Here is a 141,953-nt window from a genome sequence, read left to right as displayed (position 1 = left end):
TGGTGAGCGGGGGCTGCTCTTTGTTGTGGTGTGCAGGCTTCTCATTGCAGTGGCTTCTCTTGTTGTGGAGCACGGGCTCTAGGCACATGGGCTACAGTAGTTGTGGCATGCAGGCTCAGTAGTTGTGGCTCGCGGGCTCTAGAACACAGGCTCAGTAGTTGTGGTGCACAGGCTTAGTTGCTCTGTGGCATGTGGGATCTTTCCGGACTGGGGCAAAACCCATGTCCCCTGCATTGGCAGACAGGTTCTTAACCACTGCACCACCAGGGAAGCCCCTCTCTTATTTTTTTTGTATTTCTGTGGTATTGGTTGAGGTTTCTCCTTTTTTGTTTCTTCTTTTGTTTATTTGGGTTCTCTCTCTTTTCTTATTCATGAGCCTGGCCAGAGGTTTGTCAATTTTGTTTACCCTTTCAAAGAACCAGCTCTTGGTTTTACTGATTTTTTCCTACTGTTTTTTTTTTTTTTTTTTTTTTGCGGTACGCGGGCCTCTCACTGTTGTGGCCTCTCCCGTTGCGGAGCACAGGCTCTGGACGCGCAGTCTCAGAGGCCATGGCTCACGGGCCCAGCCGCTCCACGGCATGTGGGATCTTCCCGGACTGGAGCACGAACCCGTGTCCCCTGCATCGGCAGGCGGACTCTCAACCACTGTGCCACCAGGGAAACCCTCTACTGTTTTTTTTTGTGTGTGTGGCACGCGGGCCTCTCACTGCCGTGGCCTCTCCTGCTGTGGAGCACAGGCTCCGGACGTGCAGGCTCAGCGGCCATGGCCCATGCGCCCAGCCGCTCCGCGGCATGTGGACTCTTCCTGGACTGGAGCACGAACCCGTGTGCCCTGCATCGGCAGGCAGACTCTCAACCACTGCGCCACCAGGGAAGCCCCTCTACTGTTTTTTAATCTCTGTTTTATTTATTTCCTCCCTGATCTTTATTATTTCCTTCCTTCTGCTGACTTTAGGTTTTGTTTGTTCTTTTTCTAATTCTTTTAGGTGATAGGTTGTTTATTTGACATTTTTCTTGTTTCTTGGGGTTTTTTTGAGGAAGGCCTGTATCACTATGAACTTCCCTCTAAGAACTGCTTTTGCTGCATTGCATAGATTTTGTATGGTTGTGGGGTTTTTTTAAGATTTTTTTTTAATGTGGACCATATTTAAAATCTTTATTGAATTTGTTACAGTATTGCTCCTTTTTTTTATGTTTTGGTTTTTCGGCTGTGAGGCATGTGGGGTCTTAGCTCCTCAACCAGGGATCAAACCTGCACCCCTTGCATTGGAAGGTGACGTCTTAACCACTGGACCACCAGGGAAGTTGCTGTATCGTTGTGTTTTCATTGTCATTTGTCTCAAGGTATTTTTAAATTTCCTTTTTGATTTCCTCATTGACCCATTGGTTTGTAGTAGCATGTTGTTTAGTCTACATGTAATCTTTTTTTTCTCATTTCTTTTCCTGTGGTTGATTTCTAGTTTCATGCCTTTGTGATCAGGGAAAATGCTTGAAATAACTTCTATACTTTTAAATTTGTTGAGGTTAATTTTATGCCCTAGTATGTGGTCAGTCCTAGAGAATGTTCCATGTGCACTTGAAAAGAACATGTATTCTGTTTTTGTTTTTGTTTTTTTTGGATGTAATGTCCTGAAAATATCAATTAATTCTAACTGTTCTATTGTATTATTTAGGATCTCTGTTGCCTTTTGATTTTCTGTCTAGAAGATCTGCCCATTAATGTGAGTGGGATGTTAAAGTCTCGTACTGTTATTGTATTCCCATTGATTTCTCCTTTTATGTCTGTTAGTATTTGCTTTATGTGTTCGGGTGCTCCTGTATTAGGTGCATATATGTTGACAAGAGTAAAATCCTCTTCTTGTATTAATCCTTTTTTCATTATATAGTGTCCTTTATCATTCTTTATAGACTTTGCTTTAAAGTCTGTTTTGTCTGATATGAGTATTGCAACTCCTGCTTTCTTGTCATTTCCGTTTGCATGAAATATCTTTTTCCATCCCCTCACTTTCAGTCTATGTGTGTCCTTTGCCCTAAGGTGGGTCTCTTGTAGGCAGCATATTGTAGGCTCTTGTTCTTTTATCCAGTCTGACACTCTATGTCTTTTGATGGGAGCATTCAGTCCATTGACCTTTAAGGTAATTATTGATACCTGTGTATTTATTGCCATTTTAAACCTTGTTTTCCATTTGATTCTGTTTCTGGGGTTGTTCCTTTCTTTTTTTTTTTTTGGCGGCACATGGTCCTCTCACTATTGTGGCCTCTCCCGTTGCAGAGCACAGGCTCCGGACACACAGGCTCAGCGGCCATGGCTCACGGGCCCAGCCGCTCCGCGGCGTGTGGGATCTTCCCGGACCGGGGACCTGTGTCCCCTGCATCGGCAGGCGGACTCTCAACCATTGCACCACCAGGGAAGCCCCATTCTTTTTCTTTTTGTGGTTTGATGATTTCCTTTTATTCTATGCTTGTGTTCTCTTCTTTTTGGTTTTTGTGAATCTATTGTATGTTTTTGATTTGTGGTTTCCCTCTTTTTCAGGTATGTTAGTCCCTTCCTATATCTGCTTGCTTTAGACTGGGTGTCATGTAGTCTCAAACACATTTTTTAAAATCTGCATTTTCTTACTCTCCTTCCCCAAATTTTATGATTTTCATTACCTCCTTTTTGAACTTGTTGTCTATTAGACTGAAGAGGTCTGTTTCATTGTTTGTTCCTTCAGGGGAATTCTTCTGGTCTTTTAACTGGGGGTGGTTTCTTTGCTTCTTCATTTTGCTTATATTTCTCTTAATCTGTGAGTTTAGGAGAAACAATTATCTACTGTGTCTTGGAGGGCTATTTTATGCAGGAGCATCCCTGTGTAGAATGTGTGGGTTTAATATCTTTTTGGCCTGAGGGCTGTTGTTGGTTTGGATGCCTGCCGTCTCTTTCCTCAGTATGTGCTGGCTGTTATCCCCTTGGTAGTGGGTGTGCAGGTGCGTGGCCTGAATACGCTCCTGGAAGGCAAGGACAGCAGTTGGTGCCCGGTTCCTGGACCCTCAGCAACAGGAGCAGTCTGCACCTCCCTCTGGAGTTCGAGATTGCAGTGGACGCTTACATCCACCCCTGGAGCGTGTGTAGGTGGTGTTCTGCTGCCTGAGAGCGTGGAGAAAGAAGTTCCTATGGCAGTCCCTCCCCTCTTCTCGTGCACCGCCCAACAATAGCACCTTCCCTCTCTGGTGGGCCCAGGCTTCTTCCCATACTCCCTCAGTTGTGGTGACCACACCCTAGTCCCCTCAGGCTGTCTCTGCACAGCCAACCCCAGCCCTGTCCCCGGGGTCTGACCTTGGAAGTCTGAGCCTCAGCACACCACCCCAATGCAAGTGTCTGAGGCTGGGGAGTAGACTTCCCAGTGTGTGGAAACCTTTCTTCTTTCACAGCTCCCTCCCAGGGATGCAGGACCTGTCCCAATTCCTTTCTTTCTCTCTTTTTTTTCTTTTGCCCTACCCAGTTACATAGAGATTTTCTTGCCCTTAGGTCTTCTGCCAGCATTCAGTACATGTTCTGTGAGAATCGTTCCACAACGTAGATGTATTTTTGATGTATTTGTGGGAGAAGGTGAGCTCCACATCCTGTTCCTCTGCCATCTTGATCCAATCTTTTGTCATATTTTAGATTCCACATATAAGTGTTATCATATGGTATTTGTCTTTCTCTTTCTGACCTATATCACTTAGTATGATAATCTCTAGTTGCATCCGTGTTGCTGCAAATGGCATTATTTCATTCTTTTTTATGGCTGAGTAGTATTCCATTGTGTATATGTACCACATCTTCTTTATCCATTCATCTGTTGATGGCCATTTAGGTTGTTTCCATGTCTTGGCTATTGTGAATAGTGCTGCTATGAACACAGGCATGTATGTATCTTTTTGAATTATAGTTTTTTGTTTGTTTGTTTGTTTGTTTTGTGGTATGCGGGCCTCTCACTCCTGTGGCCTCTCCCACTGTGGAGCACAGGCTCCGGACGCACAGGCTCAGCAGCCATGGCCCATGGGCCCAGCCGCTCCGTGGCATGTGGGATCCTCCCGGACCGGGCACGAACCCGTGTTCCCTGCATCAGCAGGCGGACTCTCAACCACTGCGCCACCAGGGAAGCCCCTTGAATTATAGTTTTATCTGGATATATGCCCAGAAGTGGGATTGCTGGACCATACGGTAATTCTATTTTTAGGGGTTTTTTTGCCCCCTGCAGTGGAAGTGGGGAGTCTTAATCGCTGGACCACCAGGGAAATCCCTATTTTTAGTTTTCTGTGGAACCTCCATTACTGTTTTCCACAGTGGCTGCACCAACTTACATTCCCAACAACAGTGTAGGAGTGTTCCCTTTTCTCCACACCTTCTCCAGCATTTGTTGTTTGTAGACTTTTTAAAATTATTTATTTATTTATTTGGCTACGTCAGGTCTCAGTTGTGGCATGCAGGATCTTTAGCTGCAGCAGGCAAACTCCCAGTTGTGGCATGTGGGATCGAGTTCCCAGACCAGGGATTGAACCCAGGCCCCCCCCACTGGGAGCATGGAGTCCTAGCCACTGGACCACCAGGGAAATCCCCTTTGTAGACATTTTTTTTTTTTTTTTTTTTTTTGTGGTACGCGGGCCTCTCACTGTTGTGGCCTCTCCTGTTGCGGAGCACAGGCTCCGGACGCGCAGGCTCAGTGGCCATAGCTCATGGGCCCAGCCGCTCTGTGGCATGTGGGATCTCCCCGGACCGGGGCACGAACCCGTGTCCCCTGCATCAGCAGGCGGACTCTCAACCACTGCGCCACCAGGGAAGCCCAACTTTTTCTTTTTTTAATCAGAGGTACCTGTGTTATCCATTTTTAAAAAAATTTATTTATTTTGGTTGTCTTAGCTGCAGCACATGGGATCTTTGTTGTGGAATGTGTGATCTTTCATTGTGTCCTGTGGGCTCTTCATTGCAGCACATGGGCTTCTCTAGTTGCGGTACGCAGGCTCAGTAGTTGCAGCACGCAGGCTTAGTTGCCCCGTGGCATGTGAGATTTTAGTTCCCCGACCAGGGATCGAACCTGCATCCCCTGCACTGGAAGGCAGATTCTTTTTTTTTGTTTTTTGTTTGTTTGTTTGTTTTGCGGTACATGGGCCTCTCACCTTTGGGGCCTCTCCCGTTGCGGAACACAGGCTCCGGACGCGCAGGCTCAGTGGCGATGGCTCACAGGCCCAGACACTCCGCGGCATGTGGGATCTTCCTGGACCGGGGGACGAACCCATGTCCCCTGCATCGGCAGGCGGACTCTCAACCACTGCGCCACCAGGGGAGCCCTGGAAGGCAGATTCTTAACCGCTGGACCATCAGGGAAGTCCCCTGTAGACTTTTTTTTTTAATTAATTAATCATTTATTTATTTATTTTTGGTGTGTTGGGTCTTCATTGCTATGCACGGGCTTTCTCTTCATTGCGGTGTACGTGCTTCTCATTGCGGTGGCCTCTCCTGTTGCGGAGTACGGGCTCCAGGTGCGCGGCCCTCAGTCATCATGGTGCGTGGGCTCAGTAGTAGTGGCTCGTGGGCTCTAGAGCGCAGGCTCAGTAGTTGTGGTGCACGGGCCCAGACACTCCGCGGCATGTGGGATCTTCCGGGACCAGGGCTCAAACCTGTGTCCCCTGCATTGGCAGGCCGATTCTTAACCACTGCCCCACCAGAGAAGTCCCCCCTGTAGACTTTTTAATGATTGCCATTTTGACCGGTGTGAGGTGGTACCTCATAGTTTTGATTTGCATTTCTCTAATAACTAGTGATGTTGAGCATCTTTTCATGTGCCTATTGGCCACCTGTATTTCGTCTTTGGAGAAATGTCTATTTAGGTCTTCTGCCCATTTTTTGATTGGGTTGTTTGTTTTTGTTGTTGTTGTTGAGTTGTATGAGCTGCTGATATATTTTGGAAATTAAGCCCTTGTTGTTCACATCATTTGCAAATATTTTCTCCAATTCCATAGGTGGTTTTTTCTTTTTCTTTTTCTTTTTTTTTTTTTTTTTGCTGTTTGTTTTGTTTTGTTGGTTTCCTTCGCTGTGCAAAAGCTTGTAAGTTTGACTAGGTCCCATTTGTTTATTTTTGTTTTTATTTCTATTGCCTTGGGAGACTGACCTAGGAAAACATTGGTATGATTTATGTCAGAGAATGTTTTGCCTATGTTCTCTTATAGGAGTTTTATGGTGTCATATCTTATGTTTAAGTCTTTAAGCCATTTTGAATTAATTTTTGTGTATGGTATGAGGCTGTGTTCTAACTTCATTGATATACATGCAGCTGTCCAACTTTCCCAGCACCACTTGCTGAAGAGACTGTCTTTTTCCCATTGTATATTCTTGCCTCCTTTGTTGAAGAGTAATTGACTGTAGGTGCATGGGTTTATCTCTGGGCTCTCTGTTCTGTTCCATTGATCCATATGTCTCTTTTTGTGCCAATACCACATTGTTTTGATTACTGTACCTTTATACTATTATCTGAAGTCTGGGAGGGTTATGCCTCCTGCTTTTTTTTTTTTTTCTTCAGGATTGCTGTGGCAATTCTGGGTCTTTTATAGCTCTATATAGATTTTTGGATTATTTGTTCTAGTTTTGTGAAAAATGTCATGGGTAATTTGATAGGGATCACATTCAATCTGTAGATTGCTTTGGGTAGTATGGCCATTTAACAATATTAAATCTTCCAATCCAAGAGCATGGGATATCTTTCCATTTCTTTGAATCCTCTTTAATTTCCTTTATTAATGTTTTATAGTTCTCAGTGTATAAGTGTTTCACTTCCTTGGTCAGGTTTATTCCTAGGTATTTTATTTTTCGGGGCACAATTTTAAAAGGTATTGTTTTTGTACATTCCCCCTTTTTTTTAAAAAAAAAATCTTTATTGTAGTATAATTGCTTTACAATGGTGTCTTAGTTTCTGCTTTATAACAAAGTGAATCAGCTATATGCATACGTATATCCCCGCTTAGTTTCTGCTTTATAACAAAGTGAATCAGCTATATGCATACGTATATCCCCATATTCCCTCCCTTTTGCGTCTCCCTCCCACCCTCCTTATCCCACCCCTCTAACTGGTTGCAAAGCACTGAGCTGATCTCCCTGTGCTATGCAGCTGTTTCCCACTAGCTATCTATTTTACATTTGGTAGTGTATATATGTCAATGTTACTCTCTCACTTCATCCCAGCTTACCCTTCCCTCTCCCCGTGTCCTCAAGTCCATTCTCTACATCTGCGTCTTTATTCCTGTCCTGCCCCTAGGTCCTTCAGAACCTTTTTTTTTTTTTTTTAGATTCAATATATATGTATTAGCATACAGTGTGTGTTTTTCCCTTTCTGACTTCCTTCACTCTGTATGACAGACTCTAGGTCCATCCACCTCACTACAAATAACTCAATTTCGTTTCTTTTTATGGCTGAGTAATATTCCATTGTATATATGTGCCACACCGTTCATCTGTCGATGGGCACTTAGGTTGCTTCCATCTCCTGGTTATTGTAAATAGTGCTGCAAAGAACATTGTGTACATAACTCTTTTTGAATTATGGTTTTCTCGGGGTATATGCCCAGTAGTGGGATTGCTGGGTCGTATGGTAATTCCATTTTAGGGTTTTTTTTTTTGTTTTTTTGTTTTTTCATGGTACGTGGGCCTCTCACTGTTGTGGCCTCTCCCATTGTGGAGCACAGGCTCCGGATGTGCAGGCTCAGCGGCCATGGCTCACGGGCCCAGCTGCTCCGCGGCATGTGGGATCTTCCCAGACCGGGGCACGAACCAGTGTCCCCTGCATCGGCAGGCGGACTCTCAACCACTGCGCCACCAGGGAAGCCCTATTTTTAGTTTTTTAAGGAACCTCCGTACTGTTCTCCATAGTGGCTGTATCAATTCACATCCCCACCAACAATGCAAGAGGGTTCCCTTTTCTCCACACCCTCTCCAGCATTTATTATTTCTAGATTTTTTGATGATGGCCATTCTGACCGGTGTGAGGTGATACCTCATTGTGGTTTTGATTTGCATTTCTCTAATGATTAGTGATGTTGAGCATCCTTTCATGTGTTTGTTGGCAATCTGTATATCTTCTTTGGAGAAATGTCTATTTAGGTCTTCTGCCCATTTTTGGATTGGGTTGTTTGTTTTTTTGATATTGAACTGCATGAGCTGCTTGTATATTTTGGAGATTAATCCTTTGTCAGTTGCTTCGTTTGCAAATATTTTCTCCCATTCTGAGGGTTGTCTTTTCTTCTTGTTTATGGTTTCCTTTGCTGTGCAAAAGCTTTTAAGTTTAATTAGGTCCCATTTGTTTATTTTTGTTTTTATTTCCATTTCTCTAGGAGGTGGGTCAAAAAGGATCTTGCTGTGATTTATGTCATAGAGTGTTCTGCCTATGTTTTCCTCTAAGAGTTTTATAATATCTGGCCTTACATTTAGGTCTTTAATCCATTTTGAGTTTATTTTTGTGTATGGTGTCAAGAAGTGTTCTAATTTCATTCTTTTACATGTAGCTGTCCAGTTTTCCCAGCACCACTTATTGAAGAGGCTGTCCTTTCTCCACTGTACATTCTTGCCTCCTTTATCAATGATAAGGTGACCATATGTGCATGGGTTTATCTCTGGGCTTTCTATCCTGTTCCATTGATCTATATTTCTGTTTTTGTGCCAGTACCATACTGTCTTAGTTACTGTAGCTTTATAGTATAGTCTGAAGTCTGGGAGCCTGATTCCTCCAGCTCCGTTTTTCTTTCTCAAGATTGCTTTGGTTATTTGGGGTCTCTTGTGTTTCCATACAAAGTGTGCAATTTTTTGTTCTAGTTCTGTGAAAAATGCCATTGGTAGTTTGATAGGGATTGCATTGAATCGGTAGATTGCTTTGGGTAGTATAGTCATTTTCACAATGTTGATTCTTCCAATCCAAGAGCATGGTATATCTCTCCATCTGTTTGTATCATCTTTAATTTCTTTCATCAGTGTCTTATAGATTTCTGCGTACAGGTCTTTTGTCTCCTTAGGTAGGTTTATTCCTAGGTATTTTATTCTTTTTGTTGCAGTGGTAAATGGGAGTGTTTCCTTAATTTCTCTTAAAAATATGGAATGCTTCACGAATTTACATGTCATCCTTGCGCAGGGGCCATGCTAATCTTCTCTGTATCGTTCCGATTTTAGTATATATGCTGCCGTAGCGAGCACTACATTCCCTTTCTAGTGTTTCATTGTTGGTGTAAAGAAATGCAACTGATTCTGAATGTTAATCTTGTATCCTGCTACCTTGTTGAATTCGTTTATAAGTTCTAGTAGTTTTTGTGTGGAGTCTCTAGAGTTTTCTATATATAGTATCATATCATCTGCATGTAATGCCAATTTTATCTCTTCCTTTCCCAACTGGGTACATTTATTTCTTTTTTTGTCTGATTGCTGTGGCTAGGACTTCCAATACTATGTTAAATAGAAGTGGTGAGAGTGGGAATCCCTGTCTTGTGCCAGATTTTAGCAGGAAGGCTATCAGCTTTGCACCATTTAGTATTATATCGGCTGTGGGTTTGTCATAAATAGCTTTTATTATATTGAGATGTGTTCCCTTTATACGCAATATGGTAAGAGTTTTTATCATGAATGGATGTTGAATTTTGTCAAATGCTCTGTCTGCATCTATTGAGATGATCATGTGGTTTTTGTCTTTGTTTGTTTGTTTATGTGGTGTATTACATTGATTTGCATATGTTGAAGCATCCTTGTGAACTTGGGATGAACCCACTTGGTCGTGGTGTATGATCTTTTTTATGTGTTGTTGGATTCGGTTTGCTAATATTTTGTTGAGAATTTTTGGGGTCCCATAGCTGCCTTCTGTAATTTTCTCCTAATGTCTGGGGCAGATTGAGTGATAAAATGGGTATTTACTAGGACTTGCCCTTCAGGGGAGTCGGGATTAATATTGGTATACTTTCTAAAGGCCTCCACCAAACCGCCCTGGAAGAGCGCCAGTTTTTCATTTTTTCCATGTGTTACTTCCTGTGTTGTTCTTCAGTCTTAACAACACACCTTTTCATCCCTTCTATGAAGCAAGTTATCATGTGGTTCCTGTGTTCAAGCCCTCTACCTCCCTGTTGGTAGTCTCAGTGGGAATCTCGGTCAGGGATTGCGTCCCCTCCGTAAGGTAGATTATATATCCTTGATTTGGGGCTGCCAGTTTGTTGGCATGTGCCCAGGCTGCACCAAGGATCCGGCTTTCCAAAGGTGCAGCAGGTAGAAAGGAGGACCTGTGTGTCCCCCCAGGTAAGTTCATAGAACATTGTCAGCTTGGTGAATTCCTCTACGAACCAACTGGTGTCCTTTGGAAAAACGTCCAAATTTCTCTTTGCAAGTAGCTAGGTCAGCCATAGGAAAAGGGACGTGGACTCTGATTGTTCCTCCACCACCAGCTGGCACTTCCCTTAATGGACAGAGTTTGGTATTTGGAGGCTGGTAGGTAGCCCTGCTTCATGTAGTACTGGCAGGACTCACCTCCAGTAATGGAGGACAGGGCAAAGCTAGAGGGATAAAGTGGTGGGATTTCCAGCAGCCCAGGAGGGGCGCTTGGGGCAGATGGTCTGGAAAATGTCCCCTCTCAGAACTGGGGGGTGGGGTGGGTAGGAGTTCCTGGTTGTGGACCTCGAGGAGGTAGACTCATAAGGGAATCATTTAAAACATCGAACTCCTGTGGGGGAAATAAAGCACTTTGAAGGGGTGTGAGCCAGGCACACCCAGCAGGAGTTTTTTAGATCTTGGAATAGGGTCGTGACCATTTGGATGTGTGGGACTTCACCCCATTTACCATTCCTTTTACAAAATACATCCAGCTGCAAGATGGTATTGTTTTGTTTTGTTTTGTTTTTTAAATATTTATTTATTTGGCTGTGCTGGGTCTTAGTTGCGGCACTCAGGATCTTTTAGTTGTGGCATGCGGGATCTTTAGTTGCAGCATGACGGATTTTTAGTTGCGGCATGTGGGCTTTTAGTTGCGGCATACGGGATCTGGTTCCCTGACCAGGGATTGAACCTGGGCCCCCTGCATTGGGAATGCGGAGTCTTCCCCGCTAGACCACCAGGGAAGTCCTAAGATGGTATGGTAATTCAGTGACCCATTTTCTGGCCAGATCTCTTGATCCCCCAGTTTGTACTGGGGCCATGGAGTATTGCAAAAGAAAATTAATTTCTTTTTTCTTAAACCATCCTGTCTAAATTCACCCCAGTTAGCTAATATGCATCCTAATGGGGAGTTCTTTGGGGTGTTTGTAGTTGCCTACATTTTTGGTTAGGATGTCATGACGAGCTAGGTACTTCAGTGGATAGACCCCCTCAAGGGGGTGTTGCAGAATTAAGTTTTGAGCATGAGAGAGGCAGCTTCCGGAAGGACAGTTTTCTTCTCATAGCTTGCAGAGCTAGCCCCAGAGAAGGCCTGGTCTACTGAGTCCGCCAGATGCTTCTAGACCTCGCAGGTCACCCCAGCTACAGGGCACTGGAGGGACTATCCTGTAAATAAGAGGGGGATTCTGCTCCATTGGTAGGGGTCATGTGGAGCCCGTTAGAAGACACAGGATTCATTGATTGATTGATTGATTTAATTTTTGGCTGCTTTGGGTCTTCGTTGCTGTGCGTGGGATTTCTTCTAGTTGCGGTAAGCAGGGGCTGCTCTTTATTGTGGTGTGTGGGCTTCTCATTGCAGTGGCTTCTCGTTGCGGAGCACGGGCTCTAGGTGTGCAGGCTTCAGTAGTTGTGGCACGCGGGTTCAGTAGTTGTGGTGCACGGGCTTAGTTGCTCTGCGGCGTGTGGGATCTTCCCGGACCACGGCTCGAACCCGTGTCCCCTGCATTGGCAGGTGGATTCTTAACCACTGCGCCACCAGGGAAGCCTGAAGACACAGGATTTAGACCACTGAAGAATTCTGTGATCAGCTGGCCATGTCTGCCATTGGTGGAACATGGGACAGATGACGTGTGATGGCTGTATGTTTGCAGCCCTTCGTTGTACAGTCGGGGAAACTGAGGTCCAGAAAGCAACTCTCCTAAGACCACAGAGCAAATTAGAGACTAACTGCTTCTCCTTTCCTTCAAGTGGTGATTTCCTTAGGGCAAATTCCCAGGAACAGGACTGCCGGGTTGAAGGTTATGCATATTTTTAGGCCTTTTAACATAAGCAGGTAAAAGGCCTTCAGAAAGCATCTCCAGGTCCACGTCCTTGGCGGGTTGTGAGGCAGTTATACTTGTGACCCAGCCCTACTCTGGAAGCCGTTATACTTGTGGCCTGGGACAAAGCCCTCTGGAATCCCCCTGAGATAGAAGGACTCACCTGTACACACATCAAGCCTCACCCATCCCTCTGCGGGGACTCAGGGGTAGGCAAGCCAGCCCTGCCCTCCTGTAGTCTCATGGGGGCCCCAACAGGTAGACAAACCCTCACAGCACTGGTTAGGGGGTAGTGGGCACAGCAAAGGTACTTACGTCAGTCTGGGGAGGGGCGGCTTCCCAGAAGAGGCAATGCTAGGCCAGGTAGGAGGCAGCTGGCTGGGAACAGAAGGGAGAGTCCTTGTCCTGAAGCCTCCCTGGGGCTGAGCCTGATCCCAGAACGAAGCACTCCAGTTCCATCAGTCCTGCCCAGGCAAGGACTGGGGTGTGGGCGGTCCCTCCCCACGCCCAAGTTATAAACTTCTCTGGGCCTCAGTTTCCACACTCACAGTAAAATGGGAACCTGGTAGAGGAGTTTGGAGAGCTTGTGTGAGGTCTTCAGCTTTGAGCAGGGGTCACTACTGGCCCCAGATACCCAGGAGGCAGAATTCTCCTTGGCGGGGGAGCGTGGCTGAGCCCACTGGCCGCTGGCTGAGGCCCTAGGACTCCTCCCAACGCAGAGTTCAGGCTCAGATAGCAGCATTCAGAGTCGTACTGTCAGAGGAGAGAGGCCTGAGACCACCTTCCTGAGGGCTTGCCCACACCCCCTTCCTCTCTGTCTGCCCTCTGTCCCCTGAGACCCAGCCCCGGGGCAGAGTGGCCCAGCACCCTGCTCCTCGCACCCACCTGCAGGGTCACCACCTTTGAGGCAGCACTTCCACCCCCTCGGTCCTCCTCCGGCTGGGGCACACCCTGCAGTGTGGCTGCTTGGGCAGCGCCTGAAAGTGCATCCCGGGGGCCTTACCCCAGTGGGGTGAGGTCCTTGGAATCCACTCCCAGCCCAGGGCCAGCGGCTCTGAGGGTGTCTGGGAGCTCCCCCCGCTCCCTGCCCTGCCCAGCGGGCACACCCAATAACAGCTGCTGCTCCTGTTCTCCCCGGGGGCCTGGTGGCTCAGACAAGTCGCTCCCACACCTGGTGAGACAGGTATCTCTATTATCCCCACTGAGTGAGGCTCAGAGAAGTGAGGGTGGGACTCCCCACTTCTGAAGGTGGGACTGCAAACCAGTCTGCAAAGCCAGACTCTGCTGGGCCACAGAACTCACCCCACTGGGACGTGGCTGTATGTGATACCCACCCTGGCTCAGCTGTTACCAGAGCTATGGTTCATGAGACATCTCTGATCCTGGCCACAGCCCCCAAGGAGGGAATGGACTCATGGTGTAGAGGTGGCAGCTGAGGCCCAGAGAGGACAGAGCTGGCCCTGGATCACACAGCTTAGAGCCACTCACCGAGCCCAGGGCAGCAGTGGGTGCACACCTACATGGAGGCTCTCAGGAGTCTTGGGGCCGAGGGATGGTGCTATCAGAACGTTGTGTGTCCTCCTCAGAGTGACCCTTCATGGGAGGTCAGAGGCTGAGGACAGAGTGGAGTCCCCTCCCAGAACCCTTGAGTCAGATGAGGTGACTATTTGGGGGCCTGTTGACTAATAAACCATAGTATGTCTGGCCTAGCAGGTGTTATACAAGAACTTGGGGTGTCTGAACTGGGAGCAGCCCTCAGTGAGTCCAGCCAGTGTGAGCAGCTGGGAGACTGGGGTCCAGAGGGTGCAGAAACCTAGCTGCAGGCCCGCTGCCCTTTGGGGCCAGAATCCAGAGCCTCAGCCTCCCAGCCCTGCTGAGGAACACTCGGGCAGCTGTGCCTCTCCCTTGAGCCTCAGTAGCTTAGTACAGGCCCAGCTGGGGCAGGTGCTGACCACTGCTGGGGCCTGAGCCTGGGGCAGAGCCTGGAGACTGGGGGCTGTGTTGGAGCTGCGACCCCACCTAGAGCCAGAAGTTGCCTGAAGCCCCATCCCCCCGACCCCCGCCTTACCCTGATGGCAGCTGCAGCAGATCATTTAGGGATCCTAGGAACCCTCAGTGTCATCAGGCCAGGCTCCCACTTCTGTCCTCAGGCATCTAGAGGCAGCCTCAACCTCTGTTCCCTGGAGGGACACAGTTCAGAGGCTGCCTTGGAATCGAAGGAGGTTGAAACTGATCAGAGCCCAGGTCTCGGTCTGGAGTTATAGCAGGGGCTCAGCTCTTAAGCCCCTCCCAGGGTCCTGGGCTTGAGTGGGCTGGGGGACCAGGGATTCTGAGGCTGGAGATCAACAAGATGGGCAGCTGGGACAGAAGGGGCCCTTGGCCAGGTTTGGGAGGGAGAACATCCCCTTCTACTCCCAGACTGAGCCTGGCAGCCTCTACCCAGGGCAGTGGCCCCACCCCCACATATTCCTGGGAGTCTAGACTGGGGTGGGTGGTGTGCAGGGCGGGCAGGCTCTGGGGAGGGCGGGGCCAGGCATTTCCTGCTGCCGGGTGCCAGGCTCCAGTCCTCTGAAGGGGTGATTCTTTAGTCTTAGTCAGAGGAAGTGAGGCAGGGCAAATGGGCAGTGTGTGTGCAGTGCCGCCGGGCCCGGTGGGGCAGGGTTGGGCGGACAAGCAGCTGTAGAAACCAGGGAGCAGGCCCGGCCCTGCAGGTCCCCTGCAGCCATACACACAGTATCTGCCCTCGACAGCCAGCCTGTTGCCCAGCACCCAAGTAGGATCACCTGGAGACCAGACCCTGGTGGTGACCAGCCCCAGACTCCGGTTCCCTCCTCCCCAGTTGCTGAGGCTCTGCCGATCACCTGCTGTGTGGCTTAGACTGGTCACTTCACCCTGAGTCTCAGGGTTCTCATCTGTGGAGTGGGGAAAACTGTGGTACCCACGTGCCCCTGACTTTCTCCCGCCCCAGCATCAGGAACCCACCCTCCCAGTTTGTCCCACTCTTGGGTCCTGGGGAAGGAGCCCACCAGGGTAGAGCCTATCTCCTCCTTGAGCAGAAGGGGCATTCCAGTCCCAGACTGGCTGCTTGAATGGTTTATTCAAGTCCCCAGGGGTGACCCCCCAAGCCCCCTGGCCTTGGCTGCGCTACCTGCCCCCCCCCCTGGTGGCCCCCAGCAACTGGAGCCCCCCTGCACTCCACTGGGGGATGAGTTACCAATACCATGGCTGCCTGTGGGCACCCGCCACGAGGCCACCACCCTGTCCCACAGCCCTGCTTCCGAGGCTGTGCCTGGGGCCCCTGATGTCTGGATTCTCGGGCTTCTCTCTGAGACAGCTCTGACCTCAGGGGGTAGGAGGTGCAGTTTCTGTCTTGATCCCCAGACTGGGACCTCTTCCCTAAGGCTCCACTGCTTTCCCTCTTAGGAAGCCCCAGGAAACGCTGGCCAAGTGGAGAAGGGAGGAAGCCTGCCGGCTCAGGGCTCCAATTCCCCAGTCCCTAACAGGAGGAGGCAGAAGACAGGGCTGTGTGTGGGGAGAGTCTGCCCTGGGTAGAGCCCTGGCCCCCCTGGCCTCTTGGCCAAGTGCTCTTGCCGGGGGAAGCTAGCTCAAGGATGAACAGAAGTGGCCTTCAGCTAGCTTCCACCACAGAAGGTCACTGCGAGCAGAGGCCAAGCAGAGGCCTGAAGAGGACTCAGACCAAGAGACCTCCTCTGCTTTCCCCACCCCATGGGCCAGGGGCTCCTCCCCACTTCGGTGCTCTCACTAGGGGCCGGCGCTGGCTGAGGGCAGGAGCAGCAGTGGAAAGTTTTACCCCTCAGGGTCAGGGTAGCAGATCATCTCACCCAGCCCCCTTCCCACAGATAGGAAGACCAGGACTCAGGAGGGGAAGGACGGGGGCAGAGCCTGCTGTCCTCGTAGGTCCTTAGAGCGTGGCTCTGGCCCAGCTTTTGCTGAGCTCAAAAGGTAAGGAAGGCGAGGAGGGTCTCCGGATGGATGTGGCTGGGCCGAACCGGGAGAAAGTGCTGGGCTCTGGCCGGGCTGGGCAGCCGGCCTCCCTGCCTGGGCCTGGGCTGGGTGGGGGCAGCAGGGCTCAGGCCGGCGGGCTGTTGATGCAGCCCAACAATGATGAAATGGCCCCTTTGTCCCACGGCGCCAAAGTTTCTGTGACTGGAGGAGGCGTGACGTGAAAGGGTCATTGTTCCCACTTGGGCAGCCACTCAGGGAGCTGGAGGACCGGCCCAGGGTCGGCTTCCTGCCAAGGCTGCAGCCCTGCCTGCTGCTGTGGCGGTCATGGTGTCCTGGGCTCCCGGCCTCCTACCCATGGCCAGCTCCCTCCCTGGGGCCTTCCGGAGCCACAGGTACCCAGCAAAGGTGTCCCCCTCCCTGCCCTCCCTCTCCCCCTCTCTCCTCTGGTCTGGAACCATCATGTTACAGTGTTGGGGGCTGGGCTCTGCTCTTCATGCACGTGAGCCCTGCTGGGCAGGATGCCTGGGTGCCAGGAGAGCTTGCGGGTAAAGCAGGTGTTTTGTCCTGGGGCGAGGAAACATGCCTGATTTCACATCCCAAGGCTCTGGCCTTCGGGGACCCCTCCCCGAACCTTGCAGATTAGGGGAGAGAAGCCCAGAGAAGGGAACTGGGTGGCCCTAGGCCACACAGCATTAGCTAGTCTGCTAACACCCAGGCTAGACCTACCTCCCCACAAGACCCCACACCTGATGGACCTCCACTCTCTCTGGACACCTGAAGCTCCCTCTTTGCCAGCTCCCACCCCTTTCCTGCCCCTCTAATCCATTCTCGCCTGAGCAATCCATCCCCCACCCCAGCCCACGATCTTTCCAAAACCCAAACCTGATCAGGTCCCTCCTTGCCTTCAAACCTGCCTGTCCTCCCACATCCAGAGAAAGTTTCAGCTCTTGTGCTGGCATTCAAGGCCCTCACTATGCTATAGCAGCCAAGGGTGAGAGGCCCTGATGCTAACCAAGTAAAGGCCCTTTTATCTTCCCGGGATCAGCCTCCACTGCTTTGCTCCCACAGGTCCTGCCCGCTCCGGTGCACCTCTCCCCTCCTTCTCTGGGTCCAACTGCCCCTGGCCTCTGGGGCTCAGGTGAAGAGCCAGGAGGCTGGGCAGGGTGATCAATGGCTGGTTCAGGCCCAAGCTGGAGGCCCCTTATCCCCACCCCAGGTGGCCCCGCTGGCTCCAGTGCCCAGAATTCCTCCCCGGCTCTCCACTGCCCCCAGCAGCTGGCATCAGGCTCAGCCTGACCCAGGCTAATTAAACCCTCCCCCAGCCCAGAGGAGGCTTTGGCTCCAGTTCTAGGCTTTTTTCCCTGGAGGGACGGAGCTAATTAACCGAGAGGGTTTAATTAATCAATTAGCGTGGCCTCCAGACCCCTCCACTTAGCCGACGTGGTGGCAGATATTTATAAACAGGAGCTCTGGCTGAAACTAGAGGGGAGGGCAGGCGACCATGGTGGGCACAGAGGCAGAGAGAACAGGGGCTGCAGAGGCCAGAGATCCTGTCAGTCCCACCTCCTCAGCATCTCCAGAGGCAGGTGCAGAATCAGCAACATCTGGACACGTGAGGACGTGTACTCTGGGGACACATGCAACATCTCTGTGTGCACAGGTCACGCAGGCCTGACATCCAGAGCTGGGCAAGTTCCCAGAGGTACCTCAGACAGTGGCCAGAGGGATGATGATGCCCAGCTGGACCCAGCATCCTAACAAGCAAAGCCTCCAGGGACTGGGGCTGCACAGAGGGCCATGGGAGCCAGAGGAGGTGCCAGAACCTCAGCTAGGGGAAGAGGCTTGGAGGGCTTCCTGGAGGAGGAGGCATTTGAGCCAAGCTCAGGGAAAGAGTAGGCAGAGGTAGCCATTTGAAGGGAGCGGTGGGTGATGAAGAGCATTCAAGGGGAGGAAATAGCAGGGGCAAAGGCCTGGAGGCAGGAACAGCAGAAGCTCCATCTTTACCACAAGATGTCCCCTTCTCTGGGAAGCCTCCCTGACACCTTACCTTTTAGAATTGGGTGTCCCTGAGTCTCTGCCCCTCCAGCCTTTGCACTCTGGGACAGCCTGGACTCAACACACCCTCACAAGCCTCCCGAGGTGATGCCAACTCTCCTCCTCTGCCTCCCCTGCCCAGCCTGGCCCAGGGAACCCACAGATGCATTGTAATCCCTTCAGAAAGGGGGTTACAGGCTCCCTCCCTCAAGATGCTGCTCCTAGGGTTGGCACCAGTGGGAGCCCAGGTGGTGTTGGGATTGGGAGGGGTCAAAGACCCCAAAGCCACCATGGACCTCTCATGCCTGGGATATTTGAGAGTGTTACTGAGTCCAAGCTTGTACTGCTCACTGCATGACAGGCCAGTAAATTGAGAGACAAGTTGTTGGGGCAAGGAATAATGACTTTATTGAGAAAGCCAGCATACTGAAAAGATGGCGGACTAATGTCCCAAAGAACCACCTTACCAGAGTTGGAATTCAGGCTTCTTTCATGTTAAAAGGGGGAGGGGGTGTGGTTGGTTGGTGCAAACTTCTTGGTGTCAGAATCCTTCTTGCGTCTGTCCACTTAGCCCGGGTCATGATGTTCCTGTAAACCTCCAACAAGACAAATGTTATTCCCTGTTTTGCAACCTTTAATCTCTACATGAATGGAAAAGTGCTATACCTTTGAAAGTCAGAGCCTTGAGAATGGGCCGTCCTGTATATTTCAGGCTACAGGCAACATTCTTAACTTATAGCAAAAGTAATAGAAGACAAAGGTTAGAGTAAAAGAAGCAGGTCCAATATGGAGGCATATTTGTTCTTCACTATGACAAGAGCAAGGATTCCAGAGTCAGCCAGGCGTGCACCCAGACCCCAGTGCAGACCCTTCTCAACTTGCTTTCCTCGTCTGCCCACTGGGGACAATCAGCACCCCCCTCCTAGGGCTGCAGGGAGGATTAAATGAGTTCATCATGTAAAGCCAGAGGGACTCGCACTGTTGGTGGGAATGTAAATTGATACAGCCACTATGGAGAACAGTATGGAGGTTCCTTAAAAAACTAAAAATAGAACTACCATACGACCCAGCAATCCCACTCCTGGGCATATACCCTGAGAAAACCAAAGTTCAAAAAGAATCATGTACCACAGTGTTCACTGCAGCTCTGTTTACAGTAGCCAGGTCATGGTTTTCATATCTGTAAAACAACTCAAGAAATGTGCATCGGATACCATTATCTGGGTACTTCAATTAGCGATAATTGCGCCTCGGATAAACCTCATTGGCTACGATACTGCCACTGTGCAAAGCTATCTGGGTACTTCAGAGAGGGGCTACAGCAGAGGATATGGAGGAGGAGTCTGTCCCAGGAAGGCCCCATAGGGTCCTGCTAAGTTACACTGGGACCCTGTGTTCGCACCATGGGTCCTGCCTCCCATGAGGCTCAAGTGCTGCTGGTCCTGCGGTTGTGTCCTTCTCTCTGCCTCTCCTCCCATGCTACAATGGTCCAGTCCCCACCACCCACTGTGACCATGCTAGCCTCCTCAATGTCCCCTGTCCTGAACACTTGCCCCTCAGCCTATTCTCCACTCAGAAACTAGTGTTTTTTAATATTTTAATTAATAGTTTTAAAATTGAAGCATTGTTGATTTATACTATGTTAATTTCTGCTGTACAGCAAAGTGATTCAGTTATATATACATTCTTTTTTTAAATATTCTTTTCTATTATGGTTTATCATAGGATATTGAATACAGTTCTTTGTGCTATACAGTAGGACCTGTTGTTTATCCGCTCTCTGTATAAAAGCTTACATCTGCTAACCCCAAACTCCCACTCCATCCTTCCTCCAACCCCCTCCCCCTTGGCAACCACCAGTCTGTTCTCTATGTCCGTGATTCTGTTTCATAGATAGGTTCATTTGTGTCATATCTTAGATTCCACATATAAGTGATACCATATGGTATTTGTCTTTCTTTGTCTGAATTACTTCGTTTAGTGTGATAATCTCTAGTTGTGTCCATGTCGCTGCAAATGACATTATTTCATTCTTTTTTATGACTGAGTAGTATTCCATTGTGTATATGTACCACATCTGCTTTATCCATTCATCTGTTGTTGGACATTTAGGTTGTTTCTATGTCTTGGCTGTTGTGAATAGTGCTGCTATGAACATAGGGTTGCATGTATCTTTTTGAATTCTAGTTTTGTCTGGATATATGCCCAGGAGTGGGAATGCTGGATCATATGGTAGTTCTATTTTTAGTTTTCTGAGGAACCTCCATACTGTTTTCCACAGTGGCTGCACCAACTTACGTTCTGGGGGATCTTTCTAGTGACAACTATACCTTGCCAGCCATGGGCTTAAAGCTCTTTAGGGGCTCCCCTGTCCTCTGGACCACACCCTTCCACCCCCTCCTGGCCCATCCAGCCCTGGAGAAGGGGCTGCGGCCCCTCTTTGCTTGCAGCAGGGATGGAAGGGCCCTGGGACTGGAGGAGGAGGTGTGGATGTAGAGGGGCGGATGGAGATCCTACAGATGCACAGAAGCCACAGGGTAGATGATGCCCCCTGGAGGTATGCGACGAAGCAGACCTGGGAAGGGGGCTGCCTTCCTGAGCAAAGGGGGTTTGGCAGGGGCTGGAGTCCCCTGTTGCCTGTCAGGGCTCATCTGGCCCAGCCAGAGACAATGGGGCTGAGGCCTCATCTTACCTCTGGGGAGTTGCTAATGATGGTCTTTAATGGCCTTGCCTGGGAAGGGATGACCTCACCGGGCCACACCCTGATGAGAGGAGGCTGGAGTCAGAGGCGGGCGGCTCCTCCATCGCCGTGAGACCTGCTTGGGCTTGTCTTGTCTGAGGAATGAGGGGGCAGTGTGTGTGCGCTGATGTATCTGGTCCTTCATGCGGCCAGAGGGAGAAGGCTCCCAGCCTGATGGGGGAGGCAGGACCTGGGTGAAAAGTCTCAGGGCAGCAGGGTGGGGAGGCCTTGCTTCTACTCAGCGTCTCTGGCTTCTGTTAAGGGTTTGGGTGTGGGTGCCGGTGTTCCCGGCCACATCCGTGCTGAGGCAGAGGGTCTGCCCACTGCACACATACTATCCGGGGGCAGGCCTGCGTGTGCCAGGTGGTGGCGGCAGCAGGGGTGGGAGCAGGTTCCAGCACCGGCTTGCTGCCTGCCCCCGCCCTGCCCCATTCATCAGGGATGACTGTGTTTGTACTCTGGGGAGGGGTTCTGTGGAGGTGGCCCCTCTCCTGAGGGCAGCCTCCCCCCTCCCCCAGGCTCGGAGCAGGACCACTCTAGGGAAATGTTCATCTCTTTTGTGGTGTCCTTGTCAGACCTCCTCCAGGGTGACTCCTCCACAGTGCTACAAGTTCTTTCTCGTGTCCAGCCTTAGTCACTCTTGCTGTTGCACCTGATTCATTTATCAGAGGACAAGTTGAGGGCCCCATTATCCTGCCACCCAGTCTGACATCACTGAACTTCCCTCGGGCACGTTCCCACTCCCGGGACAGCCCAGTCGGCACAGGAAATGGCTGCTGGATGAATGTGCAAGTGAGTGAGTGACTGAATGAGTGGTTCAGATCCTCCTCCCATGAGAATGCTAAGTAAGAAGTGGCTAAGAAGTAGATGAGGGGGTCCTGGGGGCCTGGGCTGAGATGGAGACAGACCCAAAGGGAGGCAAAAAGAGGGTCAGGAGAAAAGAGATGGGACTGAGGGCACAGAGACGAAGCAGATGCAGCCGAGAGCCAGGTGTCCTCGAGCTCCACTGGCATGCAAGGCCTCAGCCAAAGATGGCCTGGGACGGACAGGGCCCATGGTGGGGACAGCACGGCCAAAACAAGGTGGAATAACAGGAGCTCAGAGTGAGGGACCATGAGGCAGGAACCTGGGACCCGGGGTGGGGACAGCAGTCTAGCATGACCTAGACCAAGGTCAGAGCAAGGACCCAGGGCCCCAGCCACCCAGCCATGACCTATCCCTCTGCCCCCACCAGAAGGAAGCTGCAGGGAACCTCAGCCAGGCATGGTAGTGAGGTGGGAGTTTCTACAGACGAGGACACCGAGGGTCAGAGGCCACCTGGCCTAAGGTTGCATAGGAGGTAAAGCCCCTCCGTGCTTGGTTGGAGGGGCCGGCTCAGGAGGAGACTGCTGCTCCCACCCCCGAGCCTGTGCTTGGGCACGGTGGCACTGCCAGGCACTTACTCGGCCTGTCGAGGGCCCAGCCCCCCACCCAGCACCCGCGGGCTTCCCCAGCCCTGGCCGAGGGCAGCGAGGGAACAAAGGTCCAGTCTCTGCCTGCTCAGGCCCCCACCCCCTTGCCCGCCCCTGGCACAGAAGGACCAGGGCCCTGAGGGAGCCCAAGAGCCAAAGCAGCCCCCGCCCCTTTGCCGACACTGTGAGAACCCCCTTCCTCCCCCTCCCTGGCCGCACTGCAGTGTCCCCCATTCTAGAGATGGGAAGGCTGAGTGAGAGGGCTGAGGAGCTGGCAGCCACACAGCTGGGATTCGAGCCCACCTAGCCCTCCTCATACGCGTGAGGGTGTGACTGTTCCGGCTGGACGTAACTCACGGCGAGAGATGGGGCAGGGACGGAGATGGCAGAGCCTAGATGGCCCCAAGGGGAGTGCTGGGGAAGGGGCTGAACTGCTCTCGCTTCTCCAGCCCTGCCCACCTACCTGCCACCCAGGGCCAGGCCAGTGCTGGTCACAGCAGAAGGGATAAAGCCAGGGGAGAGGCAGAGATGGGGAAATGGAGTCAGCACCCAGGTCCCCCTAAGTTCATGACCGGGGCTCACTCAGTCCAGCCAGAGGTGAAGCCCCTGCGTAGCTTCCGTTTCCCCATCTGTAACATGGGGCTGTGGGGCCCACTGGGGGCCTCGCTCCCCAGGCCACGGCCATCATTCTTCTCCAGGACCCTTGCCTGCCCCCTGCTCCCCCCAGGGCCTGGCCTTACGCCTCCAGAGGGGCCTGCATGGAGGGCTGACGCTCATCTGCTCTGGAGAAGCTGGGCACAGCCTAGCCCTCCCTGCAGGCCCAGACCAGGAAATGAACATCAGGTGTTCATCATGCCCGAATGTGAAAAGCACTGGGTATTTGGGTGTGACTGGCTCCACTGTACAGAAATGGATACTGAGGCTCAGGGAGGCTGAGGGACCTGTCTGAGGCCACCCAGCTCCTGAGGAGCAAAGCAGGGCTGACCTGCTCACTGACCAGGCTTCACGTCCTATAGGCACCCCAGGGACAGAGGGGGAAGGAGGGAGGTTGATAAATGCACACCCCATGTCCCGTCCACAAGAGTAGCAAGAGAAAGGGTCAGGGTGCCGGGGCCGCAGGGGGGCAGGTCAGGAGCCTGGAGCGCTTGGGCAGTCTGGGCAATGTCCAAGTGGACAGCCTTGGGCGGTTCTGGGCGAGCAGAGGCTCAGTTCTGTAACCTTGGTCCATAGAACCTCTCCAAGCCTTGATCTGTCAACCAGTGGGCCAAAGCACATGGAGAAAGCCCAGATGCCCCTGCCTGCCTGCGCCTGAGGGGCTGGGGAAATGCCCACACCCCAGCCGCTCCTCCCAGCTTTGGGCACCTCCGACCAGTCAAAGCAAGTGCCCAACAGGCCCCAGGCAGGATCAGGCTGCTGCCTCTCGCAGAGCAGGCACTGGGATACTGGCCACAGTGCCCCTCCTCACTGCCTCCACCCCTGGCCCTTATCAGACACAACTCGTTTTAAAGAAAAAATAATATTTATTTGCAATATAAACAAAGTCCCGTTGCTGGATCGGGATATATATATGTATGTGTGTGTATATATATGTAGGGTCACAAATTTTCCTTCATAAGTTCATAAAGCAAAACTGGCCACCCTCTTGGCATACCCTCATTTACACAAATCTGACGCATCTTTCTGGGTTTTTCTTTTTAAAGGTAAAAAAGAGAGAGAACCATGTACAGCATGGAAGCTTTTTGTCAATTTCTTGACTGTGGCAAGATTTTAATCTGCTGCCTTAAAGAATCCCTGAAAACCACCCCTGTGAGGTAAGATGCAGTGGGGGCAGAGTTTCCGTGGCCTTGCTCACATGCTGAGTGCTGGCTCGCTCAGGGACCCCAGCCCGACTGCTCACCCCACCCCGGGCCCCATGCAGTCCTGACACCTGGGAGAACTGAGGTTGGAGAAGGAACAAAACTGGAGGAGGATAACGGAATCCGTGGCTTTGTTCTGTGGATATGGGGGTGGAGGGATGGACAGAGCTTCACACCCCTTTCCTTGTCCATCCTCGCTGCCCACCCCTGCCCTGGGATTGAAATGGCTGCGAGTTTCTTAATAGAAGGCAGGGGCAAGATGAGCACAGGGCAGGCTTTCACGGGTCGAGGGGGCTGGGAGTGGCAGCTGAACCAAAGCAACAACCAGGGTGAGGGAAGAGACCTGGGGGAGGCAGGGCTGGGCGCCCCCCCGAGCCACTGGGCCTGCACCCTCAGCTACAAACAGAGGAAGAGACAGAAGTAGTGGGTACATATAAAAAGGGCCTGGGGCCCAGGCCCCCCTCGGGGCTGAGCCCAGAGGGTTAATGCTACTGCATGGCAGCCCCCTGTGGCCCCACCTCCAGCAGGACAGCGGCAGGGCCTCCCTCTGCTGCCTGGGGCAGTTGGCAGGGACCACCAGAAGGGCAGTTGGGTGGGCAGAGAATGCAAAGGCCACCTGTCCAGCCCACCACTCACCACTCGCGGCAGTCATCACAGGCAAATGCAGCGCCAGGTCGGGCTGGGCCGAGGTGGGAGGTGTGGGCAGGCCTGGGAGTCCAAAGCTGGCGAGAGCAGCAAACCACCCCTTTAAGGGCCGCTGCGGAAACGGAGGCTTCACACATGTGCAAAACGCTTTTGGTCAAGATCAACGCGGGGTTTGTCTTTTCCATTAAAAACAAAAACCCAAGAATTGCTTTTTGAAATAAGAAGAAAAACAAACTGATAACACTTCTCTCTCTCTCTCTCTCGCAGGATCAAGAAAGGGATGAAATACTGGTTTATACAATCCACTGTTGCATGTAGCCTGAAAATAACACTTTTCATTAAAAAAGAAAAATCAAGAAGAGCTTGAACACTCTCTCTGCTCCAGGGAGCTCGGATTTACCTGCCAAAAATAAAAAGTAAACTCAGGTCCATGGATGTGTCTTTAAAAAAAAAATAGCCAAACTGGCTGGGCCATCAGCAGAAAGGAGTGTCCTGGGACAAGGACGAGGCCCCGCTGGACTCCCAAAGCCACATGTCTGAGAGCTGAGGGCCCCTCCGGAAAGTCCTGCCAGGGGAGGCCTGGCTGTGGGCCGCACCCTCCCCGGGATGGTGAGGGACGCTCACCTTTGGGCACAGGCGATGTCCGGGTTCCTCACGCCAGAGGCAGCAGGCGTGGGCCCTCCCTGCGGGCCCTGTGGAGGCCCGGGAGGGGCTGGCCCGTTGCCCCGTGCCCCCGGCCTCACGTGGACTCGAGCGTGTTGAGTGGGAACAGGTTGTGGTTGGTGGGCGTGGAGAAGTAGAGCTGCTCGCTGGGGGTGTGGTTGTCACACGGGCTGCTCAGCCCCAGCGTCCGCTCGAAGTCCAGCAGCTGCCCCATAAAGTTGAAGTTGGGTGAGATGTTGGACTTTTTCCTCTTGACAAAGTCATAGGCATCATTGAGCGACAGGTTCATCTTCTGCATCAGGTAGGCCACTGTGACCGTCACCGAGCGGCTGATGCCTGCCAGGCAGTGCACCAGGACACCGCACTTCTTGGAGCGGGCCTCGTCTGAAACACATAGGCACGGGTCAGGGCAGCACCTCCTCCAGGGAGCCACCGCAGGGGGTGCTGGGGCACGGGTGGGGCTGGGGGCAGCATGGTGACTGGCTGGTGCCTCCCGACTCTCGAGTGACCTGGTGAAGTCCCAGGTGGGTGGGACAGCAACTTGGGGTCGAGGTCAAGAGCATGACTATGGAGAGGGCTCTGCCATACAGTAGCTCCAAGTCCCTGGACATTCCTGCACCTCGACCTTCTGTCAGAGGGCCTGCTTACTCACAGTGCTCTCAGAAGGACGTGAGCCAAGGGAGGGCGCCACAAACACTGTGATCACTGCTAGTCCTACTGCTGCTATAACCGTGTGCTACTACATGCCAAGGTGTCACCTGCATCCTCTCAGGTCATCTGCACCATGGCTACCAAGCTAATTTTATAAATGAGGACACAGGCACAGAGACCAAATGACGAGCACAAGGTCACACAAAGGCTCCTCCTAACTCGTAGCACTCACCCCCTGCTAGCCCACGACCTGGGGCTCAGGGCTGAGCTTGCTCTCCTGCGGCAGCTTCCATGGGTGCCCCCGAGAGCCTCCTTGGAAGCAGGCCTCATGGAGGCTCCTCCACAAGGGAACGGCGGGCAGCACTCAACTCTGCCCTGGGCCCAGCCAGTCCCCGGGGCCTTAGTCCTGCTCCGGAATAGCCAGGGACTGGGACCAGGGCCGCGCCTAGTTTCACGAGTGGGGTTTGCTTATGTGGGGCCTACCCAGCCCACTTACTAGACCTTTCCCTGGCCCATGTGCCAGCGACATCTCCCACCACAGCCAACAAAGTTCTGCAACTCTCCCCTCCACCGCTCCTCCCAGATTCCCCCAGTGCGGTGCTCAGACTCCTACGCCTGACACGCAGTAGGAGCTCAAATACCGGTTGAGCCACCGGCCAACTCAGTCCTGTAATCTCTCCTCCCCTAGACCCGAGCACAGCTGCATCTCCGTGCCATAGCTGTGCCAGGGGCACAGATTAACAAGAGGTACGCCGGAGGTTCCCAAGGTCCCCGCCTGAGCTCACTGGGAGCCAGGTACACTCCTTCAAGATGCACTCCTACAAAATGCCACAGGTTCACAAATTGTTCCTCATATGGCGCTCACTGCCTCTGGCCTGGCAGGACTTCCCTTCCCTAAGCCCACATGAGGGTTCCCAGGGCAAAGTATGCAGTAGGTGCTTAATCCAGACTCGGGGACCAACTGGGGGCCAGACCAGCGGGGGAAGAGACCGATGTCATTGATTCACGTGGAACCACGTTGTCTGACCTTTAGATTTGGGGCAGGAGAAGGAGATAGTGGAGACAAGCCTTCAGTGGTGACACATCAAGATAAGGGGAAGGCCTGGTCCCCAAACCCACTCCTGGGTGATCCAGAGTAAAACCACTTCCGCTGGCTTTATTTTTAGCCCTCTAAGGGTGTGGCTGAGCCTTGGGGGTGCTGGTGCTTCATCCTGCCCCACTGAGTCTATGGGATGCTTGGGCTTCAATTCCTTCACTTGTCAAAAAGGGAGTATGGTTCCTCCCACCTCTACACCCTGTTCTGTCCCCCTCCCCAGATGTAAAGGGACCTCCAAGAAGGATAAAAACACCTACAAACCAGGCTCAGCCCTGGGAAATCCGGGGGCCCCCTCTTAACCCCCCTCTTCACTGGGGAGAGCACGAATGCTGAGGCGGCACCCATAGCCCTCTGGGCCATGTCCTCCCAAGCAGAGCTGGGAAGCTCTGGATAGCCCCCGACACAGCCCCTCCCCCAGGCCTCAGCTTCCTTCCTTCCTCCCAGCCAGGCACCTACTTTTGGTTCCCAGTAAGCGGATGAGGCGGGGAAGCCTCCCACTTCCTGTTATTAACGTGAGCCCAGCCCAGCTGACACCAAAACGCCCTCCACTGGACATAGCCGCCAGAGGGAAAAGACTGCCGGGCCACCCCCTCCCTGCCACCGGAGGCTGGACAGAACGCTGGGTCACCAGGCTCGGAGAGCCCAGGGTTTACATTCACCCTGATCTTGTATCCCCTTCCTGAATCCTGGGTGAGAGCTGAACCCAAAGACGACCTGCCATCTAAACAGCCTCCAGCTGGCCAAGGAGAAAGCAGGATGGGAGGTCAAAGATAAGGAACCCGAGTCAGCTGAGGCTGCGGATGCAGGGGGCTCAGAGGGCGCTAAGCCAGACAGCAGAACACACTACTCTGGGGAGGGCTTCCTCAGCCTCTCCCCATACTCTCTGAATACCCCCTATATGCCAAGCAAGCCCCACAGGCTGCCGGGAGCATCTGAGGCCCCGCCGAGGCCCTTTGGGTCATCACGTTCCAACAGCTGCCAGTTTGAGGTAGGCCTCTGGCTCCAGGCCACACTTTAGCCCCCTCAGGTACACAGTAAAGCCCAAAGAGACTCCGTGACAGCCCCTAAAGAGACATGTGCACTGAGGCGTGACGCAAAGCAAGCAAGACCCGTGGGAGGTCTGAGTGCTGGGATGTTTCAGCTTGCTGAGCCCGAAACAGCGCAGCCAGAAAAACCCAAGCTGGACAGCAGAGTCCACGAGGCTCCAACAGCTGCGGGGAGCCTGGGAGTCGGGGGACTGCTCAGGCCCCGAGGGCCTTGGTGACTCACCGAGGGCCTGGGTACACCCATGGGCACACGCTGGCACATGCAGGGCACACACAGGTCTTGACAGGCCCAGAGATACCCAGCCAGGCACGGGCAACACCCAGAGTCCCATACGCACCTTGATGCGCAAGCCCACCCACCCTGCCCGAAGCGCAGCAGCACTTACCGATGAAGCTGATGGCCTCAGGGAAGAACTGGGAGAGGTTCTGGCTCCAGTGGTCAGAGATGGGGATCTGCTTGTAGGTGAACTCGCCCCCGTGCTCGAAGGCATTGGGCAGGTTGGGCGTGACGTTGAGGATATACTTGATGCCGTACTTGCCGAGCACATCCAGGTTGGTGGAGTCCTTGGCGCAGCCGAGGTAGAGGTAGGGCAGGATCTGGACAGGGAAGGCCGGTTGGCTGGATGGCACAGGGCTGCCGTCTGACTCGGTGGCACTGCTGGGCAGCTCTCTGTCCGACTCACCATCTGAGCAGTCAGAGCTGATGCGTAGGCCCCCCAAACCCAGCACTGAGGTGGGCGGTGAGCCGCTCGGTGAGGACGAGCTGTCCACGTTGGTCTCGCAGTGTTCTGAGTACTCTGTCTGGAACTTGTTGAAACCACCTGTGGCCAGGATGAGATAGGGCCTGGATGAGAGACTGACGATGCCAGTGCCCCCAGACCAAACAGGCTGCACAAGACCAACAGCAGCCAGGGTTCCCCACGGCAAGCACCGTAACACCAACAATGGACAACAAGGGCGGTGCTACATATTTACACATGTACCTCCTCCTGTCTTCTCCACAACTATCCTACGACCCACTTCACAGATGGGGAAACTGAGGCCCCAGGTGATAAAGTAACACGCCTGAGCTCCATACCCTTACCCATAGGGCTTCAGGGCCCCACCCATACAACCAGCTTTAGGGCACTTGAGGACAGACTCCAGCTCATTCCTCTTCCACAGCTCCCATGCACACCTGGCACCCATGGGTGCTCAGTAACTGCTAAGCGGTAAAGGAGACCAAACAACCCCATCTCAGGCCAACACCTGTGGGTTTGCAAACCCCTCTTATAGATGAGACCGCAGGGGCCAGAGCTGCATCTGGGTCAGCTAGAGGCAGAGAGGGCCTGGGCCCCCTGACTGGGAATCGGGTGTTTGAGCCCCACTCTCAGCCACACGGGAAGTAGTGTGAAGGTATCTGCTGACTCTTTCCCACGGCAGGGGCAAGTTCATAAAAGGGATCCCAATTCCACCTCTCCAGAACCCACCCCCTTATAACACAAGGTCTCCCCCAAGCCTTGGACCCACAGAAGGAGAGGCTGCTGGGGGCTTTACAGGGACAAGAAATGGGGAGCGCCTTGCAGCTAAGGATGGGCCCTGCGCCCGAGGGTGCCGCAGGCCTCCTCTCCCCTCCCGCCTGCCCGCCCCGCTGCCAGCAAGAGGCCATTTTGGAATGTTAATTGGAAACACCGGCTGCAGCCACTCGCCTCCCAGCGCTGCCTCCCCCTTCCACAATCTCTGGGGTGGCAGGCTAAGGACTTGGGGGTCCCAGAAAACCAGAGCTGGGGCAAGGAACACTGCTTACAGCCCTGCCTCAAGCGCCTCCAAGAGGCGGCGATTCCCAAGTGATGAGACCCACGCGGGGATGCCCGGAGTCCCCCAACCCAAATGATCCCTATTCCCTGGCGGGGGCGGGGACGATTATGAAAAGCTCCTGTCCTAACCGTGGCCTTCCAGGAACACGCATTCCAGGCTGTAGGAGCTGAACTTGGGTGCCCAGGAGGGGACCCTCCCTCCTTTGAGGGGCTCACGGGGAACCTAGGAGCTGCCATGGCCCCAACAACACGAAAAAAGGAAAGCCCAGGCAGGGAGAAGTTTGTTCGACCCACTTAGATCGTGCCCAGAAAGGGGTGTAGAGGAGGCCCGCGTGTCAGCCTAAACCCGCACAGCTGGGGCCGGACGCCCGGGAGAGGAGAATGCGGGCCGGGGGCGACGTGGCGCCGGCCGGGCAGGCTGGACACGGGGAGAGAAAGCGGCCTCCGGCTGGGGCACCCGGGAGCCGCGGGAGAGCCCCAATCCCAGACAGGGTCTCGGCGCTGCCCTCACCTTGGAGGTAGTAGGCCTGGCAGCCGTCGTCGCGCAGCTTTTGCAGGAGAAGGCCAAGCACCGAAGCGGGAGCGCCAGGCTCTGGTTGCCACTCGGCCGTGGCCTCGTCGTAGAGCAACACGGTGGCCGCCTTGCAGCGCGTAGCGAAACGCTCCTTGTCGGCGTGGTTGGGGATGATGGAGCGGATGGGCAGGTTGCCCTTGCGCAAGCGGCGCAGCATGAGGCCCGGGATGGCCAGGTTGATGGCCGTCTCGATGTGCGACGACTCGAAGAGCTCGTGCGGCCGGCAGTCGAGCAGCAGCAGGGACGCGCCGCCGCGCGCCTCCAGCTCCTCCTGCAGCCACTCGGCGCTCTTGCAAGGCATGGCCCCCGCACCCGCCGCCGCGCCTGCCCCGGTACCGGCGCCGGAACCAGACCCCGCACCGGGCTCCGACCCCGCCCCGGTGCCCCCAGCCGCCGACGCCCCCGAGGCCGACATGTGCGCCCGCGCTGGGGGGCCGCGGAGCTGGTTTTTCATGAGGAGCGCGGGCGGCCCGGGGCCGGGGCCGGGCAGCCCTGCCCTGGGACGGCGCCCCGGCCGCGCGGGCCCCAGCCGCGTCTCCGGGCGCCCGCCTCCCGCCGAGCTGCACGCCCGCCGCCCCGGCCTCCCGGCCTCCGTCCCGCCCGGCCCTCCGCGCGCGCCGCGGCCTGACAGCCCCAATTAAACGGCGTCTGGGACGGCCGCGCGCCGAGGCGTCCTCCGGGGGGCGGGGCCGCGGGGCCGGCGCCCGAGCTTAAAGGCGCCGTACTCCGCCGCCCTCCCCACGGGGTACGCGGGTGCGCGAGCGGTCCCGTGCGCCCGGAGATCTGCGCCCCGGCCTTCGCCCCGCCTCAGCGCTGCCGCCGTCTCGCCTGGCCCAGAACTGATTATGCTCGCCTGGGGGCCCGGCCAAGACCCTCTCGCGTCCCCTATCCCGCGCTCCCAGCTCTTCTGTGCCCTACCCTGAAGGGCTGCCCTGGGGGCGTCCTGCGCGTGGCATCCCCTTCCTACGTTCACGGAAGCGGAGTTTCCCCGGGGATGGGGCGGAGGGAAGGGGCGATCAGGCTGAGCCAAAGCCCCCTCCTCCTGTCAACTCCATTCATTCATTCTCAGCGAGTTCATTCAACAAATGGAAGTTGAACGCCTACTACGTGCCATGACCTGTGCTTAGGCGGTCACCGTTTCTGGCAACTTGCATACTCCCAATGAGGGCTACACGCTTGAAGACCTGAAGGTAGTCTCACCCCAGCAGGCCTGAGGGGAGATCAGCATCTAGGCGACTGGCGGAGTAGGACGGCCCAAGGCCGTGCCACCCTCCACCCTCCTTTCAGTGAAGAAATCCTGAAAGGACCTGGGAAGAGAGAGCGGGCCCTTTAAGGAAGCTTCACAAGCGGGGTGGTGACAGGCGCCGAGTGAAGCGCCACGTGACTTTTCCACAGGAGCGGGTGCTGGGGGGATCCTCTTTAATCGGCTCTCCTCCTCCCACCTCCCAACGCACCAATCAACTTCCGTGGTAGGCGGGAGTGCGCCACGCAGGTGGCCAATCGCGGCCGAAGGAGACGGTGGGGCGGAGAGAGGAAGGCGGGGCCCGCCGAAAGTTCCACCCAGCGCGGGAAGTGGGCGGGGTCTCAGCGAGCGCTGTGTATCGGCTCGCAGGCTGCCTAGGCGGAGTAGGTGAATGGATCCGCAGGTAGCGCTGGAACAAAGCGGCTCGACTCAAGCGGTGCGCGTGCGCAGGGCCTGCCGCACTTTCCCTACTGTCAGGGTTGTCTGCGTCGGGAGGGAGCTCGCGGCTGATCCTGCGGTTCGTCTGGTCCGTTCCCTGCTGGGCGGAGTGCTCCCACATCCTTGGGGTTTATCCTTCCCACTCTGCCCGAGGCTGGTCGGCTCCCCGCCACCTTGCCCCTACACCCAGCTGGAGGGAGGTTAGCGTCAGAGATGAAGGGCGGTGGCGCTTGAGATTTGCCGAAGGGAGTGTGCTTCTGGAACCCGCAGGATTTGAGCCTTCCGCTGACAGGAAGGCACGAAGAGGGGCGGCCCTGGGTTAGCCCCCGCTGCCCACCTCCCTCCCCCCACCCCCCTTTGTCCATGCGAAGGATAGTCTACGTGAAGGGTTTCATCCCACTGCAGGGCTGTGTCGAAAAGAAGCAGGGATCTCTCCCCCAGTCACACTCCCAGCAAGATGACAGCATTGCAATCATAGGTGGCCTTATCACCCAAGATTCGATGCCCAGAGAGGTGATAGGAGAATCAGGTCTCTGGCCTCCCGCGCAGGCTTGTCCTAGGGTTGCTGGGCAGAGCCTACTTCCCTGGGGACCTAGGACGAGTGGAAAGGGCTCCCGGGCGGGGCCTGAGGGGCCCAGATGTGGATTCTGCCCTGCCACCTGCTGACGTGTTGTGTGGCCCGAGTATGGTTCCCACCTCTCTGGGCCTCAGGTTTTCCCACGTGGGATCGTGCTGGTCTGGACAGTGCCCAACCAGTCCATCACAAATCTGTCAGGCTGGGAGGGTGGTTCTCTGAAGCCAGGCCCCTTGGCCGCTAGTCCAGGTGCTGGTTGTCAGGGATGGAGACAACCAGCACCTCACTCAAAAGGCCTGAGCAGACCCACAAGGGAGGGGACCTGCTGGCCAGTGAGTCATTCCTCAACGGGCTTGTTGGGGGCCTGTTGGAGCTTTGCCTACAGCAGTGCCTGATGAGGAGTTGACCATTGTTCTCACTAGTGGGGGCATAACTGCGAAGGGACCCTCCCCTGTGCCCCCCCAGTCTCCATCCCCCGTGCGCTAGGAAGCCCCTCCCGGAAGAGGGGAGGAGGCCCACCACCCCTCACATTAGCTTGTGATGGCTCCCTAGTCTCCCTCACCCTCTGGACTCCTCTAGCGGGGACAGCCACCCTGGAGGAGAGACCTGTGAGGATGTGTGGAATTGGGAGGACTCCCTGGGGGGTGGGGGGCATCCTCCCGCAGGGATGTAAAAAGAGGCAGGGTTTGACTGAGTACAGGAGAAAGGAGAGCATCTGGGGAGGGGGTGACAGGGTGAGCAAAGGGGTGGAAGAGAATTAGCCTGGCCATGGGAGATGCTGCAGTGGTCCTGGGCCCCCATCACCCTGGCTGGAGGAGAGCCCCAAAGCCTTGGCTTCTGAGTGGAAGCCCTGCCTCCAGTCTTGAACCGCTAGACACGATGCGTAAAGTGGATCCCAGCAGGGCTGCCCTTGGGTGTTAGGGGAGGGGGCAAGGGACAGACACAGAACCCTTTGAGCATAACAAGAACTTGCCTATGGTCAGACCGCAAGAGGCCAGAGCTGCCCCTGCCCAGGGCCTTGCTCTGCACCTGTGACCCTCCCTCAAGGATACTGGGAGAGGGGACCCGGCACCTTGGGATCAAAGACATTCCTCCTGCTCAGGAATGTGGCCTTTCCTGCCCTTCGAGGTTCAGACCCTCCCTCACCTGCAGCCCCTGGGAGAGGGGCCCCACTCACTAGGGTCTCCCTGAGGGGCAGGGGGGCCCCAGAACAGGTGTGGGTCCCTGGGGGTGGCTGGGTCTCAGGAGGGGAGCTGCGGGTGGGGTGGGTCTGAACTCTTCGGGCTGTACCGCTCTCCCACACCCCTCCAGGCCTTTGCACACGCTCTTCCCTCAGTCAGGACAGTTTTTTGCCCTCACCCTTTGCCTGCCTTCTAGAATATCCCAGCTCAGGTGTCATCCTCAGGGAGGCTTCCTCTGATCCTCCAGGCTAGATTAGCCCCCCTGATCCATGATCTCAGGACCCCTGCCCCCCAACTTTGCTCTGAACTCCATCACAGTCATGGTTACACCGCCCACCAGACCTTCCCCCTGTGGATGTCCAATGGTATGCCTGCTCCTCCTCAAGGCCATTTCTCCTCCTGCTGTCTCTGTCTCATCCCTCGTCCCCCAGTTGCCAGGCCCAAACCCATGAGGCACGTTTGGAGCTACCTACCTTGTCTGCACATATCCAGCCCCAGAGCCACACAGTGAAGGGGGCTTCCCAGCCCGGCGAGGCTTAGCTGTGATGGTGGGATGTTTGATGTGAACTGAACACATATGAACTGGTGTGTACCACCCGCCCACCAACACACGTCCACATGGCATGGTGACCCAGGAGCTGTGTCACCAAGAATAGTTTAAGCATCTTGGAAGCAGACTTTCCTTTTCCCACTGTTGCCCCTGGATTTCTTAGAGATGGGTCAGCACGTTTGAATGGCATATGCTGGAGGGGCAGGGGGGGAGGAGGGGCAGTTTCTTGCCCTCCTACCCTAAGGAGGCTCCTTGCTTCCAGGAGGGCAGCTTTCCAATCAAGGTCTATTTCCCACTATGAGAGCTGAGCAGGGGCTGGGGCAGGGCACTCCAGTCCATGATGCCTGCTGCTGGTGACAGAGCCAGTCTCTGCCAAGGGCAGCTCCACTAGGCTGGGGAGAGGTGCCATCAGAGCCCTGCCGGAAACCCAGAGTAGGGGTCGCTCTGCTTGCCCCTGAACCTTGGGACAGCTTCTCCTGCATCCCTTGGTGAGGTGTCTGCCTGGGTTACGGTCAGAACAAGTAGTGTCTAAGCCAGGCCAGGAGTGGACTGTGAAAAGCCTGGCAACTCTCCTGCCCTGCACAGAACTCCTGGCTGTACACATCCATGCATGTGCACATACACACACACACGTAAGGACACATAAGACAGGCCCAAACACCCATAGATCTACCTATACATGCATATATGCTCACAGGCACATAAGTGTGTGTGTAGAAATACACAAATACAGACCTATGCACGAGTGCAGAAATGTACAGTACACATGTACACACACACTCACTGTGATATGCACACATGCAAACAGACCCTGCATGTGTGGGCACTTGCCAGTCTTGCTGGAGGGGTGCCCACAGACAGATAACCCAGAGAGGCTGTTACAGGCTGATGGAGTCCATGTTCTTCTCCCACAGCCTTCCAGTCACCTGGGCTCACCCTTCCATATTGGCCGTTGCTGGAATCTCCACGGTGACTAGTTCTGGATGGAACAGAAGTCCATCCCAGCCTGCATCCCAGCAGGGGGCTGCCAGGCCCTGGGTGATGGCAGCATGGCACAGGGAAGCTGTTGCCTGGGACAGCTCTGCTGCTGGGGGCCCAGCCTATCCATCCTCTCCCTGCCCTGCCCAGGTGTTGGGGCAGAGGGGGTAGGAGGTCAGGGCCCTGGGGAGCAGGTGAGAGAGAGGGCCACACCCAGGAAATCAGAGAACAAGACCTGGCAGGATGGAAGCCAGGGCCTGGAAGATCTGGGAACTCCCCAAAGCCACCTGGAGAAGGTGGAGGGGAAGAGCGAAGAGAGCCTTGCCTCTGAAGGAGCCTCCCCTCTCATTCAGGCTCATTTTCTGAGCACCTGGCCTGGGCAAGGGAGTGTGCAGGGTAGTGAAGTGGGAGACCTCAGAGGGGGAACTAGACAGATGTAATTCCTCTCTCCCTGCTCCCCACCCAGCAGTGACTGCAGGCCCTTGGCCAACCTCCCCAGGTGGACTCCCTGGGGCTACTCACTTGAGAGTGTGCCTTTCCCAGCCACACACCAGCCCACTGGGGCCTGCCTCAGTGTGGAAGACTCACCACTCAGCCACGTTTCATCCCTGGCAGGCATTACTAGTCAATCACAGGACTTGCTGAACCATCCTCTGGCCTGAAAACCCTTCCAAACAGGCAGGACCAGTTGATCAACTGTGGTAGACATGGGAGGTAAAACCTTTTTGCTAACGTCTCAATTCATAGCCAGACTAGCTATGCTTCTGTGTCCCCACCCCCAGCTCACTTCACTCTGACTTCCTACTCGGTGCCCCAGACACAGCACCCCTGCCTCCACACACTTCCTCATTCCATGCCCACCCCCGAAATTATCTCCAGCTTCTGAGGGGCCATGGCCTCAGGAAGCCTGCCCTGCTTAACCTCAGCAGAGTCTGCCCCTGCTCCGAGTCCTCCCCTGCAGGGCCCAGCATTTTCCACTCTCTACCCAGTGGAGCCTCCCCTCTGTGACTTCCCCTGTGTGAGCCTCCCTTCATCACTGGAGTCCCCACGTGGTCATGCAGAGTCCTGGGGCACAGCCAGGCCTTTCTCATGACCCCAGCTGCCCTCTGTTCCAAGCTCTCTTGGGCATGGGGTTCCCCTCAGAGTATGGGGGTCTGCTGGGCGTCAGCCTGGGCAAGTGAACATTTCAAGGCCTGCTCGGGGCTGGCTGACTTGGGACTGATGTCAAGCAGGCCTGATCCCAGCACAAAGGCCCTACCCCATGGCCCCCATGCCAGTGAAGTGTTCGCCAACTCAGCCCCGCATTGCCCCAGAGGCCCCAGTGAGGTGAGCAGAGCAGGGCTTGTCTGTCCATTCTACAGATGAGAAAACTGAGGCCTAGGAAGGGAAATATCTTGCCCAAGGGCCTGGCTCCAGCCCCAGCCAGTTACTCACTTACCCATGGGGCCTGGGGTGAGTCATCGTGGCCCAGGTGATGGGAAGGAAACATAAACACGAGCAAGTGGGAAGGACGGTCTGGTAGGAGGGTGGATATGCCAGCCTGGGGCTCCCACACACAGGCCCCTGTGGTCTTACTGATCAGGAGCCCACCTGACGGTTTCAAGTTTTGTTTCCTTCTGGCCCCATGTCCAGGCTTTGCACCAGCCCTGGGCGGGGTGTCAACTCATTTGACAGGTGGGGAAACTAAGGCCCATGGTTACAACCCCAGTTGTGGCAGGGGGCTGGGCCCCAGACTAAGAACCCAGAGCTCCTTTCCCCCAGCCCAGGGGTTTCCAGCTGGCTCTTACCTGATTCCAGGCTCTACAGGGAACCCCTTGCTCTACCAGCTGTTTCCCATCACTGGGGTGGAAGGGGGCCAACACTGGCAGGGTGGGGGCATGGGCAAGCTACTCGCCCCATAAGGAGAGGGGGCTGTATCCTGCACATAGCATGTGTGCTATCAAATGCTCTTTCTATTTCCATGGCTAATCCTTCCCTACCCAGAATCTGTCCACTGTCACTACACAGTCCAGGCCCTCCTCCCTCTCCCGTGGACCATCTCCCTAGCCGCCTTCACAGCCCCCTGTTCCATCCCCACAGTCCATTCCCCACCCAGCAGCCAGAGGGATTTTTTGAGAATCAGACCTGGTCCTCCCCTGCTCTGAAGCTTCCCACCGTCCGGCACAGGCCAGCATGGCCCTCAGTGATCTGGCACGGCCCCTCTCCCCACCTCCTCGCCTCCCATCAGGGTCCAGCATTCTCTGGTTGCCCAGCCCAGGCCCCTACATCATCTTGCCTGCTCTCTCTTCAGGGCCTTTGCACTCACTGGTCTGCCTGCTGGAGCCCTCCTGTCCTGGCTCTTTCCTTTGACTACCTGCTTATCCTTCCCCCCAAACCAGCTCATCCTCCAGAGCCGGGGGGGGGCAACGGGAAGTGGATGAGTCAGAACTGGGATCCCGCCTTCTTTCTGGACTCTGTGTTGTCAGCCATGAGCACATGGTCCTGTGATTTAAAATGCCTTTGGCCCTTCTCTGCCACACTGGAGGATTCCAGAAACCTCTCACTTCCATTCTCCACTTGGGCCTCAGCCCAAGTGCATGACCTGCCCAGAGTCAGAAGGCTTCTTACCATGAAGGGATGGCTCCCTGCTCCCACCATGCCTGGCAGGGCCTCATCCCTGTCCTTGGGCTGCAGGCCTCAATTTCCCTGTTTCAGAGAGAGCACTCCACCCCCAACTCTGGTGCAGCTTATACTTCCTCTGCAGATTGAGCCCGAACTCCCACCTCCTGGTGGACCCAAGGGTCCCTCATGTCCCAAGCCTGGGTTCCAGTCCTGCATACCACCACTCTCGAGCCTGGAAGAGGGGCTGGGATGGGTGGGGGAAGCCCCATCTGCTGACACTGAGGTCATCCCTAGAGGGCCAGGAGAAACAGCTCAACAGACCCAAGAAACCAGGCAGCTGGCTCTGATTTCCTTGGGGTTTGGAGGAAGGCAGAGGAGAGAGGAAAAGGACTCAGGTAAGTCTGGCTGGGCTGGTTCCCTGCCCCAAAGTCGTAGGTAAAGGCGAGCCCTTTCCTCTTGTATGCCGCTCCCCAGAATCTTTGCCCTGGGCTGATCTCCCCTCCATTTTATGACACTTTAGGGCTTGTGGGCAGCACCTCATGAGCCCACCTGGGACTCTGAGGGATGGAAGCCAGGGCTTTAGGGGAGCAGGGGTCCTTAGCTGCTGGCCTCTGGCAACCGTATCACCCTTGGCCTCCCACTTGAAGCTTCTGATCCTTCTGAAGCCACCTCTGCCAGGAAGGGCCTGGAGCCCCAGTGGTTTGAGCAGGGGTGGGGTGCAGGAGGGTGACTTGGGCAGGGATTCCCAGCCAGAGCAAAGGCAAGGAGCAATGATGGAGTCTGGGGTGGTGCTCTGGTCCGTCTTTGCCAAACCAGCTATGGTTTTTTGATTAGGAGAGCCAGCAGTGGCAGACTCCTGACAGTAAAGCCAATCCAACCTCTGAGGCTGGGAGGGCGAAGGAGGCTGGGAATTCCCAGGGCACCTGGCAGGCGGATGTGCCAGGGGTCTGGGCTGGGTCTGCTTCGGGTGGGCCAAAGGGCGGTGCCTGGTAGGTCTCGCTGTAGCTGCCAGGCCTAACTGCCTCATTAGCATCTGCCTACTGCCAGCCTGGGCCTGTCTGGTCCCCTCCCCATCAGTCCACACAGCCGTTTTTCAGGAATTCCTCCTATAAGGCATTGATGGTGACAGTGATGGTGATCATGTGACCACGGTGAGGTTGGGGAAATGGCCTGGGAGCCAGCTGGCCTGGCCCTGACATGAGGTTGCTGTGTTGAGGCCTCAGCGCTCAGCCCTATCCTAGGTTTCATGCCCAGCACCATCCCGTATGGGCTCAGCTGTCCAGCGGTCGCCTGGAGCTCGATGTGCCATGTTCCCAGGTAGGCAGGCACGGGTGGCAGCACTAGGAAACAGTCTGGGGAACTCCCCTTCTTGATGTGGCCTCACCCAGCCCTATTCCTGCCACAGGGGTACATGCCCCCAAACCTGGGATACTCCCTCCCTGCAAAGAGTAGGGTCCCCTGGGAGAGAAGAGGGACCAGTGAACTCTCAGGGCTCCTAGTGGGGCCCTCTGAGGTTGTTACAGGGAGGACCAGGGATCAGCTCTGCTTAAGGCCCCCTTCCCACCTCCCTGCCCCTTGCCATGGCTTATACAGTCTCCCATTAGAAGCCAGCACTGCCCTGACCCCCATTGCCAGATGGGACAGCCCTCTGGCCTGAGCCATAGGGGTGGCTCCGAGACCGGGGCTGGTGGGGGTGAGGCATTGAGAGGGCAGTTTGGCCAGAGATGGAGCTCTCTGTCAAAACCTCCCCAGAAACAATAGGCCAGGCCCAAGAACTCAGGCTGGGGAGTGGCTGAATTCCCCAGGCCATGAGCACTACTGGGACACAGAGCTCCCACGTAGGAGGGAGCTGGAACCCCTGGATCTGGGGTGCTGCTGTGGACTTGGGTGGCCCCTGGAGGTGCCCCAGCCTCTCCATCTATAAAGTGGGGCGATACCTTCTGCCTACCCTAACTCCTAGCTGCGGGGCAGCTTGGCAGGTTCTGCCTCCGAACTGTCAGAGGGAAGGGCCTCTTTGGCCTAAGGGGCTGGGCACAGACTCTCAACCACCCCCATGCACTGCAGGAGTGCCTTGGCCTGACACCTGTACCAGACGAGGTCAAGTGCTGACCACCTGCCAGACCCTGCGCTGGACATAGCAGGACAACCCGATGTGGCCCTCAGATGATCAAGGTGTGAGTGTGCCATGTGTGTTGGGACAGGGCATGGTTAAGATGGGAGAGGTGGAGACTGGGGAGCCTGCCTGTAATGCTGACTCCACCACCGGCCTCCCCTCTCCAGGCCTGTTTCCTCCTCTATAGAATGGGGTACTGTACACCATGCGAGGCTGGTTGAGGCAGGAGGAAACATGCTGTGTGAAGGCTTCAGTCCAGGGCTGAGCTCATGTCCCCCTGCTGAGCCCTCTTATGCCTGGACAGTGGAGAGAGGGCCCCGGGGGCAGGCAGTGACCCCTGTGGGAAGGGGTCCTGGAGGGGAGGCCTGGGAAGGGGGCTTGTAAGCAGCTGTGCTGGGGAGTGTGGGCAGAACGGACTCTGAGCAGAGAGGCTGGTTCTAACAGGAAGAGAAACAGAGACAGAGGAGACAGCAACTCTTCTGAACCTGCAGCAGGTGGCTGCCCTGTCCTGAGGCTGACGTGGGGCCATGGACATGCCCAACACCCCATGGAGCAAGGCCCTGCCCACCAGCCTCATGCCTCTGCCTCTGTGTCCACCCCTGCCTACCCACCTGCCATGAGGGAGGGAAGTGGAGTCACCAGGCCCTGGCCCAGCTCCAGCCTGGTCCTACCTCCAAGTCTCAGCCACACCAGCCCCCTGCTGCCTCCTGCTCACCCTTCCTTAGCTGTCACCACCATTCGATTCCCACCCTTTGCTCAGACCCAGCAGACAACAGCCCCTGCTCTGACCCTCAGGGAGCCTTTCCCATCAGGGGGCTTTGACCCATGGCTCCTGCCTCCTCAGGGCTCTTCCTGTAGAACTGTCCAAAGTGGGACCCACAGAACGCTAGGCCCACCTCATAAAGAGGGTCATGTGGTCAAATGTCTGAAAAACACTGTGAACTCTGTGGCCCCAGCTGCATAGCATAGGAGTGTGTTAAAGGCTCTGAGAAGTCCTGCAGGGATATAGCTGGCTTAATTTTGTTCATCTGGCATTTCCCAAACTTTAGTGACCATAGCATCAGTTTTTTGCATAATCTCCACTCCCAGATGAGAAGCTGAGGATCATCAAGTAGCTGCTCAGAATCCCACACCCTCCCTCTGGCCAGCTCTAGGCGCCCTGAGGTCTGCTTTTCACCAGCAGGTCCGACTGCCATCCCAGCCTGGCTCCTGGGGAGGCTAGGATGATTAAATGGGCACCGGGCAGAGATGAGCCGGATGCCTGACCAGCTTCCCCCAACCAGCACCAGCCAGCTCTTGGCCATGACCAGCTCCTGTAGTCTCTAGCTCAAGGCTGCACAGGGCCAGACGGGCCAGACGGGGAGGCTGGTCCTCTCAGCAATGGGGGCTGTGGACAGGGCCCCCTCCTCAAGCCCAGGCCAGAGTTGGGTTACAAGCTCTGAGGGTCTCCTAATGAGTTCCACATGCGAGTGAGGGCCTCTGAGAGGAAATGGGAAGGGGCTGGGGGAGGGGGAGAGGGGCCTGAGAGGGGACTGGAAACATGTGTTTGGAGGAGGAAGCCAGGGGGAGGGGGAGTGGAGGGAAGACTCTCCCCAGAAGTCTTGTGCCCACCCCCACAAGGTGGCTGCCAGGCTCCCAGCCCCTGCAGGAGGCCCCCAGGCCAGCAGTCTTGGGGGGAGACCCCTTAGAGGGCCCACTCCTCTCCAGGCAGAAAAAGCCCCAAATCCTTGGCCCTGCTTGACTGGGGTTCTGAGCCATTAGAGGCAGGATAGAACCAGGTGGGTGGGAGGGCCCATGGGGGCATGATGAAGCCCCTCCACAGCCAGCCAGCTGACCAGCAGCAAGATCCACATTCAGATCCAGCCCCAGCTACCCCTACCCAATCAGAGAGCCCTGGATGCAGCGAGGCCACTGACCTGTCAGCCCTGACCCCCACCTTTGCCCCTCTCGGCTAGCGGGTGGGCAGCGAAGCCTGGCATGTGGGTTGGCTGCCCCACCCTCCCTCCCGGTCCAGTGGGGGCTGTGCCTGGCCATTCAGATTGGCCTGGTGGCTGGAAGCCTCATTAGGAAAAGGCTGTCTAGGAGCCATGTTGGCATGTGGATTGGGATGTCCAGTGAGAGACCCATGGCAGTTAGGGAGCATGGGTACATGGGGTACAATGGGTGTCCCTCCCAGGAACACTGGTTGAACCCCAGGTTTCTAGTCAGCTGACCAAGGCTGAGCCTGGAGTAGGCCTTGTAGCCAGATGGCTGGCCTGTAGGATTCTGATGCTGGGGGCCCAGACCTTCAGCCCCTACCCACCTCCAGCCACCTCCCCAGGCCATGGATCGGAGCCCTGAAGGCACAAAGGCTGTTCTTAGAGCTTTGTGTGAATTGTGAGAGCAAATCTTTCCCACAGCCTTGTGAGGCCAGTACTACTCTTACCCCATGTTGTGGATGAGGAGGCCAAGGCACAGAAAGGTGAAGTCAGAGCATTCCTGGCAGTAGGGACAGTAGGTACAAAGGCCCTGGGGCTGGAATGTTCCTGGTGTGTCCAAGGAATAATCAGGAGGCTGGTGTGGTGGGAGGGGCATGAAGGGAGGGTGGAGGGTGGTAGGAGATGGGGGTGGGGGAATGGGCAGGATTGAGTAGGGCCTCTTGGCTGTGGTGAGCATTGTGGCCTATACTTGAAGGAGGCTGGGGAACTGCTGGAAGGGGTTGAGCAGGGATGGCATGAACTATCTTACAAATTTCCTTTTAATTATTTTTTAATCTTACGGCTTAGCCGACTCTGGCTGCTATGTTGAGAACAGAGAGAGTGGGCCAAGGGCAGAAGCAGACCAGGCAGGAAAGGAGCAGGCAACAACTCAGCAGGTCCTGGCTCCTTGGGGGGCTAGCTCTGGGATGGCCTGAGTGATGGGCAGATTGGAAGGGCTGTCACCTGACCTGCCCCAGCCTAAGCCCCCTTCCCTCACCAGAGGGGCCTCCATAGCTGAGGTTCCCCCAAACCAGAGGCAATTATCCCAACAGGAGCTTTGGGAGGAAATACAGATGGCCAATAGGCACATGAAAAGATGCTCAACATCGCTGATTATTAGAGAAATGCAAATCAAAACTACAGCGAGGTATCACCTCACACCAGTCACAATGGCCATCATCAAAAAGTCTACAAACAGGGCTTCCCTGGTGGCGCAGTGGTTGGGAGTCCGCCTGCCGATGCAGGGGACGTGGGTTCGTGCCCCGGTCTGGGAAGATCCCACATGCCGCGGAGCGGCTGGGCCCGTGAGCCATGGCCGCTGAGCTTGCGTGTCCGGAGCCTGTGCTCCGCAGCGGGAGAGGCCACAGCAGTGAGAGGCCCGCGTACCGCAAAAAAAAAAAAAAAAGTCTACAAACAATAAATGCTGGAGGGACTTCCCTGGTGGCGCAGTGGTTAAGAATCCACCTGCCAATGCAGGGGACATGGGTTCGAGCCCTGGTCTGGGAAGATCCCACATGCCACGGAGCAACTAAGCCCGTGAGCCACAACTACTGAGCCCTCGTGCCACAACTACTGAAGCCCGCGCACCTAGAGCCCGTGCTCCGCAACGAGAAGCCACCACAATGAGAAGCCCGCGCGCCGCAACGAAGAGTAGCCCCCACTCGCCGCAACTAGAGAAAGCTCGGCGCAGCAACAAAGACCCAACACAGCCAAAAATAAAAAATTAAATTAAAAAAAAATGCTGGAGAGGGTGTGGAGAAAAGGAAACCCTCCCACACTGTTGGTGGGAATGTAAGTTGCTGCAGCCACTATGGAAAACAGTATGGAGGTTCCTCAGAAAACTAAAAATAGAATTACCATATGATCCAGCAATCCCACTCCTGGGCATATATCCAGACAAAACTAGAATTCAAAAAGGTACATGCACGCCTATGTTCATAGCAGCACTATTCACAATAGCCAAGACATGGAAACAACCTAAATGTCCATCGATGGATGGGTGGATAAAGAAGATGTGGTACATATACACAATGGAATACTACTCAGCCATAAAAAAGAACGAAATAATGCCATTTGCAGCAACATGGACGCAACTAGAGATTATCCTACTAAATGAAGTAAGTCAGACAAAAAGACCAATACCATATGATATCACTTATATGTGGAATCTAAAATATGACACAAGTGAACCCATCTATGAAACAGAAACAGAATCACAGACATAGAGAACAGACTTGTGGTTGCCAAGGGGGAGGGGGTTAGGGGAGGGATGGAGTAGGAGTTTGGGGTTAGCAGATGTAAGCTTTTATATAGAGAGTGGATAAACAAGGTCCTATTGTATAGCACAGAGCACTATATTCAATATCCTATGATATGGAACTTCCCTGGTGGTCCAGTGGTTAAGAATCTGCCTTCCAAAGCAGGGGACATGGGTTCGAACCCTGGTCGGGGAACTAAGATCCCATGTGCCACGGGGCAACTAATCCCGTGGACCGCAACTACTGAGCCCGTGTGCTCTGGAGCCCATGCACCACAACTAGAGAGCCCGTGCAGCCTGGAGCCTGTGGGCCACAACTAGAGAGAAGCCTGCATGCCACAATGAAAGATCCCGCATGCCACAATGAAGATCCCGCGTGCCGCAGCTAAGACCTGACACAGCCCCAAACAACAACCACAAAAATCCTATGATAAACCACAATGGAAAAGAATATTAAAAAAATGAATGTATATATATGTATAGCTGAATCACCTTGCCATATAGCAGAAATTAACAACACTGTAAATCAACTATACTTCAATAAAAAAATATTAAAACTGGAAAAAAAGGAGACTTTGGGACATGTCTCAAAGGGCATGGGCATCCTTGTAGAACCTCACAAACGGCCCTATTCCCTAGCACACCCCAACTATGAGGGGAACTGGACCCAACCCCAGAACCAGGGCAATCCTGGGAGCAAAGGTCAACTTCACAGTTGCAGCCAAGAAGTCCCACAGCAGCAGCCCAGACGCGGGCCAGCCCAGGCCTCTGCAACAGAAAGCACCTTCTGTTTCCAGTTAGCAGGCACATGTGAGCTGCTGCCTGGAGGGTCTGGGAAGACTAATTACATTGCTTCTCTAGCTCCAAGTTCCAGAGGCTTCTGGGGGAGCCAATCCAGCAGCAGCTGTCATGGAGAATGATCCTGGGGGCGAGGGTAGGGGTGGGGGGTGTGCTGGCCTCGGGGAACACGATCAGCACTCCCATCCCAACCGTGGGCATGAGGGCATGTCCCCAGGCGGCTCTGGCTGGGGTCAGTTTGAGGGGCTCGGTGCAGAGGTGGGGTGGGGCACCACAGGGGCTTCTGGGGCAGCTGGATGGTTCCAGGGAGGCCTGCCAGGTCAAGGCAAGGCCCTGGGTTGAGCCTAGCCAGGGAAGGGCAGGGGCAGGGCAGAGATCTGGAAGAGAGGCCAGTTGAGCAGAGCAGCTGCAGGGCACCTGTGCCCTTGGCCAGGACTGAGACCAGGAGAACAACATGGACTGGGTGAACGTGGGCCCCAGGTGCTCAGGGACGGCCACAGCTCTGAAGTCAGTCTCCATTCCTAAGCTGAGTCCAGGTGCCCAGCTGAGGAAGGATGGAGATGGCCAGGGGCTGATGTCAGTATGTTGGCTGAGTGACACTGCTGACACGGGCCCAACTCCTGCAGGCCAAGCCTCTGCCCACGGAGCACCCATGAGAGATACCAAAGTCCCACTTTCAGGAAGAGGCACTTGTGCCTGCAAGAGTAGCTTAGGACTGAGAAAGGAAAGCTGCCGGAAGATGATTTCCCTCCTGCCCAGGGTCCCCGTCCGACAGTGCTCAGATTTCTCATGGGTGGTAGGAGACAGTGGGGGCGGGGGGAGGCCTCCTGCTACAGGCAGCACCCGGGCAGAAGGGGCTCGAGGTGGCCTCACCTGAAGTGAAACCACTCCCCAGCCTTGCTCTGTAAATAGGGTCTGGGGAGAGTGTTTCCACACAGCAACTGCCAGCGGAGGAGGGGCCGGCACAGAAAGCTTCCTCATGGCTTTGCCCCAGGCTGTCTGGCCTGACTCCAGTCTCATCTCAAGCACGGCTGTGAGCGCCCCACGTTCTGGGCCTCTAGAGAGACTTCCCCCAGAGTGGCTGCCAGAGTGAGCCCGGGGTGCTCACTGAGGGCTGGAGGCCACTCAGCAACAGGACAAGGCCCTGTGTCAGGGAGGTGATGCTCACAGGAAGCGAGCTGGGGCCCGCCAGCCTGACACTGCCGCCTTGGCAAAGTGGTTCCCTCCTCGGCAGCATGGGGCGGGGTGGGGTGGAGAGGGGGTGCTTGGAGAAAACCCCGGGGCCCAGTTCTGTCCCGCTTAAATGGCCACCCACCAGTTAAGGCTGGAGCCATCAGGGGCCCATCTTGAGCAGATCATTGAGGAAGTGAGGTTAGTGACAGGGAGCTGGGATAGTGTGACTCACCATGCTTGCGCTTGCTCAGCGGGCTGGGTTTCCGGGATTCCCGGCAATCACAAACACCCACCGGCAAGCCTGTGCTGGCCCTAGTGGCGGCCTCGGCCTTGGTGACAGCAGAAGAGGTGGGCTTGGAGGGCTTGCCTCCTCAGGTGGGGCGAGGCTGTCTGCCGGCCCAACTCCCTCCTCACCACTGGGGATCCCCGTAGCATGGGCCATGGTGTCAAGAGACTGTAACCCTGGCCACCGAGAATTTCAGAGCCAGAAGGACTCTGGGACCATCAGACCCCATCCCCATGGACATACAGGCCAAGTCCCAGGGAAGGGGTCGGACCCGCCAGAAGTCTCCCTCTAGTCACACACGGAGCACATTCTCCCTCTGAGCGCGTGTGCCTGATGAGACGGGCACTAGCTCACAAATGGTCTCCACAAGGTTACTGAGCTCATTCAAGGTCATGGAGCTAGCAGGGGTCGAGCTGGGATTTGGACTCTGGCGGTGCCCCTGACTCCCAAGGCGATCCGGACCCCCCTGCTCCGCCCTCTTGCCAGCCTGCCATCACGCAGCACGCCCCCCCTGGAGATCATGGGACAGAGGACAAGGATGGTGCTGGGTGGGAGAATGGCAGTTTCCAGGACAGGCTGGCTCATGCCACTCAAGTCTCTGGAGGGACACAGGCCTGCAGGGACCCATCAGCACTTAGTCTGTCAGGTATCCCTGGGAGTGGTGACTCAGGAATGAAGGGCGGCAGGCCTGCCACGGGCAGGGGTTGGACTCAGCTGCTGCCTTCTGGCTTGGTCGTCCAACCCACCTGACCTGCTTCCCTCAGTTTCTCCAGCAGGGAGTACAGATTCATCCCTGGAACACTGAGAATCTGGCACAGGGTAGGTGGGGGATTGCAGTTTAAATCACAGACACCTGTTCTTTCACTTCACATGTTAGGAAAATTAGGGGATGAAGGGATGGGGGTGGGGGCTGGGAACTGCCACTGACATGTACTTCCTAACAAAACCCCACTAACCTAAGCACATCTTCCTAGCACAAAAAAAAAAAAAAAAAAAAAAAAAAAAAAAAAAATTTGCAATTTGGTTTTCTGGGAGCTCAGTTACCAAAATCCAAAATTAGGAGAGATGACGGCTGAGCTGAGGCATTTACATTTCCAGGGGCTGCTTCTGAGCTTGGCAGCATGGGTGGGGGATGAGGAAGAGCCCCTGGCCACAGGGGAGCTGCCTGGGAGGGCTAGCGGGGAGTGTCATCTGGGGAGACGCCACAAGGCCCTGTCATGTGGCCCCCAACTGGGCCGAGCCACCTCAAGCCCCGCTAGCCCCCACTCCTCCTGTGCTTATAAGGGCCCTCCCTCCCTCCCGCCCCCCAGAGCCAGTCCTGCCTGTCACCAGCCCAGACCCTGTTGCCCAGCTCAGGGGCCTGCAGCACCTTCACGGGGGCGGGGCTTGGAACTGAGGCTAGACAGACAGTCCCCAGAGCGGTCAGAGCACCCTAGGGTTTTCTGTCTCCTTCCCGCCAGGAGCAACCTGGCCCCTAGATTCTCAGAGCAGTGAGGTCCTGGGTCAGGCCCCACATGAGCAAGAAAAGGAACTCTTTGGGGAAGAACATGGCCAAATGTGAGCCTGAGCCCTCACAGCTCTGCCTTGGCGAGGTCATACACACTGACCCCCAGGCTTGGAGATGGCGGGTCTCTGTGCTGTTTTAAAGACAAATGCAGCTGTCCAAGAACCATCCTTCTCCCCAGTTCCAGATCTGTCTGGTGGCTCCGTCAAGGCAGGTGTGTGAGTGGCAGGAAACCCCTCAGGAGGGCTTGGCCCGGGCCACTCGTGCAAAGCTCTCCCAGAAGCCCATGGCCACGGCTCTGGCCCGCCTCCATCTGGGAGGGCCCAGGTCGGACTGTCCCAGGACATGACGATATTGTCCTACCAGACAAGGGGTGTGCTGTGTGTGGGGGGTGGTGGTGAGTACCCCTCTCCAGACTGTTTACATCTGACAATGGTGGTGGGACTTCCAGGGGAAAACAGTACACCACTACTTCCCAGGCCATTTCCCAAATCCCTACCAGACCCTCAAAAATCCTCATTTTCTCCCACAGAGAAAGGGAGATTTCAGAGAAAAATTTGAAACTTGATCCTGGTGTAAACTGAAGACACAATGGGTGGCAACCCTTGCCTGGCCTGTGAGCAGAGCTGCTACACAATGCCTTGGAGACCCTGCTCCTGTCCTGTTGCACCATCTGTGTCTTTGGAGAGGCTCTCGCCTGGGCTGGCTGCTCGGATCACCAGAGCCCCAACACCTGGGAGCTCCAGCTCCACTGGCTGCAACACGGCAGCCGATGTCTCATCAGTGGCAGGGCAGCCAGCATGGGAGGGGATGACAAGCCTGGCCCCCAAGCTGTGTCCCCTCTGAGCAAGCCGACTTAGCATTGCCCAGACTCCCTAAAAGCCTCCAGGGACGGGGAGCCCATGACCTCCCGAGACAGCCAAGGGTCTTACCTGCCAATTTAGACCTGCAGGACTTCCAGGCTCTTCTACACACTAGCAGGGCCACGTGGGAAGACTGCAGCAGGTTCCTGGGGGCCTCCAAAGCGTCCTGGGCCTGCAGCCTCTTCCCCCATCGTCCTAGAGGCACTGATGGGGGCGGGGAGCCACGGGCCTCTGTTAAGTACCTACCTCATCGCCACCTGGTGGGGTGGTTACCACCACCACCTGACACAAAAACCTGAGGCTCAGAGGTTATGTCACCACGTTGAGGTCACACAGCTCGACCAACGGCAGAGCCTGAGGCCTAACTGCAGACTACAGCTCTCTCCCCACCCAGGTGGAAGAGGCAGCTCCTCCAGGCTTGTCGTTCATCGGTACTCAACATAGGCTACCTCTTGTCAGCCCAAGCTCTTAGGCGTTCAGACTCTGCTCCCACCTGGAAGCTGCAGAGGCTGGGAACCTCATTAGCTGCTTGGTACTGACAGCTCCCAGGAAGATCTAACACCGCCCTCCCCCCAGGCCCCAGGGCAGGGCAGGTGTGTTGGAGGGTAAATACCTCTCTGGCTGGCTGGGCCCCAAGAAGCTGAATGCAGAAGGCATGGAGGACACCCAGACATATGGGAAACACTTGCCTGGCTTTCCTGCAAGGATGCAGGGGAAGCTGCCTATGGAACCCTCATGAGCAAGAGGAAAGGCAGGTGCCTGAGGCCTCCAGGTCCCAGCTGAAGCAGCCAGCCAGGCCAGCCAGAGGGACAGGGTGTAGGCAGGGGCTCTGGCTGTCCTTGTTCCTGAAGACCCCGAACGGCTGCAAACAGGGTGTGCTGGGCTTCAGAGGTGATCCTGGCAGGGGCCCTCCCAGGAAGCCATTTTCATTCTCCCTTTATACGTCCTGGGGGTGGGGGGACTAGGTCTCACTCAGAACAAGCCATTTCACTGACGAGCTCCATCAAGTCCATTTTAATGTTCAGTTTCCTTTGCCCTCATGCATGCAGAGGAGGAAGCCATCAGGCCCCAGTGAACATGTGTGGGGCAGAAATCAAGGCCACTGCAAAGCTACCACCCTCTCCAGAGTGCTCGTTCCTGGGTAAATCAGACACAGATGGGCCCACTTTGGGCCTTTTGTCAGATTTATAGGAAACTCCTGGCTCATCCAACCAATGAGTAGTCCATTTCTATGCTGGGCAAGGTCGGTGGGGGGAAGCCAGTCACACGGCAGAAAGGTTCGTAAGGGAAAAGTGGACTCCACTTAGGACTCCAAGGTAGCAAACATTTTCAAGTGGCTCCTTCACATTAAACTAAACGTGGTCATCTGTGGGTATGAGGGGCCTCCCACAGCCAAGTGGAGAGTCTCCAGGTGCAGACAGCTTGGGTGGAGGGCAGAGGTGCAGGACCCCTGGGGCTCCGGGATGGATGTGATTCCCAGAGCTGAATCCCCTTTATTTATTTACCTAAGTTCCCCAGTACAAATCTCCAGCCTGTCACCCACCAAATCGACCGAGCTCTTGATTCCTGCTCCCCTGATCATGGTGGTGTTCTCTGCATGATTAGCTGCTGATTCTCCAGACACTGCTTCAGCTTGTCTTCTGTCAGTGTCAACCGCTGCTCCAGGATGGAGACTGTCTGCAAAATAAACGGTCAAGCTCAGAGGATGGAGAGGCCATCGGGCTGCCCTGGGAATGCCCTCAGCCAGTCCCGCTCAGCTGTCTCAGCCCGCTGAACAAATGCCAGCTCTTCCCACCCAGGGCTCCTTCCTGGCGCCTTGCCTCTGGTCTTCATGTCCACTCCTGCTGGTTCGGGATGGTTGTTCTCTGATGTTTGTTGGGCAGCGGGAAGGACATAGTGAGGGAAAGTAGGCAGCAGGTCCCATAGTCTTCGGTCATTGCCCAAGACAGCCAAGGGTGAGGAATCCCCAGCCCCGGTGGTCTGGCATTTAGACTGGAGTTCCAGAGCAGGACCACTTGCTCATGTGGGCCAGGCTCTGTCCACAACCAACCAGAGACCATCAAGCATCTCCATTCCAAAGGTGAGAAAACTGCATCCACAAAAGAAGGCACCCCACCTGGGTCCTGCCCACACCTCAGGCCCTTTATCTCTACACCTGGAGGGGCTTCCCAGGCTGGAGGTGAGTCCCTTGAGCCCAGGAGGGCCTCTGCCTGTCCGAGTCCACTGAGGACCATTGCAGGAATGTGCTGTTTGGGGGTTAGGCCCTAATTCCCCGTTTTTGAGCCCATTTTCTCCTTTGTAATGGGAAGGATAATGCCAAGCTCACAGCAGTCCTGGAGACTGAGAGGTGACAGCATGGTGCCCATGTTGTCCACCATGACAATACCCGTCATGTTGACTTCCAGAGGCAGAGCCTTTGCTCCCTGGCCTCTCCTGCACACCCAGCATGACGGCTGGCCTATGAACCTGGCTTCCAGACAAGGCTGCAGAAACCTGCCCCCTTCCTCTGGCTTTGGACAGAGTGTTGACAGAGGGGCAGTGGTGTCCAGGCCCACACCAGGCCCTGGGCAAGTCCACTGTGAATGAAGCAGGCTTGGTTCCTGTGCCATGCAGCCTACCGGCATCAGAAAAGGGTCAGATTAAGAAACAAAACTTTCTATTAATTTTACTCATTTGTGGGCTTTCCCAAGAGGTTTTGCCACCTTCCCTGAGGCTCCATGGAGGCTCTGGGCCTTGGTCCAGTAGAAAGGAAACTTTCCTTTCACATATTTAATAAAACATTGAAACATTTTGGGAGGGAGTTTCCCCTCTAAGACTGCTATAAATTTTTGCAGCATCCCGCATGGATGTTAGCCGCTCATGGAGGCTGCTCCTCCTGGCGGCTGGCCCCTTCTAGATGAGTTGGCTGGGCTGCAAAGGCTCCGAGCCCTGGGGCACAGGACAGAGCCTGAAAAGTTGCTGCCTGTGGAATATGAACTGCACCCTGAGAGGTAGAGCTGGGCTGAAAGAGACGGTCACATTCCCCTCTGCTGGCCGGTCAGCCATGGAGGGGGTCTGCAGCTCATAAAAGTGGCGGCGGAAACAGCCCCCGGCTGGCCCAGAGCAGCATTCCTGGAAGTTTCCACTGGCTGCTGCAAAACTCACACTGAGCCAAGCTCCAAAATCATTCCTCATCCAGACTTTTTCCGATGGCTCTGGACTCCAGGCCCCAGTGGGGGAGCCAGCCAGCTTTTCCTCTTCTGCCCAGCACCATCCCCCCTCCCAACACACACACACACACACACACACACACACACACACACACACACACACACACACACACACACTTAAAACTTTTTTTTTCTTCACAGGGACAGAATTTCCAAATGTGGACGCAGTGGGTGCTGGGCCAATGTCAATACCAGGGGTGCCACTCATTTCACTTCTAAGTAGAGGCCTCTACTTAGTTCCATGGGGGGCCCATACTTCAGCTCGGTAGAAATATGGCATTAAATCTGATGATGTTAAATTTCTTTGAATAGAAAAGCATCGCTTATTTCACCACCAGCCCCCTGAATGGAGGGAGGGTGTTGGGGGTCCTTCCTTTGGGAGCTATGAGGGGATGCTTCATAGCACGTTAGAGACAAACAGGCTGAAAAAATGTCCACCCTTCTCAAACCTGTAGCTTCTCCCCTTTCCCAGGCAAGCTTCTGGAAGAGTCACGTCATCTCTGTGTTTGGTGTCCACTTTCCCTACTCCCTGCGCCCCCAGCCTACTCCGCCAAGATGCTCGGTGGCAGCCACCATCCAGAGATTAAGTCCACCCAGCTCTTCCCCGTCACATATGATCCCGCCCAAACCCCTTTTGAACTGGAAGGATGGGCCAGGGAGAGGAGGACGGACACTTCGAATTTCTGTGCATTACAACACAGTCTCTGCTTCACAAATTTGTCTTAATAATCCCATTCCACTAAAGCACGGGACCTCATTTCCATGGGAAACGGTATCCCTCCTGATAAAGTAAAGCCTGGAAACCCTGATCTCCGATTTGCTGATATGCCTTCCCTCCACCAGGAAAGGGCTTCCCCAGTGATGAAAAGGCTCCAATCGGGGAAGCCAAGTAGCAGAGGTCAGACACGCTCAGGGCTGGCGATGCACACAGTGAGAAGGCAGGCAGGCCGGCCACCTGCAGGGAGTCAGCCAGGCCACCACAGTGTGCCACCGCCACCGTGCTTCCCCAGCTGCTGGGGCCCCATGCGAGGAGGGAGCAGCATCGCTAGCAGGGACCGATTCCAGGCCATGTCACGTGGCTGTGTTTACAGTGTGACCTTTACCTGTTGGTTCAGAGCAATATCCCCACAACCAAGTGTCAGGGGCACAGCAAGCCTCCGTGAGTATGTGCTGCCTCAGCACCCAGAGGGCAGAGCAGAGCCCGCAGCTGTGCCCTCCTGAGGCTCAGGGCCACGCCAAGCAGGCTGCTTGTGGCTCACCCCACCTTGTGCTCTGGCCCGGCCCTGGGAATTCTCCTCCTGCCACATGGTGCCCATGCTCCCCAGGCCCGGAGACAAGGCCCGCCTGCCCTGGAAGGTGAGAAGCACTGGAAAGGCAGACACCTCTGCAGTCCCTCTAAGTCCTCGCTCCCAGCCCAGTCACCTTGCTTTCCTTTTATTCAAGGGCGAATGACCTGGTCCCAGCCTCTCACAAAGTCCCCAAGGAGTTGAAAGCTGGGTGTGGTGGTAGGTGTCAAAAAAGGAAATGGCCCTGCCCGACATGGGTGTCCGTGGGCCTCTGACTTAATTTTAAGTAGGGCAAAGGGAAACTGGAGAAGGGGCTGAGGAGTCTAGGGTTCTGGCTGCTGGGCAGACCTGTCTGGGCAACGTGTCTGGGAAAGACGGCCATTAGCCTGAACTCCTTCATTATGGGGTCCAAACTTCCACAGAGAGGGCCCTCCTGTCTGTTGACCTTGGAGAAACCAGGCAGCTCATGCCCTCTCCCTGGCCCTGTGCCATCCAGACACGAGGTCCCATTTGTAATTGGGTGTGAAGCCCAGACTCGAGGGAAGACCCAGGACTGGGCTCTGGGGGCCATTCTGATTCCTGACGCACTCTGCTCCAGGGGCTGCTCTTGACAGCTGACACTCACGGAGTGCTCACGGTACGCCAAGTATTCTATTCCATACAATGACCCCTCAGTGTGGGGGCCTGTATCACCCCCATTTTTTCCGATGAGGAAACCAAGGCACCAAGTGATACTAACTTGCCAAAAGTCACACAGCATATAAATGACAAACCTGGACTGTGAACCCTGGTGGCCTGGCTTCAGAGTGCTGGCTAAGGCGCCGGGAACTGTGCACCTTTGCTCTGTCTCCATCCACCACGTATAAGGAGAGGCCTAACCTACTCCTTCCCCCGCCGCACCCCCCCGCTCGCTCTGGCATCACCTGAGGGCTACTGGCCCTGTGACCCAGCAGACCTGCTTGTCCCCCACCCTATGGCCAAGCTCAAGCAGCCTGAGAACATGCTCCTGGACCTCTGTGCTCACGCAGCGGCAGCCACCTTCTGTCCTGTCCAAGCCACTTGGTCTGGTGGCTCTGGATTAAATGAGCAGGAGTGGAAGGGTCATCCCTCAGGGTCACCCAGCAGCACCCTCACACCATCAGGCCACTCTCCAAGGCAGTTCCCAGGCCTCAGACACCTCCAATGCCCATGAAGTAGAGTCTCTTATCTGGCTAAACATTTAGGTTTGGAATGATCACAGAAGTCACAATTCTGAGCTATGAAAAGGCAATATTATAGGGTTAAAAGGGACATACCGACAAGAGCTTTTTAGTAGATATGCAATGAGAAACGACCCTAACACCTTAATTTCAGATGCCTCCTCTCACTGGGGTGCTTATGCTGCTACAGCATAAGAGATCAGCCCCCAGACACGCTCTGGTACTCGCCCCAGTCACTGCTGCGCCCCACCCCTCCCAAGACTGGGCTTGACTTCAAACAAGGCACCTCCCTCCCTGAATGGGAGCAACAGGAAGCAGAATTCAGACCACACGCCTGGGCGCTGTTACCCCTCGCCCAACAATGTCTGCCTCCCAGGGTCATGGCCGTCACCTGCAAGCCATGTGGGAGCCTCTTGGGGCAAGGTCATAGGGGATCCAGAAGTTTCACCTTCAAAGTCACACCTGTTGGGAGGGTCACCTGGGGGCTTGTTTCAGAACCACCTTCTCCTGCTGTTACCAGCGATTTCCAGGAAGCCACAGCCCTTTCTCATGGAAAATTGTTTCCTTAGAAACACTCCCATTTGCCGTTGAATGAATTCTGTTGTTTCTCTAGACCAAGGGTTGGCACACTCAGCCTGCTGCCTGTTCTAGTAAATAAGGTTTTATTGCTGTGCCCATTTGCTTACATATTGTCTATGGCTGCTTCCTGGCTACAGTGGCAGGTTGAGTAGTTGTGACAGACTCTTATGGCCCCCAGAGCCTAGAATATTTATCATTAAGAAAAAGTTTGCCAACCTTGGCCCTAGACTCTTCACTCACTCAGATCCTCCCCAGGCACCACGCCGTACTGGCCTGTGCCAGGGCCGGGGTGACAATGGCGCAGAGCAGACAGACTCAGCTGGGCCCGCAGGGTGCGCAGCGGGTTGAAGAGGCAAGCGTTAAGCAGACCAGCGGGGTGCGCTGGGAAAATGGAAGGCGCTGCTTGGTGAGAGCCAGGGGAGGTGGCCCTAGGAAGGGAGTGAGCTAAGACTGAGGAGGAGTTCACCAGGAGAGAGGGGCAGGAAGGCCCCGAGGTGGGAGGGAAGGCAACGAGCGGGAGGGGGCCTCAGAGGAGGCAGGAGATGGGGCCGGGCCCTGCAGGCCACACCTGGCGGCCTCATCTTCAGCCGCAGAGCAGCAGGAAGGTGCTGGGGGTTCGAGGCCAAGCGGGTATGACACCCCTCTGATTGCTCCATGGGGATGGCCCGGGGAGTGGCTGTGTGGCTGTGACTAGGCATGACGGAGTCAAGAGAGAATGAGAGGGGATGACGGTGGCTTGGACTGGGGGAGGGGGCTAAGGAGGAAAGTGGGCAAAATCAGATATCCATGAGGTATGAACCACCACCATCTGGTGGTGAGTCAGATGGGGGACAAGAGAGAACACGCTCCTGAGGCCGAGAACACAGGCTGAGGATGGGCCCCGCAGGAGAGGCCGAGGGCACCACACTGGACAGGCTGAGGCCCCTCTGAGGGGGGTGGGAGGGTCAGGCAGGCATGAGGTGGTGGCGGAAAAAGCCTGGTTATTCTGCATTTCTCAGATCATCCTCATTAACAGGGGGAGAGGGGGCTGGGGGAAGACAGGGAGAGGGAGAGGGAGAGGGAGAGGGCAGTGAATCCACAAGCCCCTGGATACTGGAGAGGAGAATCCGGTGCGGGTGAACTGGGAGCTCTGGCCAGGGCTCAGGTCCATGTCAGTGATGCTGCTGAACCCCCCTGGAAAGCAGCCTGGCCCCTCAGTGGGCACTGATGGAGGGACGGCCCAACCCAGGGACCCAATAGGGAGGAGGATGCTGGAGGCACTGGGGAACAAACCCAAGAGCATGGAAGAGGCCAGCTCGGGCTAGGGGGCGGGGTCCCCAGCATGACTCGCCACTGAAGCTCTCTGAGGAAAATCCCCCTGGGAGAGGCTCAGCAAGGGCATCTCATTCAGATCCTGACTTTTCTGCCGAGGGGGGAGAAGACATTGTGATCTGTCTCCTCCTGGGGCAACATTAACAGGGCGAGAGGCTTCTCTCCCTCACAGTTCAACATTGTAAGACGTTTTATGAAACATCCTGAAGGGCCTTCTGAGTGGTGTAAAAATAACCAATTTTAAAGTGACAGGCTTTTATTTTTAGTCCCCTCTGAACTGTAGTGCTGCGCAGAGAAGTTGCACCAAAATGCCTGTCCTTAGTGATAAGTCTGGTACCTGGGGCCCCCAACTCCAAGTGGGAGGGAACACAGCACAGGGGACATTCTGACAGAGCCACGGGTCCAAACTTTGCTGCCTCAGATGCCTTTTCTCTACTGGCATCGAGTAATCAGGTGTCTGCACCCCACGGGGCCCAAAGTGGCCTGCGCGGGACAGAGCCTGGGTTTGTGTATCTCCACCGGCCTCCGAGGTGGCCAAGGGGAGAGCCTCCACCCCTGAGTCCTGTGACGGGGCCTCACGCATCTGTGATGCTGGGAGAAGGCAAAGTGGGTCCACGGGGCCTCCGCCTGACTCTACAGCCGCGAGGGGCCGGGCCGCGACACTCCCGTGGGCTCCACGCGGGTCCAGGGAAGAGTTCTGCGGGCAATGCACGGAGGCAGCAGGAGTCCAGGGCTCCCCGGGAGAATAAATCCCCCACCCTCGGAAGGGGTGGAAGAGCAGAAGGGGGGCGGTGCAAGCTGCCCACAGCCTTGCGGAGCAGCGCACAGTTCTTTCAGGCCCACATGCTCTCCCTGGGCTCTGTGGGCCCTTCCTTTGCCCCCCTTTCTCCTGTTGACCGCCCACTTCCCAGGCCCCCACTTCCTCATGGTGTGTCCTCCCCTTCTTTCAGCCCTGCCAACCTTTTTTCTCCTCAGCCTGGTTTCCTCTTGAGGTGGACCTGTCCTCCATTTTTCCTCAGCTCTTTCCCCCCCAGTACTCATTTCTGCCTCCTTTTCACTTTGTGTTTAGGGAGAAGGCAAAGAGAAAAGCAGCAGGATGTGTCGGTCTGGCCCACAGGGACTGAGCTCCGCGTGGAGTCCAGGCCCCTGACTCGGCTCACGTGTTCTGGGGCCGGCAGACCTGGGAAGGAGAGTTCCAACCCTGACAGGAGGCCCGGAAGGCCTCTGTGAGGAGATAGCACAGGACAGGCCAAAGAAAGTGGGTTCCAAGCACAAGGTGCAGAGGCCCTGAGACAGAGAAGAACACAGCACATTCTTGGCAATGTCGGGAGGCCAGTGTGGTTGGTTTGGAGTGACTGAACAGGGAAGAGAGTATGGTGGTCACAAGGAAGGTGGAGGAGGGGTCCCAGGGCCCTTACCCAAAAAGGGACAGGAATGGGACGCCTCCACTCCCTAGCACTGCCTCACCAGATTCACAGATCCGAGGAGGTACAGCCAGGGATGATGGTGCTCCTGCATGCCCGTGGCCACTTTTCCAAGCACTGGATCCAGAGTGGACTCTGGGAGAAGGGGCTCAGCCTGGGAACTGATCATGGCTGCCTAGTTTCACAACAGGTGGTGAAACCAGAGGGAGTGAACTGGCACTTCAGAAACGGACCAAGGCTCACCCCCGGAGCCAGGTCCCTTCCGGCAGCTGCTCCTCCTTCCAGAGCCACTGCTGCCGCCACCTTTATTGAAGGTCTCTTGCACATACTGGTGTGCAAATGTAGCAGGAAAACTGGAGCCATAACTTCTACAAAGCTCTGAGGGGCCACAGAACCCTCACGAGCCCTCCTGCCATCATCATCCACTCTCACACTTGTCAGGTGCCCATCACATGCAGCAACGAGAGACTCTGGCTGTGAGGGGCTTCCAGGCACTGAGGGGATGCAGTACCAGTCCTATCTGGGCGGGCTTTTGGCAAAGCTGCCACGATTGATAGTGAATAACATTTTGGAGGAAGGGAAAAGAATGAGGGTGACCAGCCAGCCGTTCTCTCCACATTTCTCAGCTCTTGGGCTAGTTCCTTATGAAATGCTGCCACGTGTGCAGGCCTCACTCACTCCAGGCCTTCCCACCACACTCCCCAACGCTGTCCAGATCTGCGGGCAACCCTTTTTCCCAGCAGACCCCACTCCCCCAGCCAGGGCACTTCCACGGCCACTTCCTGCTCTAAGCAGAGCCCCACAGGGTGCATGGGGCCCCTCTTAGGTGAGTGGTATTGGTTTCTATGGTTGTAAGGCCCTCCTGGGCCTCCCTGGAACATGGAAGACAGGTGGCACAGAGGTGAACAGGGTGACTGGGCCAAAGACAGACTGACGATGGAAGCAGAGAGCTGACATCCAGCCACGTGCCTCCTCTAGCACTCTGCCTTGTGGCAAGGGGGAACTAAAACTGCTCTGGGATGGCAGGCTCGGGAAGCCAGGAGACTGTGACCTCAGTGTCCAAATGGGGCAAAAGGGGCAGTGGGGCAAGAGGGCTGAAACGGTTGGGGGTAGGAGTGCCACACAAGCACACACCTGCTACAGCGTAGGGAGAAGGTCAGGCTGAAAGAAGGGATGCGTGTAGGGCAGAGGCAGCACCTGGGAGAAGGCCGGGGGAGGGCAGTGGGAATGGTGAGCACGGAAGGGCACTGGAGCAGGTCGGGGAGGCCGCAGGAAGGGCTGACGAGGGTGCAGGGAATGTCCAAGCCCGCTCTGGCTGCTGTGTCGGGCTGGGAGCGGTAGTCGCATCAGGGCTCTGTCCAAGGAGTCTCCTCGCCTGACCCAGGACCCCAGGGCCCACAATATACAGTTAGTGCTGAGGACCCCAGGCATGTCCCACTTGGTGACTGCCTCTTCTCAGTCCCCATCCTTTTGCCTCAGCTTCCTGGTGACTCCTCACCCGCTTGCCCTCCACGCTGCTTCTGTTGTATTCCTTTTCTGTTCAAGAGCTCAGGAAGAAAGGCCAGACTCTTGGATGTGGCATTCGCATGGCACTCAAGGCCTGCGTTGCCCGTCACTACTGCTCTCCCTGCCCAAAGCCCACCTACTCGAAGCCCCGCTCTGGCCCTGCTCCCCCAAGAAGTCCCCCTCATCCCTCCCTCCCCACCCCCCAGTGCTCAGGTCCCTGCCCTCCTCCTCTCTCACCATGTCATGGCTGTGACACAGGTGTGGGCCTTAGAAAATGCTGTCAGAGTGACTCCTGGTCCCCACCTTTGTCCCAGGTGATAAGAGCACAGGCTCTGGAGCTGTACTGCCGGGCTCAAATCTGAACTTGATCACTAACTTGCTGAGTGGTCTTGGGCAAGTTACCTGACCAGGGGTTCAGATTCCTCATCTGTGCCCTGCATCTCTTGTAGAGCCATCGTAATAGGGTTGGCGAAAAAAAAAAGTTCGTTCGGGTTTTTCCATAACATCTTACAGAAAAACCCAAACGAACTTTTTGGCCAACCCAACACTTTATTAATAGCTACTATTTACATGGCATGTGCTCTGGGCAGGGGGTGCACCGTGGGCAACATGGCTACCCTAGCTCGCAAGGGGCCATGGCTGAGCTCTGGGCTGTTTGAGGGGGCGGCCCTAGGCACAGATGGGGCTTGATGAGGCTCCAAAGAAGGTGGCCCGTGGTCAGGCCTCGTAGGGCCTGAGCCATCAGGGCACGTGGTGGTCTGGCTGCTTCTTAAAGTTCTCCTGTGATGGAAAGTTCTTTTTAATCATTTCCAGGCTTATGGTTGATTCTGGCTCCTCCAGGCGGTCTCCCCAGAGGGGCTGGGGCACCCCAGCGCCCTTCCCCCAACACAGGAGCCAGATTCCTGGGGGGTAGGGGGTCCCAGGTGCCCTGGGTCTCAGGGCGAGGGCACAGTCACCCAGCCATGCCGCTGGGGGCACTTGTGCCAGGCTGTAGGAAACATCCAGGGGCTGGCCATTGGCTCAACGCCCCTGTCTCTACAGTGACGCACAGAATGTCTAACTTTCCTATGGTTTCACTGCAAAGATGGAACAGTGTGGAATTAATCTCCCTTGTAGAAGGGTTTTGACTTAACTCAGATTCTAAAGATCTAAAACAGATGCAACAAAAGGGGAATCTCTTTGCTGTGGGGTCTTGTGAGCTATCAAAACAAAGTGGGGCTGCTGGGCTCAGCGCCTGCCTGGCTCTGCCTTGTCTCCTGGCAGCTCTGGCTCTGGCTCTCGGTGTTCGTGCACGTGTGTGTGCACACACGCAGGGCCCTGGCTTGCTGATGATGCCCTGGCCAGCCCGTTGCCACATGTCAGGGGTGAATGGGGGCCGGGGTTGCTGGTCTGGGCCCAGCTCTTCCTACCACCAAAGGCCCTGCCTCTCAGCCTCAGCCTCGGCCCAGCGCCTGAAGGTCTGTGGCACAGGGGGCTTCGAGTCAGAGTTGTAAACGCTGGCCCTCGAGCGGCCTGTTGACAGCCATCAGAGTGCCAGCCCCACGAGGACAGGGATTTCTGTCTATTCTCGCTCACCACTCTCTTCCTGCTCCCAGGCCCAGCTGCTGGCACATCACATGTGCACACTGAGTGCTGGATGGACACAGGCCAGACCCTGAGTGCCATGGGAATGCAGAGGAGGTCGGTCCTGCACCAGCCAGTCCAGGTCCCCCGGGCCTGGGGCACTGAGGATGAGCTTGTCTGGCTGGTGAGGAACATTCCCCCCAGCTTGGGCCTTGGACCTGGTGGGCTTGAGGGGCTGGCGGAGGAGGGAGAGGAGGGTGGGCAGGCTGGAGCCCGAAGGGCCACCGCCAGATGGCCTTGGGAGGGAGGAAGCCTCCTAGCCTCAGCAGGAAGTAGGGGTGTGCAAAGTGGGGTAGGAATCCAGGAAGCAGCCCAGTTCCTCCCCTTCCCACCTCATGCCGATTCGACGAGGACTAAAAGTTTCAGGGCCTAAACTTTAGAGGGGGAGGAGTGGAGATTCCCGCTCATGCTGACGTCTGACATGTTAACTTGTCCAGCATCACACGCAGCTGATGCACAGAAAAACAAGTTTCTACAGAAATTCCTCGCAACCTCTCTGGGCTCAGTAACTGTCTTTTTAACCACCTCTCATCACCCCACAGTCTGCTTCCAACAACACAAAATGAGCTTTTGTCCCTTGAGCCCAGAGGTCCATGTTTCTGCTTCACATTGTCTCAGGGATATAGGATTTCTTGGGCGTTTCTGCATCCCCCAGCCCCCACCTCTAACGAGGATTAGCTCTCTTCGGGAAGCACATGAGACACTATTTTCTATTGGTGGATTAGCTATGACATTAAGGAATCTTGGCTAATTCACTTACCTTATGGCTTTATAGCAACTCCTTTTAAATAAACGCAGGCTTTTCCATATTACTGCTTACCCCCAAAGGAGAAGCTATTAAAAGTGGGGCCACTCACCACCATCCATTAAAACCGGATGCTGCGGGGACCCGTGGGGTGCTGCTACCCACACCAGGAGGAAGACCTGAGCCACACCCCCCACCATGCCGACCCTGGCCTGGGTTCAAGCTCATCTCTCTGCCAGCCATGGGCATGCCACCAGGGAAGGCAAGTGTCTGATAGGGACAGGCCCCAAGGTGCAGGATGCCAGTCACTGCTCAGCTGTACTCTGGCTCCAGGGAAAGTCCAAACAGGGCTGACAGTGGGGCATGAACCTTGGCCTTGACCACCTTCAGTACCCCCTTCTTCAGATGCTCACTTTTTCAGCAATCCATATAAAATAGTTAATTTGCCAGCACCCAATAAAACACAACCATCACAAGTCAGAGAGACTGCTTGGTAGCTTGTTGGAGGCCTGGAAAAACTCAGTGCAGCCTGGCAAGTCAGGCTGTGGCCCCTGTACAACAGGCCCACCTCAGGGACGAAGGCTCACAGGCTCCCCCTGCCCTGTGGAGTGCCTGGTGAGTCACAGTGGGAGACCCAGTCTCTCATTTTGGCTGGTTTTCTGGAGCTACCACCTAGGCCCAGATCAGAATGGGGGGAACAGAATCGCTCCCCCAAATGCCACGCTCTGCTGAGTTCAAAGCTCCTTTCCGTTTTTTCTCCTCCCCCCGAGCTGAGGCTACTATGGGTACAGTGAGGGTCTGTACCAACAGTCCAGGCCCAGACAGGGCCCTCTGCAGAGCGGGCGGAGGGAAATGGCAGGCCCGACTGCAGTCTTTCCCGACCCAGCTCTCACGGCGCCTCATGCAGGAGGGCACCAAGTGGCCATGGGGCAGCTGGGGCTTGGTTAATCTCAGAGCCATGTAGGCCCGTTTGGGGCTGCCTGTCACAACCAGAAGACTCGTAGGCCCCTTCTTGTGGCCTGTGCTTGACCCTTCTTTGGAGGGCCCTTGGGTCCCCAGAGCAGTGAGAGCAAATCGCCTGGGTCCCCTTCCTCCCTCCTCTCAGAATCATCCAGAGTCAGTCTGAATGAGATGTCCCTGCATGGGCCTAGCTCTCCTAGATCTCCCGCTCCAGCCCCTGCTCCCCAGCCCCCAGCTCCAGGCCTGCTCTGGGCCTCACAGGGGAAATCTCATAAGACCGTGAATGTTCCCAGGCCCCAGAGGTAACCACAGCCATCCCAAACCCATCTGGTGGGCAGGGGCCTTCCATCTGCAGCTTCTTTGGGGAGGGGGTGCTTTCTGCCATAACCGCAGACAGGATAGAAGATGGAGCAGCCATCCAGCCCCTCACGCAATAATAAACACAAGCTCGCCCCGTCTTTGACTGCTGCCAGCACACTGGCCCTGACTTGGTACTCCCCATGCCTCTGCATTTGCAAAGCCAGAGAAGCCTCTGGATAAACTGTCAAAATGAGCAACAAGGGGCTTCCCTGGTGGCGCAGTGGTTGAGAGTCCGCCTGCCGATGCAGGGGACACGGGTTCGTGCCCCGGTCTGGGAAGATCCCACATGCCGCGGAGCGGCTGGGCCCGTGAGCCATGGCCGCTGGGCCTGTGCGTCCGGAGCCTGTGCTCCGCAACGGGAGAGGCCACAACAGTGAGAGGCCCACATAACGCAAAAAAAAAAAAAAATGAGCAACAGGGATGGGGAAGGGCCAGGGCCCAGCCCCTCTGCAACTGGCTAGAGTCAGACCCCAAGTGTCTAACAGACCAGAGTGTCTTCAGTCCCTTGTCCCCAGGAAGCAGGCTCTTAACAGAGGAAAAACAAGTCTCCAAACCCCAAGTGGCAGGAGGTCCGGCTGTCCTGAAGTCGACTCTGGCCCAAGGGCAGCCCTTAAATATCCAGGAAGAGGAGGCTGGCTAAACCCACTTGGGATTATACATTATACACGGTCAAGGCAAAGTGGCGAGATAGGCTGCTGTGGAGGGAGGGCCCGCTCTTGCGGAAACCAGCAACAATCACCCCTGCCTGGGTGTGCGAGCGCCGTCCGGAGGGCTGCACACACCTCACAAAAGGGGATTACTTGGGGGTGGGGGCGGGGAGGTGCTTTCACTGCACACCTGCCTGACAAGTTCCATCTGGGCACACCTGGGAGGACCCGCCCCCAGGGAAAATGGCAGAACTGCTCTAAAGTCTGGAGTCTCTTTCCACAAACAACAGCTGGTCCGTCCGGGAAAGAGGGACCCCGAGAGTCCCTGAGAGTGGTCAGGCAGCTCGGCCCACACCGGGCCTGCCCAGTGTTCCCACCTTCCCTGTGTGGGATGCCTCACCCGAGCAGCCCATCAGATAGGAAACTGCCAGGACCTTGGGGGGCAGGGGCAGGGTGTCTTGAAGCAATGAGTCACTCTATCCAACTCCCCAGAGCAAACAGGCCAAAATCCTTATCCTTGTTGAGTTTGGTCAGCAGCGTTGCAACAACCTGGACCTTTAAACCATAGGGCTGGGTGGCCTGCCCGCGGCTGCTCCCACGGCGCACATGTTCCGGTCCCCGAGCCCAGCGGCCCCCAGTGAGTCACAGGAACCTGAATGTGTGACATCACAGCCTTGCTGTGGCCAGCCTCAAGCACAGCTGCCATGAGAAAACAGTTGGAGCAGGAATTTCATGGCTTGGTATTTTTAAAAAGCAGCAAGACGTGAAATCGGAGTCAAAAATAACTTTGCTGTGGGCTTCTGAGGCGAAACCACCGGCCGCCTGCCGGGCTCAGGCCCCTCACTGCAGCCTCCCTGGCTCCCGGGTACCGCCCACATTGCCGAGCTGTGCCCCACGCCCACGCCCACGCCCTCGCCCTTGAGGAAGACCCAGGGCCCCTGCAACTTCCAGACACCACCCAACCTCTGTCACTCAGGAGCCCGTGAAGGAAGTGAAGGGAGCCAAGGTGGCAGGTGAGCTCCCAGGGGACTCTGGCTGTGAAAACAGCCTCTCCCTGCTCACTGGTGAGCGTCCCAGCACCTGCAAGAGGGACCCTAAATCACTTGGCAGAACCCCCAGAAGAACACCAGGGGAAAGGTCAGGGCCTCTGAATGCCCATCACCAAGCAGGCAGGCCTGGCAGGGGTCCACTCTGGAGCCCCTCCTCTTGGAGTGGCCGCAAGGGGAGAGGCCCGGCCAGGGGTGGAGGGGAGGGGCGACTCATGGAAGGAAGGCCCTGAGAGCAGTCCTGGCCCCATCTGAGACGCCGACCTCTGCTGCCCACCCCAGAGGGCAGACAGATGGGCAGGGCCTCAAGTTTCCCCTCAGTGGAGGAGGAAACCATGGCTTCCTCAGAAAAAGGCAAGGCTGTGCCAGAGCATCTGCGGCTTCTAACTCCTGGTCTGAGCTTTGCTCTGACTCCTGCAGGCCTCTGGGACTGAGCCATCTATCTCAGGAAGAGAAGACTGGGGCAGGCCCAGCAGGACAGTGACCAGGGTGGCCACAGGACAGGTGTGTGTTCTCCCCAGACAGGGAGGGGAGAAGGTGGGGCCCAGGACAGGCTCCCGAGAGGAAGGGGGGGGCACACACACGGCTCCCAGCACCCATACTTGTGACCTCAGCCCTAGTTGCTTTTGAGAATTCCCATGAGAGGTTTTGAAAAACCAAAAAGTCACCCAAAGAAAAACCTAAATCCCATCGTGAGGAAATCTATTTCCCCCACAACCATTACGGTAACTCAATTCAGAGGATGGCTGTCACAAGATATATTTATACATCTTTGAAGAGCTTCAATCTTGGCCCCAATACCTGGGTCTGGGTTCAAGGACCGCATCTAATGGGCCCCACGACCCACCCCTGATTTTCAACAGTCCCCAGGCACCCAGTCCCTCTCGTCACCTCCTGGGCCCTTCTCCTTCCTGGACATGGGGAAAGACCTCCTCTTTGTCTCCCTCCCATCCTAATGCCTAGTCAGACCACTAGATCTCACTGGCAGCTCAAAAGCATTCCTGGCACTCCAGCAGTTACAGACATGCGTGGAATGTCCACTCCTGTGTCACCTGACCACCCTGGTGTTTTCCCACACTGACCCTTGGAGAACATCGACCTAGCACACCCAGGTAACCCAGAGCTTCACCATAGTGCTCAGAGGACACGAGCAGGCTTGGCTGTCCCCACTTTACATGCGAGGAAGCTGAGGCTCTGGGGAGTAACATCACCTGCCCAAGATCACCCAGGTGATGAGCGGTGGAGTTGGCCCTCAAGACCAGGAGGGCAAGTATGCCCAGGCTAATGGGCAGTGGCTCACTGGGCCGAGCAGAGCAGCCCTGACACCCAAGGGAGGTACCTCTGTTCCCCACAGCTGACAGGGACGTGTAAGGCCAAACACCCCCTGGCAGCTCAGGACACAGTGTCCAGCTGGGATCATGGTACTGAGGAGCTCAGTGAGGCCCCAAACAGCAATCTCACAGGGGCAAGGTGGGGGTTTCCCCCACACAAAGAAGGGCCAGGGCAAGGGGGAGTGCTCTCTGGCTGGTGACCTCAGGGGCCGGGCCTGCTGGGCTCTGTGAGCACAGAGCGCTGAGCAAGAGCTTCTGGCCTTAACTTTCAGAAAGGTCAAGTTTGGTTTGCAGATAAACTTCTCAATGAAGCCATACCTAACTACATAGAAATGGTTAGCAAGGGAAGCTGGGGAAGCTCTGACCTACAGCAGGTCGAGCTCAGGATCACCTGGCATCCTGGAGAAGCCCCAGGCTGAGTGGACCACAGAGCTGGTCCAGGCACAAGCCGTATCTAGGCACAACACCCTATCTGCACCGGGCATGAGGTGACCTGTGAGCACCAGGCAGGAGGATAACACAGGGCTGCAGAGGAAAGCCCTTGGAAAGTTGCAGGCCTCAGATAAACATCAGGAGGAAAATTATGATGAGGGTGTGATCCCCACACTCTGAGGACTTCCCATCTAAAACAACACTGTGGGAGGACCCGACAGCCTGGGGCAGCCCGAAGAGTGAACCTGTTCGGGCGTGAGATGCACGAAGGGCTGTGTACCTTGCAAGGCCATCCCGTCCTATTTCCCTGAATAAATACACTTCTGAAAAACAATGTATGCACTTTACTAAAAAGGTATTCCTAAAAAAATAAAACCACACAACCCCAATTCAGGAGTTAAAGGGCTGGATTCAGATGCCACACATGTCCCTGGGGCAGTCTGCTTTCCAATGGGGGCTAAAGGAAGCACCTCACTCCCTCGGGAGCCCAGCGGCATCGCAGGGGCTGACTGCTGTGCTGCCCTGCCCATCTCCTCACCCCCTTCCTCCCTCCTGCGGTGAACCTGAGCCAGGGCGGCTGCAGAACTCGCCTCCTGGGGGAAGGGCCCTGACAGCTCCACCCCCGGCCCAGGTCCCAACCTCTCTGTGTCCCTGTCCCTACTCCATGCCAGACCCTCAGCATGGGTGTGGCCCGACTCTGCCTTGCTCAGTGGCCACACCAGCAGCGCAAATGCCTACGTTGCTTCTTCTTTTAGCCCAGGCCAAAGGACTTGTGGCCCTCTCCACCTGGCCCACAGGACTCCCGTCTGGCGCACTCTGCCCAGCTGTCTCCCACGGTCCTGGTTGCCTGCTCCTCCTAGGAGGCCTGGCTCTGACATCAGCAGATTCAGTCCTGGGCCCTCCTAAGGGTGGGACTGGGTCTCGCTCAGGGCCCCACACACAGAAAAGGCTCAGCGAACGTGTGCGCACGGAGGGAACCCTCCACACCTGCTGTGAGGGCGGGGGAAAGGATCTCCTGGGCAGGGAGGCAGGGGGAACTGGGGAGCTATTTCTGGTGCCGTCGTGAGGATCCCCTGCACCCATGCCAGCCAGGCCCTGAACAGTGACAAGGTCAGCAGCAGGAGCAGCACTGAGCACATCAGCAGCACATGGCGTTGCTGGGCACCGTTCAAAGAGCTGCACACTGGCTGACACACCCCATCCGCACAAGAGGCCCGTGAAGTGGATGCAATTATCAGCTCTGTGTCCCAGATCTGGAGACTGAGGCATGAAGAGGTTAAGTGACTTGCCCAAGGTCACTGAGCTAGAAGTGGGAAAGCCAGGACTTGCACCCAAACAAGCTCTGAGCCACATTTTCCTCCAGGCCCGCTCAGCCGCCTGACCTCTGGGCCTCTGGTTTGCACAGAGTGTCCACGGACGAGGACTGAGGCCGGGTCCTTAGCCTTCAGACGGGTGCCAAATGAGCCACACACCTCCAGAGAGGGTTCGACCGTTGGGCCGCATCCAGCCTGCTGAGCGGGAAGGCAGGCTCTGAAGACAGTTAACCTCCACAGCGGAGCGCCTTCTGTCACTCGGGACTGGAGGCTCTGTGACTCGCTCAGTAAACATCCTGGCCGCTGCCCACTGCAGCCCTGGGCTTCTTCCCTGAAGGATGCTCTTCAGGACGGAGGCCCACAGGACCTAGAAGGCAGTGTCCCTCTCAGAGGCCTCTTAGAAATAGACTTCCTTGTGGGGGAGGGAAGGGGCAGTGATGGGGCGGGACGGAGGAGAACAGCATGATTCAGACAGAGAACTCTGAGGTAGGTGTCAGTGTCGGGGTGGCCGCGACACCCCTGCTCTTCCAGAGCAGAGGCGCACACCAGGAGGGTGAGGAGTGCCGCTGAGGAGAAAGCATCCGAGGCCAACACCCACAGGCCAAGTAGGCGCAGAGCCCCAGCTGAGCTACCCGCATGGGGAGAAGGACGGCGGTGGTCACCTGGCTCTAGGCCTCAGGGGAGCCTCCAGAGAGGGGGCTGCCCGCAGCCAGGCTGGTCCCAACGGGAGGGGTAGCTCTGGCTGGAGCTAAACACCTCAGCTAGGGCCCCAACTCCAGGAGGGGATGTGGGCCTGGAAAACAACTGGCGACCAAGCCCGAGGTAGCATGCAAATTCGTGCAGACGCCTCCCCACACCATTTTGAAAACAGGTTGCACTCTAAGGTCTCAACTGGGGGCTTCATCTGTGGGTCCCAAGTTGCCTCAAAATATGTTGACTCCATCAGGAACACGCCACACTTTGTGGCCTTCAGGAACGCACACAGTCTGGCAAAGCGGGTGACTGGTTGATGGGCTTGGCCGTTGGTGGGGGGGCAGTGCTGTCTGGATTTGCAAAGGGGCTGAGCAATGTGACCCCGGCCACAGGCCAAGGTTTCACTTATTCCCTGTGATGCCAGTTTCTTACAAAGTTACTACCAGACTCTTGACTGCTAACACATAACAAAACCTTCCATGTACGCCCTTAAAACACAGTGACAGGAAATGTTTCTAGTGTTATACTCCTCTGGATCCAATGAAGCTATTTTTAACTACCTTCTCAGACTTAATTTCCAATTTTATCCTATAAAGTTCTAATTCATTCCACCTCCCCTGAACTCTCACTTGACGAGGCTGTGAAGAACATGAGGCAGGCTTGGCAGTTTCTGACGGCTCTGAGGTGGGAGAAGTTTTCTAAGTCTTTGCTCATCTGCCTCTCAGCACATGCCTCCTCCTCCAGGGCTAAGAGGCTCTCGGCAATGTCTGTATGATGTGCGCATAGTCCCACCATCCCCTAGTCACCGATGCCTGACCTTTCCCCTCAAATGTCCTTCCTTCAGTGGGTCCAGGGTGTGCAGTACCAGCTGGGATGCTGTGACATGCCGTGGACCATGGGACACAATGTTGGGGAGGTTTTCACACTTAGCCTGAGATCCAGAGGTAGGGAAGGGATGCCACACCACTTCAGCTCCATCTCTGTCAGAGACCCAAGGGTCCTCGGCCTCCCTCTTGCATTCCCCCCTCTAGCCGTGAGCCAGCACAGACGGGGGTGGGGGGGCTGCACCCAGAGCCCAGGAGGGAAGGGGCCTGAGGACCTTTAAATCCTGCCTCGGCCCAGCTGCCACCACCACCTACATGCCCCATGTCAGCTGTGCTGGGCTCTGCTTGTTGCCTGGATATGCCCATGGCCCCTCCAGACCTGCAGGCAGGCTGTTCCCTCTGCAGCACTGCTCTTCCACCCCAGGAGAAGATGCCCCACTGGGCATGCCCGCAGTGCTGGCTGCCACCTCTCGTCAGGGCGCTTTGCTCTCACTGGAATTGCTGCAGTGCAAGTCTGTGTTATGAGCTGCCAGATGCACTTACGCTCCTGGTGGTGATGGGGCCATGTTGATCTCCCTGATGAGGGTGGTCAGTGCCACAGCTAACATCTACTGAGCAGCTATCTAGGGCCAGGCACAGGTCAAACACTTCCTGCAGATTCATCTCCTTTAATCCTGACCACAAACATGGCAGGCTCATCACAGATAAACACACCAGGGCTTGGAGAGCCGAAGGGATGTCTCCAAGGTCGCTCAGAGGATAAGAAGCAGCACCAGCTCGAACCCAGAGCCTGGGCTCTCGGATGCCTTGACTCACTGCACGCAGTTCCCTGGCATATCCCTCGAGTGCCCACCCAGCGAAGAGTCAAATGAACGGACAGCGTTTCTTTCAAAGCTCTGTTGTGGCCCAGGCCAGCACTGGGTGGGCACTCCCTGGCAGGATTCAGTGTTGGTGATTTTGGGGTCCAGTGGCTTGGCCAGGGATCGGGTGGCTCTGAAAGCCAGGATCCCAGGGCAGGCACTGCTATTTCATTAATTTGGGCTGGAAAATAGGTATATTATATTATACCTATAATTATAATTATAATTATATTTTTAAAAAATCCAGCACCCGGAGGTCGCGGTGCTGAGAGCTCGGTGCGGGAACAGGCATCAGGAAGAGCGGTTGCGGGGGACCCGGGTGGGCTGGGCTCGGGAGCCAGTTGCAGCTCCCAGCCCTGCCAGGAGATGCAGGTACTGTGGGGGAGGGCCGGGGGCGCAGTGCAGGCAGCTGTGTCAATCGTTTCCCCTCCAGGAACTCGCCGGTATCTGGGGACAGTGGGTTGTTCAGCTGCACCGGGCCTGCTGGGGTCGCCGCCTGGGAGCCAGGAGGCGAGGAGCTCGCGGCTCCGAGCGGGCCTCGACCTGGCCTGGCGCAGTTAATGACAGCAGGAACGGGGAGGCCCGGGGAGCTGGGCACCTGATCCATGGCCGCAGCCGGGAGCGACGTCACCTCGGCTCTTTAATGTGCCGCCTGCATCCCCTCGGTCCTTACCTTCATAGTTCTTTCTCCCTCTGTGTGTCCTGAACCCGTTAAAAGTGACCCCTGAGAATATTGGATGGTATTGAGGAATTATCATTAACCTTGTTGGGTGTGATGACAGTAATGTGGTTAGGATAAGGAGAGAGAGAGAGAGAGAAAAAAAGATGAAATACTGAAAGTTTTGACAGATTAAAAAAAAAAAACAACAAACCAGCACCCGCTGGCCAACTTCAAATGGTCCAAATGCCAGGCCAAGTGCAGACGATGGGGTGAATTCACGTCACGGCCTACCTGGGTGAGGACGTCCAGCTGGCCTACAATGTGCTCCAGCGTGCTGGTCAGCGTCTGGGGCATGCTGACGGGCTCTTGGGGCTGGCTCTGCATCGACTCCTGACTCCTGCCCCTGCCTGGTGGGATGGGGGAATCCACTTCTGGCTAAAGACAATGAAAGGAAAGAGAACCCCTTAGTCTTGAGTCAGTGCTTGAGGAAACACCGAGAGGAAGAGCTCCTTGAAGGATCAAGTGGAAAACCACCAGCAAACTCGAGAAGACGAGTTCCAAATGTTGGTGAGCAACGGCGGTGTGGCGGGACTCCCACATCCGGGCTTGTGCGCTCCCTTCCAGCTCCCCTTTCTGAGCAGAGGCCGTGAGTGAGGAGCGGAATCAAAGCACCTGGCAGTCCGGGCTGCAGGGGCCTGGGAGGGATGTGCAGGTGGGCTCTTGGAGGCCCTCAGAGAGGCCAGGGGCTGCCAGCTCTTCACACGGCATGCCCTCCACTAGGCCTGTCAGAGTGCGGGACCCCTGAAGCCCAGCCTGGCTCTGAAGTCACCCTTCCTCCTGGTTAGCTCAAGGTCAATTCCCCACCCCAGGAATGGGGGTGGCCCAGAACAAGCGGGAGGTTCCAACCCTGCCCTGGCCAGATCCCCTGGGAAAACAGATTCTACATGAACGTCCTGGCCTGATGGCTGGCGGGAGTCAGAATCCACAGGACAGGCGCCCCGGGCTGCTTCAGAGAAGACTCCAGGAACATGAGGGACTTGGTGTTTCTGCCTAAGATCCTCAGTCCCCAAATGCAGAAGCCATCCTCCTCCTCCTCCACTACCACTGAGGGCAAGTGATTTCCTAAGGGGGCTCATTCCAGTCCAGTGCGTGTCCCCCCAAAGTCAGGCACTGCTCTGCACACAGACAAAGGCTTCTCCTGACCCCAGAAGCATCGTACATGTGTTCAGCAGGGCAGAATGCCGGGAGCCTCCCAAGGACACGGTGGGCAGATGCTCAGGAACCTACAGTTCCTCTGTGGACTCGCCCCCTGTGGGAATGACATGCTCAGTGAGGCCGACACTCTCGGCCAGCCCCCAAACCCCAGTAACCCATAAAGGCAGCCACACTTGGGGCTCAGTGTTTTCAACCATAGCCTCACTGATGGACATTCCAAATGTTACCACATCATTCCCTGGCTTTGCCAGTCATCCAGGGCTCTCTACCGGCACTGGGAGAAAATGCAAACCCCTTGACAGGGCACCCTGCTCCCGCCTGCCTCCTTCCGCAGCTCTGCTCCCACCTCAGTGCTCCCGTGCCCAGCTCCCAGGGCCCCTCAACTACCCTTCTTTCCCCCTGCTCTGAGCATCCTGTCCTCCACTCACCTTGCAACCCCCCATGCCCAATCGGAAGCTCCTCTGTGCTCCGCACCTGGGCCTGCCCCATCCCTGCCCTGCCCCTCCAGCCACTGCGTCTCCAGGGCCAGGACACATGAGTGGGATGAATCAATGCCAGACCACCCACAGGGCCTGCCACCTGCCCATGTGCCTGTGCCCCCTATTCCTGTCTTCTGCCTGCACTCATCGCTCCTCTCCCCTCTAAACCCAGGGCATCACTAGGCTCAAAGCTTGTCAACTCCCCATACACCACAGAGCTAGGGTACTCCACCCAGCACTCCTCCACCCCTCAATGCCACAGCCACTGGAGAATACTGGCTATGACTGGGGCTCACCTAGGATGCCTCACACCTGCCACTGGCAGCCTGCTTGCATCTCCTCTGAGTTGGCCCATCTTTTGGATAAATCCAGTGGCCTAGCCCCAGGAAGATGCTCTGCCCTGGACATGTTCACCTGGGCAGGCCTCAGAGTCCTTGAGAAGAATCAGCCCGGAAGAGGATTCCCAAGCATCAAAGAAGGGCAGTTTAGCACGTGGACCCTACCTGCATATTTTCCTTTATTAGGAAAGTGTTCTAATCTCATAGATAACAAACTCTCAAGTGCATGTCAATTTGAACTTGGAAAAATGCAGGCCCTGGTGGTTAAAGAGAAATTGAATGTGAGACACAAGCCTGAGGAGGATCCTTGAAAGCAGGAGCAGGGCCATGTCCACATGCCCACCGTCGGCCTATCTGCTTGCGGCACTGTGGCCATTTTGTAAGACCTCGGCCCACCGGGGCTAGGCTCTTCCAGTCCTCCAGGAATCGATACACTTCAGCTCTCAAAGCCCATCCCAAAAGGAATGTTCCAGAAGCCCTGACTGGCCTTCACCTCACCGCAGCGGCCCCCAGACCCACGCAGTGCTGTCGGGAGACAAAGCAGAGTGCAGCAGGGAAAAGCAGCGACTCGGACAGGCTGTGGTCGATATCTGAGCTCTACCACTGACCAGCTAGGTGGCCCTGGGCAAGAGGTTTAATCCCTCCTGGCCTCCACTTCCTCATCTTCTATAAAATGGGGGTGATGACTGGGCCTGTCCTTCCAAGGGCTGGGCTGTAAGAGGTGCTTATCTGCAAATCACCCACAGGCCTTTCTAGAGAAGCCAGTGCCTACTGCTTCCAAAGGAGCCCCCTTCCAGACACGCACGCTCTTCCTCTGGACACTGAGTCCCCCTGGCTCCCTCAGGAAAGGCCACCAGAGGGAGGGTGGGAACCTGGCAGCCCTCTGTCCTGACAGCCAGACGGGCGCTGCCTGCTGCCTGGGAAGGAAGGGATGGAAATTCTGAGTGTTTCTGCAGAGTGGCCCAGAAATGGACAGTGTGGAGCCGAGTCTCTGGAAGCAGGGGTGGGGGGGTGAGCACCGCTGACTTTACCAACAGGAACCCTCCTTCTGAGCCCAAGCCCAGCCAGCTCCAAAAGAGTACTGAGGACCGCAGTCACATGCCCGAACCAGGGAGGTGGCCTCTGGAAGAGAGGGCCGCAGGAACCTGAGGCTCAGACAGGAAGTGACTGTCAGAAGGTACCCAGCCTCCAGCCTTGCTCACAAGTCCAGGGTTCTGCCTGCCCTGGGCTATTCCTCCAGCCACAGCATTCGCTCCTGCTCTTACCTTCACCAGGACACAGCCCTTCTTTGCAACCTTGCCCGCTCTTACCAGAAGACATTACAGCACTTGACACACCGCACGTAAAGATGGCTATCGCTGTGGTTTACTTGCCACCCATGTGCCAGCATTTTATATGTCACTTCATTTAATCCCTACAATGACCCCTCACAGCAGGCATTACTAACCTTAATTTTCAGATGGGGAAGCAGGCTCAGGGAGGTTAACTCACTTGCTCTAATACAGGAAATGACGGCTGGGATCTGAACCCAAAGTACAGGCATTTCCTGACAGGAAGCAGCCTCTGACAGGTGACACGGCCTGCGGATTTGCTTCCACACCCCCAGCTCCTCTCTTCCATCCTTGTGGAGGCTCCTGGCTCCTGGCTCTAACACTTCCTGCGTCATTCCCCCACCCCACCTGCCCTGGAATGCCTGCCTGGCACAGAGCTGAACACAGAGAAGGCCCTCCACACACACTCAATGCCTCAAAGAGCCAAGCCCATCATGGTGACACTCCTGTGAAATGACACCTCCCCAAGGCAAAGGGCCAGCAGTCCCGCCCCACTGCACACCATCGCAGGCACTCACCTGCACTCCAGCACTCTGCAGATGTGGCATTTCCCCGAGAGGTCAGCAGATAAGCAATAAAGCAGAGATAAGAAGATGATGGGCAAGAGCAGGAAGAGAAGCACATTCGAGGGCTGTGACGGGATAACAGGAGCAGTGTTTAAGGGGAGAAATCCTATCAGTGCTTTGTCTGTTCCACATCCAAGGGTACTAGGGGCCCTGCCTGGTGGTCCTCGTTAGTTCTCTCACAGGTAAGATTACAACAACATTAACCCAAACACACATACCTAGAAAGTCACACCAAGTCGACAACTTTCACTTGTACCAAATATAAACATCTTAACATCAAAAGAAAAAAAAAAGGTCAAACTCAGAATAGATGAATCTATTTAACTTCGTGGCAATCTCATTTGGGGTCTGTAGGTGTCCCCACCTTGATGTGGGATCCCAGGCTCTCACAGTAGTTTAATCTACTTGCCTCAGTTTCTGTTGCTGCCAGCTTGTCATACGCCACCATGAGCTCAGCACTGCGCACAGTAGGAATTGCGTAAATATCTGTGGTTGCTTTCAGCCACTCAAACACATGGGTAACCAACCCATACATTTTCATTAAAAAACAAAAGAGCAGGACTTCCTGGTGGCGCAGTGGTTAAGAATCCGCCTGCCAATGCAGGGGACACGGGTTCAAGCCCTGGTCTGGGAAGATCCCACATGCCACGGAGCAACTAAACCCCTGCGCCACAACTACTGAGCCTGCGCTCTAGAGCCCACGAGCCACAACTACTGAAGCCCGCGTGCCACAACTACTGAAGCCTGCGCATCTAGAACCCGTGCTCTGCAACAAGAGAAGCCACCACGATGTGAAGCCCACACACTGCAACGAAGAGTAGCCCCCGCTCATCGCAACTAGAGAAAGCCCGTGTGCAGCAACAAGGCCCAATGCAGCAATAATAAAATATAAAATGAATAAATAAATCTTTTTAAAAAAATTTTTAAAAAAACAACAAAAAAACAAACAAAAGAGCAGAGCTTGCAGGTCTTCCTTGTGACGAGAAATCAATCCATCTGGGATAACTTCTTTACTGGTCTCTGGATTGCCTATGGTCTCACCTTTTCATCATCAAAATGCAGGTGGGGATAAGAAGCTTCTGCCTAAGGTAGAGAAAGTTGGGGGAAGTATTAATCCTATCCTAACAAGAAAAAGAGCAACAATCTAAAAGGATCTTAACTTTTCTTAAATCAGAGAGCTGAGATCACAGAGCAAACAACTAGCCTGAAATCTAAGGAAAGGCAGACTCTTCCAAGGAAAACAGGAAGTGAGCATCGGCTCACCTCTGGCAAAGCCTGGGAAGAAGGGACACTGAGTGCCATACAAGTGGGTGAGAAGAACTGAGTTATGCATGTTAACAAGTTGCAGAGGCTGAGTGGCCAGGGTGAGAATGAAGAACCCCTGGGAGCCACAGATACAAGGGGAGTTTGCACCTGCTCACAGGGTCTTCTCCACAGACCTCCGCTGGGCATCCACGAGAAAGACGGGGTGGGGGAAAAAAACCATCCTTGAGGGTGCAGGCCTGGAGGAGGGGAGTAGACACAGAAAAGGCACAAAGCCCTGCCAAGACCCTCCTTGCCTACGGAACAAAATCCTTAAGCTACTGGGGGAAGAGCAAAAAGAGATGAAACCCCCTCTTCCCTTGTGGGAGAGGCAGGAAACCATCCTGAGTGGAGATCATCGAGGTATTCAAAGGCTGAGGGAGGGGCAGGACTACTGAGAATGCCCTACTTCTAAGACCCAGGGACACAGGGCCTAAGACTGAAACTGGCCCAGGACAGCAGAGAATTCCTCCAACAAAGCTAGCAAGCACCAGGTAACAAGCACCAGCAGCCTACTGCTGGGGGAGGGACAAGACCATGGACACAGACATCCTCTGAGGGGCAGGACCCCAGGGTAGGCTGAAAGCTGGGGGTGGAACAGGAACATTGAGAAAAATCCTCCAACACCCAGACCTCACCCTAAGTACAAGGTATCAACTCCTGATAAGACTGACTATTTACCCCAGTCTCTGCTATTCTGAACATGATGTCTGGCATTCAATAAAAACTTATGAGACACTCAAAAAGGCAAGAAAAAAAAACCCGACTGTCAAGAGACAAAGTAATCAGCAGAATTAGATTCAGATGACTTAGATGTGAGCACTATCAGATGGAGAAAAAATAATTATGATTAATATGTTAAAGATTTTACTGGAAATTGTGGACAACACGCATGAACAGGTGGGGAATTTCAGCAGAGAGGTAGAAATTATAAGAAAGAGTCAATGGAAATGCTAGAAATAAGAAACCCAAAACCAGATATGAAGAATGACTTTGTTGGGCTACTACTGGGTTGGCCAAAATGTTCATTTGGGAAGAGGTTTTGGAAAAACCTGAACGATCTTCATGACCAGTCCAACAGTAGGCTCAGCTCAACTGAGGAAAAGAAACCAATGACCTTGAAGACAGACCAGTTCCTCAAACTGAAACATAATAGGGGAAAAAAAAACCCAGAACGGACTACCTGTAAACTGTGGGACAATATCAAATTATCTAATACATGTGTGACTGAAATCCCAGAAGGAGAACAAAGAGAAAAGAGACATTTCTTATAGTACAACTTTACTGGTAATGAATTATCTCAGCTTTGGTTTGTTTGGGAAAAAAAAAAGGGGGGGTCTTTATTTCTCCATTTTTAAAAGATTTTTTTTCTGCATATAGAATTCTGGGTTGACAGTTTTTTCTTTGGATACTTTTAAAATGTTACTTCCATGTCTTCCAGCTTGTGCAGTTTTATGAGAATAGTTCTGTAATTCTTATCTTTGATCCTCTGTACATAATGTCTCCTTTCTCTACCTTTTTTTTTGCGGTACGCGGGCCTCTCACTGCTGTGGCCTCTCCCGTTGCGGAGCACAGGCTCCGGACGCGCAGGCTCAGCGGCCATGGCTCACGAGCCTAGCCGCTCCATGGCATGTGGGATCTTCCCAGACTGGGGCACGAACCCGTGTCCCCTGCATCGGCAGGCGGACTCTCAACCACTGCACCACCAGGGAAGCCCTCTCTATCTACCTTTAAGAATTTCTCTTAATCTTTGGTTTCAGAAGCTTGAATATAATTTGTGTAGGGTTCTGTTTTGTTTTTGTTTTTTCTTCAGCCTGCTTGTCATTTCTCTGAGCTTCTTGGATCTGTGGTTTGATGCCTTTCATCATTTTCCAAAAATTCTTGGCCATTATCTTTTCAATAGCACCAAAAAACATGAAATGTGTTATCAGTTTCCTATGGCTGTTCTAAAAAAAAAATTGTCACATTTGGTGGCTTAAAATAACAGAAATTTATTCTCTCAGAGTTCTGGAGGCTGGAAGTCTGAAATTAACATATCAAAAGGGCCTCACTCCCTCTGGAGGCACTAAGAATCCTTTCTTGCCTCTTCCAGCTTCTGGTGGCTCCAGAATTCCTTGGCTTATGGCTATATAACTCCACCCTCTGCTTCCATCTTCACATGACCTTCTCTTCCCTGTGTGTCTCTTATAAGGACGCCTGTCACTGGATTTAGGGCCAACCTAATAACACAAGATGATCTAATCTCAAGATCCTTAACTTAAGCACATCGGCAAAGACCCTTTCACCAAGTAAGGTCACATTCACAGGTTCTGGGGGTTAGGATGTAGACATATTTCTTGGCGGGGAGGCACTATTCAACCCACTACAAAATGCTTAGATATAAATCAAACAACATATGTACAAAATCTGTATGCTGTAAACTAAAATACACTGATGAGAAAAGACTAATATCAATGAAGAGATATACCATGCTCATGTACTGAAGGCTCAAAGTTGTTAAGATGCCAGTTCTCCTCAAAATCATCTATAGCAATCAAAAAGCTTATTCCAAAATTTATATGGAAAGGCAAAGGAACTAGAAAAGCCAAAACATTTTTGAAAAAAAGAACAAAACTAGAGGACTCACATTACCTGATTTTATGACTTAGTCTAAAGCTAAAGCAATCAAGACAGTGTGGCATTGGTGAAAGGACAGACACATAGATTAGTGAACAAATAGAGTCCAGAAATATACACAGATATATGGTCAATTAATTTTTTTAAATGGTACACCACTTACCAGAGAGAAACTAAGATAGTATTTTCAACAATTGCTGGAACAATTGGAATCCTTATGCAAAAAAATGAGTTTCAGTACATATCTCTTTTTTTTTTTTTTTTTTTTTTTTTGCGGCACGCGGGCCTCTCACTGTTGTGGCCTCTCCCGTTGCGGAGCACAGGCTCCAGACGCGCAGGCTCAGCAGCCATGGCTCACGGGCCCAGCCGCTCCGCGGCATGTGGGATCCTCCCGGACGGGGGCACGAACCCGTGTCCCCTGCATCGGCAGGCGAACTCTCAACCACTGCGCCACCAGGGAAGCCCGCAGTACATATCTCATATCATATACAAAAAGTAACTCAAAAATGATTCATAGACCTAAATGTAAAACCTAAAACTATAATATTGGTATGAATTTTTCTTCTAAAACATAGGAGAACATCTTTGTGACCTTGGGTTAGGTAGATTTCTTAGATATGACAGCCAAAGTATGATCCATAAAAGAAAAAGCCAATAAAATGAAATTCATCAAAATTCAAAACTTCTGCTCTTTGAAAGACATTGTTAAGAAAATGAAAACACAAACCACAGACTGGGAGAAAATATTTGCAAATCACATATCTGGTAAAGAACTTGTATCCAGAACACCTAAGAACTTTCATAATTCAATAAGACAACTAATTTAAAGAATAGGCAAAAACAAACAAACAAACAAAAAAAAAAAAAAAAAAAAAAAAAAAAGAATAGGCAAAAGATTTGAAGACACTTCACCAAAGAACATATAAAGATGACAAACACGTAAAAAAATGTTCTACATCCTCAGTCATCAGGAAAATGCAAGTTAAAATCACCATGAGGTATCACTTATACACCTATTACAATGCTTTAGAGTTAAAAAGACTGACCATCCCAAGTGCTGGTGAGGAGGTGGAGAAACTTGAACTCTCACACACTGCTGGGGAGAATGCGAGATGGAACAACCACTTTGGAAGACAGTTTGACAGTAACATAAAAGGTTAAGCATATACCCATTACACGTCTCAGCCATTCCACTCCTAGATATTTACCTAAAAAGAATGGAAGCATATGTCCATAGAAAGATATGTATGTAAAAGTTAACAGCAGCTTTATTTGTAATAGCCCCAAAATTGAAAATAACCCAAGTGTTCACAGACAAGTTGTATATCCATTTGATGGAGTAGTACTCAGCAATAAAAAGAAATGAACTATTGATAAATGTAACAACATGGGTGAATCTCAAAATAATTAAGCTGAAAGAAACCAGACTAAAAAGAACATATAACTATATGACTTCAACTATATCAAATTCTGAAAAATGCAGAAAAAAGACTCGTAGTTGCCTGGGGCTGGAGGTGGAGGGACTGGACTGACTACAAAGAAGCACAAGGAAATCTGGAGGGATGATGGAAATATTCTATAACATGATCATGGTGGTGATTACATGATTGTCGAAACTCGGAGAATGGTTCACTTTTTTATTTTTTATTTTATTTTATTTATTTATTTTTTTTATGAGGTATGCGGGCCTCTCACTGTTGTGGCCTCTCCCGTTGTGGAGCACAGGCTCCGGACGCGCAGGCTCAGAGGCCATGGCTCACGGGCTTAGCCGCTCCGCGGCATGTGGGATCCTCCCGGACCGGGGCATGAACCCGCATCCCCTGCATCAGCAGGTGGACTCTTAACCACCGCGCCACCAGGGAAGCCCTGGTTCACTTTTTTAAATGGTGAATGTTACTATTTGTGTACTAATAAATCTGACTTAAAAAAGAAAAAGATGCAGTTACAACCGAAATGCCCCTAGGACCCCAACAGGCCCATCACATGACACTACCCATCATTGCCACTCTGCACTCAAGGTGAAAATCACTGCCTCGCCACAGGACATTACCAGTAGGCAAAACCCAAGGTTAAAGACCACAGGTCAGGCCCGTGAGGTCCACCATTGGTCTGGGGATGATGGTTTCCAAATGCAGAAGGTCAGAGTCACATTTCAGTGACTCCCCAGTTGTTAGCAGATGTCTCAAGCAAGGTTTTCCAAGCAGCAGCTGCCCAGTCTATGGAACTTCAGGTCTCAGCTGCTTAGGGGTCCATACACAGCTTGACAGTCATGAGCAAGTGAGGTCTACATACACCTGGCCAGAAGCCAGGAGTGGCTGGAGTTCTACCATAAAGATGTCATGAGCTGACTTGACAGAATGCCCCCCTCTAGTTGGGCGGGGTGGTCAATTATTAACACCTGCTTAAGATGGAAACTTCTCCTTCTCTTTTAGTCTCTAACACCGGACCTTGCCCCCTGCCCAGCCTGCTCCAGAAACTAAAACTCTGTAACAGACAAAAGTATCTAGGAACTAACTGGTCCAAGGCTTGGGTCTGGCCAGAGAGGGGAGCCAGAGGTGACCCAGGCCCAAGATCTGGACTGTCTCACCAGTTACCCTCCTAGTATAGACCCTGAGTGCAAAACGAAGAAATGGACAGACACACACACCATGGTTGAATCTTTTCAACTTAATCTTTCATCGAACTGCTCATCACATAGTCTGCTAAGCAAGGGTGCAGATTCATGGACACAGACGTTCCTTGGTTTTCACCTCAGGCCTTTGGCTTTGACAATTTGCCTCATGGAAAGTTAACAGGCATCCAGTCCGCCTGCCTCCCTGTCTGCTAAACCTGGCCCTGGCGAGGAGAGCAGGGGACAGAGCAGAGCTCACTTGGGCTCTGCTCAGCGCCAGCTTCTCAAGTGGAAATAGACACAGCTGTTTTCTCAAATCAAAGCTCAAAAGAAACCTGGTACTGTATTCCCCGCACATATTTGTGGACTAGATCTACTACATCCTTGTCTGCCCTATAATTTAGGGTTCCGGCCTGGAGTCCAAGAAGAGAGGAAACTTCTGGTTCTAAACATAGCCTTGAACCCAAGAGGAATTCTAGTTTCTTAAAATCATCTAATTGTTTGGCAATCTTGCCAATGTTCTTCCAAGCCAGCCCAAGTGTGTGTGTGGGGTTTGGTTACCGCTGCTGGCTTTTGTCTAGAGTATGAATGTGCAGGGTGCCTCCATGTGTTCCCCACACCAGGCTCCCAAGGACAGTGAGCCAAGAGGCTCGAGGGGATGGGGCTGGACAGCGTCCTTTGAACTCGATCAGACTCTGCAAGATGACAGATCCCAGTTCAGTGTAAGAGCCACCCTTTGACCCCAGGCTCCCACCAACGGGAAGCAGACAGGGTGTCCTCTGAACTAAGAACTGTGAAGCGGTCAAAGGATGGGTCTAACCTGGAGGATGAGGGATCCACGTGCCTGACCCAGGCCTCCTCACACAGAACCAGTGCCATCCAGGCACCAAGACCACAGGCAGCTTGGCCCACTTTCTCACCTCACAGTCCTCTCCTGAGGGTCCCTCTGAGGCAGGGGCCACAGCTACCTCTGTCACCCTATTACACCTGTGTGGGTCACAGGCCCCCCTGGCATGTGGGAGATGTTAAATGCACAAACCACAGAACCCCTGTCTCCTCACTCAGGCCCAAAGCAAGACCAAGGCTCCCACCCCCAGGGCTATGTCAGCCACTCCTGGGCTCAACCCCAGCCATCTCCTGCTGACTCCCCAGCCGTGCTCTCCAATACTTGGTTTCCAAGTCTTTCTCCCCACACAAGAGGGCTGACTTATACAGCCAAATGTGTTTCAAAGGCGTGAAAGGACGGCCTTGGTAAGAAGCAGGAAACAGGAAGTCATTCCAATGTCCAGATATGCCCCCAGGAGAAAAAAGTAGGGCAGGGGAGGACTGTCCTACTGAAACGACACGTGAGGGAAGCTGTGGGGAGAAGCGGGGGAGGACGAAACGGGGAGAGGAAGGCTAAGCAGTTGCAAACTGGTGGCAGCCATGAGAAGGCAAGCAGACCATCATGCAGCGAGAACTTTCCTGTGCCCAGGGGAGGTCCTGGCCCTCCTGGTTCTGAGCGTGGAGGAAAACCAACCCAGGCTTTAGGGGTGGAAGCCCTCCAGGTCATCACACCTGGTACAGCCAGAAACACGTTGATAGGCAGCAAGGCAGAGCCCAGGGCTCAGGGACACGGATGAGAAGGAACAGGGCAGGGCAGCATGGTGGGGTCCTCCACACGGCCCAGGGAAGCCTCAGGAGGAGGCAATGCTGCAGAGCATCTGCTGCCAGTCTGCCCAGAGTTCCTGGAGAGGGTGCACCTCCGGAGCATTTTGAGAAACGACAACGTCCACAAGCAGACAACGCCACCCTGCGGTCCCCATGCTGGTGACCAATACCTTTGTAAGAACTCCCTTTGAACATGACCTGTTTCCTGTAGGGCCGGCTCTTGCTCAGTTCAGCTCCACACACGTCACTAAGGGCCCACTCCAGGCTGGGTGCTAAGTAGCTCAGGTTGTTACCTCCTACCTTGAGACAGAAACACCTGCCCTCCCCCACCACAAACACCTGAACCGAGACACCCTGGGCGGGAGATCAAGGCTTCTGATAAAGCTTAAGTGTTGGCTGTAGTTTTTGTTTTGTTTTTTAAATTAAACTGCTTTGAACTAATTTTAGACTTAAAGAAAAGTTGCAAAAAATAGTACAGAAAGTTTCCATATATCCCTCCCCAAGGCTCTCCCAGTGTTAACATCTTACATAACCATTAGTACAATGGTCACGCCAGGAAATTAACATTGGGACAATTCCATTAACCAAACCAAGGAAGGGCTCCATTTGAGGTTCACCAGTTTACCCATTAATGTCCTTGGATCCTGATGTTCCAGAATCCTATCCAGGATCCCACAATGCATTCAGTTTTCTCTTAGTCTCCTGAGATCTGTCCAGCTCCTCAGTTTTCCCTTGTCTTTCATGACCTTGACATTTTTGAAGAGTACTGGTCAGTTTTGTTGTCAGATGTCCCTCAGTTTGGACCTGTTTGATGTTTTCTCACAATTGGGGTGAGGTTATGCATTTTTGACAAGAGCACCACAAAAGCTACATGCATGACACCACAGGGCTCACACAGACAGGTCTTATATATCAGACAGGTCTTATATATCTTACATATCAGTGATGTTGACCTCAATCAATGGTGATGCTGACCTCCCTGCCAGGTTTCTCCAATGCAAAGTTACATCGTTCCCTGTGTAGTCAGTCATGGGGCACGGTGGCTTGGCACTGTGGCTCTTTAAAAGGGAACGTGTGGCTGTCATTACAAACTCTGCGTGTCAGCCCGGCTTGCTGATGGCCGCAGCTGCCCCACAGATGAGAGGCATCTAATGAAGATGAGCGGCAGAGCCGACGTCTCTGGAAGCCGCCGAAGCTCTCGGTGACAAAGAGGAACAGTAGCAGTTTATTTATAGATCCACTTGAAGACAGCTCATTGTAACTACTGGAGTTGAATTTTTAAAACCTCGGGAACAAAGGCTGGCTATTTTAAACTCTCCTTGCACTTAGTTCAATGGAGAGTGTTAGAGGCACCAACCATCCCCGGGCACCACTCCCACCACTCGGCAATTCATATTTTGTGCAGCACCTCAGGACAGGAGCAGAGCCTGTCAAGACAGATAACCAGGACCGGCTCTGCCTACCCCGCAGAGGCAGCGGGCCTCCGATGAGCCAAAGCCCTCACCCTGGTGCTGCCCAGGGAGGAGCCGAGAGAGGCTGCCTCCCCCCACCCCAACCCCGGTGTCTCACAGCCTCCCTTTCCTGGAAAATGAAGTTGCACACAGCTGTTGTGAATCAAGGTTATATCACCTCTCTCCCTCCCTCCCCTTGCAGACTGTGAAGAGGGACAGCGCACCCCAGCGGACGCCTGCCCCAGGACAGCTGGCAGTAGCTGGCCCACCTATGCTGACACATCTCCAGGCTGGGACAAGGGCGTCCTGGAGCTCAGAGTACACAACTCTCCCTTGTGGACAGTGGGAGGGTGGAGCCCCAAGGCTCCGCCTGGCCCGGCCCCAACTGCAGCGCTAAGCTGAGGGTGCTCAACCTCTCCACGTAGCAGGACCACGCTGAGGAGGGGAGACGTGGGCTTTCAAAGGCTCCCACGTCCCTATTTGAACAAAGAACACAAAACAATATTCTTGACACAATGCAGAAAAATGTGAACATGGACTAAGCGTCTGATATTAAGGAAATATTAATTTTGTTGGATGTGATAAGAGCACTGCAGTTATTTAACCCAGAAAAGTCTTTATTTAGGGTAACATATCTGGATTAAACAAAAATATTCCAACTCTTCTAAAAAAGGGTGGGAGGAGATGAACAAAATAAGATCGGCAAAATGCTAAAGCTAGGTAAAGGATACATGGGGCGGTGGTTCATTATATTATTCTCTCTACTTTTTGGGCTAGCTTGAAAATTTCCACAATACAAAGGGTATTTTTTGTTGTTGGTAAAAAAATAAAAGCTCCAGGCTACTTGAATGAGCTGTGGAGCTGAGGCCAGGCAAGCGGGACCCCAGGAGGAAGGTGAGGCACAGGATCACCCCCACTCTGGTGTTCTGGCACTTTCAAGCACAGGAGGCAAATTAGGCTGAATCCACAAACGTTCAGGCCAGCTTTTGGCACTGCCATAGAGAAAGCCCCGATGGCACCAAAAGCATTCAGTGAACCCTGCAGCAATGTCCGGACCTTCAAAGAAACTAATTTTAAGATAATCTCCATGGAAACCATCTATTCTGATTTTTTCCATGGTAACCAATGAGAACATAAACACAAGCATTATCCAACACCCTTACACCACATGGGCAACGCTGCCATCCAATCTGGAAAATACAAGCTGAAAAGGGATTTTTTCCATTGAAAATGAAAAGAAGGACTAAAACTTCTAGTCCAGACATATAGATTCTCCCACCCTCCACTGCCCACACCACTCCTTACCACCTGCCCCCAAACTGACAAACCAGGTGAGAAAGTGGTTTCCTTCATTTAGCCTGGGACCATCAAACATGGCAAAAGGAAAGCGCCAGAGCCTGCCTCTAGCCTCACACACTCAGCCCACGCTGCCCACAGACAGCAGAATGTGTCCACTGAACTCTGGTTTCCTGAGCATTCTGCTCAGGTGTCCAGACGCATGTTGGGCACCACATGGAGACCAAGGCCCCAGGCCTCCAGGGCAACAAGTTCGGCCTGTGAAAAACTGACCGTGGCAGAGAGGGGCTGCTCCACCAAGCAGAGTGCTCTGGGTAGGTGGAGCAGGAAGATTTCACAAGCTGTTGCCCTTCCTGGGAAGGCTGCATGGAGGAGGTGCCATCTGCAAAGAGACTAAAAGGAGGAGCGCGGTTCTGCTGGGGAACAGGGGGGTGGAGCCAAAGAATCACAGTCAGATTTAAGCAACTGGGTCTATTTCCACCTGTGGCTCATTTATTCCATTTTCAGGTTTCTAGGTTTAAAAGCAGCATGGAAGGGAGGGAGGGAGGGAGGGAGGCAGGCAGGGAGGGAGGGAGGGAGGGAGGGAGGCAGGCAGGCAGGCAGGCAGGCAGGCAGGCAGGCAGGCAGGCTATCTCTCAGATGCCACCCTCTCTACTTCGCATGCATGGCCTCTGCTGGCTCTCTGTGGAGAGGGGACTTGTCAGCGTGGCCTAACCAGGCTGTGGATGTTTTATCATCTCTGTCACCAAAATGGTAGCATCACTGCAGTGGCCCCAGGGCTGAAACAAAGGCACTCTGAGGCATGTGGTGTGCCCTGCCCAGGGCTGTGTGTGCCTTGTAGTAAAGCACCACAATGTCCAGACCCCACTGTCCTGTGATTTGGGCTCAATTCTCCATGTGCAACTGTGGAATCTCCACTGACCTTGAACCCACGCTTTGGCTGCCAGGGGGAAAGGAAACCCAAAACAGCTCTGAGTCCCTTGAAAGAGATGAGAGCTCTCACAGGTGTGTGTGAGCGCCCAGGTTCACACACCAGGTGTGTCCCGATGCATGCAGGGCTGGACACAAGGGCGTCCAGGCTTTGTCTGGATTCCACAGTGACTATCTTAATACATCTTGCCCTGGATTTCTGAGACTACGTCCCCTGTTGGTTTAAGTCATTAATAGGCCTTCCTTCCTAAGAATTGTGCCATTCTCCTCTGGATAGGGACCTTGTGAAAGGGATGGGAATTTTCCAGTGGCGGGAAACTACCAACAGCCCCTCAAAAGGGCAGCTCAGAGAAGGGAGTTCAGTTACTGCCCCATCCCACAGCCCCATCCTCTTGGTGCCACTGCTGTCATCGCTGTTTCAGGACTTGTTCCTGCTCTTGCTACCTGGAGGCACTTCCCCAAAAGGCTCTACAAAGAAGACCTCCACCTGGGGGTTAAAACGTTGGGCCACAAGCACCCAGGCCGTCTCAAGCTCAGGTGTCAGAGACTCACCCGCCAGCTTTCCTAAAGGCCCAGCAGACTCTGGAGGATGGGAGGTGACCTAGGCACCCCCATCTGCAGGTTAAGAGGTGGACATTGAGGACAATGCAGGAGGCAGGTGGCCTGGAGAACATGGATTCAAGCACTGATGACTGAACTGATGCAGCAGCACTAATGGCCAGGACAGGAGCTGAGAGAGGATGACAGGCCCGGCAGAGGCCCACGGAGGGCTGCCCTGCGTCCCATCCTCTAACTGATGTCCTTGGCTGGTAATAAAACCACACATCTGCCTGCCCAGTTGTAAACAGAGCTCAGTGGGTTTAAAGAGTGCCTTTAGGTCTAAAAAGCCTAAAGGGCAGCACTGGGATTTCTTTTAACACCGCACCAAGATCAGAACCAACCACACCGCTTTTCCTCTTCTGGAAAGAGGAAGACTACAATGCTCCAAACTGGGCTGAAGGGACAGCAATTCTCCAGGTGCCTCTCCCAAGCTGTAGCCCCCATGAGCTACAGAAACTTCCTAAGATGGACAGAGACTCACTCTCTCTCTCCAGCCACCTCCCTGCCCGCGATGCCAGGGTGTCAATCGGCTAGACTGTTTTCCAACCAACCAGCAGCAACAGCATCACCTAGAAATTTGTTAGGAATGTAAATTCCTTACTGAATCAGACACTCCGGGGATGGGGCAAGCTAAATTTTAACAAGCCCTTAGGGTGATTCTGATGCACACTAAAGTTTGAGAACCACTGCAAGAGGCTTGCTGCAATAAATGTCAAATGGTAAAAGGCCTGTCTCCTCACTCCACTTCGAGGAAGCCCAGTAACTCTGCCTGATGTGTTTCTGCAAACATTGTTCTCATGCTTGTCAAAGGCAACCCCTCCCTTCTTGTAAACACAGTAATTATTTAACATGTGCCTGGTAGCAGCCCTGACCCACCTCCCAGTAAGTCAGTTGTAGCCTCTGGAAGGAAAGGAGAGGGCGTCCCGCCTGCCTCCCAGTACTGGATACAACAGGTCAGCGGGGAGGGCTCAGCCCCTCACTCTGATCCCTGGGCCCAGGAAGCCCCTCTGCTAGAGGCGTCGAATATCTGGTGCTCCTCGACCATGCACAGCCACATTACCCATCAGCTACTGTCCAAGGGTTCTCTGTTTCAAGCAGGAAATTTTCTTTAAATATCGCACTTTGGTGACAAATATTGAATCTTCTATATTTCTAGTCTCCTCTGTCTTCTCATGGAAACTAAGAAACCTAGAGCACTTTCCACGACTTCCATTCAGGTAAAGATGGGTAAAACGCAATCTGAGCATGGAGTGAGGCATCTGTCTGAACACCTCTATCTCCCAGGGTCAGCAAAGGCTGTGGCGGCTGCCCTGCCCTGCCCTCACCCCTGCAGGATGGTCTTTTGCAGAGTGAGCCGGTAAAATGGAAAATGCCCAGAGAAGTAATGTACTCTGGGGGGAGAAATCAGGATACAGAGAATCCACATGACCTGTATGAGGTTACAGGAGAGATGTGCCACATCCAGCCAGGCCCCAGCCTCGGCTTGGAACAGGATACAGGGGCAATACTGCCAGCCAAGCCCCTAAAGTGGCTCCCAGAGCCAGAAGTTTCCAGCATCATCCACCTCCTTAGTAGGGCTGCCCGAGAATCCTCTCCAGGGCAGCCATCCTTGTAAGATTGCTGTCCTCACCGCAGGAAGCACCTGGACAGCCAGGTCCCTTATTGTTCCCCTGTACTGTGCCCAGCCCCAGGCCATTCCAGGTGATCTGGAGACACCTCACAGGACAGGAACCTCAGGGTCTTAGTGGGGGGAATAACGGGGACCAGCAATGGGGAGTCAAATTTCACAAAGGGTGAGGGGCATGCAGACACCAGAGGCCCCAAGGTGGTGCTGCCAGGACTCAACACAAGCGCACACACACAAAAGTGAGGAAGAGCTGTTGCTGAGTCACCAGAGTCTGTCCTGTGCTGGGCTTGCATATCTGTCCCAAGGGCTGAGGAGGCTAGGATGACCACTGAGAAATGGGGAGAATACCTCTTGATCGTTTCCAGTCCAGGGTCTCTTAGTTTTGCTAACAAAAGGGCTGAGACCCAAGGGCACAGGCTTGATTGGTACCTGGGCCACTCACCAGCAGTTGACCTTTGGGCTCAGGTTTCTCCTCTGTGCAGCACAGCGGGCAGGAATGAATTATCCCATGGGAGTCATCCACTAAGTCCCAGGAAACATGAAAACAAAGTCCCCACTGTTCTTAAGTCAGCCCCCAAGGCCCAGGCCCTGCCAGGCCCAACAATGGCCAAACCAGGCAAGAAGGTACTGGGAGGAGCCAGGGAGCGTCTGCTTTCCTGTGTTTCTCACCAGGCTCTCGTTCACATGGATGAAGGAGACTGTGGAAGGCCAGCTATTCAGCCAGAGGGTGCAGCAGAGTGAGAGCCCCCAGCACATTAAGAGGCACATCTCAACCCCCACAGATGCCCCGAGCCCAAGGCAAGGTCAGCCAACGTGTTAGGAGTCTGGGTCCCATGAAACCAACACTTTTCCAAGATGCCTGTGTGCCTGGCATCCTCTAACTGAGGATCTGCTGCCAAGAGCCCCTTGCAACAGCTTGGAGAACTCAGAGCCAGAACTGGCCTCAAGTGGAGAAATGAGAGGCTCCCCTCTAAGACACTTGGGGTTCACAATGCCCCATCTACCAACCCACACTTCTCCTCACTACAAAAAGCAAATGCCAGCCAGAAATGTGTATTCTCAGTAAAAGACCCAAGTCATCCAAGTTCCCAAGCGAGAAAGCAAATCTATGAGGCAGGTGGAAACGGGTCCCTTCCCCAAACTTGACCCAATGACTTCTCAGTCCAGGTGCCTGCATGAGAACCCAGATCTTGAGCAAACGCCACCTGGGACTCCCAGATCCTCAGCGTGGGGCAAGATCCAGTGCCAAGACTCTCTGGGCCAGGGATCAGGGCCCAAGAATCCCTAAGTCAAGCCCACTCTGTATAGCGCCCCAAAATGGAAATGTGGGAGCTGAAGGGGGCACAGGGTGTGTCTGGGGTTCCCCCTTCAGAACCAGAGAAACTAGGAAGAAGAAACAGGCCATCCTTAGGGAAGGCTGAGGCCTTGGACCAGATAACCTCGGCTAACCTGGCCTCCTCTTCCTGGGGACAGTCTTAGCACAGAGTCTCAGGGGGTCCTGGGCACCACGCCCTGAGGAGTCAGAGGGTGAGGGGGGAAAGAGGCCTGTTTCCACCCACCTCATGGATTTGCTTTTGTGTCTGCGAGCAGAGAGGACTTGGGCTACTCATCAGGAAGCACAACTGACACCCGCAAGAGTCCAGAAGCCACAGTGGACCTCACAGGGACAGTCTGCTGAGCGGAGTCAACCTCAAATGTGACCCGGTCAGAAGGGCCCCCACCCCCGCCTGCTGTCCCTCACCGCAGCAGGTTTAGAGCACATTAAGTCCCTTGCCCGGGCAGGGGACTCGCCTAGCTCTGTTGGACAGAGGAAGGAAAAGGAACATTTTAAAAATAGCTAAAGCTTGGTGAGCACTTGCCACATGCTGGGCACGGTTCCAAGTGCCTGCTTAGCATGTACCACCTCGTGAAATCTCCCGAAGGAGGACCTGGCATCTCCCCATTTGAGGTGAGTGGAGAAAAGCCCTCGGCCCTAGACCTCAAGGTTCTCTGAACTGGAGGGCAGCCAGCCCAGAGAACTCAGGAAGTGGTTTTTTACTTTTACTGAATTACCTAGAATTCGGCCTTCTTCCACTCCCGCCCCACCCAGCACAACCTTCCTTCTCAATTGCATAACAGGCTCAGATGTTTGAAGAGAGGACAAGAATAAGATTATATCAGAATAGATGCATCTTTGCTATTAAAAATGGTTTTACAATGCTTCTGTGGTTGAGGCAGAAGTCAGTTATAGTGGCTGGGACTTGGGGGGCACATGCAAATCCAAGGTCAGCCAAGACACAGTGATCCATAGCCTCAGGGACAGACGAAAAAGCAGAGACAGCAGGAGGGAATGAGAACGGTGAGGATGAGCGCAGAGAGGGCGAGAGGACGAGGGCTGTAGCAGGAACAGAGCTAAACAGGAGCCCCTTGAAAACGCCAGCACAAGCCCCTGCCACAGACAGCTCGTGGGGCCCCACACAAGCCCCTCTGGGAGGCGGCTCATCTGCTTGAAACCTTGCAACCTTCCTCCAGCCATGCAGCGTGTCGTGGGGCAGACCACGAAGTTTCCTGCCCACCCTCAGCCCAGCGCATGGGCTGGAGTCCTTCCTCTGCAGGCTTCCAAGCAGAGAAAGCGCCCCAGCCACAGCCCTGAAATCCCTCCTCATCGCAACTCAGCCAAGAATAGAGGGAAAATGGAACCCATTATTCTCATTCTGAAGGGCTGGGAAATGGCTTTTGCTTTTCAACATGAAATGTGTCTAAAAATAAGCTGTGAATTTCAACCAGAGGTTGAAAATAGCTCCGGCAGTGAACAGAGCTCTGTTCAGAGTGGGCTCAAGGATGGCCTTCATTCCAAGAGTGGGAGTTGAATGCCACAGTCAGGGCAGGGGTCCAGGGCAGGGGCTGTCACAGGCCCACAGGGCTGCCCTTGCCATGGTCTGCCCCTCTGGCTTTAAACTGTCAAACTCTAATGGGCATGTGGTCCAGAATTCAAGATCCAGCACCTGGTCCAACGTGCTTCCTAAAATCCCCAAACGTGCAGGAGTGACTCGTGCAGCATTAGAATCTGAGACCGTGTGCAGACAGAGCTGAAGGGGGAGGGGCCTTCAGGTTTGAGAGCTCCTTGGGCACGGTGGTGGTGCTCGTGGGCTCTCTGAGAAGCCAAGCCAGCAAATCACTCACCAGGTACTACCGTAGAGCCCGGGAAGCCCACAGGCAGGAAGGGTAAGAATACACTCCAAGTGTAGTGAAGAAGACCAAGTTGCTCAAGGTCTTTTTTTGTTGTTTACCATCCCCATAGAAGATTCCACAGTTTGATAAGCCAAACAACATTTCTACAAAATGGGCTTGTGTGAGAAAGTCAGGCTGAGAGACCTGGGCCACAGCTGTTAGCGGGGAGCCCAGATCTGGCCCATCAAGCAGGAGCACAGGCTCCAGAGTCCTCAGTGCCCCCCCTAAGCTCCTCCCACCCTGACAGCCATGCCCACATTCCAACCCTCCTCTTGCTGCTGCAGCAGCCCCCTTTCTGGGCTCACTCCGAGGCAGGAGTTACTGCAGTGATTCTCAACTGGGAGCAGTGCTGCTCCCCAGGAGACATCTGGCAATGTCTGAAGACATTTGTGACTGTCACAACTGGGGGCGGGGGATGCTACCGGCAGCTAGTGGGATGCTCCTAAACATCCTACAATGAACATGATTTCTTTGGGTCAAGATTCATCTGGCCCAAAGAATCGACGTGCCGAGGCTGAGAACCCCCGGGTTGCTGGAAGGATGGTAATGTGGACAGAGCTAGACGGGTGGGGGCTCCCTGAACTTACAGCTCCTGGGCTCCCTGAGGAGCTGAGACACCCCGGCTGGCCACAAAATCGGTCACCAGTACTATGTCGGCGCCAGGGAAGCCCTGGGGCAGGACGGGCAAGACCATACTCGTCAGCTTGCCTTCCCAACTCAGGGGAAGATCTAGCCACTGAGCCGTGCTATACTGACTAGCTTGCCTCAGTTTGGGAAGACGAAAAAATTCTGTGTACGATGGTGATGATTGTTGCCCAACAGTGTGAATGTACTTAATGCCACTCAACTGTATGCTTAAAAATAGGGAAAATGGTGAATTTTATGTTACATATATAAAACAAAACAAAACAAAACAGCCTCCCCAGCTCTCCTCTTGACCTGGGAGTCCTGAGATCAGAGCAGCCCCTGCAAGGGTACACCGGTGGTATGCGTGTGTGGACACAGTGCGTCTGGAGGAGGACCTATAGGTCAATTCAGAGTCTCAAAGGGGCCTGAGACAAATGAGGAAAAAGCCCCAAACGAAGAATGATTTTAGGATTAACAAGTCAAGTCACTTCATAGGTTAGCAGAGGTCACCTACATCACACATGGGGTCCTCAGAGCCTGTGAGTGTATTCGGGTCCCATCATGGAAATGGAGGCTTGCAAAGAGTGGGTGCTTTACCTGGGACCACACAGCCAGAGCCCACACCCCTTCCCCAATTTGAGCCCAACATGGTGATGCCCACTGGCCAGAGGGGAATACAGGAACAAATGGTTTTCCTGAGCCCGGCTGATGGTTTGAGCACCCAGGCCCTACCCTGCCCTGTCCTGCTGGCTTTCCCCACCCCACATCCTTTGTCATAGATGATCAGGCCCCACAGGTATGGGAAGCAAAGGTGCCCCACAACCCGTCTCTGAGCTAGGGCTGAAGGGACAAGAGGCAGCGTGTCCAAGTTACTTTCTCAATAGCTACAAGAAAAGGAGCATGGGATTCTCCCCTTGCCGGTGATTACTAACCATTCCCAAGAGACAGGTGGCAGGGCCCTCCCCCAGGGTGGGAAAGAGCTTCCAGGCAGCCCTCTGCCACCTGTAGTTTCTAGCTTACTCAGCCCTGCTCAGAGGGACCAGCATGGTGGGTCCCCAGGTCCAGGCACCAGGGCAGGCAACTAAGCCCCAAGTGTCTCCTCTGTGAGTGAGAGCAGTAACTTTACCCACTCATCCTGATGAGGTAAGGAATATACAGGGCAGTACACGTAAAGGCCTCGGCAGGGCCTGGCTCGCCGTAAATACCCAAGAGACGGGAAGCTGTCAGGGAGTGGGCATGGACCCCAGAGGATCCCAACTCCACAGTTTGGAAGATGCCTTTCTAGGTGGAAGATGAAATGGCAGCAAGCACACCACCGTGCAACCCAACCACCCCCTCCCCGCGCCCCCCAACAAACCCAAAAGCTGAGAACCAGCCACTCCTTAGCAAATGTGGAGGGAGAACAAAACCTCTGGGCCAAGGGCAACCCTTGGAAGAAAAGCTTTAAATCCCAACCTGATCTGTTCCTAGAAGAAGCCCCAACACACAGGATGGGGCGTGGGCGGGGCAGGGCCCTCTGCTGGAGCCAAAGAAAGCCCCGGGATGGACTCAGAGGCTTCCTGGTTCTATTCTGGGCCAACCTTGACTTGCTGGGGACCTTGGGCAAGCCGCTTCCTGTTGTTCAGGCCAGTTTCCGCGTGTGGGAGAGGCCACGCTGCCTCTAAGGTCCAGGAGGGAGAGATTTAAGCAGCCTGAGGCCATTGGAGCTTACAACCCTCACAGTTCCACCTCCTTGGCTTCACCGTTTATTTTAGCCAAAGCTGAATGTGACTTTATTCAGTGAGATGGTATCAGTTATCTTTTTTTCCCCAAATATTTGTCCAAAAAATATTAACTATTTTAATTCAGGAACACTGAATGCCCTTTTACCAACAAAGGTACTAAAAATGGTCTGTGGCTGAGGAACTTCCTTTCCATGGTAAAAAAAAAAAAAAAAAAAAAAAGGAAGTAAGAACAACAGGGCTGGGGCCCTTCCCATTTGTCCCAGCTATGGCTTCAGGCCCCGCACCCTCTAGGAACCCGACATCGAGCTCAAGGCTCAGCAAAGGATGGGTCCTTCCTTTCCTCAGGCCTCAAACAACCAACGGCCTACAGCATGGAAACCAACAGCCTACAGCATAGTCCCCCACCAGAGGGTACAGGGCCTAGACACCCAGCAGTGTGCGCTAACAGCCTCTTCATGTCTTATGTGTTCATTCTAGATTTGAAACAAAGCACCACAAGCACTTAAGTTTTTGGTAAATGATGAGATCTTACCAGGGTCTCTTCCCTGTGACCGGCCTAAGCCTGCAGCACCCCTACCGTCCCCGAGCCCAGTGTTATTCACCATGACCCAGCCCACCAGTCACAGGGCTCAGGATATGCCGTCAAGCCACTTACCAGAGTCCTGGAGGAGCTGGCCAGCGTGGCCGGGGGCCTCTGCACTCTTAGGACTTCTCCGTAATTGACATCAAAGTTACTCTTCCAAACCATTACCTGCCGAGACCAATAAGCACACAGAATCAGGGGGAGAAAAACCCCTTACCAGTCCTCCTCCACGGAGAAAATGGGCCCAGAGGCTACCCCCAAAGTCCTGGGCCAGTGGTGGGACTGTGATCCCCACCTGGCACCCCACTCCCTCTGGGACCTGCCCCATCTCTGAACAGGCCCCGAGAGGATCAGGTGCTCCACCAGGATGGAGAGTCACTATCACCACTGGGCCTCTGCACTGGCTGCTCCCTGGGCCTGGGATGTCCCAGGCCCAAGCTCTGTGTAGCTGGCACCTCAGGCTGAAGTGTCTGCTCTAATACCACCTTCTCAGAGAGGCCTTCCCTGGCCCTCCTGCTAGTTTTTATCATAGCCGTCTATTTATTTCCTTCAAGGCATCAGAGTCGGTAGTTAGTTAATCTTTGTCCCTTTTCCTTGTCTACCAACTGTCTCCCCACTAAAATACAAGTTCCTTAGGGTGGGGGCCTGGCTGGCTTCACTGTGAGAAGTGGTTCAGATACAGACTCCAGGCCAAACAACTAGGGTTAAGATCCTGGCTCCACCCCTTACTGTGTGGCTCTAGGCAAGGGACTCAACCTCTCTGTGCCTCAGTTTCCTCATCTGTGAAAAGGGGATGGTCATAGTTCCCACCTCACGGGGCTGCAATGAAGCTCACAGGAGACAGTCTGGCACAGACACTGGCCCCCAGGGAGAAGTCGGTAACATGTCCATTATTCTACATCCCACTGGGAGGACCTTCATGCCCTGAGGCTCCTCCAACAAAAGCTGGGCAAGAGCGCTCCCTGCTGGAGGGTGCGGGCCACCCGTGGCTGCACTCCTCTAGGGCCACTCCCAGGATGGCAGGAATTGTGAATCGTGGCCAGTAGTCAACTGAGGCCACAGAAAAACCAACGAATCCACATAGGATGGAAATTCAACGTGCCCTGGATGCATGCCCCATTGGGATGCAGCCACGAGCCTGGTACTTTGGGAGGCTGCTCGCCACTCCTGGAGCAGCACCACTGTTCATTGCTCCCCAACTGATGAGCATCTAGGGTCTCTCACTTGTCCCCTTTACAAAAAGAACATCGGCACACACCTCCTTGTTTATAGGGTCCTGTGTACTGCACAAGCCTAACTGCTGAATGGTCCTGAGCCAGGGAATGGCTATCAGGAATGTGAAGAGAGAATGTCAAATGTCATTCCCAAAAGGCTCTCAGAGCAGACAATCAGAAGGCAGCCAGGGAGCTGACAGCAGCGGCTGCCCAAGGAGGGGCCAGGGTGGGGGAAGCCCTACTTCCTACCAGGTTGCCTCTTGTGCTATGTGAATTTCTTTTGCCAGGACTTTATTTATGGTGTGAATTTACTGTACTAGTTTCCCTAGTCTTCTGAGCAATGAGCCAGGCCTCCATGCCCAGGGAAGGCTCAGGGGTTCCCTCTGCCCTCCTCCTGCCTTGTGTGGTCAGCACAGGAACTGGTGCTGGTATGGGAAGATGCCTGCCATCTCTTAGCCATGCTGTGCCTCCAACTGCCCTCTGCTTTACTGGCAGAGACTCAACCAGAATCAGTCCATCAGGCCGGGGCTGGCGCTCACTGGGAGGCCAGCAGCACTTTCCTGGGCACAGCTGTCAGAGCTGTGAGGCCCGGGAGCAGTGGGATGAACATTCTAGGTGACACACCAGGTCACCAGTGGCTCGGAACAGCCATCCCTTCCTCCCTGCCTCAGGTAAGTGTGGTTTTCTGGACAAGTAGCACTGCACCAGAACCCGGAGAAAGATTTCCAAAGGGTGGACTCTTCAACGGCCCTGGAGCCTCCCAGGTGCCAGACTCTGGGCCAGACCCCAGGGACAGGGTGCCCCGCAGGAGGCAGGTAATCAGGGCTGAGCAGTCTGGGCAGGAGGCACCAGGGTGCCTGACAGGCAGCCTGACAGGCTGACAGGGTGACAAGGCAGGACAGGACCTCCTCACACATGTCCTCGCTCCGCAGCCTGGAGTTGGAAAATGCTGCCCCCTCAGACAGCACAGGAGCAAAGGATGGCAGACGACAGACTGCAGGCTCTAGTGCAGGCTCCAGCTCTGCTGCAGCCGAGACTCGGTTTCCTCACCCACAGAACAGTTGAAGAGAAGGCTTGCCCCACTCGGCTGCCCTGAGGACTGAATGAGGGGTGACGCTCTTGCCATGTTGCCCTCATTACCAGGCCCGCAGTAAGCATCCAAGAGTTATCTAATTATTCACCTATAATCAGGAGAAAGAAGTTCCTAAAAAAACGTTTTAACTTTCTCACGGCAACAGTAACCCAGACTTCCTACCCACGCTGGTTTGAGCTGTAAGGGTTTTGAGATGCTGCCACACGTCGGCACCTGCAGCACTCCTGCTCTGGGGAGGCCAGGGCCCAGCTCTGGGGGCCCCACCCCAAGATCCAGGCCTCAAAATTGCTGAAAGCCACCAAGGAAGCTGGTGAAACCCAGCCTGTCCATCCCCAAGACACCTCGGCCCCCTGTTCTGTTCTGCTCAGTATCAGCTGAGACCCCTCAGATCATTCTTTACTTACTTGTTCATCAGAACCTCCAGAAGCAAAATACTCCCCCGTTCTTGAAAAGGCAACAGTGGTGGCTGGACCCTAGGAGAACAAGCCAAAAAGAGCAAACGCCAAAGGTCACTCTAGATTCTCAATGCACAGGAAGAAACCAGAAGCTAGTGAGCGAGTGCAGCAGCAGGACTCAGTGCTGAGCACCTCATCCAGCCCATGCCCTCCCCAACCTTTGGTGGAGGAACTGGCAGGTGCCCAAGCATGAGCACTACTGCTGAGACTCTGGTCCCAAGCACCACTGACAAAAGCTGGGTCATGAGGTCGAGGGTTGGGCCGACAGGAATGAGCAGGAAAGGCCACGCTGACAGCCCTACCGGACTGACATCACTGTCCTCACTTCTCAAGGAGAAGCCGGACGTCAGAGAGGTGCACTGACCTATCCCAGGCCCAGCACTGGGGCCAGAAGTCGGTCCCCCTGACCCAGACCATGCACCCCCGCCAACACCACACTGCAGCTGACCAGAGAAGCACGGAGCCCCGTGGAGGAGCCAATGAGCAGAGGCAGGGCGCTTGGGGAGCTCAGGCAAACCAAAAGGCCAGAACCAGGGCAAGGAGGAGGATGCGGTGGGGTTACTGAAGGTGCCTGGGCAGGGGAGCAAAGTGACATGTCCCTCTAATGGGCACATCACTTCCCTCATGTTGGGGCCTTGGGAGGAGACATGCCACTCTGGCTTCTCACGCGCTGAAGGTCCACTGAACTGTCCAAAGGGTGATGTCAGGCCTGCATCTGGCTACACCAGTGAGCACATTCAGGCTTGGGGCAGGGGGCATGATCTTCTGGTAAAGAGTGGGGGCTCTTCCCCACACGCCTGAAACCCATTGCAGAAAGATGCACAGAGCAAGAGTCTGCTCGGCACACCACCACACTAAAAGTTTGGCCAAAAGGAACCATTGCTTCCTTTTGGCCAAACTGTTAATGTGGCAACACCTGGCATTCCCCAAGCAAAGCCAGATATAAGAGGTTCTCGCCAGATGATGACAGTGCGGGCCCCATCAAAGGCCACCTCAGTTCCTCCAGAGCAGGACAGGGAGCAACAGGAGCTCCAACAGCGAATATGAGGGGCCTCCAGCAGCAGGGCTGACACAGCGGTGGACCCGTGGACAACAGGAATACTGGGAAGCACTTCCACTCGGTGGCAGAAAAGACTAGACAGGTTGTGGGCTGGAAAGGGACCCGACAATACGGAGCAAGGCCAGCTTCTGCCTGCCCAGAAGAGACAGGCAGGTTAGACAGAGCTGCCCCCTGGGCCCAGGCACACTGGGCAGGAGGCAGCACGTCTGCCCATGCTTCTGGAATCTACCCACGGCTCCTCCTCTCCGAGCTGCCCATAGTGGGGGTGATGAAGAAGTACAAGGGGCCAGAAGGGGCTGGGCTCACAGCAGCCCGGGAGTCCTCTGCAGCCATCCATCAGGACAAAGGAGATCCATTCTCACTGATGGGGAACAATGTCCACTTGCATAGGTGAGTGTGCAATACCAGGAGCGCAGCATCACGGGCTGCAGGCACAGGGCCTGGGGGTAGGATGGGAGCAGGTCGTCTGTCACCCAGATACCCTTCCAGGCGGACAGTCACCACACTGACAGGACTTAAGTGGGGGGAGGCAATTTCAGGTGACTTACTTGAGTCTTAGAAATCTCTGTAATTTCCCACACTTTGAATTTTTTAACGAGTATAGAGCACCGTTACATTAATACAAAAACAAAACAAAACTGTTCTCATTTTGAGGAAAAACAAAGAGGGAAGACAGAAAAGGGAAGGAACACAGCACATGGAGTGTCAAAAAAGCCAGGCTCAATGGCTGCCCAGAGCTCATTGAGGAATGGCAGGTTTCCAAGAAGTCACAGCAACTAAGGAACCAAATAAATATTCGTGGGTCAGTCTCCTTTCCTGTTGACACTCAACACCAGATGCCAAGCTGGGGACAAGATGTTGGAGGCCAAGCAGCAGCAGGACCACTGAAGAATGTGGCCGGCAGCCCAGTTTGGCAGGGGGATCAGGACCAGAAAGCAGGTGCTAGGAGCCCTCCAGGCGAGAAGAACTAGAGCCTTCCCCAGAGTCCAAGTCCCAGGAAACTCCAGGGAGGGCTCGAGCGACAAGGGCGCTCAGAGGAGCTCTTGAGGGTTGAGGCCTACAGTCCTCCCCAACAGTGCCCGTTTACCAAGAGGACTGCATGGCTCCTGCACCAGGTACCTCGATGTTCCTGGAAAGAGTGGTTTCCACGAAGGATCCTACCCATCCACCCCGGGGCCCACAGAAGCAGTCCAGGGCACTCAAAGCACAGCCCACAGAATGGCTGGCCCTGGGCTCTGCTGTGGGCCAAAGTCATCATGGACTGCAATGCAGACTCGGCTCTTCACTGCTGACAATCTTCAACCCAACCCTTGGTGGGCCTTCGGGGCCCCAGGCCACCCAGACCCCCAGAGACCTCACCAGGCCCTCTCCTCTGTCCTTCCCATCAGCACCCTGGCCCCACTGAACTGCTCGCCGCTCCGCAAAACTGTGAGCTCAAGAAGGCCTCTTTCCGTGTTCTTTCTGCAGCCTCCTACATTGAGCTCTGAATTTGGTTATTTTTGATCTTTCTTGGTTTTAAATAAATTCATTTAAGGCTACAAATTTGCCTCTGACTGCCATCTTAGAGCTTGGATCCCCAAAGTTTCCCATATGCAGTATTTTCACTGTCCTTCATCTCCAAATGTTCCATTTCCACTGGGATTTTCTCTTTAGCCCAGCAGTTATTTAGAAGTGAGTTCTAGTTTCCAAACCCTGCGGGCTGGGGGAGTCTCTTTTATCACCGGCAGGGATCAGTTGTGATCAGGAGTGTTCTCTGAGACTGTCCCGCCTTCACAGTGACTGATTCCTTTTGGTCAATTAGTCACTCTTGATGCATTCGTTCACCGGCTAGGGCCAGGGGTGTGGCCAAGCTGTTTCTTCCCACAGGCAAGGCCCGGGGCCTCTGCAGCGCCTCCTGAGCGGGACTCCGAGCAGCAGCTCTCAGCTGGGCCCTCGGCAGCATGGGTCTGACTTGCCCCTGATCGCCAGGGGTGCCCACCTGCCTGAGGCCCTGGTCCCCATCTGGCTCCAGGCCAGGTCCACTGGCAGGGATGCTGCCTAGCCTCAACCGGATCCTTCCTCCCTCCCTCTCTGGATCTGGCCAGTTGGGGCCTTTTGTGAGATGATCATCGTGAGCACTGGATGCAGCCCAGTCCCCCACCTCTCTCTCCCCCCTGACCCAGCTGCACGTGGCCCTCGAGCTCAGCTGGACTCACACCCAGTCATTTCACCATACACCGCCTCTGCCTTGCCAATCTCCAGACCCAAGGGACCCATACTGGCTGGTTCCTTCACTCTCAAACAGCAAGGCGTCAATGGAGGGGGGAAAGAAAGGCAAAACAAAGGATGCCACGGTGTTTAGATCCCACAGCTCCTGACGACTCTCACTCCACAGCCCCTGCAGTTTGTCCAGACCTCTCCGCTGGCCTCACCCCCTCCGGCCTGACTCCCTGAGTCCCTGCACACCTGAACTTTGACCGCTGTGGCCACAACAGCTACAGGGGCAAAGGCCAGGCCAGGTACCCCCGCCCCCACCCCCACCATGCAAGGGTTTTGATATGTTTTTCACTGGCTGCCAGTGAACAAAAAGCAACATCACACCACATGCCCCACATCAGAGGTAGAAGAAGAGCGGCCATCAAACAGATACATGGAGACCAAGGAGGCCTCTGGCGTGGGTGCTCTGGACTCTGACCCCCATGCTCAGGCAGACACCGCAACCCAGTCCACCAGGACGATTCTTCCACAAATCCCCGCGAGGGAGGCTTGGCACTCACTCGCTAGACCTGTTGTGGGCTGGTGCTTATGTCCGTTTGTGGGGCCCCGCGGACAAGAAACTGGCCACCTAGGCTGCTCCTGACCTTGGCCAAGGACACCTGTTCCCAGCCCTCAACTCTGGGCTGTCGGGAGGGGACAGGGGGTCAGGCTGAGCTCTTGGTTACTTCAGTTGGAGTAAGTGAGATCCTCTCCCTCTTAATGTCCCCTCACTTCTCCTGGGAGCTGCCCAACCATCCAAGGCAAATCTAAGCCTCTCAAGCAGCAAAGCGAGTCTCCAAAATGAACAACTACACAAGGGCCACAGGGCGCAGAGAAACAAGGTGGGAGGGGCCCATTCTGAGAGCTTCCTTCCTCCTGGGGCAGCCAGGGGCGGCCCACGTGCCTAGGCCGCTCTGTCCCCCTGCTGTCTCTCCTCCTAGAGGGCGAGTCCCCCTTGTTGCCACTTCCCCAGCCCCAGCCCGCCAGCGCGGCACAAGCTGCCAGTAGCGTCGGCCGACCCCGTGCTCTGAGCCTGTGATTTCTCGACAACCGAGCACAGCCCCTCACACAGCTGCCCCGGGTTTGGGGCTCTGGGCCCTGGGTGATGGGTGCTCGCTCTACTGCGGGCCAGCTGAGGTTCGGGGAACCACGTGCCCACTGGTCCCTGTGCGGTTCAGTCACTCCACAGAGACACGTACGCCAACTGCACAGCCGCAAACACCAGATTTAACGCCCCACCCACGCCCCGCCTACTCTCCTCTCCCAAATAGCTCTGGGGACTAAAACCAAATGAGCATGTCTCGAGATTATGTTTCGGAAAATACAGAAAAATAAACCTGTATTTCTAGAACGATGCCCCCACATTTGCCACACAAAACTATGGGGGCCTTGCTCGGGGCACAAGGCTTCGAAAGACAGCTGCCATTGGTGGGAAAGCCCTCCCCTCTGCTGGTCTTCCCTGCGGCAAAGTGAGGGGTGAGCGGGGTGAGGAAGCTCCCGTGCAGCTGACGCCCTAAGTCTGTACAGGATCCAGTGAGAAGCAGGGTCTCCCTTTCCTCCTGCTTAACTGTCCCGGTCGTGGCGGATCCCCACAGCAAGACTTCCCAGAGCCTCAGAGAAGGCGCTGGCACCCCTACCCAGCCCAGTGTCATCAGATACCCAGCCTGTCCTCCAGGAGTCAGGCCCTGGAAAAGACCCAATGGGCGGGACTAATAAAGGGCAATGGAAGCAGACCTGTAGACCAAGGCAGCAGCAGGCCGAACCCACTCAGGACAGCTGCTGGGGACAAGCTATCGGGGAATCACTACAGCCCACCCACTGTGGGACAGATTTTAGGAGTTGTGTGACAAAAGAGAAGCCAGAGCAAGAGGATGTTCTGGGGCAGATGAGAACAACCCTCAATAAAATAAGAAGCCAGATAAACCCTTCAGAGACTCTGTGGGTGAGTGGGAGGAGGGGAAATAGGTGAGCCCCATCCCAGAGGGGGAGGGGCCGACGGCTACAGCCCTGTGCCCATCAGTGGGCATTAAGTCATCAGAGCCCCCTAATATGTACTCAGTTTCCTAACAAACATTACCCATCCATGGTGCCAGGACCATGCCCATAAGAGAAACTTTAAACAGCCTTTTAAAGAGCTCTCATCTAGAACAGCATGGGGTCATTTTCCAAGAGCTGCGCAGGACAGGGACTGGCATCTGTGAGGACATGTCCTCTCCCATTATGACAGATATGGGCGTCGTTCTTACAGAGGAGGAAAGGCTTGGCAAAGTCAAGGTCTTGCCCACTGTCACAGGTTAAGAAGTGGAGCCAGAATGGTTTGACTCCAACGTCCAAAGCCTTTCCTCCCATTTGTGGCCCCCCAAGGCTCAGGGTTTTCTGGCTGAACAAGATGGGAGGGTGTCCACCATTTTTCTAAACCAGAAACAGGTGGGTACAAGCTGTTCATCCCTGGAAATGCTGGGGTGTTTCCTTAGAAAGCTGGGCATCAGATAAGGCTGTGAACCCTCCCCAACCGAACGTATCCGGCACTTGGTCTCAGTCAAAGCAGCTGGCAAAGGTGACCGGTGCAGGCTCTTTTCCAACCCAATCACTGAGAGAGAAATCATCCCGGTGTCCCCAGTGGCGGAGGAAGGAGGATAGTGCACCATATCCAGGCTGGCAGTGCCTCCCTGCTCTGTTCACTCTCCACCCGGATGGGCAGATTTGTCTGGAAGCAGAGGGCTACCCAACCTCTCAGCCCCAACAGGCTCCTCAGCCTGTCCCACACACCTGCCCTGGCAAAGGCATCAGTGTCTGCTCGGCTTGAGTTTGGAAACCTGCCGCCCCTGCACAGCAGGGGTAGCAGGGCGGTGAGGGGCCAGGGCTCATGTGGGGTTGGAGCCAGCAAAGAGCCTGCCCAGCTCTCTGGCCTGTTCCCCAAATCACCTGGAGACATCCACCCCGTGGAAGCCTCTGAAGAGCCACACGAGCCCCAGCTGCAGCCAAGGAGCTGTTTCTGGGGTACAGCACATGTGGCGTCAAGCTCCCACGGGGCAGGAGCCTCGCTCAGTCACCAGCCACACCCCCTGAATGGCCCTTTGTGGCTCAGAGTCCCAAAGCCAGGACTGCAGGGGAGAAGCACCAGAATCCTTCAGGCTCACAATAAACTTGTAACTGACGTCCATCCCCAGCCCCACAGGTAAGCCGGCCTCACATGGGCCGATGGAAGTGTGACCAATCACATGCACTCCAGAGAACCACCAAACTGCCAGCATGGTCAGACTCCTGGGGGCACAAGCTGTCCTCAGTGCCAGCACGTGGGCCCAGCCCAGGAGACCCAGGCCACACTGGGTGATCCTGATCTTAGCTTTGCACTTGTTATGTGCCTGTCCTGGTGCCCCTATACCTTTAGGAAACAATAAGAGGCTTTGGGCCTCAACTCAGGCAAGAGAGCTTCTACCCAAAACAGCATGGCCTCCCCTGACCCTTCCTCACTTTTCCCCCAGTGGGGCTGGCTCAGGCCGGCCCTCTCACAGGACACGGAGATACTTCCCTGCCACACACAGAGCCCCCTCTCCTGCTCAAGGTCTGGCTCCCCGCAGCACCAGCTCTCTGTGGCACGCTCCTCTCGGCTGGCCTCTGACCCCCGGCCTGCACTGTCCCTTCTCATAAGCGTGGACCTGGAGGCCTGAAGGGGTGGCTGCTCCACGCGGCAGAACAACTCAATAGCCCTCCCTCTACGGCTCCCTCGGGGCTATGCCTGAGGGCGGTCACAAGGAGGTCCTCCAAGTCCAAACCAAAGCTTCCTGGGGATCCCTCTCCTGCTGGACCAGAACGCCATCACCTAGCAGCAAGGCTGGAACACAAGAAGCTATGAGGCCCGCTGGCCTCCTACACAGACCAGTGATCTGAAAACAAGAGTGAGATCACAACTTCTAAAAGCCATACATATGAGGTCAATGGGTGTGGTGGAAACTGCACATGTGGGTACTCGTTCCAGGTCAACAATCCTAAGCTGTATGAGACCCCCTACAAGTCCAGATCATTCTCTGGACCTCGGTTCCCCCACCAGGACTCAAAGGTGCTTTCAAATCTGCCTTCTCATCTGGGGGACAGAATCCCTGGGCATCTGGGACCACTTGGGAGCTGTGGGTGCCACAGGTTTCAGGAAGTGGCTGGTGACAGCTGTGCTTGGTGGGGCCCTCACTACCTCCTGGAACAGAATGTGGAAGCTCAAGTCACCAAGGAGTGCAGCTGTGCACCTTCCCAGAAGGACGGGACAGGGAGGGGACTTCACGAGCCGGGGAGCCTAAGAGGACCAGACACTGCACAGAGCATCTGGGCGGGGCTTCAGCCCACTCCTCAGCCTGTGGTGCAGGCCCTCTCCCTGTGGCTTGGCAGGGGCAATACATTCTCCAAAGGAGTCAATACATCCTCCAAAGGGTTGTCAAAGAACTTCTTCCTGGAGCTGAGCCACTCTGGCCCGACAGCATGTCACAAACCCTCATAGGTCAGGGACATTTTCGGAGCACACTGGCTCCCAGTGACAACACAGGCCCAACTTCCACGGATTCGTCCCCTCGGGGAGAGCAAAGCCACTCCCGCTCCCGCTCCCAGCCCAGATGTCCACCCACACTAGGTATCTGGTCCAGCTGGCGGACTGATTTTAACAACTGCCCGAATCAAGGCTGCTCAACCGCACTCTCCTTCCTTAGGAAGCCACCCTTAGCTGACTTTGAATCGCCCCAAACCCAGGGGCAGAGTCAGACCCAACAAGGAGTCACAGCAAACCCTGGCAGACTGGGGCACAGAGTGGGGGCTAGGTTTTGCAGCTTCCCTCACACACACATACCACGTGCTTGCCCTCCGACATCAGCCCAGAGACCAGACTCTTCAAGAGTCTGTGCCCAAAAGAAAGTGCCCTGGAGGCAGAGAGGGCAAAGGAAGTGGGCCAGGTCTGCCCATGTGGCCCGCTGGAGAACCCAGCACTGAGCTGCCACCGGTGAGTGCACGGTGGTCTCACTACAGGTCTTGAGGAAGAGGAGGAGGAGAAAGGGAGAGATCAGCTCTCCAGGAAGAGGAGAGGGGTTAAAGCTAGTGCGGGGCTCTGGCCAGCTCCTTCCTCTCAGAATCGGTCTGTGGAACCCCAAGGAAGCCAGGCCCTGGGGCTCCCACACCCTGCACCTCACAGTGGGGCTGTGTTATGGGTACTCCAGGAAGAAGAGCCCCTAAGACCCACGGCACACCAATGCTAAGTTTCTGTATTTGATAGGGACTTTGGGGGGTCGGAACAGAAACAAATGTGAGCCTCACACTCCGACTCCCACTTTCATCTGAGCGGGGAGAAGCCTACCCTGCTTCACCCAACCTTCCAAGTACCACCCAAGACTCAACCTGCCTCTCCTGGTTTCCTAACACATCTCATGCCACCTCGGCTCTGCTGATGTCCCCAGAGAGTCCCCTGCTTCCCAGGCCATGAGCCCCAGGGGGTGGGACCACGACATCCATTTCATACCCCTGGTGCTCAGCCCGGTGAGCTGGGAAGCGGATGATGAATGGACAAATGGACGGCAAGATGAACAGAGGTGAGCTCGCTTCTCCTTCTGCCCCTTTCCTCTGGGCACTGCGAGTTTGGTGCCCTGAGGAAGAATTGATTTCTGAAGCCATTTCCCGTTCTCCACACCCCCAAACCACCGCTGTCCCTCATCCTGTCTCCCACATTTCCAGGTTCAACAGCAGATAGGCAACTGCGCGGTTTCTCTTGGCCCCTGTCTCACTTCTCTGGGAGAACAATGTCCACAGGTTTCCCATATGTGCTGATGCTGGGCCTGAACACAGGAATGGCCTTTTAGATGCTGCATTCAAGGCTTCTCACGCTGAGAGGTGAGTCAGCTGTCTAAAGAACGTCCACAAAAAAGGAGAAAGTGCTCGGTGATCACTTGGGATGCACCTGCCTGCACGGTGTTTCTGTGCATTGTTTTTCCTTCGTTTTCGTGGGAGGAGGAGAGGTAGCAGTGTTCATGTGGTTTTCAAACGCCCTCCTGGTTATAAGATCCGAAACTGGTTACGTGTGAATCTAAGTAACTACTTGCCAAAGGGCTAGCAAAGGTGGCTCCCCCACAGGCTGATAATAGGAGCAGCGATCATGCCAGTGCAATGGCCATATGTGACACCTAGATGTGTCGACACCAGGGGAACAGGCCCGCTGGTCCTGCACACCAGACATTTCTCTGACAGAGAGGACCAAGGGTCACCATGGGCTGAGGGCAAGCGGCCTCCAGGTCCCAAGGAAGCAGAAGAAAAGGCCCATGCCCCCACTCCAAGCCATGGCCAAGGCCCCTTGTGCTCTGACTCAGATGGCAGTGGGATCCAGAGAGCCTTGGGCTAGACGCCTCACACCTAGCTGCTGGCCCAAGAGACATGAGCACCCCACGGCCTCCCTCAGCCCTCAGGGAGGTGCAGAGAGCCTGTCCCCACTCTCCATCCCATCTGCCCCTGCTCATGGGTGCAGAAGTGGACAAACTGAAATGCTCTGGTCTCTGCACCCGTGCCCCACTTGGGTGTGGAGACCACGTCCCAGCAGGAGACACTCTGATGACCGTTCTGCTCAGCAGGAGACAGCTCAGCCACACCCAGGCCGGCTGCAGGGGAGAACCGCAAGCAGCCCACCACCCACCGGGCCCCGGGCCCAGCTACTGCCCACATAGGGGGCCAGGGCACCGGATGTGTTGGTGAAAGATGCTCAGAGAGAAGGCCTTTCTCCCTCGTTTCAGTTCTAGGAATTCCCCAATGAATGTGTGGGAAGATTTCCCTCCTTCACACCCGCCTCTGCAAGACACCTGTTGTTTCTGCCTCCAAAGGGCCCCAGGAGGCCTGATGGCAATTCAGGGCATGAGTTCCAGGGCTCTACTCAACTTCTGGACCAAGTGATGCCTGAAGTCATTGGGGACAGATTCCATTCAGCCCCTGGGAAAAGTCTGTCAACCATGTCCAGAGGCCTCCGTTCTGACCCCCCACCCAACTGAACCCCTGTACTCCCTTCTCAGCTGCAGCACCAGGCCCAGCACTTCTGCCAGAGGTCACAGGTCTTGTGGGTGGGAAACCTGCTTCTGCACCTCACCCCAATGTGCAGGCTGCGAGGGGACCACAGAACCCCTCCATCGGGCTCCAAGGGAAGGGCCACCTCAAGGCAGCACCTCCACCCCACTCCATGCCACTCAGCCCAGGCCGACGCCCTCACCTGATGTCCATGGAGTGTGTAGAGCAGCCGGCCCTCCATGAGGTCCAGGATCTTCAGGGTTGAGTCGCTGGAGGCCGTGACCAAGTAGTTTCCCGACGGGTGGAAGGAGAGGGCATTCACCGCCGCACTGTGCACTGGAGGAAGGACGTCACTCAGATGGGCTGGGAGGCCCACGAAGCCAGAAGACGGGCCAGAAGGCTCGGCACAGGTCTGGGCCGGGGCGGCCATTGCCCAGGGTTGCTATGAAGAGCCCCACAAGGACTTCCCAGGAGGGCAGCACAAACAAAGTGCAGGAGGAGACTCATCCAGAGATGAGGGCAGGCAGCAGGAGACGCAGGGCAGGCAGGAGCACGTGTGGCAAGGCCAGAGAGATCAAGCTATTCCTCCGCCTCTCCCTCCTCACGAATCAGTCAAGCTAGAGCCGAACAGAGTGCTCAAACATAACGCTCAATCTGTCTCACATGCTGCTACTTCAGGGAAACCAAATGGAAAAGAAAACCCCTGGAAATGCCAATATGATGCCCCTGCCCCAGGGGAAAGGATGGGCATGGGAGCAGGCAAGAAAACAGCTTAAGACATGCTCTTAGGAGCCAGTCAGGCCCGGGTTCCAATCCCAGCCTCCTTACTGGCCCACCCCGGGACCCTGAGCGAGCATTTTCACACACTGAGCCCATTTCTCCTTCTGTGGCACAGCACCCACAAGTTAGGGTGCTGTAGGCATGCTGCCAGGTGAAGCCTGTGAGGCCTCTGTACAGAGTGAGCCCTGATGTCCCTCTCTGCTACCCCAGGCATCCCATGCTACTCCAGGTCCTGCCATTTAACCCACTCGACAGCTCAAGCCCATCCACGATTCTTCCCCACTGCTCGAGCCCAACCTCACCATCCACGCTGGTGTCCCTCACTCTCCAAGATCTGGCCACACCAGCTCTGTCAGCTCCCTATCTGTGGGACCTTCCCACCCCTTGTTCCCCCTGGGCCGGGAAGACTCTTGCCCACCTCTTCCCCAGACCCTGCAGCTCACTCACAGCTCAGTCACCTCCTCAGGGAAGCCTCCCCTGACCTCGCCATCAGGGTCACCCCCTTGTTTGGTCCCTCCTGAAGCACCATGAGTCTCTTCACAGCAGGGTTTTTACATTTATGTGCAGCTATTTGGTTCCTGGCTGGGTCCCCCATGAGACCATGTGCTCCATCAGGCAGGGGGCTGTGTTGGGTCCTTGGCTCCTGGCTCAGTGCCTGACACTGAGCGGGACTCAAAAAGCAGTTGGTCAGTAGGTGAACTGGACCAGGCAGGCCACATGGGGACATCAACGTGTGGACCAGCCATATCACAGCTTAGAGTAGCTGCTGAGGAAGACCCAGGTGCCTTCGTACCCATTACTACAGGCCTCGTGAGTGAAACCAGAGGGGCTAGGATAACCATGACCCCGCCAAGTCAGAACTGCCACAAACATAAAGGCAAATTCTAAAACCAACCCCTCATCCTGGCACCGTGAGACTACAGGAACCACTGCTGGACCAGTAAACACACCCACCATGAAACGGCCCTCAGTAGAGCTGACTGAGGTGCACGAAGCCCCTCAGACACCAGGCCAGCCGATGTGCAGACGTGCCGGGGAGTGTGGATTCACGTTCCCAAGCACACTTAGGGGAGACACTAGGGCTTTACATAACATGATCTTTAGGTCTAAACACTCTCTCAGCACCAGGAACTCCAAGAGACGGCCTGGAGTGGGGCTGATGGGGTCTCCAGAGCCAGCTCCTGGAGGCGGAGTCCAGAGCCCCTCGGCCAGACGCTCTCCCACACTCAGGGCCATGAGGCAGGGGGCGGCACCCTCAGTGTTTACCAGAAATGGGGGCATGGAGAGAAGAGAAAAAAAGCCAGAGCCAACCCCAGCAAAACTGAACAGGCACCGGCCACAAGCAGCAGCAGAAAGAACGTTAGTGGCGCACAGGGTGTGCCTGTGACTCCCCACGTGTGGGGCGCACACCCACGTGTGCAGACCCAGAGGAAGGTGTGGACAGAAGCTCCAGACACAGAGCAGGGGTGCTCTCTGGGGAGGACAGGAATAGGGGGACTTCTAATTATTACTCTACATACTTCCAAAAAATATTTTTTCAGCTTTAGAATATAGTCACTATGATTATACAACTGAGCAAATGATAAAAAGTGAATCCTTCCCTCCCCCAAAACGAGCATGTCACGCCTGGGGAGAAGGAGACCCAGGCTCTGCAGGCACTTCAGGCTGTGCTTCTATAGGCTGCGAGCCCGTGTGTGCTCCTGAGGGGCTGGCTGTGCTCGCCAGAACGCTGGTTCACACCCGCGGTGAGTGGGGGTAGGAGAGGGGCACAAACACTGCGAGATGCCCCTGAGGAGTCCCGCCCACCCCTGACCCCTCGGCCCACAGTGGGACAGCTTTGAGAGGCAGCTGCCCTCCATCTATCTCACCACGCCCCAATCTCCCCTTGGGCCTCCTTAGATGCTGCTCCTGGCACATCTGCCTCGCTGAGCCTGGAGAAGGGCGCGCTATTCTTGCTTCTGCAGCCCCTGGCAGCCTGTGCTGGCATGAACGCCCCCCAGCCCCTCCCCGAGACAAAGCTGGCAGGGGACAGCCAGCAGCAGCGTGGATCGGGGGAGGCAAGCTCAGGAAACACAGGGTTTGCCCAGCACCAGCAGGGCGGCAGGGGCAGGGCGTGGTTACCACACCAGGTTCTCCCACCTGGTCAAGCCCACCCAAGGGAGGGAACAGCCACCCATCCTCCCAACCGGCCCAGGGAAGGGTGCCCGAGGCCCTGCTCCACTATTAATGGCAGGAATAGCTAAGGCCTCTTGGCTGGGGTAGAAATATCTGGAACCATTTACTCCAAAACAAGGCTTAGCCTGGCAAGCCAGGCTTTTGGGAATGTGCCAGCCCCACCTTTCCCCACTCGCTCTCCTGCCTCACCCACCGGCCCCGCCAGCCTGGAGCAGCCTCTCTGGCTCTGCTGAGGGTGGGGCTGTACCAGGGAGGCCTCATAGAATCAGCCCTGCATGACAGTCTCCCACGGAGGCCTGGCTGCCCCACGAGGGGGTGAGCCTCCCGTCACGAAGCCCTGAGCAGTGACAGCACACAAACAATCCACTTTTCACCAAGCCCAAAGTTGCAGGCCCTCCGCCTAGCTCCATGGCAGACATAGGTGACAGCTGATGGCAGGCTGCCATTTGGGCACAATGTGGGCTACACCCCACCCCCACCGCGACCCCAAAGAAGGGACTCCAGCTCAGGGTCAGAGATGTACCAGCGTCAATGTTCTATAGGTCACCAGGATGCCAGGGAGGGTGGGACTGAGGCCACTGCAGACCCTGCCCCCAAGTACTGGGAACGGGCCACAGCCTGCAGGCAGCAGGTGGCCTAAGGAGAGACCTGGCTATCCACAAGCTGCCCGCACAGCTCTGCTTGTAGACCCCTCAGCAAATCTGGCCCACTGCCCAGTGGATTCCAAACTGGCCATGGGACCCACAGAGACCCACAGGTGCCCAAGGTGCCCAAGCAGGAGGTCTCCTTCGGGCCCCACCACATGCCCACCACAAGGGGCTCGGCTCGCTCTGCCAGGGTGGCCTCTCACAACGCACAACTGGCATTACTAGTGACACAGTGGCTGTGGGCTCACAGGAGGCTATGGGTTCACACAGTGAAGGTGCTCTGACAGCAGCAGCAAAGGACACTCCGAACAGTCATCTCGCGAATGTCGTAGGAACACCCGCTCAGGGATGGTGGGCGAGAGCCGGTGAGTTGGCCAGAGCAGGTGGGACGGTGCACTGCCTCCTGATCAACCCTTTCGGTCTCCAAACGCCAAAAAGGGTGCAGGCCTGCACTGCTGGTTGCACAGCGGCTTTAAAACCCTCCGTGACCACGTCTGGGGTAGGGAGGGGGTCCAGGGACATGCTAAGGACCAGTAGACAGAGAAGCTGGGACTCTGAGCTCTAACTGGAGTTTCTGGAGAGAGCCACACCAAGCCCTTTTGGGGGCCTCAGGCAAGTAAATGACTAGAATCAACATGGTGAGAGGAACCCATAGCTTCCCAGCTGTGTGACCTGGGCAAGCCTCAAACACCCCATCTGTGAAATGGGGAGTAGCCCTGCCCTGCTGACCACTCAGGCCTGTCCCTGGATAATGAACCCGCACGTGCCTGGAAACCGCAAAGCACATTAAGGGATCCGGGACAGAGCTGCTGCTGCTCAATGTCTGAACAGTCTTAGTGTGGGCTCAGAGCAGGCGGAGCCCACCCCACCTCCGTGGGGACTGGCACTCCCGGGGCTCCAGTGCCCCACCAACTCCTTGCTGAACTGGGAAATCAGAACTGCTCCCTGCAGTGACAGGCCAGAGCAAGAAACTCCTCGCCTGAGACAAATGGTGCCAGCTGCCTGCTGTAGCCCAGAGTGATTCCAACAACCCAACATGGGACTGGAAGTGCCCTCCACGGAGCAAGATCACGGCGGCTGGCCACAGGCTGGCTGCGCTTGCTGGCCACACATTTGCAGTATCATGAACCAATTTCTCTCAGAAGAGCCCAACAGCTTATGCGCCCAAAGCCCAATTAGGGAAGACACTGGATGTCACTGTCCTTAAACACTCCCCCCTGGGTGTCCTAGGGGTCAGGGACAGAAAACAGCTCAGATGCCTGCTACCGCGGGGCTGGGAGCCCTACTTGGGGAATCAGCTTCCCAAGAGATCCCCGGCACCTCTTCTGGGTGGGGGGACAGCTGCTACTCAGGGGCTAGGAGGGTCTCTCAGGTAGAAGGTTCTGCCACGGAGCTCTCTAGGGGAGCTGCTGAGCACACCTGACCAGGCCCCTCCCCAGCAAACAGGGTGAGGGCTGTCACCCCCAACCAATGAGCTCAGACCTGCCAGGCTCTCCTTGAGCCCCGGAGGCTGAGCCCAGAGGTGGTGGGATGAGTCTGCTGCCTTGTGAATACCCACCGTGTGCCATGCATTGGGCAGGGAGCTCAGAGGGAACCGGGTTATTTATGGGGTACTCCAGGCCCCCCGAAGCCTCTGGTCTCTATTAGGGGTGGCTTAGGAATAAGATGCTGCAGGCTCACTGAGTGGCTCTATCACAAGAGGAAAGGACAGCAGCAAAAACAAACTGAAATCTCACTGTGGAGCCTGTCAGCCTCATGCACCTCAGGCCCCCTCAGGACTTGACCTCTGATGCTATCCAAGTCCACCCCCAGCCCTGGGCCCTGCCACTCACTGATCTCCCACCCCCACCCACTGCCAAGACTGCTCCCCCAGGAATCTCTCCCCAGCACCCTCCACTCTCCTCAACTGCTCTGCATCATGCCACCCCCTGACCGCCCTCTTTAGGAGACCCTGTTTTCCTTCAGTCCCCTGGCTCTGCTCTCCTCAGCCCTCCATCACGGGAAAAGCGGGCTCCCCCTGCTCACTCTGGCTGCTTGTGGACCTTTTTCTTCCACAGCCCCTCAATCACAGGGATGCAGGATGTGGCCTCAGCCCTTCTCACATCCCAGATCCCTAGGCCCAGCTGGCCCCTCCACCCCATAGCATCAGCTTCTGCCTCTATTCAGTCTCCAAAACCCACCCCCTGGGCCTGACCCCTGCCCCACTCTGATGCCCAGCTCTCACCCGACATCGGGCATTGACAGCCCACCCACCAGTCACCTAGGCACATGGCTTCCTACCCAAGCAGGCTCTCAGCACTGCTGTCCTCTCAGATGCCCCTCACCCTTTCACCCCTGTCCCAGCACTTCCAGCCAGGCTGCATCTTTGGGACCCTGGGCTAGAGCATGGCATTCAAGGCCCTCCCCTGCAGGTACCTGTTGCTGCACCTCGCCAACACCAGACCTAGGTTCCTGATCCATCAGAGGTGGGCCTGGACTCTCCCAGAGTCACCTGGAGATTCTCTTCACCAGTATCAAGATTTATGTGGTACAAACCATGTACCCAGTAGTGTATTGTAATCCTCATGTGGATTCTCCCATCAGATCCTCACAATCCCCATAAGGCAGGCTACCACCACCCCTTCACAGACAGGAAACAGAGCCCGTACTCCTAACTACTGCTCTGCCTCATCACCTCCCTTCCTGTCTCTCCCTGTCCAAGTCCTCCCTCCTGACCCCACGCTCAGAGGTGGCCTTCCCACCCAGCACTCCTCTGCACCTCCCACCTTCCGCCCAGTCAGCTATGCAGATGTACCCAGCCTCCAACTCAGGCCTGGCCCAGAGCAGGAGGAGAAAGGCCTCTGAGCCTGAAGGAGAGGAGGGAGAGGCGTGGTCTCCAAGTAGAGGGCAGACCCTGCTGGGGCTCTGCTCAGGAAGCCTCTGTCTGAAACAGCATCAGTGACAAACCCCAGGACTCCCTGTTGAGGAAAGAACCATTCTCGTGGCTGGCCCCTGCCACCTGGTGGTGGTGTACAGTACTGCAAGCCTGGACCAACTGGGCCCGCCTCGCTGGGAGACCAGACCTCCTGACTGAGACTCAGCATCACTGTCATTGTGACTAACACTGTGCCTGGTTCCTGTTTTGTGTGAGGCACTCTGTAAGTTCTTGTCATGGACCAACTCATTACCCTCCCAACACTACCTAAGAAACAGGCCTTATCATTGTGCCAGGGGGCCCAGAGAAGTCAAGTAACCTGCCCAAAGTCACACAGCTAAAAATGATGAAGCTGGGTGCAGAGTCACCCTCCACCATGTGCTTTTCAAGACCAGGATCCACTCCCCCTTCTTGGAGGGTCTGTTCCTTCAGTTATCCCAAGAAAGTCCTGGCCTCAAACATCTGAGAATTGGAAGGGCTTGTGGGGAGTAAGGGGAGAGCTCTGAACCCCATGCCCCACACCTTTCTCCAGATATGTCCTTCCCATTTTCAGGTGTGAATTTTGGAAGTGAGCCCATGGACTTGAAACTTAATCCCAAGTCAACAACCACAGTTCTTCAAACAACGCCAGCTCTGACTCTCCCTGGTCTCAGCCCTGAGCCCCCAGGCCTGCCCACCCATTCTGCCCCCTGCACAACTCCCAGTTCCTCCTGTGGCCCTTCACCAGCTCCCTCCCCTGGGCCCCATCCCCACAACTGGGGTGACTTAGGACTCTGCCCAGTCATACCTGCTCTGAGGCCAGTTCCATATCCCAGTACCTTCAGCTCTCTCATCGTAAGCTCACCCAAGTCTGCCCCCACTCCCACCTCCCTCCTGCAGCCCCATACCAGCCCACGTCGACAGCCCGCTGCCCTGCCTTCCAAGGGCTATAATTAAATATATATATAAATAAGGGGACACAGCACCGGGGCTGGCTTCCAAGCCTGGCCCCCTCCATATGGCTCATGGCTCCACATCTGTGGAGGACACCGTGGAACCAGAGGTGGCTAAGGTCCCACCAACACTGACCTCTTTTGACAGACCTGTCTCCTTCACCACCTCCAGGGCTGTCACCTTGGCCCTGGAGGACAGAGCCTCCATTACAGGGGGAGGTGAGTGGCATGGGCAGCCCCTGAGAAGTGCCCCTCAAGAGGAGCCCTGGCCAGAGCCCCACTGAGAGCCCCCATCTGGACCGCAGTGTGCGTGAGGTTCTGCCACCTCGTAAGTGGGCACCAAAGGGCTGGTGGATGCCAGTTAGCACCACGCTCTATCTCCGGGCCAAGGTTCCAGGACAGCCACGACATAGACTACCCACCCCTGAAGATCCCAACAGACCCAGGACTCCCCCCTAACCCCAAGCCAGCCACAGCTGTCCTCAGGCCCATTTAAGCCCCACAGCCAAGAGCCGGACACCCGGCGTGGCACAGTCCCACTGCAGCCACTCGGGGACACTCACACTGATAGTGCTGCAAGAGCCGGTGAGTCCGCACGTCCCACACCTTCACCGTGTTGTCCATGCCGGCGGCGGCGATGCACGTGCCGCTGGGGTGGAAGTCCACGTAGGTGACAAAGCTGGAAAGGGGGCCACCGCATGCTGTAGGAGGTCCGCCCCAGCTCAGAACAGACCCCCAAACATCCAGCACATCCCCATCCCCACACACCTGCTCACACTCTTCCCTCAGCCCAGAATACCTCCCTACTGCCCTGTATCTTTACCAGGCGGCCAAGGGAGAACAAGAAGGAGAGGGTGAGAACAGAGGCTAGCAGTGACCTGAGGGGCACTTACCAGGGAGCAAGTCTCAGCACCAACTTCTAAATGCGAGCAGAGAAAGTTGTCTTCAGACCAAAGGTCAGCCAGCTGCTCGGGTGCTTTCAGGTAGAGCTGGTGCCCCTACCAGAGCAGGAGGCAGGGCAGGCCCTGCCAACTGAGGCCCAGATATCAAGGGCCAGCAGGGTCCCAGAACCACTGGCTCACCTATTTCTAGAAGACAAGCCAAGGGCCCTCAATATACTCATATGTGACACCCAGGCTGGTATCGTGGCCAGCCCTCGGGAGGGACCCTTACCTGGGGCTCCCAACCTAACAAGGGGCAGACGCTGGGGTTCATCTAGGAACCCAGATTGGGTGAGTCCCTGCTCAAATGCAGGCTCATCCCTCTCAGTGATGCAGCATGATATGAACAGCCACCATCCACTACAAGAACCTGATTAGCCTTTCACTTATAAAGTCATCACCAAGGAGAACATCCTTTTGGGGGTCTGGGTTCAACCTCTTTAGACAGACGTGTCACAATTTTGAGAACTAGAAAGTGAAGGGAAAAGAGAGGCCTCGAGAGTTTCATGCCTTTATCTTTATCTTTATTCCTGTCCTGCCCCTAGGTTCTTCATAAACATTTTTTTTTTTTTAGATTCCATATATATGTGTTAGCATATGGTATTTGTTTTTCTCTAAAACGCAAACGTAGAGAATGGACTTGAGGACACGGGGAGGGGGAAGGGTAAGCTGGGACGAAGTGAGAGAGTGGCATGGACATATATACACTACCAAATGTAAAACAGCTAGCTAGTGGGAAGCAGCCGCATAGCACAGGGAGATCAGCTCGGTGCCTTGTGACCACCTAGAGGGGTGCGATAGGGAGGGAGGGAGGGAGACGCAAGAGGGAGGAGATATGGGGATATATGTATATGTATAGCTGACTCACTTTGTTATAAAGCAGAAACTAAGACACCATTGTAAAGCAATTATACTCCAATAAAGATGTTTAAAAAGAGTTTCATGCCTTGAGGTTAAGCACTCTTACTGTTTGTGGGGATGGTGATGAGGCAGAAACTTCCGCCCACACGCGAAAAGACACAGAGCCAGGGAGCAGCAGAGACATGGCGGTGGGCCCCAAGTGCGGCCACTGGAGGCCACTAGGTCCTCTTTGAGCCCAGGTCTATGTTTTTCTCGAGCGCCTACAGGTGGAGGACAGGGTCTGGGGACTCACCTGCCATGCTCACAGTACGAGTGGACACACTCCCGGCTGGTCTTGTCCCACACCTTGACAGTCTTGTCATCACTGGCAGACACGATGAGCCGCCCATCCGGGGAGAACCTGAACCAGGCGGGGCACAAGTCACATCACCAGTCAACAGACATCACGGGCACCACACACCATCTTCCACAGTCACCCTTCCTGAGCTGCCCACCACCTGACCTCAGGAACCCTCCTGGGCCATATGCCCTGCTCTGACCCTGAGTGATCCTGGGCAAATGCCTTTCTCTCTACAAGATGGGTCAGAAGGGTGCCTACCTCCTGGTAAGCAGGTAGGCAATAGCGTCACACGCAAGGCCCCCAGCACTGCACATGGCAACATGCATGCTGACTGCTGGTACTTGGCCTCATTATCCTGTTCCCAGGTGCCCTGAATCCACATCTAACTCTGAGAATGGGTCAGCAAAACCAACCGGCTAACAAAAAAGGAGTGGAGGTTCTGGGGACCCACCACCAAAGGCCCGGTGTGAGTTCAACACTTGTTTGCTGGCAGGGCCCCTCCTATTCTCAGGAACCCAATGGTGAGGGCCTCTCAGAATAATCAGGGACCTCCCAGGACAGAGGAATGAGGGCCCTGGAGAACAAGTAACTTCATGGGGTCCCCAGAACACAGCTCAACAGTCCCCAACCTCTGACTCCCATGGTTTCCCAGTGTCCCCAGACACCCCATCCTCTTCCTCCAGAGCACAGAGATTCGACACGTGAGATCTCTGTTGAAAGGAACAGAATAAGCTAGAAGCAGGCACAGCTGTGTCTGCAATTCTTAGACCTTGAAAGGTGCTTTGAATCAGCTGGCCCCCATCCCCACGGCACTGGCCCCCACACCAAAGGGAGAACCGGCTTCCAGACCAACCCCTCTCAGAAGCCTGGGCCCCCATCTGGCAGCTCTGAAGCAAAATCAACCTCTGAGGAGCAGAACGTCCTCAGAGGAAAGTAGGCAAGCCTTAGTGCCAGACACTCAGCTTCCAACTCCAGCTCTGCCACTTACTCCCAATGTGCCCCACGGCAAGATACTACACTATTCTGAGCCTCAGTTTCTTCATCTGCAAAATGGCAACAATGCCACCTACTTGCGGGACTGCCATGAGGAGTTAGAAGAAAATGTCTAGTGGTGGTACTGACGTTATCTTGTTGTTGCTATTGCTAATAAGTGGCCCCTGATGACTCACCTTGGGCTCCATCAGCACAGGCGTCAGGGGTCAGTCGTGGCTGACAATGGACTAACTTACTTGTCATGCATTAGCTCAGTGAAGCTTGGACAACTTACAATGTGAGAACTATTATTGTTCTTTTTCACACACAAGGAAGTTAAGGTTCAGGAAGATGAAGAGTGGCTAAGTAACTTGTCCAAGGTCACAGTGCTAGCACCTGGCAACTCCTCTGTGCCCTCCAACCCCCGGGGTCCCTCCAGCGGTCTCCAGGTAGGACACTACTCACTTGGCACAGCGGACCCAGTTGATGTGCTGGCTCAGGGAGAACAGGAATTTCTGGCGATGAGTTGACCACACCTTGACTGTCTTGTCGTCGGAGGCTGTCACGAAGGACTGGCCATCGCTGCAGAAATGGACGCTCCTCACTGTGGCCGTGTGTGCACGAAACACGGTTGACTCACCTTTGCTGCAGGGATGGGTATCCAGAGTCAGGAAACCCATAAACCCATAACAGCAACATAAGGGCACATCGAAGCCCTCCCCACCCCTCAGAACCCTCCCAAAGTAAATCCAGGCTTGAGTGCCTCAGTCCCCAAAAAGGGAAGCCAGAGCCTCACCCACGAGCAAGCAGTGTCAGGTGGAATCCCTTCCAGGATGGCTGAGGTCAGCCCAGAATCTCCCTATTGGCCCTAAGGGGAGGGCCCCGACTGAAGCCCCAGCTTCTGATGGTACCTCCTTGGAAGTGGGGCAGATGTCCCACTGTGACCAGTCCAACACTAGGGCCCAGACTCAGACAAGCCCCTCCAAGCCTTTAACTCACACGTTGGGTACCCAGATGCGGACAGTCTTGTCGCGGGAGCCCGAGGCAAGCAGGTGTCCCGAAGGGGAGAAGTTCACACAGGTGACGGTGTCCTTGTGGCCGGCAAAGCGGTAGGCACGTGACTGGGGCTTCATGTGCCACACCATGAGGCATGAGTCCATGGAGCCACTGGCTGAGGAGAAAGCAGATGCCATGACGCTCGGCTCAAGCAGGCCCGGAGCCTCCACCAGGATGCTGGAGATGGGTAGGTGGTGGGGTGCAGGCAGCAGGGACAGCCCAGCTCTGCCTTCTCCATGGGGACAGGCCACACCTCCAGTGACTGCTGAGCAGGAGTTTGGAGAGCCTAGGGCCTGTCACCACTCCAGGCAGCAGGCCCACACAGCAACCAGACCTGGGCTGTAACCGAGGGTCCCGGGTCTCCCCACAGACACACTCTGCGGCTCGAGAGAGCAAGTCCTCACAAAATTGGGGAGCCAGCTCAATCCAGTGGCCTTTTTACCATTAAGAGGACCCATCAGAAGCCTAGTGGAGGTCCCCAGAACAGACCAAAAATGACTTCAGTTTCCTCTTAATCTCCAGGGTATCACGAGACCAGCAGCTTCTGGCAGGGGACCTTGACCACTGGATGAAGGGGGAGCCTTGTCCATAGAAACAAGAAAGCTGCAGCCGCGACAGCTGTGTATGAACCCCCAGGTGGCTAAGGAGGGAGCACTCGGCTGCAGCATAAGGGCAGTGGGGGGACGGGAGCACCCAGCTCTGCTCCCCATCCTTCTCAGTGGTGGGCGTCTTCAACAAGGAGGTGTGCCCGTGGTACTGTGGACAACAGAATCAATAAAGACCCAAGGAAAAAGCCACTGTTAAGGGCTCATTCTGCAGGCCAGACCTGAGAGGTGGATGGGGTGTGCAGGGAAAAGCCCAGAACCGGGTCCTAACCTCAAAGGCTGTGTGACCTTAGCAAGGCCCCCAACCTTTCTGAGCCTCACACTCCACATGCAGAATGGAGCTCATAAAGCCTAGCGCCCAGAGAGCTGGCCAGCTGAAGCAGGAGGTAGGTCTAGACAAAGCACCTGGGTCCTCGCTGTGCCCTGCTCCCCCCACGCCACACCTCCCGGGAGGAAACACGACCTTCCCAGCTCATAACCTAGTGCCTAGGACAAGATGCCTCTTCTTACCCAGCTGCTTCATGTTGAGACTGAAGTCCACACAGGTAACTGCATCCCGGTGGCCCTTAAAATGCCTCTCCAGTGAGGGGTCCTCCTGAGGGAGAGCCAGGGTCAAATATGTGAAGCCTGGATGAGGAAGGGGCTTCCCCAGGGCCAAGACTCTTCCTATAACAGCCAGCAGCATTTAAAAATGCTCAAGGCAGTGGTTGAGAGTCCGCCTGCCGATGCAGGGGACACGGGTTGTTCGTGCCCGGGTCCGGGAAGATCCCACATGCCACGGAGTGGCTAGGCCCATGAGCCATGGCCGCTGAGCCTGCACGTCCGGAGCTCCGCAACGGGAGAGGCCACAACAGTGAGAGGCCCACGTACCACCAAAAAATAAATAAATAAATAAATAAAACAAATGTTCAAGGCATGATCTTGTATATAGAAAATCCTAAGGAATCACTAAAAAATCTATTAGAACTAATAAACAAGTTCAGCAAGCTTACAGGATACAAAATCAATATACAAAAATCAAGTAAACCAACAATGAACAATGTGAAAAATAAAAGTATGATAACAATTCCATTTATGATACGTAAAAAAGAACAAAATACTTAGGAATAACTTAACAAAAGAAGTGCAAGACATATGAGAGCTAAAAAACATCATTGAAAGAAGTATAGAAAGACCTAGATAAATGGGAAGACATCCCATGTTCATAGTTTGGAAAACTTAATATTGTTAAGATGAAATACTCCTCAAGTTGATCTATAGAGTGAACAGAATCCCTTTCAAAATCTCAGATGCCTTTTTTTTTGCAGAAATTGACAAGCTCATCCCAAAATTCACATAAAATGTAAAACAAACAGAATAGACAAAACAATGTTTAAAAATAAAAACAAAAACCAGTCACTGTAGAAAGCAATTTGGTAGTTCTACAAAAAGTTAAACAGAGTTATCAAATGATCCAGCAATTGTAGGTAAATACCCATAAGAGTTGAAAGCATTTTCACACAAAAACTTGTACACAAATGTTCATAGCGGGATTATTCATAATGGCCCAAAAGTGGGCAAACCTTAATATTCATCAACAGATAAATGGATAAACAAAATGTGGTATATCCATACAACAGAATATTAGTCAGTCATAAAAATGAACTACTGACACATGTTACAACACGGATAAACCTTGAAAACATTATGCTAAGTGAAAGAAGCCAGACACCAAAGGCCACATTTTGTCTGATTCCATTTATATGAAATGTCCAGAAGAGGCAAATCTATAAAGATAGAAAACAGATTAGTGGTTGACAGGGACTGGGCGGGGGCGGCGGAGGGGGACCAGTCAGTAAGAAGGGGAGTGACTGCTTAATGGGTATGGGTTTCTCTTTGGGGTGACAAAAATGTTCTGGAAATAGACAGTGATGGTTGCACAATATTGTGAGTGTACTAAAAACCACTAAATTTTACACTTCAAAAGGGTGAATTTTATGGTATGTGAATAATATCTCAATAAAGTTATTTTTCGAAAGACCCAAGAAGAGAAAATGGGGACTTTCAGCACCCTCATCTCAGGAATCAGATCCTATACCTTCAGTCCCACTGTGGACCGACCAGTGAACCCAAAGGTCAGCCCTGAATAAGCCCCCAGTGGCTTTATGACCATCTCCACTCCACCCAACATCAGAGAAGCAGTAGCTTAGGGAGACATGGAGATAATATTCCAGAGATTCTCTCCATCCAACAGCAATTCATGTTGGAGAGTTATAGTCCAGCCATGCAGACATCTCCCCCTACCCCAAATATCTTAAACCTCAAAGAAGCATTTTGGGGGCACCAGGGAGCCCAGCAAAGCCTCCTCTTGAGGAAAAAACGGCCTTGGGGCAGAACAAGGACTGCAGGGAGCTGTAACCAGAACAAAGGCTCCCGTGGCCCCTTGCCCAGCTCCACGCCCCAACACACCAGCCGGAGTCCTCCTTTCAAGAGAAGGAATGGCAGCTGGAGGAGGGCGGGGAACTGAGCAGAAACTGCTCCACCTGAACTTGTAAGAATAAGGGTAAAATAGTGCACCCTCTAGAGGCAAGTTCAGATCCGCCCCTAACCAGGGGACGCCTGAAATCTCCCGACACCCTCTCTTCCAATCCCACAGGCTTGTTGGTTCCTCATCTCCCCTAAAGGTGGTTTATATATTGGGGTGGGGGGTGAAACACCACTAGAGATCAAAAGGCCTAGTTCCTAGTCTGGGCCCTCTGCTCACATGCCCAGACACCCAAGGAAGCCAACAGGCCACCACCCAGCGTCCTTGACTTTCAACCCAGCCAGAGGACCAGGCAGGTTCAGGTTCAAAACCACCTCTCAAAAAGAGGGGCTTTGGAGTGCTCCCCTCTGGCCTCACGAAGAACCTGGGACTCAGAGAGGGCAGTCTGGCCCAGGTCACACTACAGGCCTGGGCCGTCCCGGGCATCCCGGGGGCCTGCTGTTCCCACACGTCGTAACAGGGTGCACCCTCAACAAACCCCCACATTCAGCCAGCCACTGCTCAGGATAAGGAGACAGAAGCCAGAGAGGCCCGGCGCTGGCCCCAGGTCACACCTCCAGTCGGGCCATACAAGTGTCTCCCCCGCTAGGGGGAGATGCAAATCCTGGGGGCAGAGGCTGGTTTGTTAGCCCCGGTAGCCCGAACAGAGCCTGGCTCGCAGGAGGCGTTCACCAGGTGCCCGTACTCAAGTGCCCCCTGCACAGACGGTAAACTGGAGCCAGAGAAGACCGGCTCGGAACCCTCCGTCCGGCTAGGCGGGGAGACTAAAGCCCGGGCGGCCGCAGCTGGCAGGAACTTACCAGGCAGGGCGCGGCCATGGCGGGGCCAGGGGCGCCCAAGGCGCCAGAGGAGCCCGAGGAAGCAGCGGCTGCAGTTGCGTCCCTTTCAGTTTCCGCGCCCCCAACCGCCGCCAATAGCAACGCGGGTCGCTTCGCCTCGCCCCGCCCACCGCGATTAAAGGAGACGCGGCGCCTCGGCTTTTTGTCTCCCGACTGGAAGGAGAGCTGTATGGCCGGCTCCATGGTCTCCGTGTCCAGCGCCCCCAGGCCAGGCAGCCTACAGACAGCGCCGCCAAAGGCCTCTGTCCACCGTCACTCATTCCCCCTGAGAAATTAAAAAGTCCAGGATGAGAGATTCGCCCCACCGACCCGTACCCCGGCTAACGAGACGGCGAGCACAGCCTTCTGGGAAATGCAGTTCCAAGACGCCCTCATCCTTGTGTCTAGAGGAAAGTGGGACTACATTTCCCAAGATGCCATGAGGGCGGGACCGTGAATAACATCCCGAAGTGAACGCTTTAAGGATCCCGGAAGTGGAGATCCTTAAAGCGTTCACTTTGGGTTGGTAATTGTGGCTCGTTGTGTTTGGTCCTCTTCAAGCGCCCGCGAGGCCGGCTTTTCTCTCAGTACCCCATTAGAAGCCAATTATTCACCCTTCGGGAATTCTTTAAGTAGTTCGCCCTTCCGAACGCGCTTAAAACAGGTGTCGAGGGCTTTCCTGGTGGCGCAGTGGTTGAGTGTCTGCCTGCCGATGCAGGGGACATGGGTTCGTGCCCCGGTCTGGGAAGATCCCACATGCCGCGGAGCGGCTGGGCCCGTGAGCCATGGCCGCTGAACCTGCACGTCTGGAGCCTGTGCTCCGCAACGGGAGAGGCCACAACAGTGAGAGGCCCGCGTACCGCAAAATAATAATAATAATAATAAAAACAGGTGTCGATTTAAAACAACACTAGTCACTCGTAATTACATCCTTGGAGTGGAGAGGCCTGGGTTCTATTCTTAGTTCTTGCCCTGATTCGCTGCGTGACCTCGGGAAAAATAACCCTGCTCTGTGGACCTCAGTTTCCCCACTTGTGACATGAGAGGGTGTGACGCAGCCTGGCCCTCTCAGGACCCTCAGCCCTGAGCAGCCGTTGTAACTTACATGTTTAAAAGAGAAGGAGACAATCCAAGGGCCTGGCCGCCAGAGGTCGTCCTTGCTCACTTTCTGGGGTTTCTAGACCTTCCCGCTCGACGGCCCCCCCCCTCCCCCGCCCCGCCACAGCACAGACACACGCGCGCGCGCACACACACACACACACACACACACACACACACACACCTACCTCACTCTGGGCATCTTCCCAACCTGGACCTGATCAGGACTGGACATTTGTCAAGATTTGGGAACCCTGTGTCACCTCTCTGGTTAAGTGTGGATTGGCCATGCTTCAACACTGATTAACATCTGGCCAGGCCCTGAGGTTTCTCAGGACATCCTGAGACCTAAGATGGTGTGTCCCTAGACCTGCAAACCAGAGCCCAATTCAGTGAACTCAGAGACTGGCAGTGGGGGGGAGCTGGCATGTGGAGGAGTGAGTCTCTTCTTTGGACATGGAAGGTTTGGGGCCAGACCCAAGAAACAGATACATTTAATCCCATCTTCGCTGCGGTTCGGCTTAAAACCGGTTCCTGTATGTTAGAAATGTTCAGGCTCACTTAACTTATACAATATGAAATTCCACTTAAAACATGTATAGTATCGCTTACACACACCTGAAATTGTTCAGCACTGTTCAAATGACAATTTTCAAGCCTTCCCACCAATGTTTGCATCTTATTCAGCTATTCTCTTGCCTACTGGACAAACATTTAAAGTGAAAACATTAAGGAAGAAAAAATTTAAATACAGAAAAATATATCTATTACACATAAGTGTTCAATCATTCTTGTTGTTGGGTGGCGTTTTTGGTTTTGTTTTGTTGTCAATGTTAGTTATAGAACACCCATGGTTTACAGTTCATAATCTACATAACTAAATTTATGAAACTTCTGTAAAATGATTTTCAAATGTCAGGTCTGCTCAAAGCGAGAGGCACTGGAAGATTTTACTCATCCTTGCTGGTCTTTCCAGATCCCACTGTCTGCTATCCTTACCCCTCAGGGAGGAGCAGCTGGGAATGCCCCACTCCCTCTTGCTCATTTACTCGTCATAAAAACGCGGAGTTCAGCTCTGCCAAAACCACATAGACAACCTAGGATACAACACTGGCACAGCCTGCATAAACCAAGATTGGTGCCTCCATGTTCTGATGGAGCAGTCCCCACCCCATGCCACCTCAACCAGATTGAACTCCATTTCTGACTGGGGCCTCCATGGGAGGGGGGAACACTCAGTGCTGGAAGAGCTTTAATATTGAAGGGGCTCCATGTTGAGGCGGCTCAAAGAGAGCTTCTTTTCCAAGCCCCTCTATGGCAGAGATGTCTCTGTCCTGGTACAAAGCCCACACTCAGGGCCCCCTGTGAGGGCCTCTCACCCTGTCATCACTCCCAGCCCCCCTACCCAAGGGCCATATGTCCCCTCCTAGGGCTGAGGTGAGCCAAAAGAGACTGCTCATAGATGGAGCTCTGGTACCAGGTCTCCCTGTTGTGGGAGTGACCCCTGCAGGGTGACCCTCCCCAGGAAAGACCCACTGTAATTCTGGGCCTCAGGAGAACCCGCTGTGAAATTGGCGTGCCCCTGCAGATCAGCATTCTATATGGTAGGCCCACCCCAAAGTGGGGAGAGGTCACATGGAGCCCCAAGCCTTCAACCTCACCTAGCCCTGCTCCTCCATCCCATAGCAGTGGCCACTCTGGGTCAGCATCCAGCTTGGGCCTGTCCATGTATGTTGCAAACAGTGCGTAGCGTGACTAAAGGTGCCATAGCAATTCCTGGGACAGTGATGTCAAGGGACCCAGGGGTCCCTGGGACCAGTTTCCAGAAAGACACAGAGCTGGCCAGTAGCCACATTCCACACCATCCACTCAAGTCAGATAGGGACGCCTCTGGGTACTTCTACCCACCTCCCATAAGCATGACAGGCATGATGCATGGCCTCTCTCCCACAGCCTCAAGCAACCCCGTGAGAGATTCTGGGCCTCCTTTTCACATTGTCCAGAGAGAGGGGAAGGGGCCAGGGCAGCCCAACTGTGATAAGAGAGGGAATTCCACAAAACTGAGCCCCACCCCCCAACCTTGGCTCTGCACACATGGGCTGGAGGCGGGATGCAGACACTCACAAAAAGTCTGAATTCAATTTGAACCTTTTAGAGAATCCTTTCCAGCAGACAATGCAGACAGGGCTTTGGAGCAGTTCTCAGCCCTGGCTGCCATTCAGAACCTCTGCAAGTGGGGCCAGGCACCAGTGTTTCTTAAAAGCTCTCCAGGTGAGTCTAGTGTGCAGCCAAGGCTGAGAACAGCCCCTCTAGATCAGTGTGACCGAGAGAACTTTCTGTGACGATGGAAATGTTCTGTATCCACACTGACCAACTGGTCCATGTGACTATCCAACACTTGAAATGTGGCTACCGTGCCTAAGGAAAAGAATTTTAAATTGTATTCAATTTTAATTAATTGAAATGTAAACAGCCGTATGTGGCTAGTGGCTACCGTATTGGACTGCACAGCCCTAGGCTATGGACTGGCTCTGTGGCCCTGGGCAAGTCATGGAGCCTCTTGGACTTCAGTCTCCTGGTGAGGCCGGTAAGGAGCTCAGTGTCCTGTCCACAGTAGCCAGAGCAAATCTTGGTCCCCATGACCCACTGCCCACCTGAGGGGGGTTTGGTGACACCAGCCCAAACCCAGGGAACTTGGTCAAGCTAGAAGAATGCAGGCCACAGCTCCTCAGGCCCCCTAGCAGATCTTTGCTGGCTGCCCCCAGAGCATTTGGGGTGGGAAGATAGGGCCAGGTACCCATGAAACCAGAGGATAATCAGATTTCCCTCCTCCAGGGAGCCCTGAATTGTGGTGTGGTGAACCAGCCTGGAATAGTGTCAGCAATAAAATAACTGACGATTTTCATTTACCAAAGTTCACTGTACACCAAAAACCATGTGAAGTTTTAGCTACAACCCCAGGAGTAGTACAATATTATTCTCATTTTACTGATGGGGAAACTGAGGCACAGAGTTACTAAATGGGGAGCCAGGATTTGAACCCAAGTCTCTCTGTCTGCACAGCCTGAACCCTTAATCCTAACAAATACAGAAAGAAGAACTAGGAATCCTTAAATAGTTCAGGGCCCGGTAAAACTTAAGAGAGCCTCAAGACTTTACCCCCAACAGCAGGGATGGAGGCCGAAACAGTCCCAAGGCAGCGAACCCCACATTAGAAAGTCCTTTGTTGTCTCATATTTTATCTTAAACTGTCAAGTAAGTTTAACATCTACTCTTCTTTTCAATATCTTTTTAATATCAAATTAATGTTTTAATGATGGATCAGTTAATGCCAAGTCACACTGATATTCAGGAAGATGTCCCAGTTTATCCTGTGGTTTTATGACCCGCCCCCATCCTCAGTTTGAGAAGCAGGGCCATAGAAGGGTCATTCAGCTGTTTATCAAAGGGAGTGGGACTGCCAAGACCAGGACCACAGGGGGCCTAGGGCACAGGGTTTCCAGAGTCTAGGTGCAGCTGGTTTAAATGCCAATTCCCAGACCAGCCATAGAGTCTGATTCCATGGATCTGGATGGGGCTGGGAGCCCACATTTATAACAAGCCCCTGGGATTGTGACATGGTGGTCCCAGGACCTGATAAAGAAACCCTGGGCACCATAGTGCCTGGACAGCTCCATCCTACCCTCGAGGAGCCAGGGGGCTGTCACTCAGCTACGATGCCTTGGCCAGGGACCCAGACTTGATAAGTCCTAGCTCTGACCCCAGCCTGCTCTGTGATCCCATCTCAGGTCTCAGGTTCCCCATCGGTACAACAAGGACATCCATAGGTGACCTCTAGGGCACTTCTGGCCTCAATGGGTGGATGTGGTCAGCTGCAAGAGGAAGGGCTGGAGGCAACTGTAGGCAAGCCCCCTTGGTCTCCCCTCCCTCATCATGCCACACTGGCATCCCTCATGCTCAGACCCTCCTGAGGGTCTTTGTGCTGGCTGTTCCCTCTGTCTGGCTGCTCTTCCCCCAGCTCATCGCTTTGCTCACTCACGGTCTTTCGGGCCTTGGCCTGGACATCACCCCTTCAGAGACACCTCTGCCGGCCCCACCCCAGACACTCCTCATGCCTCCATCCCCTTCACTGCTTATATGCTGGAGCTTTCTCATCTATCTCCCCCGGGGTTATGAGCTCTGTGTAAGCAGGGACCACACCCTGCTGATCAGAGGGCGGTCCTGGGCACTCAGCCCTGGCTTGGCACTGGAAAAAGTCACCAAACTTGTGTGACAATTCAATCCCTGGAACCACCACTGGGCCTGAGGAACACAGGAAATCCTTCCCAAGGTCCCCAGTGATGCTGGGACTCAGGGAGGGGCTTGCTATGGGGTCAGGAGCAGACAATTCTATTCCACAGCATCTTTGGAATGCCAGCTGCGTGCCCCACCCTGTTCTGGGGTACCCAGGCATTATGGAGGGTCATGGGGGAGGCAGGTGATGAACCAGAGCCTCTGCTCCAGGGGAACCAGAGAGGGAAAGGGCCACCAAGCAGGCTGAGCCCTCTGTGTGTCCTTCCAGGTGCTCCGGATCGGCACCGATGGTGTCCCTCTGTTGGCAGGATTGGGGGGCTTCCAGGAGAAGGTGCATGTGGAGATTTGAAGTACAAGCAGGACGGGGTTTTCTTGTGAGGATGCAAGTGCTTTCAGAGGGAGGGTCCTGTCAGTTCATTCTGGTCTCCTCTCGAGAGCATATGGAATGGATGAAGGTGTGTGACTGTGTGTCTGTGTATGCCCACGTGTGCCCCTGAGTGCTTGTAGGTGATTGTGTGTCTGTTGCACATGTGCGCATGCCTATGGGAGATACTTGACGTGTGTACCTGTGCCTGTGTATCTTGGTTCGGGTTCCTCCAGAAGCTGAGAAAGAATTCAAGGTTAATTCATTTATTTGGGAGGTGACTCTAGAAAACACCAGTAGGGAGTGGGAGCGTGAGACAAAGGATGGAGGGCAGCCAGTGAAGGGCATTATTAAGCAAGTTACCACCTCAGGTGACCAGAGCCCAAGGTCGCTGGAGAGCCTGTGACCCAATACAAAACGTGCCTCAGGGTCATCTCACCTGAGGTGAGGGAGTTGAGGGTTTATCCACCCACACTCGACAGCCTGGCATTTCCAGCCAGTCCTACACCAGGCCTAGGGTCTTCTGGGGCAAAGAAAGCCCTCAGCACAGGGTCTCTGGTACTGGCAGTAAGAAGTCAGGCTTGTGTGCCCCAAAACGGTAAGTGGGAGGGAGCAGGTAGAGCGCCAACACCAGCTGCTACACCACATGTCTACGCTCCTGTGTATGAGCCGCTGCCCGGTTACATCACATGGATGCATGGACTCCAATGACCTCTCCTTGTGCAAACCTCCACTGGGCCAGGGGAAGGCTATCGCAACATCAAATGAGCTATGTATGGCCTTGCTCTCCTTCCCTTTCCTGAACAGGCTGGCTCAGGATTTGTCAAACCACGCCAGGCCTCCGCCAAATTTGGCTGAGCAGACCTGGACCTGCTTTGGGCAGTGGCAGCTTCTGCGCTTGGGCCAGGGTGGAGGTGGCGGAGCAGGGAGTCAAATGGGCTAGGGGCAGGGAGATGGGGGAGGCCTTCTCTACTGCAGAGAAGGTAACCGGGGCCTCCTCTGTCTGAATCTTGCTGCCCACAGGGGCCTGGACAGTGGCCTCAAATGCCACTCGGGGGCAGTGGGGTCTGCTCATAGCTTGGGGTGTCAGGAAGGGGTGCAGTCAGCGCTCCCCTTTAGAGGGTCCATCCTGAACAGGGCTGGAGGGGGAGAGGTCTGGGGACAGAGGCCTGGCCATGGAGACCTGGGAGCAGCAGGAAGAAGGGATGTGGCCACGGGGAGATCATGACTGCACAGAGATGCACAGGAGGATCCGGGGTCCGGGCTGTGGGGTACCAGAACTCCCACGTGGACAGCTGAGAGCAGCACCAAGGACTGAGGCTATGTGGGGTCCGGGGGGACTGTGAGGGGCACCCCTGAAGTCTGCTGGGGAAGGTAAGACTGGAGCTTGGGGAAGCCAGGACATGGAGGAGTTTTAGGAGCTAGTGAAGAAGACCAGCGGCCCCCAGCTGGGAGGGGATGGGGTCTCCCCTGAGGCTGCAGGGGTGGGGTGCTATAGTGGGTCAGGGAGTGGAGCCAAGGGGGGTCCGTAGGGGAGAGGCTAAGCCCACAGGCTTGGAGTTGTGCAGATCTGGGTTCCAATTCCATGTGCAACACTGACTTGCTGTGCACCTGTGGGCAAGAGCTTAACCTCTCTGAGCTTTATTTCCTCGTGTAAAATGGATATCCTAACAGAAACGAGGTGTATTAGTTTCCCAGGGCTGCTGTAACGAGACACCACAAACTGGGTGGCTAAAAACAGCAGAAATTTATCCTCTCCTACTTCTGGAGGCTAGAAGTCACAAAGCAAAGTGTTGGCAGGGTCCTTCCAAAGCCTCTAGGGGAGGACCCTTCCCTGCTTCTGGTAGACCCAGGGGTTCGGCTTGTGGAGCGTAACTCCAATCTCTGTCTCCTTCTTCACATGGCCTTCCTCTCTATGTGCCTCTGGGTCCAAATTTCCCTCTTCTTGTAAGGACACAGTTGTGGGACTAGGGCCCACCCCCATCCAGTATGGCCTCATTTTTACTTCATTACATTTTTAACGACCCTATTTCCTAATAAAGTCACATTCACAGGTACTGGGGAGTTAGGACTTCAACATATCTTTTGGGGGAACACAACCCTATGGCATAGGGTTGCAGTAGGATTAAACCACAGGCCTGGCACATAGCTCTCAATAAATGGTAGGGACTTCCCTGGTGGCACAGTGGTTAAGAATCCGCCTGCCAATGCAGGGGACACAGGTTCAAGCCCTGGTCCGGGAAGATCCCACATGCTGCGGAGCATCTAAGCCCGTGCGCCATAACTACTGAGCCTGCGCTCTAGAGCCCGCAAGCCACAACTACAGAAGCCCGCCTGCCTAGAGCCTGTGCTCCACAACAAGAGAAGCCACCACAGTTAGAAGCTGCACACCAACACGAAGAGTAGCCCCCGCTCGCCACAACTAGAGAAAGCCCGCCCGCAGCAACAAAGACACAATGCAACCAAAAATAAATAAATAAAATAAATAAATTAAAAAAAATAAATTGTAGCTGAAAAAAGAAAATTTCCAGTTATAAACTGAATAATTCGTGGGGATGAACTGTACAGCATGGTGACTATAGGTAATGATACCATATTGTGTATTTGAACGTAGGAGAGTGGATACTGAAAGTTCTCATCACAAGAAAAATAATTTTTGGGGAACTGTGTATGGCGACAAATGTTAATTGACTTATCATGGTGATCATTTTGCAATACATACAAATACCGAATCATTACATTGTACACCTGAAACTAATATAATGTTTGTCAATTAAAAAAAAAAAAAGAAGGGCAGGCAGGGGTGGAGGGTGGAGGTGTAGGAGCGCAGACTGCAGACTTTTCCTGCACCTGCACACGTGTGTGTGGGCAGATATGGGCACATGGGAAGCAGGACACTGCTCATGGAGTTGCACCCAGGAGGGGCGGGATGAGTGACCTAGAGACCTCAGCCTGCAGTCCACTGGCCAGGCAGAGCCATTCAAAGCAAGGCTTAGGGACTGATGCCAGCTCCCTGGGCAGGAGGACCCTAAAGTCAAAGCCTTGCTTGTCAGGGACTTCCCTGGAGGTCTAGTGGTTAAGACTCCACGCTTCCACTGCAGGGGGCACGGGTTTGATCCCTGGTCAGGGAACTAAGACTCCACATGCCACGTGGCACGGCCAAAAAAAATAATAATAAATATTTAGGAATAAATAAATAAATAAATAAAAAGCCTTGCTTGTCAGAAGATTCCTTGGGAGTCCTGAGCAAGGCCACTACTGACATCATGGGCAAATTCACGGACTATCCCAACGCCCAAGGCTGCTTAAACCCACAGCCTTGACATGACGGGGGAGGACTGTGGGTGTACAGCCAGCACAGCCACTTTCGGAGGGAGGCAGAACACAGACTCAAGACAGGCCCCAGTGACCCCAGTGCAGATTCCGGGCAGCTACCCCACAGACCTCACAGAGGACTAGGTCAGAGGGGAGTCTGCCATTCCCCCACCCCCTCCCCATCACTCCTATGCACCCGGCAGCCAGACAGGCCTGGGCTAACCCTCTTTCTCCCAGCTGCCCACTGGGGCCACCTCTAGGCCAGGCCAGAGCCATTTGAGGGTGTGATGGGGAAAACAAGCCTGGCCCCTATCCCTCAGAACCTTCTGGTTTCTGCCACAGGACACCCTCTGACCTCGCCTGGGTCACTGTGAGGTGCCGGTGAGCCAAGTTCATCCACGCTTCCATGACCTCTGAAGAGATGTGTCAGGACACCAAGGGCTCCAAGGAGAGGACACAGGTCAGCACTGATAAGGAGCATGAAGCCAGCGACAGAGCTTCATTGCCCACAGGGCCACTGCCCACTACCCCAGCCTGGGTACTTCTCCCCTCCTCCCCACCCCCTCCCAGGGCACCAGACCTGCCATCGGACCAGAGAGTGCCACTTAGGGTCGTCCTGTGTGAGGGCTCCAGTTGCTCGGGCTGGCTGGCCAGGGAGGCCCGAGCTTCAGCCCTGCTGGCCCCTGGGCCGCTCCAGCTCTGTTCATCTAACAGCACCCAACCCCTCCCCCCGCCTCTGGAGCCGAGAACAAGACAGCATGGCCTTGGCTTCATGGAGTGGACTCGGAGGGCTGCAGAAGCTATAGTGGTCACGGCAGGCCTCTTGAAGGAGCAGGGGTAAAAGCATGGGGTTGGAGGGGTGAGAAGGAAGGGATAGGGCAGGAGGGGTTGTTGCCACCAAGATCTGGGGAAGGAGCGTTTCAGGGCAGAAGGGGCAGCAACACAAAGACCTGAGGTGGGGATTTGCTGGGTGGGTTTAAGGGACAGAGAAACAGACTTGGGGGGGGCGCGGTCACCTAGGTGGGTGGGCCTTGCAGACTCCCATGAGGACTTGGTTTCCACTGAGTGAGACAGCTTTGAGCAGAGGAACCCCAGGCAATTTTTGCTTTGAAAAGATCCCTCTGGCTGCTCTAAGGTCTGCTGTTTTCCAGGTGTGGTCCCAGAAGCACCACCTGAGAACTTGTAGAAATGCAGATTCTCGGGTGCGCTGATGAATCTGGAGCCCTGGGGTGGGGCACAAAGTGAGTGGTCCAGTGGTTACTGGTGCCCCCCAAGCAGCCTTGCCCCAGTGCTCCCAGCCCACCAGAGGCTCTGAGAAGAAAGCGTGGGTGGGAAATGGGACCCACACTATCACCCCCCAATACCACCCTGAACGCTCTGGCAGCACACGGCCCTGCCAAAACCCACAAACAAGAAACCGGTTCACCTCTGTTCAGCCCAGCTGAATTATATAATATGCTTTCCTAACTTAACCACAGAACATTTTTTTCAGAGAACACCTGTTAAACAGCCTCAACGCAGACCAGAGCCACCTCAGGTGCACTTCCATGTATCTTCGCTGGTCTCCTGCCTGTCCCTAACACGCAACTGCCCTTTAGAAACTGCACGAATGTCCCAAGGCGACCCTGACTGGACTCGGGTGATTTACAACCCACTAATGTTTCCCGAGCTCCCAAGGGGGACATACTGACTTCATAGCCCTGACCTCATCAGGGATGCAGGTGGGGGAAGGGACAGTGATGACACAACCCAGGGAGCTAGTGAGCACTCGGCGTTGGGGGGGGGCAGTAAGGGTGAGAGGTGAAGCACCATACGCAACCCTGTGACCCTACACTGCCCAGCCCATGTGTGTGTGACACCGTGTATCACCATGGTGCATGGTGGCGGTCCTTGTATGTCTGCCAGCAACAAGTGTGACTTTGCACCTACATGTGGCTGTTTTCATGTGTGTTCCTGTCTCTATGACTAGAGTGGCTGGGCATGTGGCTGTGCACGAGGGGGTGTTAGTGACTCTGGCACCTGCGGGCCTGGGACCTCATGTGAATTTGAGAGATATCCAGTGTGTGCACCCGTGAATGTGACCAGCAGGCTGCTCTGGCCCTAAGAACTCCCAAACCTGAGCTGTCACTTCAGAGCTGCCAGCAATTTTCTGTCTGCTAAGACATGGGCAGGCTGTGGAAAACTATTTTCTAAATGTAGCTACCCAGATATAAAGTGGGAGTGCTGCCACGCACAGCCATGGTCACCTGATATGCTGGCCACAGAGGCAACAGGAGAAGGACCAGGAGAGAGGCTTAGGGTCTGCGATGGGAAAGACTTGCCACCTGCCCTCCGTCTGTCCCGCAGCCCTTACCCCAGCCCAGCCCCATGGGGCCTCAGCTGGGTCCTGACCACACATGCAGTCCACAGACCGGGACCAGGATCAAAGACAGCCAGCTCCAGGGTGAACATAGAGGACGGCGTGGAGGAAGATGGCACGGACCCCGGGGAGGGCCCTGTGAGTCTGTGCATGGACGAGATGGGGTGCAGTGGTAGGGTGCTCGCAGATCTCGCCGGGGGCAGACTCATGTAAATGTCCAAGCAACTGAGTGCCTGGTAACGACCTTGCTCAGATTCTCCTGCCCATCTCTGCACTATCTGCTGACCAGCCATCGGCTTCCCACTTTCCACACTTACCTCTTTGCTGACACAACTTGCCCACAAGCTGCCCCCAGCTCTGGGGCCTGAGAAACCACCACACACATGCATTCACACACAGTCCATGGAGAATCCTCGTCTATTTACCCACTCCATTCATTCATGCATGTGTGCATGCATTCATTCATTCACCAAATGCTCATGGAGCACCTCCTCTGAACCACCAGCTCTGCTGACCCCTCTAGCCCCCCAGACCCTCCAAGTCAAAGCAATAAAGGGAAAGTCCCAATGGACCTCCATGTGGGTAGCTTAGAAAAGAGGAAGCTAGGGGCTGGGTGGGATGGTGGCCGTTAGCTGGAGGGAAGCTCTGAGCTGGTGTCACAACCAGGTCTTTGTATCAAGCCGGATGGGTGCTGGAGGTTGGGTAAATGCCATGATTGCCCTCCCCTGACCCCAGGCTCCCCTGACTGGACCTGGCACTTCACTCTGCCTGAAGCCCAGGGTCTGTCTCACCTAGGATTGACCTCAAGGCTTCAGAGCTGTCCCCCAATCCCAGACCCCACAGAACAAGGTCCACCTCTCTGTTAGCTCTCGGGGGGCCCCTCAGTTGGGCCCAGGCTGCCTTTGCTGCCCCTCATGCTCATTCCCACCAGTTACACCAGCCCCTGTGACTTCAACGAGGGCTTGGAGGCCTTCCAGCTCCTCACCACTCTCCCTCCTCAGGGTCCTCAAAGGCCTAGAGAGCCCGAGCCCATCTTCCAAGTACTGCCCACTTCCCCCATCTTCTCATCCATGCGTCCTCGTTTGCATTTTGTTCATAATGATAGCAATATAATGAGACGTATCCAACACCTCCTTGGTGCCTGGCACGATGGGTGATATTTCCAACTGCCTATATCATGAAGCATAGTGACCGGAGCTGGAAGCAACCAAGGTCATGGATCCCCAGTCCAGCCTCCTCCTCCCCAACATCACCTGGTTGGCTCTTCTCATTCTTCAGGACTCACCTGGAATGTCCCATCCTCAGGAGTCCTCTCCAAGCCCCCAAATAAAGCAATCCCTGTTCTGGCCACTCAAACCACCTGTGTGAGCTCTCACTCTCATGTGATCACGTGTTTGGATGGGCTTGTGTTTACATCTGTCTCCCCCACTAGACTGTCTACTCCATGAGAGCAGGACTGCATCTGCCTTGTTCACAGTCGTTACCCTGGGACCTAGTTCAATGCCCGGTAAACAGTAGGTACACAATAAGTATTTGCTGAATGAGTAAACCTATTTACCTATTTTATGAAAACTACCTCACCCCAGCAAGAATCTGAGGTTGTTTATAAGAATGCATACAATTCTATATGAGAGAAAAAACAAAGTTGGAATCAAAGATTTTGACCTTCTCTACAAACAATAAATGCAGGAGAGGTTGTGGAGAAAAGGGAACCTTCCTACACTGTTGGGGGAAATGTAAATTGGCACAGCTACTATGGAGAACAGTATGGAGTTTCCTTAAAAAATGAAAAATAGAGCTACCATTTGACCCAGCAATCCCACTCCTGGGCATATATCTGGAGAAAACCATAATTCGAAATGATACATGCACCCTAATGTTCACTGCAGCACTATTTACACAGCCAAGACATGGAAGCAACCTAAATGTCCATCAACAGAGGAATGGATAAAGAAAATGTGGTACATATATACAATGGAATACTACTCAGCCATAAAAAAGAATGAAATAATGCCATTTGCAGCAGCATGGACAGACCTAGAGATGATCATACGAAGTGAAGTCAGACAGAAAAGGGCAAATATCATAGGATATCACTTATATGTGGAAACTAAAAAAATGATACAAATGAACTTCTTTACAAAACAGAAACAGATGTATAGACTTAGAAAACAAATTTATGGTTACCAAAGGGAAAATATGGGTTGGGGGAGGGATAAATTAGGAGGTGGGGATTAACATATACACACTACTATATATTGGGTTGGCCAAAAAGTTTGTTTGGGTTTTTCATAAGATGTTACGGAAAAATCCAAACGAACTTTTTGGCTAACCCAATATAAATTAGATTATCAACAGGGACCTACTGTAGAGCACAGGGAACTGTATCCAATACTCTGTAATAACCTATATGGGAAAAGACTCTGAAAAAGAATAGACATATGACTATGTATAACTCAATCACCTTGTTGTACACCTGAAACTAACACAACATTGTAAATCAACTATACTCCAATATAAAATTTAAAAATTAAAAAAAAACAAAAAATGAAGATTCTGACCTTCGATTTCACCTTTGATCTAGTCATTTCATTTCTAAATATCCCACAGAGGTCCTCACCCCATATGAGGAGGCATGTTCAAGGATGTTTGTAGGCACAACCTACTGAAAACCACCAAATAATCAGTTAGGGGCTAAGCGCGTGAACCATGAGCAACAGTGCTGTGGAGTATTATGCAGCCATGAAAAAGGATGGGCAGTCCCTGTTCACTTACAGGGCCCTCTCCAAGCTATAGTATTAAGTACAAAGAGCGAAGAGGAATATATTTCATAAGTGCAGCATTGGACACGTAGTAGACAATCAACTGATAAATGTTGAATAAATGAGGGGGATCTTTCTGGAAGGACCCGTGAGAACTTAGGAGCAGTGGTAGTGTCTGGGGAAAGACCTGGATGAGGGGAATTTCTCTGTTTACCCTGTCATACTATTTGCATTGTTAGCATATACAAATATTATCTATTCAAATAAATAAGTTTTTGCTATTAAAAAACAATAAGAATTTAGAGTGCTCACATAAAAATCTGGATGTGAGGCTTTTCTCGAAAAATGGGAGGAGGACCTGGCCACACCGGGCTGTGTTCCTTGAGATGACAATGGCCAGAGCTGAGATGGGGCCTCCCCTCAGCCCAGGGGGCGCAGGGCATGCACTGCCTCACCCCATCTGGCCTCTGTGGGCCTCTGTGCTGCTGACCCCAGGTCTACGCTGCAAAGAGATTAGCTTGCAAGGTCTGCAGAGTGCAGAGTGGGGCTGAGAAGGCTTCCCTAAGGTGAAGGGAAGCCATCTCTCCTGGTTGATTTCACTCACAATGACTCTAAAAGCCACAGCACGGTCACCACAGTTTTAGGGCTGGTGAATGTTGACAAGCCTGCTAGTCTTGCACAAGAATCAGTTAACTCAGTACCCGCCAGGCCCCAACGGTGCCTCTGGTCTCACCCCCGACCAGGGCTTGAGGGCTTTAATTAAACCCAAAGGGAACCCCTGGAGCGAGGGAGCCACCAGCAGCCCCTTGGGCAATGAGGTGGGTGACAGGGCAAGGACACATTGATAGAGGCAGGAAGGCAGGCCTGGCTTGAATTTTGACTCCAGCTCTGAAACTTTGGACAAATCACCTCTCCAAGCCTCCGTTCCCTCATCTGTAGCCAACAGCTAATACTAACTGCATACCGTTTCCAGGGTCTGGTCCCTCCCTCAAGCATGGAGGCAGGGTCTCAGGGAGTCCTCGTGTCAACCTTGTCCATAGAAAGTATCCCAGTCAGGGGTCTCCAAAGAGACAGAACCAATAAGATATATATTTAGCATATATGGAGAGAGAGAGATCTATTTCATTTTAAGGAATTGGCTCATATGATTGTGGAGGCTGGCAAATCTGAAATTTGTATGGCAGGCCAGGAGGCTGGAAACTCAGGCAGAATTTCTATATTACAGCTTGGAGCAGAAGTCCTTCTCCAGGAAACCTCAGGTTTTGCTCTTAAGGCCTTCAGCTGACTGTATGAGGCCCACCCACATTATCAAGGATAACCTCCTTTACTTAAATTACAGATGTTAATCACATGTACAAAATACCTTCACAGCCACATCCAGGCCAGTGTTTTAAACAAACAATAGGCAACATCGCCTAGCCAAGTTGACACATAACATTTAACCACCACAGAAAGCATTATTTCCTTTTGCGCATGAGGAAATTGAAGCTCAGAGAGGCTGTGCCACACGCTTAAGGCTAAGGAGCACACAGAGGGATGGAGCTGGGAGGTGAACACGAGCCAGAGTTGGCTCCACTCTGAGGACAGGGTTGCGGGTAGCTACTCCACACAGGGCATGTGAGGATCAGATAGGAAAATGCACAGAAGTGCCTGGGACCATGTCTATGGTAGGGACAGAAATCAATAGGGCAGTGGGTGGTATTAGGGAATTACTGTTAGTATAGGACGGAACGGTGTGGGAACAGGGGAAGGAGGCAGAGGAGTGTTGCTCCACCCCATGAGGGATGGGTTTTAGAGTGTAGGGCAGAGAACCTACAGCCCCCGGGCCCCCCAAGGAGGGGTGGGGGCAGAAGGTGGACTCCAGCAGGCTGTGGTCTCCCATGCCAGGCAATGAAGTCCAGAGCCTCTGACCCATGCGCAGGGGACAGAGAAGGAGCACAGTGTCGCCAGCGTGTGGGGTCAGAAAAAAGTCTCGCCTCCTGAGGCTGTGGCTGGTTGCCCAGAGGTTCCTGGAAGTGGGTGATTTCCCCTAAGGGTCCAGCTGGCTGGCTCCTTGGCTGATCACTGCCATGTGCCCACCCTAACTGGACCAACACCCAGAGGTAGAGAAAAGCTTCCACTGAGACCTGAAACCCTTAGACACAGTCCCAGCCTCATTCCTCCCAGCTTCCTTAATCTCCCCGGGGTGGAGCGCTAGGTCAGAGGCAGAAGGCCAGCAGGTCAGCCATGTTCTCCACCTGCTGCCTGTGTGACCTTGGGCAAGTTACTTAACCATTTTGAACTTCTGTCCAACGTATGTGGCTAATCATTGCACAGACCTAGAGGGCTGCTTCGCCGGGACCAGGCCAAACATCTGAATAGAGCTGTTACTTGTTGCCTCACTTGTTCATCATAGTATCATCCTCCCCGGCCTTCTTTTTACCTCTGTCCACCCAGCACCACTTCGCTGAGCCTCGCTCACTCTCTCCCCCATCCTCCCTTCCTTTTTCCAGCTCCCACCTCTTTGGTCAGAATGTGTGCTGGGTAGGCTTTTAAATGCCTCCAGGGCCAGAGAGAAATGAAGGCCCTTGCCTTGGTTGATAATCGCAGTGTTGATAACAGTGGGATTCTGGCAATGGTTGGTTGGGACTCTGACCCCCGCCCTCCCCTCTGCCACATACCTCGTCCTTCTCCCTCTTGCCTCCAGCCTCCCTGGCCCCCTATGTCCCTCCTCCACACCAGGCTCCTCTAGCCTCCCCTGAGGGCCCCTCAGCCTGGCTGCTCCATCAGAAGCGGTATCTCATTGATACCAGGTCCCAGTTCCGAGGTGGGTCCCCCCTCCCCACCACTGTCCATCCCAGGCCCGTTGCCCACACTGGTCACAGCCTGTAATGGCTCCTTTCCTGGGGTGCCTCCCCAGCAGCCCAGGGCAGGGAGCGAGACTCCTTCACACTGTGCATCCAGCACCAGCTGGAGGAGGCAGGCTTAGCCTGCTCCCTTCACCCCCCATAGCCACTCCATCACCTCAGGGGGCCTGCTCTGGCCTGACCTGCAGGCAGGGGCGGGGGGTGAGGACAAGCACTGGGGAACCCACTTCTGGGCCAGCCTGATTCTTCCCCTCGCCCCGCAACCCTCCTCCAGAGGCTGAGGGCAAAAGAGCCCAGTGTGTGGGCTAGAAAGCAGGACACCTGGATCCCTTTGCAGCACAAACCTCGCTTGCTGTGTGGCCTTGAGCAAGCCCTCTCCCCTCTCTGGGTCTTAGTCATCCCAGCTGTAAAATGGGTTAGGGCTACAGACACACACTCAGAGGTCTGCAAGGCCAGACAGTTGTCACTGCTGGACATCACATGTCCACAGGGTTGGGGACCCACTGAAGGGAGTGCTGGTGGAGAAGCAGAGAGAGCATGTCCTGCCTGGGCCAGCCCAGGGGCTCCAGGTCTGCTGAGTCCTCAAGAGAAGCTGGAAATCTGAGTTTCAATTTAACAATCTCCTGATTGCAAAATCTTGACCACGAATTCACATGTTTAAAAGCACTGTGTGGGGACTCCCCTGGTGGCGCAATGGATAAGATTCCATGCTCCCAATGCAGGGGCCCCAGGTTCGATCCCTGGTCAGGGAACTAGATCCCACATGCATGCCGCAACTAAGAGTTCGCATGCCACAACTAAGGAGCCTGCCTGCCGCAACTAAGACCTGGTGCAACCAAATAAATAAAAAAAAAAAAAAAAAAAAAAAGGCACCGTGTGGGTCAAACAGAACATGTCTGGACCACA

General features: G+C 54.5%; 2 protein-coding genes across 3 annotated transcripts; both read right to left on the bottom strand.

Annotated features, from left to right (window-relative positions):
• Nucleotides 1-18,727: 18,727 nt before the first annotated feature.
• On the bottom strand, nt 18,728-31,143 carry DUSP7 (dual specificity phosphatase 7; the record flags this gene model as incomplete). 2 transcript variants are annotated; one of them, XR_013811128.1, is made up of 4 exons in its annotated part: nt 18,728-18,759; nt 25,488-25,910; nt 28,706-29,140; nt 30,627-31,143. XR_013811128.1 is itself a non-coding variant. In XM_079713358.1 (3 exons), the coding sequence occupies 3 exons, from the start codon at nt 31,141-31,143 to the stop codon at nt 25,603-25,605; spliced, it is 1,260 nt and encodes a 419-aa protein (XP_079569484.1). In that variant the 3' UTR covers nt 23,863-25,602. The 2 variants fall into 2 exon arrangements, 1 of the variants encoding a protein (XP_079569484.1); XM_079713358.1 differs by lacking the exon at nt 18,728-18,759 and having other exon boundaries at nt 23,863-25,910.
• Nucleotides 31,144-50,679: 19,536 nt separating this feature from the next.
• On the bottom strand, nt 50,680-124,214 carry POC1A (POC1 centriolar protein A; the record flags this gene model as incomplete). The annotated part of the gene is made up of 11 exons (XM_079713967.1): nt 50,680-50,883; nt 71,507-71,650; nt 95,444-95,539; nt 98,083-98,151; nt 108,648-108,781; nt 116,457-116,572; nt 117,988-118,095; nt 119,473-119,652; nt 120,007-120,178; nt 121,179-121,263; nt 123,993-124,214. The coding sequence occupies 11 exons, from the start codon at nt 124,212-124,214 to the stop codon at nt 50,785-50,787; spliced, it is 1,425 nt and encodes a 474-aa protein (XP_079570093.1). The 3' UTR covers nt 50,680-50,784.
• Between the last annotated feature and the right edge of the window lie 17,739 nt (nt 124,215-141,953).

This window comes from Hyperoodon ampullatus (assembly GCF_949752795.1).
Source record: "Hyperoodon ampullatus genome assembly, chromosome: 10".
NCBI lineage: Eukaryota > Metazoa > Chordata > Mammalia > Artiodactyla > Ziphiidae > Hyperoodon > Hyperoodon ampullatus.
Note: the sequence above shows the minus strand (reverse complement) of the source record. Positions and strands in the feature narration are given on the sequence as shown.